Source organism: Oscarella lobularis, chromosome 17 (genome assembly GCF_947507565.1).
Source record: "Oscarella lobularis chromosome 17, ooOscLobu1.1, whole genome shotgun sequence".
Lineage (NCBI taxonomy): Eukaryota > Metazoa > Porifera > Homoscleromorpha > Homosclerophorida > Oscarellidae > Oscarella > Oscarella lobularis.
This window is the reverse complement of record NC_089191.1, coordinates 1732449-1853203: the sequence shown is the minus strand read 5'-3', so window position 1 is coordinate 1853203 and position 120755 is coordinate 1732449. Positions and strand designations below refer to the sequence as shown.

The window sequence follows — 120755 nt, the reverse complement described above, 5'->3', positions numbered from 1 at the left end:
GCTGCGGTATTGAAGATATTTGCACTAGGAAACAGCTTCTAGAATTGTAGACGCGTACGTTTTACCAAATTTGAATTACGCGCCTTTTAAGCGCGCGCTAGCGGATTGGAAATTTATGCTGAGAAGCACTGTACCCACTCCCGTGTGCGCGGTCACCGTTCCGCGTACCGCTTCCCTCGGCTCGCCGCACGTGACGCTGCCTCCGCCCCGAGTGTGACCATTTGGTGAACAGATAATAGACGCGGCGTCACAATAGATACGAGCACAGACGAGGCAACAACGTTCAGCTACAAAAAAGGGTAGAAAAACGACAACTAAATGCTCTTATACTTGCGTACAAACTATGAGAGTGGGTCCGTTCTCAACTTGTAGTATGAGTGAAGACCAGTCGTTTCGTCAGTTGATTGATTGGCGACGGAATCTGCTTCAAACCTTCGCTAGTCGTTGCTTGAGCCAGACGATGATTCACGAGAGTCAGCTTATTAGATAGAGACATGCCATGCCCTCCTTGGCATACTCATTCAGAAAGGCCACCAGCGTGCAGATATACCATGAGCCGTGCGTTGTACTGCGAAAGGACACCGTTTCAGGTGCCGTAGAGTAGCCAATGAGAAAATCAGCTCCGAGAGGAATTTTGATCTGTTTTTGAGCATCGAGTTGCGCAATCCTTGGCAGAGAGTCCGTCTCAACTCCTTTATACTCCCCAGAACCACGGCACGCTTGAATGAAAAAAGCTTCGGTTTGAGATTCAAACTGGGACAAGCGAGTCCGTTAACTTTCGGACAAGATTTCGCTCACGGACACGGGAAGGGAGTCGGAGCCGTAGATAAAATCTTTCTTTCCGTACTTGCAGAAAGCTGACGTCATCAATACGCTTAAGCATGGGTTTCCACCTGTGCTGCAGTGAGTCTAGCTTCAGTTGACACGTGACGATCCCGGTTTGACTGCACATATATCAAGCCCGAAAAAAAATTCGCAAAAATAATAATATGAACCTAAACAATAAACAGAAAACGTATGATTCAGTGTCATTTCCAGTACAAGAATGATGTCTAGACGGAACAAAGTTGATAAAACGGGTGAGGCCCTTCTGAAGGTTCAGGGTTGCTAGGGTACGTACGACTTGGTCTCATGCCGTCGAAATTTGCTTTAGCTTAGAAGGGTCACTTCTATCCTTAAAGGACGAAGAAGAACAACGAGATTTCTTGTCCCTAGTATTGGTGGATTCATATGGCCAAAGAGGCGAATTTATCCGTCGCGCTTTCGGAGCTCGTCTCTCCTGACTCGTAAGTCTTATTCTCATTTCCGTTGCTCCTAGAGAAGCTCATCATGAGGCTAAGATTGGTCTGTGGAGTGGAGTTAATTCTCTTTGACTTGCGCAGTTGTTCAACTGAACCCACGGCGTAATTTGCATACCCCGGCGATCTGCCGTTGACGCTAGACGAAATTTCGAAACGATTCAGTCGCCAGTCGGTTCCACGGATCTTAGGGGAGCGGAGAATAAGATGATGAAGAGATATAACAAACACGTGATCAAAGAATCGCAATCCCGGATAATTTCGCGTATGCGATCGCCGAAGAACGGGTCCCTAGCCGATTTTCTCGCTTTTCCTCGGTAAGATCGATTGATTGGTTCACCAATCGACCACTGGCTCACCGTGTACGTAGTGGTGGACCTCTCCAAGGAATATCGCACCTATTTTTTCTCCATCTCTTCCGCCTGGTAGTTCTCTTGAAGCAGGAGCCTTTCTAACTTTCTAATCTTTTCTAGCTCTCTTCTTTCCAGCGTTTGCTACAATTGTGTAGTATACGACAACGTGGTCGCAGTCCCTCGACACATAAAGCGTTGGCCGGCGACGATTCTTCGAAATGGTGACGTGCTATTCACCTCGTTTATTGCATCCTCCGACTTTTGATGTAACCGAAAGGCGTGAACATTGGAAAACATAGAGAGATGTGTATGTGAAGTCGTCTCATTATATAGTGTAAATGAGGTCACGCTCGAATAGGCTCTTTGCTTTATGCTTTTAAAGAGAGCCTAAAAGTTAAGCTTGGTACAAGGTGAACACCGGACCATCATGCCAGTTATCTCTGATCATGAGTTATACGGGATATCTTTTATTTTTTAGATCCGGTCGAATAATGTCTTCTGTTTCTACCTACGTCGTCGTTGCTGTCACAGCACTATTTTTCAGTCTCGCACGTACCACTCACTTTCGCGGGTTTACAATGAATGTTCAGCCTGTCGGCAACCCAGGCAATGACAGTGGAACGGTAAGTACTGTCTATCGCACGTAGGTTTTGTCACAGTAGAGCAATTTCTTTTCTGTTGCACTGCTATTCTTCGAGTTTAGTGGTATTGTACGTTAGTTTCAGGAAATTTCTAAAAAGACACGGCTATTCTTCCACTTTGCTGTACTTTAGTTCGAGGAAATCTCAAACTTAATAGTTGCACTGACGTAGCAACCAGGTCCGGTTCCGTCGTTGATGCGGCTGCTGAATTATCGTATCTGCCTGCATTGCCTGCATGAGACGCCACTGTCTTATGTAGTGACTGAGGCAGTGCGAAGCGAAATTCTCATCCCAATAAGCTCCTTTTTATTGAACGAAGTGAGGCTTAATTCGCGCTACATCGTCGCTGCTTTTTAGAACGAGAATACTTCTACGGAATGTCTGAGTCTCGTGCCCAGACTCCTTCTCGCCCGAATGATTTGTACTAGCGAGAGAGAGCTAGTCTGGCGACGTACAGTGACTCTCTCTCGCCATGATAGAACATCCTGGAGGGAGATCGAGAGTCTGATCACGAGACTAGAAGGACAGTTGTATTGCAGGCAGATGCGATACCCAAATGAATTGGCAAACGTTTTGCAGCATTGACTCTAAGACTCTAACGTACGAACGATTGTAGGAGATTATTGTTAGTCTCGTCCTCAGACCTGTCGATGCCCGCCTGAATGCATGGCCCCTTCCCCAGAAGGTCCGGTGCGCGGCTTAGCCTAGGTTACAGATCCTCTTTTACCCGGAAGTTACCAATCCTCTCTCCACAGATTGGCAACATCCGGGGGAGAGAGGGTCTGGATTCGAGGCTAGCTACGGCTACGCCTATTCATGTGGTCCAGAAGGTCTAATAATTGATGGGCGGTTCCGTAGAGACGACAGTGACGCCTCAGCGGACCAGCCCACTTGAAGAGGTGTTTTGCAACGATGCGTACTTAAAAGTATTGTAGTGCACCAAGACGTGCCAGTCATAAAGCGAAAGGCCTAAGATCGTAGGGAAATGACTCCATTGGCGTTCATGAACACTACAATTAATAGCTTTACGTACGCGTCATTTGCAAAATTTCCTATCACGGAAATGTTTGCTGTTCTAAAAGTAGTTTTGAGCGTAGTTTTGCTGGATCTCGCTCTTTTTCACGAAGAAAATCGTCTTTCAAACAAAAAGGCGTGGCTTTCACTCGTGGTAGTGCACAGCTCCCCCCTCCCCCGCCGTATGCAGTGCATCTCCGTGCGAACGCCAATTTCCTAAAACAACTCTATATCATAATACACTGTACGTCATTAGCCTTACAAGCCAGCCCCTTTTGCTCCCTTGTGTTTATAGATGGGATTGTGCGGGCGAAGGAGTTGGCTTGCGAGACTATTCTGTGGTAGTAAGTTTTAAAAATCAAGTTTTACTCTGCATCTTTGCCATTGCTACTTTCAATTGTGTCATGGCTGCAACACTACACTAAGTTTCGGGCGTTTTCTTATGGATGATGTTTAGTCGGGATAGTGTGTTCATTACAAACAGTATTCAGCTAAATCTGCGTAGTTTTTTTTTTAAATACGCCTGTTTATGCTTTACCTTCTTTCTCTTGTATTGTAGTGCATGGTACGTTTCTGCTCTCTAGGTGCGTTTGACTTTTCGTATTTCGTGGAGAGGCACTAGTTCCGAAGGAAGGTGCACTTCCGTTGCAGTGCGCTTGCAAGTTCTTCGTGTTTCTGCCATGAATTTCCGATGTCTGACCAACAATTGCCGTTTACCACTGCTTCCCTTTACAATGGATTACGTCTGCACGTCATTTAGCGCAACTGATAACTGGTCGTCTGGTACCAACGAAATTACTCATTCTTTTTTTTTCTCTGAGGGAAAAGAGTTTGTTATCGGGTAAAAACACTAATAGTTACCAGTATGAGTAAAACGCGCTACCTCTGCTTTGCATCTTTTATTAGAAACGATTTTGATGGAGCTAACGCTTGCTGTCGTTTAACAACAAACAACGATTTGGGAAAAGATATCCTATTTCAAGCGCGATTTTCATTTGAATTACGTGCAAACAATGCTAGCGTTATCAATCACGGTAAAATTAATCATAGTCCCGTCACTGACGTGGTTCCAATCCTTCGGCTCGCTCTTGGATGCGATTCTAAAATTGTTATTGCCAAATTCGATCCTGATAGTGACGACGTCAAATGCCGATGGGCTCTTTCACACGCAGACCCGAGCAAGGACGAGTGCGGGTCGGCGTGCTTTGAAAATAACTCCCCAAAGAATGTTTTTAACGCAACGCTTCTTGAGGCAAGTGTTGTAGTTATCTTTTTATAGATTTTATAAATAGATTTTCTTTTTAATTAAGCAAAGCGTGAAGCCCAAGTATTATTTTCTGTAATGCGTGTGACTTTTTTAGTGCGCGTATAATTAAACACTCATTTGTGTGCTATTAAAAGGCTGTTGTGAATAATTTATTTTCATTGAAAAGAGTTCATTTTTTAAATTTTAATGATTAGCATTTCTTTCTCAGGACGAATGCGCATTAAAGTGGACTCCTTTCAAAAGCGGCTTCTACACAGTTGCAATTCAGCTCGAAGATTTCTATCCCACTGACTTGGCCCGAACGAGCGCTTTGAGCAGTATTCCTCTCCAGTGGATTATCGATGTTGTGGACACGGGTGCGCCGTGCTGGTCGCGTCCTATATTTCCCAAACAAATCCACATGCCACGCGATCAGCCTCGTTGTTTTGCCGCTAAAACCGGTGAAAATTTAACTCTTGATATCCTAATCGAACATCCGGATTTTCCCTATCACGAGTAAAACCAACGGATGTCTAGTATATTCTCACTATTAACTTTTATAGGACTGTCGAAGCTGTCTCTGCTACTCCGCGAGGTATGTTGGTATCTGATTTAGTGGACCGGGGCAACGGAACTAAGTCGGTAACATTTACATGGTCTTCTGACGTGGAACAAGGCAATGGAAGTTATCTTATGTGCTTTCAATTTTTTGACGATACACGGTGTCACATAAATATTTATCTTAAATAGTGTATTTTTCATCTCTAATGTTCTTTTTAGAATGCCTTCAAATCAAGTTTGCTTTGCAATTGTCACGTCCAGTGCGTGAGCATCTTCTCTTTTTTGAGATATAATGTGTTTTTTTCTAGTCGAGCAACCAAAGCCAATTCTACATACAAGAAATCCGATTATTCTTTTCAGTGGTGAAGTCGCGCACCGTGTAGTGGCAAGCATTGAATTTGACCAAGACGTAAGTGTTGCGTGCAAGGCATATAAGTGGCTAAAACTTTTGAGATATGGAATTTGTGGCGATTTAGTATGTAATACTTTTAGCAGCCGAATGTTTTGAAGTAAATTTTCGTTTCTCATTTTTTTCTTCTTCTCAGGTTAAGAATCCCACCGTTGGTCCCCGGTACATCTTCGTATATCACGTCAAAAGCGGCGCGCTAATCCAGCAAATTGACTCCTTTAACAAAGATCTTGTGATCATCGGCGCCGATTCTAGAACTGTCCGTTTTGACCTAAACCCACTTCGGCAAGGAGAAGTGTATGAAATTGTGTTTGAAGAAGGGGTCGTGGTCGGCGCCAGCGCTTTCTGCTCCGGTGGAGGTCCTGTCGCAAAAGGAATTTTTGCCGGAGAATGGTTCTTTGTCACGTTAGCTGCTAATTGCCTTTCCACTAATGTTACTTGCAATGAAAGTTCCATATGTATAAGAATTTGGGAGGGTGTTACATGCCAGTGTGAATATGCTTTTGAAGAAAATGGACTAGCGCGCTGCGCCGATGTAGACGAGTGTTCCTCTCACGTTCACAACTGTGACGAACATGCCACGTGCACGGATACTCTTCCAAGTTTTACGTGCATTTGCCGGAGTGGCTTCGTCGGAGACGGTATTACATGCGTGGATTTGGACGAATGCATTTTGGGTTTAGACGACTGTCACCAAAACGCCACCTGTCAAAACACTTTAGGGTCGTATGAATGCGTTTGCACCGTTGGTTATGCTGGCAGCGGCGTCACTTGTGTAGATGTAAACGAATGTTTGGAACAACAATTTCATAACAGTGACGTAAATGCGTCCTGCGAAAACACCTTGGGAAGTTTCACTTGCACTTGCCAGAGTGGATTTGCTGGAGATGGCATCGTATGCAGGGATATCGATGAATGCGCCTCTGGTTTAGATAACTGTCACAAAAACGCTAACTGCAGCAACACTCTAGGATCATTCGACTGCATTTGCCGAATTGGTTTTTCTGGCGATGGTGCCGCCTGTGCGGACGTAAACGAATGTAATCAATACTTGCAGTGTGACAACGTTACTCATCGCTGCATTAACACCTACGGAGGTTTTGACTGCGCTTGTAAGGAAGGATACAGCGTCGATTCCGTTGCAACCACGGTTCCTTCTCGACCAGTTTGCCAGCAATGGGGAGCTTGTAGCAATGTGACAGGATCTTTTGAGTGTACGTGTCTGAGTGGTCTCACCAAGAGTGGAGAAATTTGCATAGATGTCGATGAGTGCAGCGCATCGGAATCTAACAATTGTCATCAATTTGCCAATTGCTCAAATACGTTTCGTTCGTACAAATGTCAGTGCATCGACGGGTATCCTGGAAATGGAATTTACTGCGAGGTTAAGTACTTCTAGTGAGTTTTTATTGTATGCTGCACGACTTCTGATCGCTATGTATTTTTGCTTAATCTTTTTGTTTAATTAGTTTTATCTTCTTCTTCGTTTCCTGCGGCAACTTCCGTTGCAGTCATCGTGTCGGTTTTTATCCTGGTTTTACTTTTCGTTGCTGGTGTCTGTATTTATCGCCGTCGCAAGAAGCTTTTCTCTCCTACTGAAGTTAGTTTTGATCTGGTCGAAGTGTCTGAGAGCTGGGAAAAAAATTTCGGTGATTTAATGATGCTAGAAGAAATTGGAAAGGGGTTTTTCGGCTTGGTTTTCAAAGCAAAATTGTATCATTCTCCTTGGCAGCTGTCAAAGATGCAAAAAAAGAGTAACGAAGCAATGGTAACTGTTGTTGCCTGTAAGGTTCTTAAAGGTAATACAGTTAAAGGTACTTTATATTCTAAGCTTCTAGACTAAGGCGTTTATTGTGTAAATCTTCACATATTATTTAAATTTTATTTTTTATTTAGAAACGTATCATCAGAACGCCGAAGCTGACTTTTTGGAAGAAATCAAACTTATGAAGGAAATTGGGCGGCATCAGCACATTGTTGGCATGCTTGGGTGCATAACGCAAAGTCAGCCGTTTTGTCTACTTTTGGAATACTGCTCTCGAGGAAATCTACTTGACTATCTCAGGAAAAGCCGACCCCAAGTAAGTGGTATAGTACATTAGCAATTGGTCAAGATTGCGTAAACTTAGGCGGTCAAAAGAGAGATTATTTACAATCATAATTTTAAAAAATAACAAATTTGAATGTTTTTTAATTTTTATTTAGAGTTCTTCCCACGTGCAGTCTCAAAAATTTCGAAAGGCTTTAAAAGATACTGATGAAACAAGAAGAAATGTCGCTGAGAGTGAAGACAAAGCTGAAGTCCGCTACGTTAATGAGATGGGCATGAAGAACGTGCAGGTCGTGACGTTGGAGGATGAAGGCAAAAGCGAGGGTGAGCCTCAGACCGACTTTACGGCTCTTGATCTACTGTCGTTCACTTGGCAAATTTCATCGGGAATGGTGCGAATGAAGCTCTTTGGAGTCAATGTCGTTTGCTCGCTAGACGATTGTTTAATAATAGTTTTTTAATTAGGAATATCTGACGGGTAAAGGTGTTGTTCATCGTGACTTGGCCTGTCGAAACGTGCTCGTCTGCGAAGACAATCTTCTCAAAGTGTCGGACTTTGGACTAGCAAGAGCCGTCTACGAGGACGGCATCTATTCTTACAAAACAGCGAGGCGGCTTCCTTTCCGTTGGATGTCCTTAGAGGCAATTCAAAGACGTGTTTTCAGCGAGCAAACCGACGTGTAAATATATAGTCCTCTCCAATTCAAGTTTGGCTTCTTATTTCAGTTTTAGGTGGTCGTTTGGAGTTGTCATGTGGGAAGTTTTACTCTCGGTACTGTCTCTTTATCTTTAATTTTTGGAATAATAATTACTTGGCCGCTAGGAAATTTTCCTTATCCTTGCGTTTCTAGTCGAAATCTTCTGCAATATTTGGCTAAAGGCAATCGACTGTCTTGTCCCGGAAACTGCAGTGAAGAATTGTTTGTCGATTCGTGTTGATGATTCTGCCTAATCTTCGGTTCTTTTAAGGTATAGGACAATGTTAAATTGTTGGAACGCTGATCCGGAAAAAAGGCCAACGTTCGGCCATCTTTCGGAAACACTGGGTATAATGTTGGAAGAACAGAACCCAAGCAAGTATCTTGATCTTGAGGTTCCATTCTGGGAGCTCAATTTAGCAATGGAGTCAGAGGAGTCAGGATCGGATAGCGTCGAAGACGGCAACTTGAGCGATGCTTCTGTCTAAATAGAAGACTTGACAAACAACTATTTGCGTGTACGTATTATTTACTCGCGTTTGTGTTCAATTTGTTTTGTTTTTTTGCTAGCACGTACTAGAAAGAGTTTCGTGTGCTTGTTTCGTATTAAGATTAAGAAAGCAAAGCGTTCGGACTGCCCATTTACATTGTAGTACTAGACATATAAATTCCCTGCATGTCAGACAAAGCTAAGTCATTTCATTGATCATTGGATGGCGAAGTGTTTGACCAGACGAACAATTTGGACTGGATACGCACAAACGGAGACTTCCCTCTTTACTGGTTTGGTTCACTAACAGCATAGAAAGACTCAAGAGGGAAGAAGTACGAGGTCTAACGTAAATAAACTGATAACTAGTCATAAGAAAAATTTCTTCTCAAAAGTTTCACGTTCCGGTAGGGCTGAGAGTGTAAATTCTGCACGTGATCAAAGTTTCCCGGATACACCTTTATTTATTAATTCTTTTCATTGCTACTCTACGCCTAAAACCTATTCCAACTAACTACAGAACGGTAAAAAGTGAACGCGAAAACGAAACAATTACAGTGCGAGCCGTAGCAAGAGGTAGTAAAAAGTAAGAGGTAGTAAAAAGTAAGAGATAGGAAGTCATACCTCCAACTGACACAGTATCGAATAGCAAAACGAAACCTAGAGAAACAAGGCCAGTATCCATTCAATACAACTACGCACTTACCAAAAAAAGCCGAAAAGAAGCGCGTCTGTGTTTGCGTGACCCAGGTCGCACCACGTGACCTCCAGACGCTTCGCAACCCAGTCGACCCTCACCAACGGCATGAATTGGATCAGAATCCCACATTTCGTGAGCATCCGAGGTTCGTTGCCCCCCCGGGAGACGACTATCACCTCCGCCGAAGAGGCCCGCTCAACGTGTGCTCGACGTGGAGGAGAGCCGACGAACGCCCACGCTGTCCCCTGTTATACCAAGGAAAAAATCCTCGATAAGACGGAGCGTGTTTTCCCGACGCGAAAGCCCCTAGAGGTCTTAGGGATGTGCCTCTAATCACTTCCGCGCCGTTGCTCCAGGACCGTGCGTCGGAATATCGTTCGCCCCTCTGGCTCCCTGTCTTCCAACGACTAACCAAGCGTACGAGCGAGTTCTCAAGCGACGGGGTTACGTAAAGAGGAAGAGCGCCGTGCACGGCTTTATGTACTCGCCCACGAACGGTGACGCAAACTCTGCTCTGATTGGACGTCGGGTGTGCGTCATAAACCGCAACGGCATCACGCGAGAGAGCGTTGCTTTTTGCACCTCTACGCGCAACCAAAAAGAGTCATATATGGAGCGATCACGCGCGTGCAGCATTTGTCCAGAGATAGAGAAGGAGAGGGATATGAAACTCCGGGTCACGTGATCTATTTAGCTGAGTAGAGGTCTGTTGCCCTTTTTACCCGGATGTGCTCGTAACGAAGGCGGCTATTTGTACTGTTTATCTGAGAGCTACGGTCCTCAAAAGCCTAGAAACCAGTGCGCTAGAGAAAATCTACCCAGCCCTACGTGTAACGAATCATAAAACCACGGAAGGCGCGCCCGTTATATGCAGAGATTCACCTTATGATCCCATCGATCTTCGCTTTTCGTTTATTTTTATCATCAATATTTCTCTGCTACTTGCGAAGATGTAAGCAAAGCTTTCGAGGCATCACAACTATAATAGAGCTATAGCTAGAGTGGAAAATCGTACAACGTCGGAGTTAGGAAAAAAATTATTATCTCCTTCAGTAGAAGAAATATTGGATAAGATCAGGCACAAGTCTCTTCACAGATAAATGATCTACGCGGGTAAAATAGTTGCGAACAAACTCGCCGAATGTTCTTGCTACAGGAGGGAGCAAAAGGTGACGTGGCGAAAACGCCTATTTTGCTGTTTATCAGCGGAACGGCAGATGCCAGCGTCGAGAGTTGAGCCTATGTCTATTCTCCGACCCTTGTGCTTTTGTTTGGGCCCATTTGCAAGAATATTGGCGGTCGCAAAAAAGCGCAGGAGGGAGCAAAAGTCCATTTCGCATAACGCGCGCGTCTACCGTCGTTTTATGCATCGTTACGCGTAGGACTGGGCAGGGTTTGTCTAGCGACACTTGTTTCCAGGCTTCCGAAAGGTCGTACCGAACATTTTCTCTCAAATGTAGTACAAATAGCCGCCTACGTTACGAGCACATCCGGGTAAAAAGGGCAACAGACCTCCACTCAGATAAATAGATCACGTGACCCGGAGTTTCATATCCCTCTCCTTCTCTATCTCTGATTTGTCCCAAAAGAAAATGGGAACAAGAGACGAGCACGTGCACGCGTGCATGGCCAAGATGGCGTACATGTGACGTCACCGTTTCGTTCACGAATCTCCACGAAATGCGAGGAAAGCGCGACAAAAGGCGACCAGAAATGCTCCAACTTATTCAATCGAGTTCGCCTTTCGAAAGAAACGCGGCGAACTCATTCGAATCGTAGTGAAATAAAGTACTCGTGATTTCGAGCCGTTGATTCGGTCAAAGACAGTTTTTGGCTAATAGTCAAAGCAGAGAGCAACAGTTGTGTTGAATTTTCTCGTGAGATGCGCTCGCTCACCTGCGTTTCGCTTCGAAAGCGTGCATATCATGCATATAAACTTTCTGAGCCTCTTCGACCTCGATTCGAGCGCATTTCTGTTATTCTTTAAACGCGTAGGGATATTCGTTCGTCGAAATCAAGTAAAAATTCTCGCTGTAGGGAGATAACATTTTACGTCGAGCACGCTAACTAGTCTATAAATATAGATATATAAAATGGAGTCGATCGACGGTTCGATGTTCTCGGCGTTGAACGCACCAGGCAGCGTCGAGCCTCTTTCCGCAGGACGTTCGTCCGCTTTCTCAATGTTCCATCGCGTCCGGACTTCGTCTCATCAGGCGATTGCGTCAAATGGGAGAGCTATAGATCGCGAGCCAGAGGGCCTAGCGAACGTTTTGACTGAGTTTTTTCGCAAGACGCGCTTCGGTTATGCGAATAGGCTTTTCAAAGCGGCTTTACTAAATGCAGGCGCTTTTGCGAAAAGGTGAGGCTCCCTATATAGCTGAGGGGTCCCGGCCGCGAACAGATTTTCGCATTGCGAAGCGTAACGCAAAGGTCGCGACGCGTCTTCGTGATTCTGTTTAACAGTACACGAAAGGCCAACATTTTGACGGGGCAATCGAAGCGTCTCAGGGCCGGGTTCCCCATCGCCCTAGAGACGAATTTATCCGACGCCTTTTCGAAGCCCGTTTCTCGTGTGTCGCAAGCCGAATTCTTTAGTCCGTAGCACAAAGTAAAGCTAAAAGACTAGTCTTCCTATGGCTATAATTATGCGAGCCCGCACTGTTCACAATGGCCTCTGCGACCCAATGTTCCGTGGCCCTAGTGATACCGAATCCCCAAAGGGTCCTCACCTCGTTTTCTTTTTGTGGTCGTAGAGACGTTCATTAGTCATTTTCTCTTTGGCTGGAATCGAGGCTTTTGTCGTTCAGAGCCAATGCTTGGCATAAATTTGCATTAGAATCTTTAGTCGATTGACGTTTAGTCACTTTGAGTTTCTCCCTTGCCAAAGGTAATTCTCGCAGACGTCATTCAGTGTTTGTCGTTATTCCAAATTCCCTTGCTTAGAGGGGGCAGTCGAACGCCTTCTCGCCCAAGAGCCGAATTTGTCAATTTCGAGTTCCTTACTCCTGTGACCGTGTAAGACCAAAGGGTTTGTTCTTAATGTGGCTGGAACTATGCGAGCGAGCGGTGTTCACAACGCGGCTGCTGCGAGCAATAATCCCGTGGCTTGATTTGGGGAACCTCAAAAGGGGCCTTCTACCTATGCTCAGTTTTTATTGGCCTTCGGCTTTGTTTTCTTCGCCGGTGAAATGTATGCCAACTCTTCGACGAATCGATGAAATTGTAGCAGTCACTTTAGTCACTTTTTGCACGACAGTGTCTTTGGATATCGTCACATAAAACGAAACAATTCAATTTCATGATGTGCTCGAAGCTTAAGCCTAAGCCGAGAGACGATTTCAGAGGAACAATGAACTAAATTCTTGCGTCGACAACAAACGATAATAGCCTTTGACTATTTAGCCAAAGCCAATCCGATCATGTGAACTTTAACGGAAAATGTCATAACATGTGAGTATATGTATAACTAGCTTATGTAATGGGACGCGATGTCGAGCTCATCAGGAGCGAAAATTCAAACGCGATTCTGGTGCTTTTAACCGGATGAGTTGGATATTAGCCGGAAGAGAGATATATAGATCGGAAGAGTGGGATGATCCATATATAACCCTGCAATGAGCGCTCCTGATGGGCTTGCAATCACGTGCCGTTATATAAACATTATACACGTGCGTAATCCTATGGCTAAAAATTTGTCTCCTTATGTAGCTCATACATTTCAGCGTCCTCTCCGGCGTTCTCTCCTTCATGCAGTCGTTCACTTAATTATAAGGCCGTTAAGGAAAAGACTGTGTCTGGTGACGTGTGATATAACCGAAGGGCGTGGATATAGAGAGCATCTAAGCAGGATGTGGAAGTAGTTACTAATCTTCTTGGTACGGAGTCAGTTGCATGTTGCCAGCTTGGCTTTCTATTGCTCTCATCGCCGCCGTTTCTCGCGGCGGAGAACCAGAGACTCAGTTCGCGGGTAATAGAGAGCGATGTATCACTCGCTACTACGATCTAAGCTATGAGGTTCGTCTCGACCTTCTTGAACAAGAGGACCTCAGTAATTGATTCCGCTCTCCTTCAGCATCCTAACAGCTTTCTCAGCATTCCTCTTCAGCCCTTTCCTTTCAACGGTAACCGTCTAAGGGGTGAGGTCACATATTCGCAGGTCATTTTTGACATTACCATACGTTCTTTCTGCTTTTTAGCTTCTGTGCTTCTCAAACTGTATGAAGCAGATGTTTGTTGCCCTCCTACGCGAGGGTGTCGTTCGCCGTGCGACCAAGTGAGCAGCCACAGCCTGATTAAATTTTCATCATTGATGTTCACCCCTTGGCTGATTTCTCTTATGAGATCTTATGTAAACGCGTACGCGTTTGTAAAAGAAATTTTAATTGAAATCTTTGAAACTCTTTTCATTTCAAGGTGCAGAGCGTACTCTATGTCGTCGATTTGACTCTCGCGTTGGTGTCGATTGGCGTCAGAAGCGCCCAGTGCGAACGAGGAAAGAAAGCGTTTTCTAACGAGCCGGTGAGAAAGTAGAGCTACTTCCGTTACTCTGACGAAGTCTATTTTAGAAAGATGACGTCATCGGTTCTAACACAACGAACGTGTTGGGCACTTTTCCGAAGTGGGAAGTGTTTAGTAATGCTTACGTTTCCTTCTCTCTCTTTGTGCGTTCAATTATTTCGCCGGAAACGGAAGGAAATTTTTCACCGACTTCCACTTCGGCAATCAGAAACTCTATTATCTGCTTTTTTGCCATGTTCCTTCTGCTTGTCGTTATCATCGGCGCTACATCGTTCTTTTGTGAAAAGAATCGCTTTTCTGAGTGTCATTACCGTCATAAAATATCATCCGTCTGTTCGTCATCAATGATCAACGAAACCAATTATGGCGTCCATTTTCCGATCAACGATTTTCGATTTCTTGTCTTTATGTTCTTCGTCGTTGCCGTCGTCGTACCTCAAAGCGTCTTATCAGCGGATGGTTTCAAGCTTGGTCCAGATTGTGAAGGTATCGCGTTAGTGCTTTTATCTAATAATAAATAATAATAATAATAATGATAAGGTTCTTCCATTTTTCCGTTTTTTTTGAACTACAAAAGAACTCGCGTTTTTTTGTATATAGATTGTGGCGGCAGAGATTGGTATTGCTCTCCTTCTACGTGCCTCCAATTTCCTGAGTACAAAACCTCCTTTGCTAAAGCCGCCGAATCGTATTCTCGTGTTGGAGCGGCTCTCTTATCTATCGAGAGCAAAAAAGAAGAAAACGATATTTTGAATATCTTGGATGAGTTATACCAGGGTTTTGCAGACACAATAACGCTGTTTTTCGGTCTAACACGAGCGCCTTCTTCTGAGAACGGCGTGTACAGCTATCGATGGTTAGACGGTTCGCCCTTTATCTACGCTCACTGGAATTACTTGGACCCACGAATTGGAAACGGCCTATGTGAAAAAATCGTATATAGCTCTTTCAATAATAAGCCATCAACAATGCAATGGGGCGCTTATTCATGTCTGTCTCATAATCATTTCATATGCAAGAAGCCTAGAGGTAAGAATCACTCTTTCTCTATTTACTTAATTAAAAAGGCTTTTTAATTATCCACTACAGAAACGTCTCGACGTGATGGCGACTTTCGACTTGTCGGTGGCGTAATGCCAGCACAAGGGCGTCTTGAGATCTATCACGGCGCCCTTTGGAGACGCGTCTGCATGTTAAATGCCAGTTACAATGCCAGACATGCGGCGGACATTGCCTGTCAAAAATTGGGGTACAGTGGTCTATTGGAGGCCAGCTCGCATATTTCAGACAGTGATGTTGTTTCTTGTAAGATTCATTGTGCGTCAAAGCCTATAACGGTTTGCAGCTGTGATAAGGGAAATGCGACTTGCGATGAGAATATATTCGTTTCCTGTCGCTCTGGTACCGTCCAGTCCATTGACGTGCGACTCGCGAGCGACTCAGTTCCTAGCCAGGGGCTTTTGGAAATTAGGGTTGGTGGTCAATGGGAGGTGGCTTGTTTTGCTAGCAATAACACCAATTTTGGTCGTTTGTCTAAGCCGTTTTGTAAGCATCAGGGATACGACAATGGAACACTTAGTTTTCTGTCCTTATCTTCGTCTACTCTGCTTTCACGAAATGCTTGTTGGCGTGTTAGTTGCCAAAGTAGAAACTGCACGGCTCTTAAAAAGATGGACTCACTTCATGCGGTCTCGCGGTTGCTCTTGTTGACAAGCAAAATTAAATTTTATTCTGCTGTTGAGCTCACTTGCCAAATGTCAGACTGGAGCGTTCGTTTGGTCAACACTGTCGCTGAAGCGCATATAAGCTGGGGAAAAGTCGAAGTCTATCTTAACAAAACGTGGAGCGTCGTATGTGACCGGGAATGGGATTTGGCCGCTTCCGATGTTGTCTGTCGCCAATTGGGCTATGGGAACGCAATCGAACAGCGAGTCCAGGCATCTCTAACCGACGCAGGGATTCGAATATACAGCAATGGTACACGTTGCAAAGGAAATGAAACGTCATTGAAAGATTGCGATTATATCTCGACTCACACACAGCGCAATCAATCGTGCAGCGAAGTCATGGTCACTTGCGAAGAGCGTAAATGTAATCAAAAACTTTATACTTTTTCTGTATCGATTCTAAGTTATCAATTTTTAGATTGTCCTTCTGGCTGGTTTCTTTACGCTGGGTACTGTTACACACTGACCGAATTTCCTCGTGACTTCGGCGATATTCGTTGGGATCTTGATAGAAGAAGATGCGGTCGTGGCCTTCTTAGTATCAGCAGTTCTCACGAGCACGCGTTTGCGCTTGCTCTTCTCGCCGACTTTGATGATAAAAACGAGTTCACTGTCGAGGAGGATGTGTGGATTGGCTTGCAGCGAGAAGCCGATACTTCGTTCACATGGATCAATGGAGACAATATAAGGTACAGAGATTAACTTGGTGCATTGGATTCAAATGTTTTTTATGTGTGTGTGTTTGTGGATGCAGCTACAGTATGTGGGACATAGGAGAACCGTACGTCAGCCCACGTCGTAAGTGCGTTGCTATGGACTCTCGCACTGGCTATTGGAAGACGGCTGATTGCAGAGTGCATAAGAAAGCTCTATGCAAGATTGCTCGTGGTACAATGTGGAAGGCCGCGTTTCTGTAGCTCTAATTTATTTTATCATTTTTCTAGTTGACTTTGACAATGAAATTCGTCAAGCAAGCCCTCCGTCCTCTTCTGATTGGTGCCGAAAGAATGAAGTCTACTTCAAGAAGGCCTGCTATCATTTTTCTAAGGATGTTGATGAATCTGTGTCGCAAGAGTTTGCACATCGGAATGCATGTCAACAGCTTTATGATGCTGATCTGGCTTCATTAAGCAGCATAAGCGAATATTTCTTCATTGCAAAAGAATTTTCTCCTTCCAAATCAGCGTATTGGATTGGACTTATTCGCAATGATACGTCTGACAGCTTCACCTGGCTTCTTGGCTCATACCCCACTTTTACCAAGTGGGCAAAGTATGAGCCGACGCACGGGAAGGGCGATTGCGTTACGTTTGGATTTGACGGACTTGACTTTGGTTGGTCCGTAGCAAACTGTTCGGCAAAGGCTGGATACATCTGTAAAAGTACAAACGGCTACAAGCAAAGCCTTTTTATGTATATGTTTATTTAGGACAATTGAATGACTCCACTGATATGGCAACGGCTTTGAATCAAACTGCTCCAAGCTGTCAGTGTTGCACCATTTCACTTTCACCCATTCTCTAGTACAACCCTTTTAGATGTCTATATGTGTCCGAGCGGTTGGACGAAGCTTGGAATGCAATCGTGCTTTAAACGGCTTGAAATTTTGACTACGTGGCATGAGTCGTTGGCTGAATGTGAGAAGTTGGCTGAAGGATATGTCTCTCTCTCCAGCATTAATTCTCGTCAAGAGATGAACCAACTTTCTACCATGCTAGATGAAAATGAGACGTGGATTGGCTTGAATGATCTTGATAACGAGGGCATCTATACGTGGACTGACGGCTCTCCGCTTGTCTATGAGATTGGGGGATTGTCCGAATATGAAGAAAGCGTATGGGAGCGAGAGGCACACGATTGTGTAGCTTCAACAAGAGCAACTTGGTTGCCAAGAAACTGTTCTGAGAGAAAGAAAAGCGTATGCCGCACACCGGCTATTCTGGGTATGATAAAAAAAAAGTCGATTAATTGTTTACTAAGCATGTATCATGATCTATGTAGATTTTGACGAATGCCTTCGGACAAGATGTGACGCAAATGCTACGTGTGAAAATACGCTATCGTCTTATAAATGCACTTGCAAGCCCGGGTTTACAGGAAACGGAACTACGTGTTCAATAAGCGCAAAAGGTGAAATATACGCTTAAAGTTATAGCATTGACAGTACCATATATTCGCTAGTCTTTGTTCTCTTTATCTGCTTTTTTAAGGAGGTTTTTCTTTTCTTCTTTTAGATTCGACGTCATTGCAGCTCATTATAATTATTGCTGCTATTTTTTCAATCCTTGTTTTTTTGTTCTTCATTGCTTTTTGTATCATCTGTCGGAGGAAACATCGATTGGCAAGGACTGCCTTCGACGAATGGGAAATCAGTCGCGGCGACTTACATGTTCTAGAAAAAATTGGCGAAGGCTTTTTCGGAATTGTGCATAAGGCATACCTTTATCACCATGCGTTAAAACAACAAAAAATGCGAAGTGAATTGAAACGCGATTTCGGCAACGATGATTACAAGTCGGCTGTGGCATGTAAAATGTTGAAAGGTTTGAACATTTTATTTTTCCAACTTTCAAGCCTTTTCTCATTGTTTTCTATTCTTTATAGGCACTTTCCTTCAGTCTGATGATGCAGAAGCTGTTCTTGTGGACGAAATCAAGCTGATGAAGCGAATTGGTCAGCATCCACATGTGGTCGGCATACTTGCCAGCATTACGATTTCTCGACCGTTCTGTTTGATTGTCGAGTACTGTTGCCACGGAAATTTACTTAACTATCTTCGGAAAGGAAGAGTACGCTATATACGCGATACTTAAACAAAGTATTGAATTTTTACGTATTATTTTCTTTTAGCCATTGAGTAGTTGCGTTTCCGGAGAGACTAATGAAAGTGTTCAAGACTTGGACGACGACAATCCAGGTCAGGGTGAGAAAGACTCTAAGGTTCTGGCTGATGACGTAGACAAGAAGAACAAAGATAATCTCAGTGAGAAGGAAGTCAAAGTTGAGGAGAAGAGAGCCGTTCTGGAATTGACTGCTTCTGATCTCTTGTCGTTTGCTTGGCAAATTTCGTCAGGAATGGTAAGAGAATTGCAAGAAGCGCTAGTGCATGTAAATGTTTACCCTACCCTTATAGGAATACCTTGCCGGAAAAGGTCTCGTTCATCGCGACTTGGCTTGTAGGAACGTGCTTGTCTGCGAGAACAATCTCGTAAAAGTCTCCGACTTCGGACTTACAAGAGCAATCTACGACAATGGCGCATACAGACAAAGGACGAATAGACGTCTTCCGCTTCGATGGATGTCAATCGAAGCTATAATACATCGTATTTTTACCGAGAAAAGCGACGTGTAAGTCTTTGTTAGGATTAGGAAAAATTATAGATTTCCTAATTAATTTCAGGTGGTCATTTGGGGTTGTGCTGTGGGAGATATTCACTTTTGGTATGCAAGATTTTTCTCTTACGCGTTTCTAAGGAATTAATCTATAATGTAGGCTGTTTTCCTTATCCGTGCAAGTCCAGTAGAGAGTTTATGTTGCTTTTGCGCCGGGGCGACCGGCTTAACTGTCCAGAGAACTGTTCCAAGGAACTGTGAGTCCGTGCTTTCAATGTTGCACCTACTTTATGCTGCTTCTTTACTAAGGTACCATTTAATGTCTGAGTGTTGGTACGCTGAGCCAGTGAATCGCCCTTCGTTCCAAGAACTATCGCATCAGTTGGGAACAATGATCGAAGAAGAAAGCCCAAACAGATACCTCAATCTTGATGTAACGTGTCTGTATCCTTTGTGGGACCTTAGGACATTGACGGAAACTCGAGAGTCGGAATCAGGATCGTCTGAAAATACTGACGATCCTTTTGAAGTTAAAACTATCACGCCGAACGAGACAGACAGCGAGCGGGTTGGCGTCAGTCAGCATGTAAGTACTCTCTAAAAATTGGTAAAAGTTTGTTCGACGCAAACGCTTTGTTACTTATAATAGACTTTCAATAGTGGATTTTGTTCTTTTCGTTGTTATATTGGTTTGGTCTGCTGTACGTATTTTTATGCACATGCATAGGTTAGTGTCTTCTGGTATTGGAACTACATGGAAGTGATATATTCGCCTATAGCTAGGTTCTAATATGTATATCATTGTTCTCTCAATTATTGTGAGAAAAGTTAAATTGATTAAGAGGACAATTACGGGTATGCACACCTCAGGCAGAGGCGCCTGTTGTAGAAAGAAGGCTCCGCCAAAGAAGTGGTTGCATTATTTCCACGCTGTTGGTCTGAGTGAATGTGATAAGTTTGACGGAAGTAGGCGCTCGCCGAAGCGAGCACGAGCCGATGAGCGGGAATTTCGACGCCGTCGTGAACTAAGACGACGTCGATGAATCTTCGCCAAACGATGAATTTGAGCAGAACGCAACGATTCGGACGATCGTTCCGCCGCCTTAGAAAAGAGTAGCTCGTAAGTGATCGTCCTCGCGGAAGAATCCATGTGCTCAGAACTTGGTGCTTCACGTGACTGCTCCCGACCACCAATCTTAAAGCGATCGTTAGTTTGATTCAGGCCAACTGAAGGTAGAGATAGAAGACAGTTTTGTATAGGCAGGAAAGTGGCCAGTTTTTACGATGAGTTTTTGAAGTTCGCGCGGCGCCTGATCCGGGGCTGCGTATAGGCTTTATGTCAGGTGACGACAAACAACTGAAGCGAAACGAGGACATCGAAGGCACAAAGCAGTTGTAGCGAAGGTAGGAAACACGCTCATGGGTGAATTAGTCGCGCGACGGTGTTCTAGAGTCCCCATGCCCGCGAGTGGGCTCAATCCCGCGATCGTCGTGTTTCCGAAGGTTGTACGCTTTCGAAAGAGTTCCTACGGTAAACTATGCGTGTTTTGTAGGGTTTAGGGTGATCGCAAGCCCGTTTTGGGTTCGTGAGCACTCGTAGGAACTGTGTTTCATGAGAGATCTCTCTTTAGGACATTATACGTTCGAAAAGTGTCTGTGAAAATGAACGGTGAGAGAGAGTGGAGCCAAGTGACTTGGCAGAGGTGAGTTTACGTTTTATGAATAAAATGTGAGTATTTATGTATTTATTTATACATCTTAGCCATCCAGGACGGTCTCCAAGCCCATGTAGGAAGTAAAGGTAATTTACGAAGAGAATTGGTCTTTGTTCTTAGTTGAAATTGTGGTTTTTGTTTATACAATTATTTGCTCTAGCTAGAAGAAGCTCAGAAGGAGTGGTGGACTTCGGAGTGTGTGTACATGGAGATCATTACATTTGCCTTTAAGAGGTGAGTTAAGTCTTCTATGTATTATCGATATCATTGTCAGAGGCTTTGGTTTGTTCCTTTTCGCAGGAGAAAATAGGGAGATACGTTTATAGAGTAGGGAATATTATTATGACGTTCTCTCATTTTCTTTTATAGGTTTTGGGAATGCAATAGAATGCAATAGGAAGCTGTGTTCTCACAAGGAGTGGAGGAAAATCTGGCACTTTGTAGACGAGTGAGTTTTGGATTTCGAAAATAAATAGTAATCTCATTGACGTAGGAAAATCTCCGCGGGGGTATGGAGTTGTCTCGAATCACTAGGCAACGGTTAGGTGAGTGTAGTAGTAGATATGGGTTTCAGTCAGTACAGAGTCTTTTGTTTTGCATTGCATTTGTGTTTTTTTTGAAATGTAGTGCGTAGCCTTGGTGTTTATAAAGTTTTTCTCGTTTTTTAGCGTTGAGTTCCTTGGGTGATCTTCTTCCTAAACGATCAGTAACAGCTTTGTTTTAATTGGATCCCCAAATTGTCTAGTAGTATCCGTATCCATACATATTTGTGAAAATGTTTATAGAGGTGTGGCGTGTTGCATGGATGGAATTTAGTGCAAGAGTTGTAGAATTTTTTTCACTGACGAATCTTCTTTTTTGGAAAAGGAACGAAGGACAGCAAAAGTAGATTTCGTCTGGTTGAGTGGTCCAATTGCTCGCCTGCATCGCCTTTCATAAAGGTAAGTACTGTTAATCTCTCAATACATAGACTGTTTTACTTAATCCTAGTCTCTTTTTAGGGAATCTTTTTAGTGTATCTATTAAGCCTGTGTCATTTGTGGCGACGCTTTTGGTTTCGTCAAAAAAAAAGAAAAAAAGGAAAGAAACGGCAGTGTTTCTCTTTTTTTATAGGTAGCTTTGAAGTGGTAGTAGGAGTCGTTTAGTGTAGACGTCGCGTAGAGGGTCCTGAGCATGACCCTGAATGAGATTTGAAACTGCTCTGAGACCTTCTCCAAGAGGTCTCGTCTGGCACGTCGCGCGGTACACAGACAATAGCGTAGACGAAAGCATGTTCATAATATTTTATTTAATAAATCCCGGAAGTAAACCGGAAATTCTGAAAAAAAAATTGCGCATAGGTCTTCCATGTTTCGCTGTCCACCTGCACGGATGGCGAGGGTCCGTACAGGCTTCGGTTTTGTGGGGGTCACCCTCACTACTCCCCCATCGGAGTTAGAGCCTGTTTAGTCTCCCGGCTCGGACGCCTGGGACAGGCTGCCCTCGGATGTGAGTTCTGCCCGCCTGGTTCCAGGGGGACCGCTATTGTAACCCACCGCGTCTTCCTAAGTGGGGTGGCAGTTTTGCACTCATGCCACGGGAGTAGGGGATTGAATCCCCTGCGGTTGAGCCACGTTTATCCTCTCTGGCTCAAGAGTTGGGCCGGTTTTATTTAGTCACCTCGGGGCCCAGAGGCGAACGAAAATGACATCAAAAGTTTCTCGAGACTATGTGCTCTAAAAAGCAAAAAAAAAAGCAATTAAGATGCGAAGCAAGCCTGGCAAGATCCAATGGGGCGAAGACCGTTTTAACAGAAGGCATAGAGGAGACGAGTTCAGCCACAGTTCACGAGGTAGAAACACTTTTGAAGAAACCCCGTCCAGCTAATAAAATAAAAGAATATATGCTGTAGTGGCTTATTCAAATGCTCTTTTATCAGACCTTAGAAGAAGCTCTTTCTCATTCTTCTCTTCTTTTCAAACGAAACTAAGAATTACAAAAGAAGTGAATACGTCAAATCTCGAATTTTCAAAACGTCCACTCACCTTTTTACTAGTCTGAAATAACAAGAGCTCGATATTCACGTTGTTATCTAATTTGACCGTTGATCATCAGAAAATTATTCGTCCCATCAAATCCCCTACAAAGCAGCGAAAGAAAATCAAACAAATAGAAGAGAACACAATGAAGAATATCACCTATTGGCAAATGAACTATCTTTCCGACGATTTGATGTACGTAACCGTTTCAACCTATAGAACAAAAGAGTAATTGAGAAACATTTGACAACAAATCCCTCTCTCGAAATGCCTTATCTCGAGCGGCAAATCGCTTCAAACAGAATGCTGTAAAAAAACAGAAAGAGTCAAAAATCAACAGAGGAATATAAAAAAGAAATCGATCGACGAAAATCGCTTCAAAGCGTTAAACCGATTCGAAAAGAAACAGAACATCCCTTTCCAACTCACCTTTACTAAATGCTAGAACGCGCAGAGAAGAATTGGACGTGGAAACGGCGATAGAAGATCACTGAACGCAGTTTCTTTGCAAAGCGTGCGAAAGCACGTGGCGAGGCTCTTCTGCGAGAAAGCTCGCACATCGGCGCATTGGGCTACGAAAACGAAGCAAAGAACGCCGTGTAGAGCAAAAACAACATCATTACGATCGATTTCTTCATGCTTTCTGGTCGCATTCTTGCGAATTGCGGGGCGACGTTGCGAGCTGAAACGCAAACGACGAATCTGTTCGCCAATTGTTTCTTCGACGTCTTATGAACCATATTCGACCTAGAGGCTGTCGAATGGAGCCCAATTTGCGACGCCAATCGGCCAGGAAAGGGGACCTTACATTTATAGTGTTTTTGAATCTCTTCCATTGACTTGAACTTTTGTTGTAAAATCTGTTTTGTACTGTCTTTATCGTGGAAACTATTTTTAGACTTAGATAAGGAAACCACAGTGGAATTATTAATATTGTTCTACAGGATTGGAAAACTTGAAAGGAAAAGGCTCAAAGCCGCTAAACACGTCAGACGCATGAGAAGGACGACCTGAAGAATAGACTCGTCCATTGATGATGAACCAGGGTTAATTAATTAATTAATTAATTAATCAATATTCGAATCTAGGGAATTATAGCTGTTCCAGTGAAGAGACGTCTAGATAGAGACAAAGACAATGACGAGGGGTAAAGATTCTAATATTGTCCTATAGGGTTAGAAAACCGCGGAAAGACAAAGGACTCAAACTCGCTAAACACGTCAAACGCATGAGAAGGATGACTTAGAATAAATGATGAACCCTGGTTAATCAATGAATTAATTAAGTGATTAATACTTGAATCTAGGGAATTATAGCTGTTCCAGTGAAGGGAAGTCTCAGTTTGGATATGATCAATGCTCAAGAGACATAGACTATGACGAGGGATTAAGACTTTAGAAAGGTTTCTACGTGAAAGGAAGGACCAGGCCAGGTGGGAGAGGAAGAGAGAGAATGTTCCATAGAGGGGCCCTTTACTACGAAAGTGTGGGCTTACAAGAAAATCAGGTTACCGATCAATTCAAACGAATCTATCTTACCATTATTCCTCGAGAAATAGGGAAGGAATAGAGAGAAGAGAGCAGAAAACGAGTTTCGAGACCCCCTAACACGACGAGGCAGTGAAACGTACCTTACATGCTGTTTGATTGTCCAGTGACCATAGAGATGATTTCTGCTTTTTTTCGGCGATCGACTTTCTCAAATATGGCGGCGAATATGCGCCACGCTGTCATATCTAAGAGACACGACTAAAACGACATGTAGAACAGCTCGTATCAAAGAGAAAAGATCCTACGTCGAAGGAAGGAGCCGGTTACTATGCATGACGATCGCAAATTCGCAAAAACGCGTCACACTTCACTAGAACGTCCTTCTTCGACAGACTCCAGCCGCGATACCATTCTAACAAAGAGAGAGAAGGAGAAAATCGAGTCAGGCCCCCTTTGGGGAACACAAAGCCTACCGCCGCACTGTTCCAACATTTGCACGGTTTCGCCGAACTTGAGCGTGAGTTCTCGATTGCGTCGCGCTTCGTAGTTGTAGATCACTGCAAAAGAACAAGACGGATGCGATCAGCGACGTCCGGGTGAAGGGATCGTCTTTTTCGTCGCGAAAAACGGGCTCCCGATCGCCTGTACGCTTACTGACGCCGTATTTTGCATTCGTCGTCGGCTCCCACGCCGTCATCGTCGTCGAAAACGGTCGATTTCTTCGTCTACGCGACGCTTCGTTCTTCTTTGGATCACGTGTTTGTTCCTCGATGTCCGGGCGTTCGACGACAGCTTCGGCGAAAAGGCGATCTGCGATAATCGACGCGAAATGTACGATGAAACCGTAAAAAAGAAGAACGACGACCACGAGACATTGTTCGCCATCTTGAGCTCGACGCGTGAAATATTGCATCATTTCCTGCCAAAAATAGAACTGCTGACTACGATTATGATGTAACTTCCGGAGTCTAACGGTATTGAAAATTCGCACCTAATCGAAAGAGCCAACGAAAGCGCTAGATGAGACCCACGTGATCGCAACGAACCAATGAGCGCGCTGGGCGGGGCTTACCATGTTCAAAAGCAAAGCGCACACCGATTCTCCTTCAGTTGAGGCTTAGGGTGGGTGCGGCGTGGAGCAATCTGCGTCTCATCCTTGACGGACTGGCTCGGGAGCATCGGCAAAAGGACAGTCTGGATCGTCGGATCAGCGTGGCCCACGGATTAATCCCGTGCCGGAGCCTCTAAGCAGGGCGATGGGGGGCTTCGGCCTCGGTTCACGCACTGAGCATAATGATCGCTTATATGTCTTATTGTCGCCAAACGAGTACGACCTGCGTTAGGCAGAGTGGGTACGACTCGGAGGGGGTGTCGCAAGCGGTCTGGTTGCCGGCACTTATCTCACCAACTGGCGCGATTAGATTGCGGATGATCTGGCTCAGGAGAATTCGATCTGGGCATTGCACGTCCTTTCCTGTCGACTCCTACAAACGGTGGTCAGCCGCTCTCCACTCCTCAAGCCCCGGTTCTTCTCATTTCGACATACCGAAGGGTTTGATACCAGCGCGCCGGGGATTTGGTATAAGGGGCCGTTTCAGCGTCCAGGCGGGTACTGGTGGGGTGGCCTATGAGGTCTCAACTCGCCCTCACTTTTTGGAAGGGAGTCATCGCTTTGCGAAGACTTCCCTGGGCTACGAAGCGTCTGAACTTCCACGTGGTGTAGCCTGGGCTGCGCTAATACGGACGCAAACCAAAAGGTACGTACAACGATTATTTGACAGTAACTAACAGGTCTTTTTTTCTAGATCGCTCGCTCAAGGACGAAGAGATCGAGAACGAAAAACGATCGATCGAAGGCCCGGAAGAACGTTGGATGACGAAAAGACAGAAGGAAGAATCGAAAAATACAGTAAACACGTTATATTATTGCATGTTTGTAGTGTAAAATTGTTTGTGTGCCTACGTGAAAATAAAATGTGTTCAGCTTGTACCTGTACTTCTACTCGATTCTCGCTTAGCCTGCGCTCTAACTAGATTGTATAAGAAGCGAAGGACGAACGTCGTCATCCATCGCTTGATTACCATATTGTTTCGACACTGACATTTCTGTGACGAGAAAATTAGCTGAAACACATGAGGAAAGCAACCAGCCTTTAGCTATCGTAGCACTAAAAATTCCGATTAGAGCGAAGGTGACACTTTTGAAAATGAAACTTACATATATTGGCAATGCACTTCGACGGTAGGAAACTCCTGCGTTTCACTCTATACGACGTTCGACTGAAAATGTGTGGACGATCGTCTCGAAAGTGCTCTAGAGTGTAAACGCCATCGTCAAGAGCGTCACTCTCTCTCTAGAGAGTAAACGCTGTCGTCAAACGAGTGGAGACTGCTTAGCTGTTCTAATAAGATAACTAGAGGAACTTGCAGGAAACAGAGTTCCAGCTATAAAGAGAACTTTGAAGGGACAGTTCGAAGGAGAAGGCGCAAATCGTCGTCACAAAGTCGTTCTCTCAGACGGCTATTTTCCATAAACGTTGACTTTTCAGTAATTTCGTATCTCTTCATTGACTTGAACTTCATACTTCTTATGTACGCGTCATTTTCGTGGCAACGTTTACAACGATTTATAATGCACTCTTAAGATCAGGACGTTATTCGAAGAGGAGTTTCTGGCGTTTGTTTCGTCTTTGCCTTCGAAACGATCTATATATTCAAAGATGGGTCCTTTTCCAGAGAAACCAAGGAAGGAAAAAATAGAGGAAGAATCACCGTCTTTTAGAGGAGACGTGGTTTTATCCGGTGACAACGGTTCCGTTCTATTAGTAGACAAATACAAACCCAAGTCAACGAAAGAGATCATTGGACGGCAAAGAGACAAAAGCAACGTGAAAAAATTGATGAAATGGAATAAGAATTGGTATGACGTGAACGTGAAAAAAACAGGTAACGCAATCATTTAGATGACCTCTTTACTAAAACCTATTCATTTGTAACATCACAGAATTAGTCTGATGTATGATGCCATAATTTCTAGGGCGTCGCTTCCGAGAGGACGGGAGCATGTTCAGAGCAGCTCTGCTTTCGGGTCCACCGGGCGTCGGCAAGACAACGTCTGCGTCACTCGCCTGCAAAGAGGCCGGATACAGTTTCATTGAGTTCAACGCGAGCGTGACGAGAAACAAGAAAACGTTAGAAGGGACCCTACTCGACGCCCTGGCCACCCACGATATCGGGAATCTCATCAAAGGCAAGAGACATACGACATATAGTGTCTTCTAATGGTATTAGGGAAATGTCTCAACTGGGGTAAAACAGGCCGCTTTTAATTATGGACGAAGTCGACGGAATGTCGGGTAATGAGGATGGGGGTGGTATAGGCGAGCTGATTGCTCTGATCAAGTCGTCTCTCGTGCCCATTATATGCATTTTCAACGATCGTCAACATTCGAAAATTCGCTCGCTCGCCAATCACTTCTCACCTCAAATTAAATCAAATGCGTTTCTTCAGATAATAACCAGAGAAAGGGCATCTAACAGCCATACGAACTCACATGACTAAAAACAAAATCAAACTGGGTTCATAGTCACGAACAGTCGTGTGCATCAATCAAAGAGAAAACCGGATCACCACCCAAGCATCAAATAGAATATCGTCAAACATAAGGGCTCCAACAGCCCGTCTTACTTATTTTGAAAACTCCACGCTTCATTAGAGTAACGGACAAAGTGAGTGTGGCGAAGACCCCACGATCTTACAAGGAATCCTCATCATCATGCATAGCGCGGGAATGGTAACTGCAAACATACGCAAGATTGCCCAAATACCTCACCAAACCCGGAAAATCAGAGAGACCAGCCAGGCGACGAACTGCAGACGGAGTCAGCAACTCCTTCACCTCACAAATCGCACACATCTCAAAGCGCTGCATGCTATAGCGCCAACCGACATCCGTCTCCTCGTCGCACATAACCGCGAGCCGCCACAAACCGTAGGCGGCCACCTCCGGATATCGACGGCACTGCGACATCGTACGCAGATGGGGAAGAGCAGCGTGCCAGTGGCAAACGCGGGGCGCCTCGCGCAATCGAGACAGCCACGACTCCGCAGAACCGAGCGCCGCACCGACGACACGTTTGGCGACCGTTTTGCGCGCAGCGCACGCACGCGGCCACCTCAACGCGCCATCAACGAGAAAGAGGCACGCTAAGTAGGACGACAGACACACGCAGTCGTGCTCGAATTTCGCGACTACCTGCATCATAGCGACGATTTCGGGCGACAGCAGTTGAGACCGCACGGGCGACGACAATTGGGCGGCGTGAACGAGAACGAAGAGTGCGTCGCTAAACGGATACTCGGAGCCGAGTTCAAAGTCCTCGTCGTCTTCGTCGTCGCTCTCGTTGTAAGAGAGCCATATTGAAGTGACCGACGCCAAATTGCTGACGGCGCCGGGGACACGGACGAGGGCGGCAAGAACGTCGGGCACGCCGATGCATAGGGCCTTGAGCGCACTCAAGAGCTCGGCGCAAGGACGCTCGTAGAGAGCGAAATCGAACTCGTCCTCATCCCCAACAGACTTGTCTTTCGATTTCGCTATTCCATTCAACGCTGCCAATTTAGCGCACAACGTCTCAAGCACCTTGTCGTCGAGAGCCCGTCGCCTTCTCTCGCCGTTCGATAGTCGGTCGAGCAGCGACGCCAAAGCCGCATAGCCGTCGTTCTCCCTTTCAATACGCTTCAGAACGAAATCGTAGACGAGAAAGAAGAGCGCCGGACGTCCGGCGAGAAATCCCGCCAGCATAGAAACCAACTTAACGACGATTGCTAGGAAACGGTCGTTTGCATGGCAAGTGCCGCAAAATTCCAAAGCGAGCTCGACAACTTGTTCCCACACGTCGCACGCAAACGTGTCGCCGTCGTCGTCGTCGTCGTCGTCGTCGTCGTCGGGAGGCGGAAACATATCGGAAATCATCCAGTCGCTAACGCGCGCCGCCAAGCGCGTCTGGATGCTCGAATCCGTCTGAAGACGACGAAACGCGGAGAGAACGACGGCGAAAAATGGACGGCGACCGACGTCACAAAATCGACGGAAATTCGGCCCGCTGAAAACGCGTTCGACGACAAACCGCGACGTGACGTCATCGAAAGCGTCATTGCTCTTCAGCACCATCTCCTCGGGGAACATGCAGTCGAAGTGAGCGTGGCAAGCGCTATAACCGGCCTTTGCGACGTTGAGTTTTAAGTGAGTCGCAGCGACTAACGGTGCCGGTATTGCGTCGATGTCGTTGTCGACGCCAAAATGAGCGAAATAGCGGAGATCTTTGATGCGGTCCATTTCGTCGAGTGTCGTCGCTGCGTTGACTAAGTTCGGAGCGGTCATTTGGAGGCGAGTGAGAGCTGGTGCGTGGGCGACGATGCAGTGGAACGCTTCGGCTAGGATCGCTTCGGACGACGCTAAGTCGGCGTACGTGATGTCGAGACTCGCGAGACGGCGATGAGAGGAGAAGAAACGGGATATCCATTTTGTGTCGAAATTTGAATTCTCAAACACATTCGAACGTTCGTCTTCGTGTACGAAACAAAGCGATGCCATGCCGAGGTGCTCGAGTTCGGCGCCGAGCGACAGGGAAAAGACTTGATACCAGGAGAAGTCATTTCCAGAGACGTCAAGATATGCCAGATGTTTAAGGTTTTTGATGACGTCACTCACTCCATTGAACGGGCTAGACGTAAAGCTGACGTCAAGATGTATCAAACGAGTAAAGTCGCGTAGGAGAGGCAATCCGAAATCGACGGCGCGCACGTGATTCGCAGAAAAGTGCGTCACCGTCTCCTGGCAACAGACCGAAACGAGCTCGACAAAGGGACGCGGAAGTGTTGACAAACACGGACTGAATGATATGTCGATTTTAGTGAGATTTTTCTGACGTCGAAGGCCGTCGAGAAACGACGCTTCGTCGATCGACCGGAGATGTCGGAGGGGTAGGACGGAGAGCGTTGCGCGACGCAGATCGACGAGTATGCTGAGTAGGCGAGACGTGAGTTTGCCTCGGAGCGATAGCGATTCGATGAGGCGGTTCGCGGGAAATATTGTAGTTGACGGTGCCGGCACCGCGTAAGACGGACCGGCCCCGTCAACTACAATATTTCCCGGTTCGCGACGGGGAGGGGCAGGACGACGTTGTCGTACGATGGGCCGGCGAGGAGGTGCTCGGCTTCGGACGGTAGTGGAAGAGTGGGAGACGCGTTGCCGTGGCGATGGCGGGCGTAGTTGGAACGGCAAAGGCGGTCGAGCGCTATCTCGGACAGGGATGACGTCATTTCAGGTCGGCGGTCGGTGACGACGATTGTGGACGGCGGGCGAAGGAAGGATTGACCGAGAAATCGATCTGTGGTTTTTGGTGGAAGGATCCTGGATGTGAAAACTGAACGCCCGGATATCCCAAAACCAATTCAATTTAGATTGATTCTTCGTCACCTCGAAGAAGGGTGCATATTCTATGAAAGTGTTGTCCGCAAGCAAGCCCGCTTCTAGAGGCGTATTTGGGAAGAGGGCTAGGAGCTTGGCCTTTTCGATCGATCAGCTGCTTTTTTTGGAGTAAGGGGATTTTATAACGTTACGATAAGAGAAGAGAGGAATTAAATTAGTCTTCTTTTAGAAGAAAAGTCAAAAAAAGAAGGAATGAGGACGAAGAGAGAGAAGGACGAACAAGGGTGCCACGCCCTCAAATTATTTAGGGACCTAACTCGGCTCCCCGACCACCACTCCTAAAGCGATCGTTAGTTTGATTCGTGCCAACTTAAGTTAGGCTAACCTTCTCAAGTTTATCTGGCGGTTTCGGCTCAACGAGGCAGACGTGTCACTCACCAACAGGATACCCTACTGTAGGAGATGGCCTGAAATGCTATTTTGCTTGAGTCTGCAGTATCAGTGAATTCGTCAATATATATGGAATATAGTAGGTTGATCTAGAAGACGTCGTCAATTCAATCTCTGAAGTTCCCAAAGCAAGCCGCTTTGTATCCGGGTAATTTTCAACTGGTCCATCGAAAAGTAATCCATTCAACTTAATTTCTCTACGACGCGTCTCGGTCATGGTCGAATGCTGTTAAAACTACCTTTCCTAGGCTCTTGTGGCGTTTGGAAAAGTGAGGCTCCCCAAGAGGTAACACGAGCAGTTTTCGCCTGCGAAACGTAAGCTAAGCCTCGCAGACGCGAGCTTATTTTTCTTTTTGTTGGTACTATAAAGGCCTACACCTAGACCGTGCATTCGACGCGTTCTAATGGATTCAGATGGCCCAAGAGGCGAATTTATCCGTCGCGCTTTCGGAGCTTGTCTCTCCTCAGTCGTAAGTCTTATTCTCATTTCCGTTGCGCTCAGAGAAGCTTAGAGTTTGGTCTTCCTACCGCCTAAAGTATGGAAGCGTTCGATGTTCACATCGACCGCTTCTCGTGGTTCTAACCCCAGCTGAACCCTCGAAAGGGGCCTCACCTCTTTTCTCAGGTGGTATTCTGTTAATTAGCATCCCAGCGATCTGCCGTACGTTGACGCTAGACGAAATTTCGATGACTTTGAAACGATTCAGTCGGTTCCACCATAGATGTTCCACATGATCAAAGAATCATAATCCCTGATAATTTCGCGTTTGGGCGATCGCCGAAGAATGGGCGTGTTAATTAATAACGGTTCGCGCGCGAGTACACAAAGTCGTGCACGGTGCTTTCCCCTAACCCCGGTCGGTTGCCGTTTTTGAACGGTACAGTAGTTCTTAGTCACACCAGGCAAAAACATGAACCCAGTTGACTATCTTTGTCTCTGGGACTTGATCAGATCAGCTGCTTCACGAGCAATTCCGCATGCGAATGCCCCATCTCCAGCGCCCGGGGAAACATCAAATCACCGTTTGGTAAGGTAGCTTCACTGTACGACATACTACCAACCGTCACAAAGCCGCATCGTTTCGCCGCACCCTGAGCAAAACGGCCCGTCGAATGAGTAATGACCGAACGAAAGCCTCTTTTACGCCCAAGCTCTGCGTTCTTTGCAATCAACCGCGTTGCTATGCCTCTTCTTGCAAAGTGTTCATCCACGGCTAAGAGGAACTGGTGCAGATACTCGCCTGGTGAAGGCTTCTTATCCAGTGTGGCAAAGTACTCAGCCTGCATTCGTCCATGAACTGATAAGATAAGCATAAACTTCTCCATATCAATAGTGCCGTCCTTCACAGCAGGATCGTCTTTTGGAACGAGTGGGCGCGCCAAGTCCTCGCTTACGATCACCCCGCCCACTTGGCCGTCCACTAAGCAGACTGTAGTAAGCTGTTGTGCTACGCTTCGCTCGACATGGAGTCGTGAAAAGGGCAGGAAGATTTCGGGAGTGAGTTGGGAGCTCGCCGACATTGGATCACCTCCCGATGAGGAGAAGTTGTGGGCTGTAAGCTCCGCAACTTGCTTTACGTGGTCTTGAGAGAGCACGACGTACTCTTCAATCTCCGTCATCTTCAACAGACTTTAGTGGAAGCGGAGTCGAATCAAAACGGGTCTTTTGCTAGGGGCGAGGTTGCTTTTAGTGCGCGTGCTCATAACACGCCCCATATAACGTCACTCCTGCGTCGTCACGATGTAAACCCAGCCAAAACTTCGAGAATTTCTACACAAGCTGAAGCATCACATTTTTCGCTTTCAGCGTGTCACTTCGATTTCGAATTTGGGTATGAGCGCTCAAGCTCTCACGTTTAAACGTTATTTAATTTAGCAACGACTGACAATTAATTAATGACGTACCGGATTTGTGCGCATCGCTCACTTTAATAGGCGGTCGATTAGTTACGTGCGACACGAGAAAATTCATGGCGATGACATCGTCGCAATTCGACGTTTGATCGACGAGATTTTGTATCGACGCCGGCATGTAATTTGTATAGAGATGCGCGTAGTTTTTGTGCAGAAACGCGGCGCTCGTGAGAAACATCGAATACTGTTCATCCACTTCGACGAAGTGGAAGCGGACTCCTCCAACTGTTCGCGAAGTCTGCCACAATAAGTCAACGATGACGGGTGCATATTTGTTAACGAAAATAATTGCCCTGTGAGCGGTACGTCCCCATGCCTACGTATTAATCCCTCACATGAAGTACCCCGCCAACGCTTCGGTTCGACCGCACCCCCAAAACGGGCACTACGCGTGTTTTGGAGATTCTCTCCTCCCGCGTGTGTATACAGGATGTCAGGGGGAAGAGCCGCGAAAGCGAGGCAAACTGCTATGGCTTCTTACAAAAAGCGATGATGACCACTTGTTTCGCCGTAAACGGAAGCATTCGCACGAATAGGTATACTGTATCACATTGAGCTGAGGTCACACAAACTAATGTGCTAAAGATGGGTGGCACGCCGTTTCATACTATGAAAAATCTCAAACCGAAATACGACGGCAAACATGAATCGGGCACTTGGGGTGCGTTCTATAGAAACGTCAGTCTGTCGAAAGACAATTACGACCAAACCTTTTCAAAGCCGCTTTGATGCTATCAGTGTGAATCCCACACTCATTGCAAGCCTGAATAAGAGCATTAACTGTTGCTTCTCGTCCGCATTCTTCAACCCAATCTTCAATAACCATCATCGCCCGAACAAGATTCTCATCAGACTTCTCTCTGTACTGCGGTATGGAACGAGCTTTTCTCCCCAAGTACACAGCAAACTTTTGCCATTTGTCTTCTACTAGAGTTGCGACAATGCGAATAAAAGATTTGCTGATCTGATCAGGAATGTCACCTAAAAAATGAATACACGAAAGTCATATACCAGTATCGAGCACCAAGGCACTTAACTAATAAAGCTATCTTACCCTGGCAGGGTGACGGCTTAGCAACGCATATTTGGTTGCTAAACCAACAATTAATCCTAAGAAAGTCTTCCGGTTTTGCTGACAATCGTTTAAAAAATTTGCTGTACAACTTGGCATCTTTTGGCGAATACTCGAATTTCTCTTTTTGAAGCACAGGAAGGCCCTTTACATCAATATCCAAATGTCCTTCTTTGTTCACTGTGCTTTGTATTTGACAACATACACCATACTCAAATCCTGCCATTCCCTGCCGGCAAATACTCCTCATTTCTTTCGAGAGTTTCTCTCTGATTGATGGTAAGAAGGAACGACTTGCCTTTTCAACGTCTTCTTCATTGAAGTATTTAATTGTTAGAGAAATCCAATTCCCTCGGCTGTGGTACAGCAATTCAACGTCCACTGAAACATGAGAAACATAAGAAATGATTCATCTGCCAGTAAAATATGTACAGAAGCATACCTTCGACAGGAGACTCTATATCTTCTACTTGAAAGATGCACTGATGACGAGAAAGCTGAGGGCCTTTTGGATACAAGTTTAAAAAGCGAGTTACCAGACGAAAGTAGAGGCACTCCGGAACAAATTTTAGTTTCATTGGAATAACAATCAGAGGAGCGGGAAAGCAAGACGAGCGAGGGTGAGTTTCCCAAAGAGTTTCGGAGTTAGACAGAAACAACGTTTGGAGCATCGACGGAACATAAAATTCTTTCGGAGTCGAACCTTCAACAGGTGTTATCACGTCGAGAAGTTCTAACAGCTGCACAATTTGCCTATTATCTAGTTCAATTTGCTCTTGCTTGGCGTTTCTTAAGACAGAAGCTATCTCACTAGAGTCATTTTCCCGTATTTGCGTTAGACGATAGTTCATCAAGTCATCTACCATTATACCTTTCTCTCTGAGTTTTTTCCACTTCGGCATCATGTATGGGCCAGGCTTTGCCGCGGTCACAAATACTGATAAAGCCTTGATAACCCACATTGGCCGGGTAAAAACGACGTCCTTCAAACCGTCTACTTCAGGGTAATAGAGAATTGCACCCACATTAGCCAGAAATTTTAGCGCCACAAAAACTTCGTCGCGACTTGTAATATTGCATATGTTCGGATTCTGAGCGAGCTTCGCTATTTCATCAACTTTAGCAACAACCGTTTTCATAACGTCGCTCCAACGAAAGAGAAGAATTTCGAGATAAACCCAGAATAGAGGCTGCTTTTTCATGCCTTTCCAAAACTTCGTCGTCATACGATCAACTCGTTCTCGAACTTCTGTCACACCTTCACAAGGAGAAGTCGAACCAGACGCCGAATTATCTACAAGGAAGATTTTATCGACAAAATGAACCATTTCGCTCAATTCTTTTCCAATGCTGTTTTCCGGTAAAACGATGTGTTTCATGAAATCGCTTTCGCTCAGAATTTTCTCAAGGCGATTACCTTGTTCTCTCAGCCACCGTTCAACTGACGCTGAATCAGAAAACTTTTTCTTGTCGCTCTCCAAGATGTCTCGATGAGATCCAATTACGAAGACTGGAGGATGAGCCACCTCTTCGTCTTTGCCAAGCCAATGAGTACCTATAGGCAACTCTTCGTGAGCTGCAGTTATTGAGCCAAACCAGTACAGAGGAAAGTCCCCGTTTGTGCGTATCCATCCCAAATCGTTCGTCTGGTCAATTATTTCGCCATCCAATGGTCGATGAAACGACTGAGCGTTATCGGACAGAGACTTTGATATGTCTAGCACAACCATGTAAATGGACAAACCAAACTCTCTGCTTTGCGGCATAAGAGCCGAGTGAGTGGCGAGATAAATTTCCTGTCCGCCTAAATCCCAGATATCGCGGACGCCAAGGATTTGCTTACTAAGTTCTTCTTCACTTGGTCTATTGATGACAAAAGTGTTTGCTAGTTGCTGCTGGTTGGTGGTGAGCGTTTTCGCCTCCATGGCGACTTTTTGCAAATTTTCGGCCAACGTTTCCACTCTTTCAACTGGCACCACGGAGTCCAATGCCGGTTCTGATTTATCGATGTCTGATTCAGAATCTATGACGAAAGGAGATAATTTGGAGGAGCCTTCTTGCCAGCATTCCGACGACAACTGCTGTTGATTCATGCGATAGACACCTTCAGCAATAAGAGGATCTAAGTGATCTTTGCTGTCAGTAGCCACCCAGTCGCTGGTTGTTGTATGGACCATATCCACAGCCGCGCCTTCCGTGCTCGCTTTATCTTTTGCAAAGGGTCTGCTCAAAAGAGAATCAACAAGACAAGACTTGCCAGCCCCATCCTGACCGGTAATAATAACACGAGATCGATTCACTGCTACAGAGCCGCGTTTTAGAGCCTCGTCATAAATCTTTTGAAAAATTTCGTCGGTATCTTCATCTGATTTTCTGCAATTGCTCTCAAAGCTGTTCTTGTCTTCTTCTGGCATTACGTAACTTTCCTGGAAAGTCGTTTCGCTGACCTATACAAGAAAACGTCAACATCTATGAAAAGTTGTTTTCGCCACGGGAACTACCTCCGATTGGTTGTCTTCTTCCCTGCTATTTTGAACTGAAATTTGGCTATCCAAAATTCGTACGAGAGCTGCCACGACGTCGTACTGCTTCTTGAAGTCCGCTTCAAGAAGAGGCGTTCTGCCAAACTGCAACAAAAGTCGAAAGAAGCTAGAATGTGAATAAGAAATTCGTACGGCATTTTTTGCATTTGTATCAGCTCCAGCTGAAACAAGGTACTCAACCGTTTCAGCGTGGCCTTCGGCGCACGCCCAATGAAGTGCCGTATAGTCAGACTGAACACTCATAAATATGACAAATCTTCTGATCTGTGAAGCAGAAATACCTTATCAGGTTCATTGATACGGCATCCCATGTCAACAAGTTCTCTAGCAATACACAAATGACCACTACGACTCGCAAGAGCGAGAGCTCCACAACCATCCTAGATCAAAGACTTGATTATTATCTACCTGACGCAGACGCAACGCAGAGCGGACAAGGCATATTGATTGATCACTTACGCTGTTTTTTGCAAAAACGTTGCAACCACGTCGAAAAAGAATTTTCAGTACCTCTGAATTTCCGTTATAGGCGGCACAAAGAAAAGGCGTATATTCAAACTGCAATCAAACCTTGAGAACATTACCCCAAATAGGATCGCCTTTAACTTTATACCTCTTCTAAAGCTTCTATATTAGCGCCTGATGAAATTAGAAAATAACAAATTCGAGCGTGTCCTTGCTGAGAAGCCCAATGAAGTGACGTATATCCAACCTGGGAATTTCATTTTGGGAAACGTTCGAATAAATCATTTCTTAATAGTACCTGATGACGTTCATTGGCGCTGAATCCCATTTCGACCAGTTTCCTTGCGATATCCAAATGACCGTTTGAACTTGCAAGTGCTAGAGCTCCATTACCAGCCTAAAAAAATTAAATCACTAAAAGACTATCACAAAAGGATTTGCCATTACTTACGTTTGTTTTAGCAGAAACATCGCAGCCCCAACTAATAAGAACGTTCATTACTGCTAATGTGCCATTGAAGACAGCACAAAGAAAAGGCGTCAATCCCAACTGACGTGAAACAGCAAGAATGAAATAACCCCACTAATAACATGCTAATATACTTTGTCTAAAGCTTCCACATGGGCTCCGGCTGAAAGCAAAAATTCCGTAATTTCAACTGTTGGAGAGAGGTGAAGTGCAGTTTCGCCGCGCTAAATCAAAAAAGAAGTCAGTGCAAATTGTTTGAAAGGCGTAAGCTATCTATATATCGCTGCACTCACAATGTCCGTCGCTTCTTTCCACTTTCCCGGATATCCACGAATGAACTGCAATACTGTATTTGTATTTCCTTTGACAACAGCGGCAAGGAACTCTGCAAGACCGAGCAAATAACGAGATTCAGCAAACTTCTCAACCAATCGATCGAATGAATCTGTAGAACCGACATCAAAACGCGATTATTACTAACCGTCTTTTTCCGTCGAAAAGCTGTTTGAGACGCGTTGCATCCTCCAGCTATTAGGCGTCCTAGAAAGACCTGCTTTTCCGCAAAGAGTTTCTGGGGCGTCACCCTACTATCCGGGTCTTGAAAACCAGGCACTTCGGCAAATATAAATTCTTTCAGACATACTTCATTGCAAGGTGATGCTGCTGCCTTGGAGTAGCCTCATTTCCAGGCTCTTCTCCGGATACCTCGAGGAGGAGAAGGGGCCATAGGTCTGCGTCTTTGACTGGCTGTCCATGTGACCCTTGGTTAATTATTAATGTGTACCAGTGATTTTCTTTGACCTGACTTATAGGGGTTCTTCGCGAATGACCCATTGTAGCGTATCGAGACGTGCCAATCATAGTAGCTTCAAAGCGTAGCCTATCAACATTCTGATTGGCATGTCTGGGTAGTTTCAGGTCGCAAAATACTGGCTCCGTAAGTGTGCAGTTCCGCCAGTGGTGTCATTAATGACGTCAGCATCGTGAGGAACCGCCCCTTAATTAAATGTTAGACAAGATTTATTTTACGTTAGAAAAAAAGCGAAAAACGAACACGCGACAGCAGCATTGACAAAACAAAAACGAAAAATGAGTGTCTGTTGCCTTTTATTTTCCCCATTGCGACCACTTTGAGCGCAATTGTGCCAACTTCAATTTGGCACATTCGAGAACGACTTCCCCAGATTGCTTACTCACTGCGCGAAAATCTTGAAGAAATGCTCCTTTAATAACGTTCAGGATTTTCAACTTATCCGGAAGATTGCAAATAGTGAGACTGCTTCCGCTTTCCGGCTTCACGTAACACTTCGTGTGCGAGGCAAAACCTCGATAATATATTAAACGACACTGACGATATTTAGGTAAAAACTTGATGTAGCTCGATGTGAGAATAGGAGCCAATTCCTTTTGCAGGCATTTGCGCGTTGCATCGATCCAACGTTTGGAAGTGCTACTGAACGTATTGTAGTTTTTTCCAAAGAGATTGCAGAATTTCTTCGCAAAGCCTATTGAGTAGTCGTATGTGTTGCCTTCACAGGGAAACTGCTTTTCGAGGCAGTCTTCGTACCAGCTGCAGTCGCGACCGCTCGGTTTGGTGCACGACGTACTCGGCCTTCGATTGAGCCAACCGTGACAGGAACCTGCCAATGAGAGGAAAAGGAGCGCTGCTGTTGCCGTCTTCATGAACGTAGGGGGTGGAGTTCTCTTTGACTTGCGCAGTTGTTCAACTCAGCCCACGGACTAATTTGCATATCCCTGCCGTTGACGCTAGAGGAAATTTCTATGGCTTTGAAACGATGCAATCGGTTCGACGGATCGTAGGGTCCTCAGAGAAACGGAGAATCAGACCATAGATGCTGGAGAAAGGATTAATCCTTTCTCCAGCATCTATGATCAGACGATGAAGAGAGAAGTAACGAACACGTGATCAAAGAATCGCAGTCCCGGATAATATGCCTTTGCGATCGCTGAAGAAGGGGGAGCCTGAAGAACGAATCCATGGCCGATTTTCTCGCTTTTCCTTGGTAACATCAATTGATTGGGTAACCTATCGACCTCTGTCTCAGCGCGTACGTAGTGGGGGACCCCTCCAAGGAATATCGCGCCTATTCTCTCTTCTCCATCTCTCCCGCCTCGCAGTTCTCTTGTCACCGGAGCCTTTCTAACTTTCTAATCTTTTCTAGCTCTCTTCTTCCCCGCGTTTGCTACAATTGCATCGTTAAGCAGTTCAGTCCCCGACCCATACATTTTCGTTGTTCCCGGATACGTATACGGAGACAAGTTCGCTCCCGGTCCGTCTACGAAACATCTGGCTCTAAGGGCTTTCTTTACAAATTCATTTTATTATGCAACGTCCGTTTGCCTTGGCAAGGTCACTCTCCGATAATATGATGAAGGCTTTCGAGTGTTCTCACTATTGCTCGAAATGTAGGTCGCATTGCTGGCTCACGCTGCCAACAGCTTTCCATCAGCTTTACAACGCCGTCAGGGCAACTGCGTGGAACGGTCGGACGAATTCCTCTGTTGCATATATGATCAATAAAGCTGTTTAGATGCTGAGGAAGGTGCTGGTCATCATAGGGCTTTCGTCTCGAGAATATCTCCCATATAACAATTCCAAAGCTATAAGAGAAACGAACAAGCAACGTATGGAATTGCCGGTGAGTTAATTACCTAAAGACGTCGACCGAAGCGCCGTATGCCTCTTGCATCAGAAGCTCAGGAGCTTTCCACAGACTAGTCCCAAGTCGACACGACATTTTCTTGTATCGTGCGAGCAAGAGAGGCTGCGTCTCGTCGTCATTGTCGTCCGTTGAACTTAGTTTCAAAAGTGAGTTCTCGGCGGGCGACGTGATTTCGTTCTCTTGCGATTTCAAGAGCCGTCGCGCCGTTCCGAAGTCGCTCACTTTTACTACCCAATTTTGACTAACAAGCAAGTTGGCTGCTTTTAGATCGCGATGAATTCGCGGCGGATTGAGTCCGTGAAGAAAACGCATTCCCAGAGACGAATCCAAACAGAATCGAATCTGCTGTTCGTACGTCAAGCCAATGGATGCATCCATCAACACTCCATGCAGAGATCCTCGAATCACGAACTCTGTAACTAGGAATAGATTGCCATCTTCCTTGAAGGAGCCGGCTCCGAGAAAGAGAACTATGTTGGGATGTCGAAGTTGCCTCATAAAGTCAATTTCTCTCTGAAATTCCTCGTTCGAATTGTCGACGAAAAGTCGCTCGTTCTCGTTTAGAATTTTGACGGCTACTTCAAGCTCGCGATATTCGGCAAGCCACACTTCGCCGAAGCCGCCTTGGCCAATTTTTCGAATGAAAGTGAGCTCGTCGCTTTCAATTCTCCAAACTTCCAGCAAATTGTCTATTTCGTCTTCTCGGTCTTGAAGATCCAACGCGTAGCGTCGTGCTTTTCTGACATACTCTACAATTTTGTAAATGAGGAAGACGACAGCTGCTGAAACCAGTATAGAGGCCACAAACACTAGCAAGGGCCAAAAGCTTTTGCAAGTATTTCCTGAAAAGGGAAACATACACTTGCATTCGTATTCGACGTTCGGTCTCGTAGCAGTGCAAGTTCCGCCAAAAGCACAAATCTCGCTGCACACTGTGCAGTTGCTCGAAGTTGATGAGCCAGGGCGACTTGTGCTAAAAAACAAACTGCACCTGTCACAGACCGGACCACCTTTGTCGCTATAGTGACCTACGTCACACGGCTGACAGCCAGTCGTCAGAACGTCTCCTTTTTCACCTGGATTGCAGCCTGGTTTGAGAGTCAATATTGTGTCTTTTACCTTGCCATCCGATGCAATTCCTCCGTATGCTAGCAAAGTGTTTTCAAGAAAAATCATGCCATGAAGATACCTTCCTGGTTGTCCTAAAGACTCTATCTTTTTCCAGTGTTCTTTCATCGTGTCGTACGCAAGTAGAAGACTTGAAATATGCGACGTTGGACACAAGTCAAGCTGGTCTTTTCCTTTCAAAAGTTTTCTAGGATGCTTCATGCAACCTCCAAAGACAAACATTTGACGTCCACCCATGACAGCTGTGTGGTGGCGCAACGCAATATTATACGCACTAATAGAGTCTAACGTGTATGTGATCCTGCTCCATTGTCTTGACGTAATGCAGTACTGCCACAAATCATTGAAATTTGACTGAAAATCGGTTCCAGCAAAAATAAACATCTTACTTCCCGTTAAAACTGCAGTGTGCCCAAAGCGAGGCGATGGCCCATTCTCTGTCAATAGCTTTGTCCAGGCAATGTTTGTAGAAGCATCAAGAGGAATTTGATTCCACTCTAAAATCCACATCTCGTTGCTAGCTAAGAAAGCTTGGTTGCCACTGAATCTATGGTATATTCTAAACCGAACGCCTCCGTACAGCAACATTGTATTTTTCTGGTACATAACGGCCGTGTGAAAAGCTCTGTCACTCGGCCAACGAACCCACCTGTGACCGGTCTTTGGTGCCCTAAAAGTTCTAAAGAGAAACGATTCTGGGCAAACTAACACCAGCTTGTCATCTGTTATATAGCGATACACTCCTCCAAATAAAAGCAGACAGCTTGACTTTGACGTTTGAGAGTGTTCAACCGGAACTGAGCTGTGTCCTCTTACATTTAGAGGTGCGTTTGTTTCTACTGAATCAACCATAACTCTCAGATCCTCATCTATAACTCTAGACATTCCGAAGTTCGCTGGAAGATAGCGTTCCCACTGATAAAGACCTGGTTTGGCGGAAAAATCAACAGACAGGCGCCATGCTGCTTCATACATTGTTCCACCTTGCCCAGGGCTGGAAGAATGCGAAAATCCACCGCAAACGTACATATGTTTTTCCCTCGTAAGAGTGTACGTAAAACCGGCAAGGGGACCGGGCTCAGACTTGCTTGGAAGCGTCCCCCAATTGTAGTTACCGCCCGACACAAAAAACCATTTGTTGTTTCCTGTACTTTGTGATAAATACATTCGACCGTAGTAAACAGCAATTTTAGCGCGGTTAACCTTGACAACTGGAAAAGCGCCCTCCCGCAAAGGAAATCCTGGCGATACCATCGTTGATGTATTTAATTGTAACCACACACCGTTCGCGATGTTTTTCAAGGCAAATCGGTACACGATAAGGGAAGGGTATGCAGCGCGCCTATTTGTTATAGACGTAATTGTTTTCATCGGATTCGGCATTGTCACCAAAACCCAGTCGTAAATTTCTTCATTTCTAAGAACTCCCAAACTGCTAGCGAGAATTACTACCTTGTCGCCAAACGGAATTGGTGGTAAGTCGCGCCAAAGCTTTACCTTGAAGTCAAAGATAAAACCTTTGCATGGATGATCGATTTCCCCTAGCCGACCCCCAGCAACTAGTAAGTATCTACTAGCAACGCTTGCGTGGCTATGGTACCATCTGATGGTGGGACCTTCATTCAGCTGCAACACTTTAGACCATTCGTCATCTTTGACGTCGTACGAAATCATTGCTGTTATCCTGTCAAAATCAACGCTTCCGCAGTTTTCTTCCATTCCACCATATACTACTAATTTGGTATCCATTGCCACAGCTGCGTGCCCACGTCGGTTGCAGTAAGGACTAGGAGCGCCTTTTTTCCATCGATAAACGAGGAAACCGGAGGCCCTGCTCGTTTCCAGTCGCCATGTTGTGTTCTCGCTTCTCAGTCCGCCAATGAAAACAATAGGACTGCCAGGCAGACTTGGAAATGCCGTGGCGCTCTGGTACGGGATCACTGGCGGCGTCGCACCTTCCACTTTCAAGGTCAGCCACGACTGAGCCACCGGATCAAAAAAGAACGTGTTTCGACTCGACTCCGTGAGGCCTCTTCTAACGACTAGTAGCTCGCGATGGCGCTCTCCACGAGCGACAAATCTTGGAACAGATACGTTCAGCAAGGATAATACAGGATAGCTAAGCGCAGGCGAGGCTTCCTTTGTGAACTCGATTGTCTGCCAACTGTTGAAAATGGTGCCGTTTTCTGATCCAACTCTTCCTAAGAGAGCTACGATGAGGCAAAAATGTAAAATTTTGCAGAAGTCCAACATCATTGAAAAATAATGAATGCTTCTCTGAATCAATGCGTTTATATACTCTACCAAACGCCTAAATTAAGAGAGGAGGAGATAATAGAAAGTAAAAGGTGTTACAGTTTCCCTTGTTCTTCGCACTTCAACAACGATCTTCTCCGTGAACATCAGAGAACGATAATAGGTATTTTTAGTTTGCAGCTCCTGGCTATATAAGCAGAAACAAACTTGCTTGTCGGCAATATATTGTCAAGACTTCATGGAACTGAAGAGGACTGCTGTTTGCTTCGTGTTTGTATTTGGCGTTGCTGCCGCTTCTGCGAGCAAGTATCAGCCTCTCTCTAGCGCAGTCTATGATCTGGGTCCCTTAGACAAGTGCGTTCGACTTCCACTTGAATTATGCTACACAGTGTACGGATTGAGCAATGACACTATTATTCCGCAGCGAGAGGCATTGAGCATAGCTCAAAAGAAAACACTTTACACTGAATTTCAAAACACCCACAATACTTCACCCGAGTGCGAAAAATACCTCTACTTCGTACTCTGCTTTGCTGGCGCAAAGGAAGTGTGCATCGGAAACGGCCTTGTGAAAAGAAAACTCGCTGTCCCGGTCGAATCGATATCCAAGGTATATATAGTAGCAGCCAATTAGATTTGAAACTCTTCTAGCAAAGCATCTTTTCATTTGCAGAACCTCATGAAACTCATTCTCTGCCTTTTCCCAAAGGAATTTGAAAATAAAAAAGATGTATTTGAAATGCAGTTTGCCCTATTTAAGAAAATGACTTTTGTACCAGTAAGAGTAAAGGAGACGGCCTCCCTGACAAACTGCACAAGCCTGGACATGCCGTTGTGCGACAAAAATCCTCACGGGTCGACTGTCCCGGAGTACATGGCAGAAGATCTTGAATTAACGTACAAAAGAGTACCAGCGATTGCACCGCCTTTGTTCAAAAGCGCAATCTATCGCATTATTTGCACTTACCCAACATGTACAAGTGATGGCCGATTGCAAGGATATCTAACAAAGGATCAATGTGTGGAAGCTTATATGCAGTGGTATGACTAAATTATGAACCTAAACAGTAATTGAAAACTTTTTTTAGTCTTCCTGAAATCATAAAGAAATATGTTCCTTATGCGAGAAATTACTTTGGTCTTACTTGTCAACTCTTCTTATGAGGACACTAGAAACGTCTTTGAACAAAAATACATTGCATTCGAAAATCCGGTTGGGGCACGCTCTTAGCATTAACCTTCAATTTGACGTTAAGATTTTCCATACACTGCCAATTTAGTTCTGTCTACTAAAAGGAACTTTAACCTAGAATTAATTTTCTTCAAAAATCGATAGATTCTGTCACTGCGAATTTTTAGGGTGAGCTTTGCCGACCATTTTTTGCAGGCAATTATCGTGCCTTTTTTACCACGTTATTTCACAAAGTTGAATAACGTTGTGTGCTGGCCTGCTTTTGTCAAATTACGCAAAGAAATAATTTCCTTTTTTGTTTGCCAAAACGCTATCTGTGCGCGTGAATACGTGTAAAAGTGCTGATTGCCTATTACTGTTAATTAAGATTTACTATAAAATAGAAGCCTTGTTTTACTCGACGCGTTGACAATGTATTCAGTGAACGTTCTGCAATTGTACTTTGCCAGAGAGTTTAATTCATGACAAACATCTAGTAGATAAAATACAAAAAACAAAAAATCAAATGCAAAATTTATTGCCAACGTGTAAGTTGCAAACTCTGACGAATAATTAGTGAAACAGAGTTACCAAAGGTAAAACGATACGCATTTGCCAGCATTCGACGTGGATATTTCAAGGTAAAACGAAGAAATTCCTTCGTAATGTAGTGCAAAGCTGTGATACTTTAGCCTATTGACGATCAAATTCAAAACTCTAGAAACCGAATCAACATGAAAAGAGACTGTGAAACGTTCCGTTCTCTTCAGTTTTTCTGCGGTGCTCCCAGAACATTAAATGGTGGAGGCTCCCAGAGAAAGTACAATAAGCTGTAATTTTTCTGGAATAATCATCAACGCTTGATCGAGCAATTCCGTTAACGTTAGCACCAACACTGCCTCGCTCAACACCGGCTCGTTTGAAATGTGCATTCACAGTAATCGCCGTTGCACGGCCAGCAGCTGACATATCAACCAAAAGAGAAAGGTTTTCCGTTGTGCATTCAGTGGTTTAAGAAAACTACCCGGTAGATGTTGAAATTGGATTCTACTTGCACTTTGCCAAAAAACACGAGGAGCGAGTAGTGAAGTAAGCTTTTATCCGCTAATTTAATAATTTTGCATTGAGTAATATTGTCAGTTAGTAGTCCAGTGCAATCTCTGTGCACAGTACAGTACCTTACTATCTGACCCCAAACCCGGATATGACGTTGGAACATCACCCCTTTCCTGACCGATTGGTGTCGCAAATTGGCCTCCATTCGACAGCCTCTAGGTCGTATATGGTTCATAAGACGTCGAAGAAGCAATTGACGACACAGATTCGTCGTTTGCGTTTCCACTCCTGGCGTCGCCCTGCAATTCGCAGGAATGCGACCAGAAAGAATGAAGAAATCGATCGTAATGATATTGTTTTTGCTCTACACTGCGTTCTTTGCTTCGTTTTCGTAGCCCAATGCGCCCAGGTGCGAGCTTTCTCGCAGAAGAGCCGTGCCACGTGCTTTCGCACGCTTTGCAAAGAAACGGCGTTCAGTGATCTTCTAACGCCGTTTCCACGTCCAATTCTTCTCTGCGCGTTCTAGCATTTAGTAAAGGTGAGTTGAAAAGGAATGTTCTGTGTCTTTTCGAATCGGTTTAACACTTTGAAGGGATTTTCGGCGATCGATTGCTTTTTTATATTCCTCCTTTATTGATTTTTGACTCTTTCTCTGTTTTTTTTTTTTGCGGTATTCTGTTTGAAGCGATATGCTGCTCGATACGCTCGAGATAAGGTATTTCGAGAGAGGGACGTGTTGTCATATTTTTCTCAATTGTGTTTTTGTTTTATAAGTTGAAACGGTTACGTACGTCACATCGTTGGAAAGATATTTACACGGAGAGTGCGATCGTATGATCTAGTACATTCGCCAATAGGTGATATTCTTCATTGTGTTCTCTTCTATATGTTTATTTTCCTATATGTTAGATTTTCTTTTGCTGCTTTGAAGGGGATTTGATAGGACGAATAATTTTCTTATGATCAACGGTCAAATTAGATTACAACGTGAATATCGAGAACTTTTTATTTCAGACTAGTAAAAAGGTGATTGAACAGTTTGAAAATTCGAGATTTCACGCATTCACTTGTCTGTAATTCTTAGTTACGTTTGAAAAGGAGAGAAGAATGAGAAAGAGCATTCTCTAAGGTCTGATGAGAGAGCATTTGAATAAGCCATTCACTCTTACTACAGCATACATTCTTTTATTTTATTAGCTAGCTGGACGGGGTTTCTTCAAGACTGTTCCTACCTCGTGAACTGTGGCTGAACTCATCTCCTGTCTGCCTTCTGTTAAAACGGTTTTCGCCACATTGGATCTTGCCAGGTTTGCTTCGCATCTTAATTGCTTTTTTGCTTTTCAGAGCACATAAGAGAAACTTTTGACGTCATTTTCGTTCACCTCTGGGCCCCGAGGTGACTAAATAAAACCGGCCTAACTCTTGAGCCAGAGAGGATAAACGTGGCTTGACCGCAGGGGATTCAGTGTCCTACTCCCGTGGCACGAGTGCAAAACTGCCACCCCACTTAGGAAGACGCGGTGGGTTACAATAGCGGTCCCCCTGGAACCAGGCGGGCAGAACTCACATCCGAGGGCTGCCTGTCCCAGGCGTCCGAGCCGGGAGACTAAACAGGCTCTAACTCCGACGGGGGAGTAGTGAGGGTGACCCCCACAAAACCGAAGCCTGTACGGACCCTCGCGGTCCGCGCAGGTGGACAGCGAAACACGTCAGACCTATGCGCAATTTTTTCAGAATTTCCGGTTTACTTCCGGGATTTATTAAATAAAATATTATGAACATGCTTACGTCTACACTATTGTTTGTGTGCGGCGCAAAGCGCCAGACGAGACCTCTTAGAGAAGGTCTCTGAGCAGTTTCAAATCTAATGCGAGGTCATGCTCAGGACCCTCTACGCTACGTCTACACTAAACGACTCCTACTACAACTACGAAGCTACCTATAAAAAGAAGAGAACACTGCCGTATCTGTCTCTTTCTTCTTTTGATGAAACCAAAGGGTGGCCACAAACGACACAGGTGTAATAGATACACTAATAAAAGATTCCCTAAAAGAGACTTAAATAATCGCAGAGGGAAAGTGAGGCTACAGCGATATCGAAGACGCACAAAGGCTACAGAACGACGTTGAAAAAGAGAAACGACGCGCTGAAGCTGTTGCCACGTGATGAACAGGAACGCCGACGTCCTCACGTCATTTATTTCGCCCGAGAAAGACGTATGTATGAATCGTAATTAATATGACGCCCTAAAGCATACGCGTACAGTGACTAAAGCCCTTCAATAAGCACTCACCAGATTATACGCCAAGTCATTAGAGGAAAATACCGTGACGTCGCAAGAGCGCTCAAAACAACGCAAAAGTCTCTTACAAACACAAACATTAAATGACAAGCGTACACAAAGTTCTGTCTCATAGAGCTTACTGTGTCAATCATCCGCTTCCTCGTTGTGAGGGGCGTCCATCGGTGGCGGTTCGTCGGCAATAGCGGACGTTGTCGTCGATGTTCCTGCCGTTAGGTAACCGGCCACGCCCGCAGGACCGGTGACTGGGTCTGTGGAATAAATAGATCGTGCTCCTGATCCTTGTATGCAGACCACACGCTCGACTTTTCTAGAACGAAATCAATCAAAAAAAACAGAAAACGCGTTTCGTGGACGTATAAGGATATTTTTCTTTTTCCTGTTGACCTCGTTGCCAAGTTCGAGATCTTTCCTCACGGCCTTGAGCGCTTTGGCAATCGGCGCTTTTGCGGCAGAAGCATTATCCAAGCCCTCAAGCAGAGACTCTAATAGCTCGAGCAGATAGTCGACGAGTCCACTATGAACATCATAAACGTAAAAAATTATATTATAATTATTATATTATATAACACGCTATAACTTTTTCGAAGCATCGTTCCTTTCAAAGAGAGTGTGAAGAGCTTCTGCGACCAATCCGATTTCATCGGAGCGAATTTTCATGCCCACAATCAAAGATGCAAAGCAATCGCACGATTTATTGTCTGCACGCAAACCTACGTATACGCAATTCATAATGACGTTCGTCGCTAAGCGCCAACTGTTATTACGCACGTTGCTATTGACGATTGGTGAATGACGCTGATGCGCGCTTTCGGTATAACACTATTCACAAGGGTATGCATTCGAAATTTCGCCGACAATGCTTGACAGGGCAATTTCAGCTTTCTCTCTAACCTAATTCAACAAGCATTTCAAACAGCAAGTCGGATTAACTGTATCCTTACCATCAGTAGTATATGATGCTGCAAAGAGAGTACTTTAGAGCGGGTGGAACAAAATCTAACCAGCTTATGCCTGCCTCAGCAAGCGATCGAATAATCTTTCTAAAATCCTTGTCTAATTCAACAATATTCGCATCAGCGACAATGTGACCGCCTTCCAGCTTTTTCCCTGAATGAGTTGTGATTTTGAAGGGCACTAACAGATCACCGAGATTGACGTCACGCTGACGCGCAGAACAAGCTTCCACCATAGCAAAAATGGAAGGACATAGAGTGGTCTGCGCAATGTTACTCACAAGCGCAGCCGTATTTTTCATACCTTCGTCCGTGGGGCTAACCAGCATGATTCGGAGCGGATTGTACCTGGAATTCTCAAAAAACCCGTGCCATTTGTGAAGGTGAGGGCAAAAGGCGAGTTCGTAAGAACGGCTTTCTCCCTTAAAATAATCGAACGGGCCGCTCATAACGCGGCCCGCAACGCTTTCTAAAACGGTGCGAACTGTTCGAAAGTCACTCGACCTTGCGGTGACGATGCAGAGATCGACTCTCTCGCCAGACGACGATCCGTCATCTCGAAACCGGACTTATGCGAACGAGACGTGCGCTCCAGAGAGCCGATTAGACTTTTTCTTTGGGTGCAACTACTGAGATGAGCCTGGGAAAGACGACAAATAGAGAAGGAAAGTCACAAAGAAATGGAAAGAGCACGCTAAGCATACGGGCATCTCTTTCAGTGACACCAGCGACTAGCGCCAAGCACATGCGGATGACTAGCCTCGTCCCCAGGCCCTTCACCAGCTAGCGCGCTTGGGGCGCACTCACTGGTGGAAGCATAGATAGAAGAAGAGAGGGATTGGAAACTCCCCCTTATCACGTGACTTTTCGTGGACCCAGGGTAGTTACGCTAACGCCCGGATGCGCCGACTTTTTTGGCTCGCGTCGCACTGAAAACGGTACAATACCCTTGTTTAAACTGCGAGCACCTTTATAGCTTCTTGTTCGACAACGCAAAACGATTGGAATTGCATGTTTTCAGTCAACTCCGTTTATCCATACGGCTAAAATTAGCCGAAAAAGATGAGCAACTGTTTTTTGATGTTCTAGTTCGGAAAACATGCCACTACGAAAGCGATTGCGTCTATGCAGACGTAAGTATTCCCGTCATCGCCCCCGTCAAAACTAGAACATCAAAAATCAGTTGCTCATCTTTTTCGGTTAATTTTAGCCGTAAGGATGAACGGAGTTGACTGAAAACAGGGCTCTTGGTGCATCGCAGTCTCTCGGTAATTCGAATAATAAGGTAGGAACAACGAGCGTACTACTGCTTATATCGCAACTTGTCCGCAGTCGAGGCACTACAGCTAGCATTCCTAAAAAGGGGCCCTCCCTCGCCATCGCTTCTAGTTAGTCGAGCGAGAACACGCCGGTGGTGTTTGTAAGTTCCTAGAAAAGACACTGGGTTTACAGGCAACGGCGAAAATCGCGTCGGGAGGTCGCCAACTCGTCCGCAGTCAGAGGTGCCGATAGCAACCGAATAAACCCTGCGTGCGCACGACTACATGCAATTCCAATCGTTTTGCAGCGTCGAACAAGAAGCTATAAAGGTGCTCGCAGTTAAGATAAGGGTATTGTACCGTTTTCAGTGCGACTCGAGCCAAAAAGTCAGCCGCATCCGGGCGTTAGCGTAACTACCCTGGGTCCACGAGAAGTCACGTGATAAGGGGGAGTTTCCAATCCCTCTCTTCTTCTATCTATGGTGGAAGGGCCTGGTAACATTGGTCTGCGTCAGAGGGTCACGCGACACCCCACTTGCCCCGTGACCTCGGTGGCCCTAATTAAATCAGCACGTAACGGTAAGCAAGATCGCTTCAGCGCGTAAGGAAACGTCTTCCGACACTAGTTCCGAGGTAAAATCGCGTTCGCGGGACTTGTTTAAAGCCATATGTACGGTAGAGCGAACAGTTGCGAACGTTTCCTTACGCGCTGAAGCGATCTTGCTTACCGTTACGTGCTGATTTAATTAGGGCCACCGAGGTCACGGGGCAAGTGGGGTGTCGCGTGACCCTCTGACGCAGACCAATGTTACCAGGCCCTTCCACCAGTGAGTGCGCCCCAAGCGCGCTAGCTGGTGAAGGGCCTGGGGACGAGGCTAGCGGATGACTAGATTTCTCGGTGACGTTTGGGACGCTGCGTCGTATTTCGTTACCTCTGAGATCTTCATAGCTCAGCCGTGGTCGTCGTACGTTACAGCATTATAGTTACAAGGCCAAAAGCAGCAAACAGATGTCCTGCGAGCGCTGCTCGACGTACATTGACTTCGATTCTGTAACCATAGAAGCAGAGAATGTGAAATTGAAACTAGGGATGCGCATGCGCGTTCTTCTTTTCTCAACAGGGCGTTGCCGTTCATTTGGCTATGGACTATCAGGACGCTTACGGCATCTGGACTGTCCACGCAAAAACTCCTGCTTGAACTCTAAGACGTGCTGTTGATTTTTTTATCAAAGGGCCATGCATTTTTCCGTGAGTGTCTCCCGAATTAGCTTCAAATTGAGGTTCTCCGCTAACGAAATTTTATTCCCTAAACTGCATCGGCCTTTGTCTAAATAATTTTCTGTTTTTGTAGGTATATTTGTTGTGAGACGTTATCACTACGAAATCCCTACTCAGGTAGATGTAGACGAAATGTCCTGATAAGTCATTTCGATTGGTCAGGAAATCATCTATGGAATAATGTGCATATTTTTAGTTACGTCGTCAAAGGTATTCATGCTGCAAATCCTTTGGTACATACGGACGCCACGCTCAGATGTAGGGTAAGCCGTTTTTTGACAAAACCGGCAAAAAGCCGTTTACCATACAACATATGGGAATCTTTAGGGTCTCGATGTTGTTCGTCGCTCGCGAAAGCGAATAGCGGTCCCCCTGGAACCAGGCGGGCAGAACTCACATCCGAGGGCTGCCTGTCCCAGGCGTCCGAGCCGGGAGACTAAACAGGCTCTAACTCCGACGGGGGAGTAGTGAGGGTGACCCCCACAAAACCGAAGCCTGTACGGACCCTCGCCATCCGTGCAGGTGAACAGCGAAACACAGGACACCTATGCGCAATTTTTTTTAAGAATTTTCGGTTTACTTCCGGGATTTATTAAATAAAATATTATGAAAATGCTTACCGTGACGACGTCGATCACGCAGGTTTCCTATCTTCAGTATCAAAATCAATTTGTTTTCTCAGTTCGATAGCCTTTCGTTCGTCTTCAGGTTTGATTCTATATATAACTAAACTACGGAGGACGATGTTGCGCTTTCATTTAGTGCTCATTAGAAGACATGAGCGCGCGTTTACGTTGCATTGACAGTCTCGAAACTGAATGGTAACAGTAGCTCTTTTCATACCAAACTAATCATATCCTGTTTGATTTGAGGTGCATGCTGCGGCGTAGCAGCTTAATATGTAATATTGAAAGTTTATCTTGTAAGCCTCCGCCTACTGCTCTACCTTTCATAGGCTAGAGTTGACTGAACGCTGCTCATTGTTGTCTTCGCGACGGTGACGTACACTTGACCGCGCTCGCACGTTCGAAGGTAAGAGCATGATCTGCATGTTAGCATTGCATGAAAAGCATTTTCTCTCAAACTCTCATAAACTGCGTCTTCGTACTGCTTATGTGATGCATGGTATGTCGTACGTACGTAAACGTTTCTCGGTCACTTTTGGCAATGTTCTGGCCTCCGGCTTCGCTACGTGCTTCTTGCATATAGCCGCTGTATGGCAAAGGTGGTACATACCCGAAGCTGCGCGTTGGCTGTAGATAAGCGGTGTAGTGAAAATGAATTCAGTTTCGCTTTCACTTTCATTTCGGGCGAAGGGATTTGCCGCAACGTGTTTGTTTTTATAAGCGGCCATCCCAATGCATGAAAGTCAATTAGGAAAGCAGCTACAAGTAGTGCAAATGATATGGTTGTGTATGCTGTTTTAGTAACAATAGCGATAACGTGAGATTAAATTCTCAGCTCAATATTTTTTGATAAAATAAATTTGGTTACATTTTATATTGAATTACGTTTAATCCTAAGCTATAGAACATTAATTTCAACTGTTTTCGTTTCTGGGAAAAAATGAAAGTATTAGTTGCTTTATGTTTGGCAGATAAAGCGATTTTGCCTAACTTCATTATTCTTGTTTGCTGAACAGTGCAACTGTTATGAAGGTGAAGCAAAAAGATGTTAAATTCGAATGCAGTATTTCCTAATTTAGATTTATTATGATATGTTGCGGCTTGAAGGGCTGTTTCTTCTTTCTTCTATTCTATCAACGATACCTCCAATCGTTTCATTTAATTCATCTACAAATAAAAGTAGCCCATTCTTGAGCTTTTGTTCTGATACCGCAGGAAACGCATGGTGCAGTGCTAACAAGGACTTTCGTCATGAGCAAGATCATCCACCATTTCTTCTTGAAAGTGCTGTTGCTGCCTACAAAAGAAGAAGGCATTTTCGGTTTTACAAGGTTTTGCTCTTTGGTGGAAGTACTGCAGATGGAGAGATAAGAACCAAGAGCACATGGATTTACACTCCGTGGACAAACTCATGGGAAAAAAAGAGTTTTAAAAGCGCACCACAGAATCGATTTGGGCATGGAATGAAAACAATTTGTAAAACTAGAGTTGTTATGTACGGAGGTTACCTTGACAACGGAAATCAAACACGGACAAATGATACTTGGATATTTCAAGGTGAAAGCGAGACTTGGACTCGGCCGTTGCTGCTTCGAGGAGTCGCACCAATCAACGCCTTTTATGGTTCTACATCCATTTATCAGCCCAAATCCAACTGTAGCTGCAAAGAGTCTTTCATCTCTGTTGGAGGAAGCCGTCTAGGATCAGATGTTATAGAGTTGCGATGTTTAAACGAGGAACAAAATCTTTATCAATGGGTGTATCTGGCAAAGAGCAATCCGCACCATTGGTTTCCAGTGGCGGGGAACATATCCTTTATGACTGTTGTTCCTGCAACACCAAGAAACTCCACTCATCTTTACGTCAATGGTGGAGCATTGAGCGAAACAATTCCTACGCCGTTTCTATGGCTAGTCGACCTATTGAAGAATGAGTGGAAACTGCTTAGCGACTACAGCTCTGACCCAGATATGACAAAAGCTGCTAAAACAGGGGGTGGCAAGTTGTTTCACATTTTATCCTCAAACAGCCTGCTTCTGATTGATCAATCAAGAGCATTTGCCTTCAATCTGCTCACAAATAGGTGGATGAATGTCTCCTGCCGCTTCTGCTCTCCTCCTAAGACAGACTTTAGCAGACCATCAAAAAGCAGTGTGAAAATTGGCAATACCGTTCTAGTTTTTGGAACCAGTGAAGTGATCCCTGATCAGCAGTACAATAGCGTTGTTTTAAACGTTTCGATTCTCAGTGTAGATTCGAAAGCTAACGCAATGAAAATTGCCTGGGTAGCAAACCCTCCTTCAAAGTCTTCACCCTCGCCTCTTTCACCCGGAACTTTTTCTTCTGCTATATTTGGCGAGTCTCTCTACGTGTTTGGTGGACTCGGGTTCGATGCTAGTTTAGAACTTCTTCAGTACAACTCCGCATTTCTAAACTCCAATTCCGTATGGATTTTAAACTTGAACACTTTATCGTGGCATCAGCAAAATGCAGAAGTGTCACCTTCAGCGCGAGCTAATCACTGTGGAGCAATGGCAGACGACTTGTTTGTACAATTTGGAGGAAACAGCGGTCAATATGAAATGCCTGTCAGCCTAACGTTTGACTCTTTGCTAGACCTAAGAAAAGTTCAATTGACTAAATTCAAGTCAACTTTGTTAGATAGTGTACAGGCGTTTAACGTCACTCAGTCTTATTGGCTTGCTTTGGATACGGTTTTGGCAAAAGAGGTTCCTTCGAGGCGATTTCGATGCTCAATGGCATCAATGTCAAATGGCTCAGTTCTTATGTTTGGAGGACTTGCTGTTTCTTCTTCCTTACGGTTACAGTCACTCAACGACTTGTGGATGCTTACCATAATCAGAAAAAATGTTGTTTTGTGGAGAAACCTTTCTCCAGCTTGCATGTTGAGTCGTCACTGCAACGGCCCACTTCCACGATTCAATAACGTTTTCAAATTCTCAAAGGGTACGGCAGTTGTGTTTGGTGGCGTCGTGCTAAACGGCAGCATTTCTGGCACGTGTCTTGATCAGTACGTGTGGCGGTTTCATCTCAAAACGTCAACGTGGAAAAAGCAAGACGTTAGAAGTCAATCGCCTAATCTTCCAACTTCGCGAAAGAATGAAGCTGCAGCAACCAACTGTTTTTCAGCAGGAGATTTTATTGGAGAAAAACTGTTTGTCAGCTTTCGGTACCTACAACAACCAAACTGCCATTCTACATGTAAGATCGTTGCTAAGCAGAAAACTGAAACGTTTGTTTTGGACTATTACTCTCAAGATCCTGCAACTTGGATAAAGCTGGGTTCATTGCCCAATGATATAGTTCAATCGGATTTGCTGAGCTACGATGGAACTATTGTTTCAATTGGAACATTTAGCGCAGTTAATTTCAAACAAATAAACACTCCTTCAATAACCATTTTGCTCAAACCAGGCTGCCCTCAAGGAATGTTTAGTCCAGATTTTTGGCAAAGCCCATGTCAATTTTGCGGAATATCAAAATATGCTCCGGTTTCTTCAAACGCATGTGCTAGCTGTCCAATTGGCTTGACCACTAAGTTCTTCAATTCTAGTGGCGTTGAGGGCTGTGAGTGTTCCTTTGATTATTGCAAGCACGGAAGTTGTACTATACATACCAAGGTGGGTTCACAAGTACCATCTGTATTATGCAGCTGCAATGTGGGATTTACGGGCAAAAGATGCCAGTATCCCACTTACTTCCTTATTGGAGCAGGAGCCATAACTCTGTCTTCTCTTTTCACTCTTCTCGCAGTCGCCGTTTACAGAACAAAAAAAGAAAATGCGAACAAGGCTGCCAAACTTAGCCAGCTTCAGAAAACCTTATCGATAACAGAAAATGAAATCCAAATCCTAGACAGAATCGATCAAGAGTGTCGTGGTGGATATAGCAAAGTTTACAAAGCGACGTATCGAGGAATGAAACACGTTGCTGTCAAAAACTTGCTGATGGATCTTGCAGAGATCGATGAGACGGTTCTCCTCGAATTTATTCGAGAAATTGAAGTAATGTCTCTTCTGAGCCACAGAAATATTGTCAAATTCTTTGGCGCGGGCAGGTTTGAGAAATCTAATGATCCGTTCTTGGTCTTGGAGTACGTCAAAAGAGGATCGCTTTGTAGCATTCTCTACCCTTCTCCCAACCTTGTCACTTTCAGGCAAAAATTTCAGTTTTCCCTGGATGGCGCTCTTGGAATGGAGTATCTTCACAATTTGAAGTGTCCAAGAATTCATCGCGATTTGAAAACTGCAAACATACTAGTAGATAGAAACTGGGTGGTGAAAATTGCTGATTTTGGATGTGCAAAACTGTTATTTAATGAAGGCGAACCTCTGCGTCCAAAGAAAAGGCGTTCAGCAAGAAATAGCGTAAACGGAAGTTCAAGCAACCTTCTTGAGGAAGGCCTTTTGCCGGAAAAAAGCATGACGGTGTGGCACATAGGAACGTTGTATTGGTGCGCTCCGGAAATTCTTTTACAACAGGCCTACGGTACACCTGCAGATGTTTATAGGTATGATAAGGGTTCCTGGGTGATGCCAATATCTTTATTGATCTTTTTAGTTTTGGCATTGTTCTTTGGGAAATCATGACTAGGTGTCCGCCCTATGAAGAATACGACGACATGGCGAGGTTTACGAAAGGGGAAACTAAAATGGCTATTGCTGTGGGAGGGCGAAGGCCGACAATTCCCCCATTTGTTCCAAGTTCCATAGCTCAGCTCATTAGAATATGTTGGGCTAAGGATCAGAAAAAACGACCAAAGTTCTCACAAGTTGTTAACGATTTGCAGCAGATGCAGTCGCAACTACTCACTGAAAACGAAGTGGAGTAAATCTCGATTGTGTGTCGGACCTATTTGAGGATATGTTGGCGTTTTACAAATAGCCAGTGTTTAGATCTAGTTTTAGTTTTTTTGCTCTCTAACTCTTATTTCTCTTGGATCACACATCTAGTACACTTAGCCACGGAAGAAGACGGGGAGATACAAGTCGCGTGCGCACGAACTGTGACGCAAACTCTTCGCTGATTGGTCCGGTGTGCGTCATAAACCGCAACGGCGTCACGCGAGAGAGCGTTGCTTTTTGCACCTCTACGCGCACACAAAAAAAGGTCATAATTGCAGCGATCACGCTTGTGCAGCGTTTGTCCCGAAAGAAAACGGAAACAAGGGACGACGACGTGCACCCGTGCATGGCCAAGATGGCCTACATGTGACGTCACCGATTCGTTCACGAATCTCCACGAAAGGCCAGGAAAGTGCGACGAAAGACGACCAGAAACGCTCCAACTCATTCGATCGAGCTCGCCTTTCGCCTTTCGAAAGAAACGCGGCGAACTCTATTGAATCGTAGTGAAATAAAGGACCCGTGATTTCGAGCCGTAGATTCGGGCAAAGACAGTTATCTGGGCTCATAGTCAAAGCAGAAAGCAACGGTTGTGTTGCATTTTCTTGCAGATTCGAGAGGGATGCGCTCGCTCACCCGCGTTTCGCTTGGAAAGCGTGCATATAAACTGTGTGAGCCTCTTCGACGTCGATTCCTGCGCATTTCGGCTAATCTCTAGACGCGTAGGGATAATCGATCGTCGAACTAGCGTAAATTAGCGAGGAAACATTTTATGTCAAGCGCGCTATAACTAAGATGGCGTGTTCGACGAATTCGATGTTATTCTCGGCGTTCAGCTATACAGCGCACCAGGCAGCATCGAGCCTCCTTCTGCAGGACAGTCGTTTGACTTTCTCAACGTTATATCGCGTAGGGACTTCAAGTTTTTTTTGCATCAAACGGGAACTGCTATCTTCATTGTTTCATTAATTAATTGTTCGCAGGCTTTTTCCTAGATTCCATTTACGTCTCAACGACGTTGTCGACGAGAACGATCGACGGCTGTGAGAAAAAATGTCGTGGTTCTAGCGTCCCTGAACCCTCAAAAGAAACCTCACCCGTTTTCTCATCTTGTATCATAAAAAGCCTGTTTTGAGGTACTTATAATTAAAAGAGCATTATTTACCTTTTGGGCTTCATTAATATGATCAAGAACCCCTCTTACTGTCGAACGCTTGATTTTCAAATCATAAATCTAAATTAAAAATTTATCACAAGAATTTCTTTGAAGCTCTTATCAGAGCATACCTGCAATTTTAACTGCATACCTCCGCTTGCTAAGGAGTTGACTTTAGGAGTGTAGCATTGCTCAGTTTCATTGACTTCATAAATAAATGACAAGAATAATTAAGTAGGTTTCCAATTGGTTGAAAGACTACTTATTCTGGCAGTTTCGCTTAGTTTTGTATGAACATTAGTCAAACACTGGTCAACGTCATCAACAAGAGCACAAAGATGCGTCTTTGAAGAGCAAAATTAATTGCATTTCTGCACGTAAAAGGTTTAATTACTTAGGAGTGGGTCACATCCTCTAAACCTTGAGTCAATCGTACTTTTCTAAAAAGAAATAGAACCTCGGACACCGATTTGGGTCGCCCAAAGCGAAGAAAAGAGGCAATCTTGACAGGTGAAAAAGATCCGAATTGAATTTCTCCTAGAGAATCAAGGACTACCAGATGAGCAAAACTTCTAGAAGCGTGCAAGCCGCAAACAAAGGTAATGAATCTTTTTCCAGTAAGAGTAAAAGTTAGATAACAACTTCCGGGACTGATTTCAATACTTTCCTCAGCAATATTCAATTCACAGGTCATTCTTCGAAGAAGCTTTCGCTGATACTCTTCGAAGATTTCCGGCGTTGTTTCTGGAAGGCAAATTCGCAGCAAGCACTTATCTCTGTCTATAAAGCATTTCGACGCTCTGTTCCTTTTCTGAACGATTGTCATTTCTGGTACGTACTCACAGCTAACGTTAATTTTCTTCTCAGCTGAGACGACTGCAGTACAGTAAGTTGTAACCATATGGACAAAAGCCGCGCGATTTGGTTCCCAGACGTCTTTGAGCTCCTCATGGACATAAATAAATGCAAAGTCTGGAAAATCCGTTCTGGGGTATTTAGAAGGAGGATCAGCACGGCCTTCTTCTACGGTAGCAGGAGAACGCTTCCGGGAAATTGACATTTTCTCCGAAGTATTTTCGTCAGGCACCTTGTCTGATTCGCGAGCTTGAGCTGCGACTAAGATTTCAGTTCTGGAACTTTTCGAAGGAGAATCAGAAGGTACTTCATTCACATTACCAAGGGCACGCTTTCGGGCAACTGAGATCTCATCTGAAGTATATTCGCAAGGAAGTCTCTCTGATTCATGAGCTACGTCTGTAGCAGAAGCGACGCAGTGAAGTAAAGCCTTTCGGCTTTCGTCCAGTTGTAGAACAGCCAAAAATGAATCAAAGTGACAAGGCGAACTCGACCTCAACACCGTGAGCAAGTCGCGAGCCACATCTTCCGGCGATGTTTGAAGATCCTTAGAGTTTCGCCGACTTTGATCGTACTGGGCTTGAGAAATGCATCCGCGTGAGACAAGACTATCGAGAAGAGCTCCTCCATCAAGAGCATTGACGAGAAGAGGAACAATTTTCTCTGTAACTCGAACGAGATGAGTCCACCTAGGATCGGCCATGTCGTCCGAGAATGCGCAGTATGTAATGTTTACCGAGCATCACGTGAGAAAACACGTGCGACGATTTAATACACGTGCGATGATTTTCGAGGTGTTATCGCAAAGATTTTCCAAAATGAAGTCGAAGTAGGTCACGTCTATAAGTGTTTCAAATAACACAATTAGTTAGGCATTTTTTGCGTGGCTAATCAATCACATGTTTAAATAAATGAGAAAAGCCGCAGACATTTATAATGGACCAACGCTACTAAGACTGATAAATTTTGAGGATGCCTTTATGATATCTAGAAATAGAATAATAAACTCTCGTCTGCGAACCTTACCTTACATTCCACCTTACATTTGGCTGGCGAAGAACTGCTCGTGAGACTAGGGAGCCTCACTTTTTCCTAGCTCGAGAAAAGGTCCGAAAAGGTACTTTGAACGACATTCCACAAAAGCCCAATCGTTGCTGCACTCGCAGTCAAAAGGTTTACTTCGACGACGCGTGACCCGGATATAGCGTCATTCCACGATCTTCTAGAACGAAACCGCGTAAGAATTGGACCTTTTATACGATAACGCTGCTGCGCGACGGTGTTTTTTACCCGCCTATTCAATTAAAATGCGTAGAAAAGTTCTGTGATGTGCCAAAAAGCGCCTTTTGGTCGGCGCGATGAGCTTTTTCGACGAATGCTGCGTCTTTTCTCTTACACCAATGACGGTTAGTCTGAGAGAAAGACGTAGACGCACGCGCGTGCGTGCGGGGGCCCCTTTCGATGTCTTTTTCCATCGTTCTTCCGCCATCTTGCTTTCGCGTAAAAAAAAATCAAAACCGCGCAAAACTAATCAGTTACGTCGCGCGGGTAATCGAAATTTTTCGCGTGAGTCCCAATTTTCACCTTAGCAAGTGTGACGTAAATATATTTATATTTGTATTGTTTTTTTTTCACCGAAATGTCTATGTGATGATCTGATTTTATATGTGCATAGGGTCAGCTTAAGCAGTGTCCAATGTCGGCGTGTGTTTGACCATGATTCACATTGGTTACTTAAGACATTTTATGACGGTAATCAATATCGCTAAACTAATGTCAATGACATCAAGTAACTTTCTAGCTGAATGCGTAAGCCTGAAGGAACATGCCTTACAACTATCACAAACTCAAAACATCCATGACAAGTAAGTCTCTAACGTAACTCTCTAATCTATGCGTACACCTGAATCTATCCCATGGACACAACAACCTTACAACTATCGAACTCATCTATGACAAAATTACGGAACAAAGAGAGAAACACATCTTTCGGACGAGCCATTTTGAGGATCGCTTAACAGAACTCCGTCGGACGAAACGGCCGTTCTTCTGCCGGCTTCATTGTAAGCGCGAACGGTGACGAAAATCATGGTGTCCACAGGCAACGTGGCGTTTGGATTTGAAGCTGTCAAATTCAATCCAACCGAAACGAATCCTTGAATGTCGCCTTGTCCATGCGTCGTTCCAATGCTCCATTCATAGTCGACAATCCCCGACTCGCTATCGTAGAAATCGAACCATGTTGCCGCGACGACTTCGTTAGAGTATTGACAGTCAATGTCGACTTCTTTACCGTCAATAACTGTTCCTCCTTTCGGTGACGTCATGTCCACGGTGACCCCGTCAGACGTGGAAGTATACGATAGTCCTGCCGCATTGATTCCTGTTACTAAGCAATAGTAGGTCCATGTGTGCTGGAGTTTCACTCCGACGAAACGCCATTCGGTAGAGTTGGTTACTTCGCTTTTTTCCTTGACATTGCACACGGTTTTAGTTGTTCCCAAGCAGGACCTGTAGGCAACAATGCCGCTATCAGGATCACTGAAGTCGTCCCAGCTGCAGTCTATGTAAGAAGAGTCGCCTTGAAAATTTCTATCACGCTTGCCTTTTCCGTCGTAAACTCGACCGGGAATTGGCCTGGTGGGATCGACAAGGATTCCATTGGAAGAGGCAATCGTTTGAAGTCCAGCTGCATTGTAGCACATCACTGACGTGTAGTACGTCATTCCCGGTGTCAGAACGCAGTGCAGGCAACTCGCGTTCATTCTCAGGCCAATCGATTCAGGAGAAAGCAATTCGGCGCCGCCCGGTCTGGTTCCGACGTACCATGCACAGTCATCAATTCCGGTTTCTTCGTCAGTCATTTTCCCCCATGTCGCTGAAATTCCTACCGTCGAGAACTGGTAGTCGAGGTCTGATGCACCAGCCCCATCTTGCACGTACGATCCCTTTGGCGCCGTTGCGTCGTAAACGACTTCGACGGACCTTTTAAGAGTCTCCAATCCTACAGAGTTTGTTGCATTTATGAGGAGTTCGTATTTGGTGGCGGTCGTCAAATTGACTAGGGCAGAAAAAGATGTGTCTTTTCCAGCGGCATTCATAGATCCATTGGGATGCGCTCCTGACTTCACAATCATCCACTCGTAGGTGGAAATGCCACTTTCGTTGTCAACAAAGTCTGACCATAGCCCCGAAACGTTGACAAGTTCATTAGATGTGGTACCAAGGATCAGACTAACCACGCCACCGTTAGGTGGTGTTTCATCTACAACAAATCCGTCAGAGAGCGCCTCTGCTACCAGGCCAATCTCGTTCCTGCACGACACTTTTGTCTTATACAGGTAGCTGTGAATCCACGTTGTTAGTTGTATAGTAATTGCTCCTGTGCCGTTTGAGCTTTTCTCTTCACTCCAGATGACGTTGCTAGAAGATGACTCGATAACGCAAATTTTGCACGATTCTACTGGACTGTCGGGATCAGTGAAGCCCTTCCACTTGGCGCTAAAAGATTCGTTCACTGTGTAATAACTTCTGTCAGCAGTCAATCCATCAAGAACGTCTCCAGCTATAGGCGGCGTCAGGTCAATCAAAAAGCCCTCAGACTGATGATTAGTATAAGTAATGAATGAATCCAGCGAAGAGCGAAGACTGACGTAGTAGCGTTCGCCTTGAAGCAATAGGCAGGACGTGCAGACGGCGTTTCTTGCTGAGCCAGTAGAAGTATAGTTAAGTATCTGATTGCCTCCGGGGACGGTGCCTATGCTGAAGTAGTATTGGTAGCCAAGAGCATATGATTCGTTATTGAGACCGTTCCGCCAATGCCAGGAAATCTTTATCACCGCAACTGTATATGTCATTTCTATATTGCAGCAGTCAGATGGACTAAGACTCTCTGTAGGAGCCGGCAAGTGAAATGCTTTTTCAATCCAGTTAGAAACAAGACCTGCCGTGCTAAGAGCTCTAGCAGAAACGATTTGAGTTGTCCCGTAAAGAGATCCGCTGTGCACCGAATGTGTGTACACAAATCCTTCATACGGTGAGAGCACAGTAGAGTCACTTGACCGATTTCCGCCTTGACGTAACTCAATTGAGTCAACAATAGACTCCGGATCGCGAAACTCACTGAATTGTACAGTGAAAGAAGTGTTGTCGTAATGCAATAGCTCAATCATTCCAGCGGCTGGCGGCGTTCCATCTATGCTTACAAAGGGTGACGTCGACGTCAATGAAGCTCTGTTCGTGCAATTTGCATAAACTTCAACATTTTTAGAGTACGAATATCCGTTGGTGCTCACGTTTATCGTTTGCCTAACAGCACTTTGAAGGCTTAACTGAATAGCCCACTGCTTAGGAGCAGTGAGGAATAGCTGACACTGCGGAGGTCCGCTTTGATGATCGTATCCTCCAGTCCAATTCACCGTTAGCAGATTATTTGTAGACCATTTGAGTCCCGTTATAAAGCCTGCTTTTGGTCTGGTCAGATCTATTCTAAAGCCATCAGAGGTAGCAGTGCTTTTAAGTCCGGCGCCGTTAGATGCCTCGACAGTAACTAAGTATTTGACGTTAGCAGTGAAAGAGCAGTTCTGGCAAAAAGCTGACGTACGTAGAGCTACACTGGTAAACGGAAGCACCTGGCACCCATCCTTATCAGTGCCTACGGACCATCTGTATGACTCAATGCGACTTTGAGTATCAGTAAAATTGTACCAATGAGCTCCTATTCCAGTCATCTCGTATTTCCAGTCAATATCGATTTGGCTCATTCCGTCAAGCACATAACCTCCACTAGGAGGAGAAACATCGATCATGAGTCCACTCGACGACTTCACCGAGTACAGATGAGCTTTATTGAATGCCTTTACGTAGACGAAGTACATCCCATTCGTTTGAAGAGTTAGATTTTCTGCAGTAGCAGCCGTGTCGAGCTTCACGTCAAAAAACGGCTGAATTTCTTGCTTTGGCAAAGGAGCTGTACGGCTAATCGACCACCAATAACTGTCTATGCCACTTTCTGGATCAGTGAAATTGTTCCACCGCGCTACTATGACTTCAAGAGAGTACTGATACCTTGGAGTAGTAACGGTTCCATCTGCGGGTGGAGTTGCATCGATGACTATACCATTAGACGACTGAACTGAAACGAGACCGAGTTCATTTGCACACCGAACAAGGACAAAGTACTTCGCACCAGACGTCATCGTCAAAGAAGAAAAAACGTGAGATGTAGCATTTATCGAGACCATCTCATATGAATAAAAATCGTCAGTCGAGTTTGTGGTGCCAATTCCAATGTGGCACTCCTTGAGCTTGCTGTGATCATCAGTAAACATGTCCCAATTGGCTGAAAGATGTGATAGTGTAGATTGAAAAGCAAGATCGCCGTTTCCGTTGCCGTCACGAACAGTGCCTGTAATAGGAGGAATTTCGTCATACAAAGTCCCCTCGGTACAAACCTTAGAGATCAGACCAGCTCGATTTTTTCCAGCAACCGCTACATAGTACCTAAGCCCAGAAACGAAGTTTGTCATGCAAGAACCTTTTGTCTTTGTGCCAACGTTCATGTAATTTTGCACTTGCGTACCACACTTCTTCGTGCCAATAGCCCACTTGTAGTACCACATAGGACTCTCTGTGTCAGTGAAGCCGGGCCACGACGCGTTGAGCGCCCGTCCTTCAACAATGTTCACGATTACGTTCTCTGCAGGCGGTACTACGGGTGACGTGACGTCGACCGTTACTCCATTGGACGAAGCGGCAATTTGAAGACCAGCTTTGTTGTAGCAGAGAACAGAAATAAAATATTTTTTGCCATTGTCAAGCTGAATGTCGGTGCTAAAAGTGACGTTTGAACCCACATCTGTGTAGTTCATGATATCAGTTCCGTTAGCTGACGTTCCAATTGCCCATTCAAAATAATCAACAGCACTTTCCAAGTCACTGAATCCATACCAGTGAGCGGCTATCTTTGTGTTTTCACTTTGGAAATTGTTGCCTGGCTTCACGGTACCGTGAATGACGACGCCTTTCACAGGACCAGATAGGTCAATCAAGACGCCGTCAGAATGAACGCATGTTTGAAGACCGGCTGTATTTGTTGCACAAACCTTAGCATAGTAAACGTCATTCTGTTGAAGGTTCAAGTCGCTGAACGTGTGAGACGTCGTTTCATTCACAACTGTTGTCATATTGACAACATTGCTATCTCCTGGTTCGGATCCAAGACCAACTTCTAAAATGGCAATATACGACTCGTCATCGCGAATCAAAGGCCAAGTGAATGATATCACGCTATTAGAAGAATGATAGTCTATGTCAGCCAAGGGACTTTCACCGTCCTTTACCAAGACCTTCTTTGGTGGAGTCGTATCAATTAAAACACCATCTGAAACGCTTTTCACCTTCAGTCCTGCTCCGTTGTAACCTAGAACGGTCGCACGGTAGAGCGTGTTGTGATTCAGGAACATGCATGACAATACATGAACCCAGTAGGACCCGTTCATTTTTTGGGATGATTCAAGTCTCCCCGAGTTGTTGAAACAGGCTGGGTTAGAACTCCAAGACCACTCGTAAAACTCCATTCCACTATCAGGATCGGAAAATCCGTCCCAGCGAAATGCAAGCGCTGTAGTGTTGGACGAATAGTCAATATCAGTCAACAGACTACAAGAATCAGCACAGAGATCGTAGACTACTCCAGCAATAGGGTGCGTATCGTCTGGAGTAATTCCGTCAGACGTTCCGATGGAAGACAGTCCAGCGTTGCTAGTGCATCGTACACTAGCGTAGTACGTTGTGTTGTGAACAAGCAAGAGCGAATAAGAAAACGAAGTGACATTTGGAAAAATTTCTTTTTCGAAGACGACTACTTTGCTTTGGTTTTTGAGAGACCAGTAGCAGAAATTTAACTCGCTGAGAGACGAAAAACGCTTCCATTTTGTGCGAATGCCTGTTAGACTAGCCTGGTAGTCTCTGTCCACGGTGTCGACGTTTAGCACATCTTCAAAGCGAGTATCATTGATTTTTGTCGTTCCTGGAGGAAAAGCATCCACTAAAACGCCGTCGGAAAAAGCGTCTGTATAAAGCCCCGCTTTGTTAAAACATCTAATTTTGACAATGTATCTCTTTCCCGTGGCCAGTGTAAGATTGGTAACGGTCGTGTTGCCTGCCATAGTTGCGCTTCCTCTCGACACGGATACATTTTTGAATGCTGAATCCTGCGTTGTGTTTGATTCACGAACCGCCACTTGGCAGTAATCAAGTTTGCTTTCTTCATCCTTGAAGTCGCTCCAATTAACATCAACAGACGTATTAGCGCTCTGAAAGTCAATGTCTTTGCCTTTAGAAAGTCCATCCAGCACTTTGCCAGCTTCAGGTGGACTGTAATCGGTGATGAATTTAGTTGAGGTAATAAAACTTTTCCTGAGAGCGCCGTTGGTTACAATCAACCTCAAATTGTACGAGTACCCAGACAAGAAGCTTCCGTTGTGCAAAATACGACGTTCGTCCGTAGGAAGAGTTACAATTATAACGCAGTCCTCAGGATAGGAACAATTCAAATACTCTTTATACCCATCCTCATTGCAGGCGGAGTCTGACGCATTGGTAACACTTTCAGCGCATACCGTCCATTGAATTTTACTTATGCCACTCTCGGGATCGTTGCAGCCGCGCAGACGAGCCCGAATTCGAGACGTGAGCGATTTGTTAACAAAGTTCAGTTGGGTGTAGTTATCATCTTTTACAATCGCCAATGTTCCTGTAACCGGATTCGTTATATCGACCTTGACGCCGTTGGAAGATCCTATCGAGAAAAGTCCAGCTCGGTTATAAACACGAAGCGTGACGTAATAAGTCGTATTGTGCTGCAAAGACACAGTGACGTTGCCAGAATCTGCCTGCACTTCTGTGAAGTTGTGGGTATTGCTTCCGTTTGGAGCTGTACCAACAGCCATCTCGTACTTTTCTTCTAGTCCACTTTCGCTGTCGTATATTAAAGCGCTATTCCAGTGGGCCCTAATAGACCGGTTGTTCATTTGATAAGTAATGTCCTCATGCTGATTGGGTTGAGGACGATTTCCGTCATAAATGATGCCAATGAGGGGAGGAGTCGTGTCGACTAGAATTAAAGAAGAATTAAGAAATGAGATATCGTTTCTGACATTTTTTGCTAACACATTGACGACATAAATGGCTCCGTTTGTTAAGGACTGATTTGTTAGCAGTACATCTACCGTACCGGCACTCGTGGTTGTAACTGTCTGCGGAGCCACGACCGTTTCATTTCCAGTAGCCGCAGCCAACTGCCAGTCAAGTGTTACGTTGTCACAGGGCACTGTGAAATTTATAAATGTAATTTTTATTTCTTTGTTGTTTGTTATCATGAAATATTCGTTGCCATCTGAAGCCATCTTAAGGGAAAGAAGAGTTGAAGCATCAGATTTGTACACGAAAATTGCCGCAATAGATAAATCAACGCCAGACGTTCTCTTGGGCGTGTTTCCAAGATGAACTGTTGTGCAGTTTCCTCCTTCGCAGTGTCTACACTCTGCTCTACCTCCTTCGCAAGTCAAATCAGGATAGTCACACTGATCTTTGCTAGTATAGCATGAATAATTCGCCTCATGGTATACCGGAAGGCACTCTGATCCATCACATCGTGTACCACTCACGCAAGGATTAGTGTCAACAGTGTGATTTGCGCATTCGTGTGTAAAATTGTAGCCCGAGCACGTTCCGTTGCTGCATATGTCATTGCGCGTGCACGAATTATTGTCATCGCAGGGAAAGCCCTTTGAGTAATTCGTCCAATGACTTGCCGTAGAGAAAATGTCGCAATATTGACACTGATTGTGCGGATTTTTTTCTCCGTCGTAGTAGCAAGTCCCATTAATAAAGCAGCCGCAAGTAGTGGAATCCCACAAGCAGCCTTTAATTACGTCACAAGTGCTCGTCCCATTGCAACCTTGGCACGGCAAGGAGCACTCAATTCGAGTCCCCTCACACAAGCCATCTTCTTTACATTTATCAGAATGCGTGCACGAATCGTTGTCATTGCAGTTGTTGCCTGTAAGAGGCGTCCACACCGTAGTACTGTTATTTGGTTGGCAAGACTTAACGAAAAGAGAAAAAAACAGTTTCAGTATACACTATTGATAATATTGGGGTAGATCTACCTGGCACTGCGAGTGTTGCGTGTCATCATGCCTTTCTCCTCTGTTCCGACAACTCATATCAATCAGACAATAGCCAGACTTCAATATGCACCCAGTTCCATTGCAATACTCACAGGATTTACACGAAAACAGACTTCCACTGCATACTCCGTCTCCGCACTGGTCGTTCCTAGTGCACGCTTGGCTGTCGTTGCACGATCCACCCGAAAGAACCGCCCATTCGTCGTGTGACACCGTTCCGTCGCATTCCTATAATCCAAATAAAAAACTCAACGAACGAAGCAGTACATCAACAGTAGTAAAGGGAATACCTGACACGATTGGTTGCCTGTTGAAGACCGCCGGTGGTTATAATCGTAGCAAATACCGTTGATTTCGCAGGCATTCAAATGTACAAAGCAACTTAATTCTTCTGCTTTAAGAACACACATCTGATTTTCAGAAACATAGTGTGTTCTTGAGCGAACGCTTGATTCGTCGTAGCAAGGTGCACTGCAATTGCTCCAATCGGTCCAGGGAGTACACGTAGGAGCAGGCGTTGGAAGTATAAATACTTGGTCACGGTTAATTGGGTTATAGTTTTGTGCTTCGGAAAAGTGAACAAAAATAATCAGTAGAGCAAGGCATGTATTCCACAAGTCAAACCGAAACAGATTGACTTTCAAACACGTTCGATGATTTAGAATCGTTTCGCACATTCGAGGAAGTTTTTGAGTTGATAAAGAATTATTAGTCATTGTGACGGTAGTGCGCTAACCCTAGCTAATTGGGGCCTAATAGATCATTCATCCTCTCACGATACATGGTGACAGGATGGGTCACTTGCGCTCTCCTTTGCTCGCCTCGCCGTCGCTCTACGACGCAAGAGCATCTCCTATACTCGCCTCGCCGTCGTGCTACGACGCAAGAGTACCTCCTCTACTCACCTCGCCGTCGTGCTACGACGCAAGAGTACCTACTGCGCTTTCCTCGCCGTCGCTCTACGACGCAAGCCTACTTTCTGCTCTCTCCTCGCCGTCGCTCTACGACGCAATCCCACCTACTGCAACGCCATCGTCCGTCTCTCGCGCTTCTCCTCGTTTTTCGTCGTCTCGCTTGAGCGACGACGCACGCTTGCCTTCTTTTCTGCCTTCTTCTACGTCTTCTTCTCTGCCTTCTTCTACGTTTTCTTCTTTTCTGCCTTCTTCTCTGCCTTCTTCGCCGTCCGCATCGCCAATCTTACCTTCTTCTACGCCTTCTTCTATGTCTTCTTCGCCGTCCGCATCGCCGACTGCCCGTCCGCTCGTTTTCACTTTACCACCGTCTGCCTGTCTGCTCTCTTTCACTTCGCGACCTCCCACGTCGTCTCTCTCTCACTCATCTATGCTCTCTACGCCGTCGCGCTCACGTAAAGACTCTCACCTATCTTCGTCGACCGTTTCGCTGCTCCGACTTCGCCGCGCGTCCTCGATCGTGCGGCCGACCAGCGTCCCTCTGCCGGCGAGTTCAAAGGCCGCAGCGCTGATACCATCGCAGACGCCTGGCAACCGTTGCGCCAAGCGTGGGACGCGTACGCGTTCATTACTCTCGTTACGCACCTGTCCGACAATTATCTCACGGATCTGCCGCCCATCGCCCGAAGAAAGATGCACTACTCCGCTGTACTCCGACGCTTTTTCTCCTGACCATCCACGTGCGCAGTGTTGAACTCTTAACTCTTCTTTGTGTTGTCTGTGTAGTCTACTTTTTTTTTGTTTTGTTTTGTTTGAAGAAGGGGGGATGTGACGGTAGTGCGCTAACCCTAGCTAATTGGGGCCTAATAGATCATTCATCCTCTCACGATACAGTCATTTCTTTCTAAGAAAAAGAGAAAAACGATAAAAGCATATGAAAAACAAATCACGACCAATAAAATGGCAGGACATTTGACTTCCCGTTCAGCAGTACGTATAGTTCGGTCCCAAGTATGCCTCAAATGGCTTTGCCGCAGAAGGACTGTCAGTGCTAAGGCAACGCGAGGAGAGCGCGAGACGCTAATACTGAAGTGAAATCACACCGTCCGCCCATTTTCGTGTCGAACATCATCTCATGCGGTTTCAACGACATTAGCACGTGAAAAACGCGTCCCTTGCGGTTGCTGAGATATCGTTTCGTACCTTGCTGCTTCGTCGGAGGTCGTAGCATCGAAAGAGAGTGCTTCCAGCACTCCCGTATGACGGAAGCTTTTGGGTCGGGGAGATAAGTAGAGGCCAGCTAGATCTACTGCCGTTGGCGACCGCGCGTGAGATACGAACATTCCATGTACTTTGAGTCATTGTAAAACGACAGAAATGGCTCGATTCGGTCGGTAATCTTGAGCGAGTCGCGTGTCAACCATATTGAGTTTCGCGTTCCTTTCCTAGACTGGCCAATAGCCAAAGGCGAACCTGTCACGCCCTTTTTTATACTTTTTGCGACGGCGATTTGTTACCTTACGATTTTCAGCGTTTGCCCGGCCAAGAGCGACGGAAAAGAGTTTCGTTTCTAGAGGTAAGGCAACTCGGGAACGTATGGGACCTGCGGGCAGTACGCGAGCCTCGCAATTCGCTAGATTTACCGCGATCGATCGACGTAGAAATCTCAATACATTGTACAGTATTGCCACCGGCAAATTTCTCTTTTCGTACGGACGGACGACATACGATAGGCCGACCTTCTGCGATCGGGGCACGACTAGACGTCTGTACGTCAAATTATTTTCGTAGGTATTTTTCAAAGCGTTTGTTCGACCGATCGAATCCGAAAAAAATCCGAATAGGTAAGACGGCGAAAGGGTATCCGTACGGTAATATATATATAAGGCCAGCAAACGAATTTTCCTGCGTATCGGGATCGTTGTTCGAAATCCCCATCCCTATGCAAAACGGCCTGTTAGCCCTGCTAGCCGACAAATAGTCTTCGTCCTCGATCTCCAAGATGAAGAGTTTCAAAACCGATGTTTTCTTAAAATTACTTGCTCTATGAAAACATTCGACTACAAAGTTGACGCAGACTACAAGCTGAGGGTGATTCGAGGTTTTCAGCGTTATTACCCTCAATTATATTTAATTGAACATTCTATTGTAGTTCTTAAGTTTTTATATTTATTTACTACTCCGGACTTTTCGGCGTTTCTTAACCCACAAATGAACATCCATTAGCTTATTTTTGGCTAGTTTCATATCTGCAGATTATTTAATTAACGTTTCGGCGATGTAGATGGCGAGACATCTGTCATAATTTTTTCATTTTTTAAAGTGAGTTTAAAAGGTAGTTTGTCAATAGGACGTATTGCTTTCAATTTCAAGCCAGGATTATAGGCTAACAAATTTTACAAGGTAATCTCATTCTATGTTATCACACGTCTCTCGCTGCAGAGTAGCCGTTCTTGCCTTTTCCCTGCAGCGAGTTTCTCTTCAGCTGCGACGATTGGGCGTTGTTGTCTTCATCATGGCCGCTTTGCGCGCAGTTCTACCTCTTTTTATTATTTGGCTGGCAGAAGGCGTTGTGGAGCTGTCTGATCGGCTCTCTGCCGGCGCGTCCTCTGTGTTAAACACAGCGGGTCAGGGAGAGTCTTTGGCTTTTAGCTATTTTTCTGCTCCTTTTTGCCTGGAATACGACTACACTATGCAGCTTCACTTTCACTCGACTAAAAGCGGTGGACATGGAATGGCGGCAAAGGTACGTGCGTACATGGGTGAATTTTGAGACGTTCATGGATGGGTGCGTATAAAAGTGGATTATCCTGACCGTTTGTCGCTATTTAATTATATGTGTGCATTTTTGGATGCTGAAAACGTTTTGTCTGAAGGAGGCAGAGGCGCCCTCTGCTTTTCTTTGTCCGCCCTCTTTAGACCGACTCACGATTTTAGTTATGCTATAACCACGTTAGTGGATGAATTATTGACTTCGCAGTAATCTGTAGGTGAACTGTTTTAAGTTTTTACACGTTTTTTAAATTAAAAATTGGAAACTATCGCCTCTTTCCGTCTAGGTTTTACTGACTGTTGTCGGCAATCACGGTGAAGATGCGTGGTTGTTGAAACTGAACGTGAAGAATCCTCGAAATGTTGTTAGCGAAAGTCTTAACGTTATCAGGAGCTCTCCTTCGGATCCTTATCTCGAAAAGACGCTGTCCGCCGATTTTTACTTCACTCAAGACAGCTGTGGAGTGGTACAAGAAGTGTACTACTCCGAAAACGACAGCGATGAAGCGATAGCGCTTAAGAAGGGTATAACGGTGTTAAGCATACTGTTTTCTTGCTTTTTTTTATGTTTTTTTCTAAAAGGAATTCTCTCCGGATTCAGCCTAAACTTGACAATGAGTCACGAGATGGAATACGAGTCAAACGACATAGACGAGAATGGACTTCATCGCGGTCGCTTTACTATCTCGCCCGGGGCTACAAGTGGTACGTATCACATAGCCAAGAGTCACAAGCACGAAGACTACATTTTTTCGACGTCGCAAGAGAATAATTTTGAGCCTGGTGACCGCGACGAAAAACGTCAGCATTTTGTTTATTTGGTGAACAACAGGTAGAATATCTTATAATGGTGTTTTCAGACTCTGCAAAGTTCTGTTTAGTTTCGTTCGCTCTTCTCACCGACACCTTGTGAGCTATTTACCTCACTCGGCCAAGGGCAGGAGAGCCGACACCGAAACTGTTTACAAACGCAGCAATGCTGATCTCTCTATCCGTGGCGTATCTAAATTGCACTTCGTTGGTGTATGCGATAGCGTGGACGCTCGTCATCGTCACAAACGCTCAGCACAAATCAATTTGGATCATTTCATCAAAGATGAACTTCTGGTTAAGGACAGTCGTTCTGGACCACTGACAGCTCCTGTCTTTGAATTTGAGAATGGACCGGAAGCGCGTACTAGTGCTGATGCACCTCAGCTAATAAACTGCATCACGGAAGAAGCGCCAATTGCAAAACGATCTCAATGTTTGCTGAATCTAGTGAAAATTATTCGCGCAGACGATTCTAATGCACGACGAGTCGTTGATCTAATATGCAGAGGCAATGATCTTCCGTCTCAATGGCGTTACCTTATTCAGGCGCTTGCCGCGTCGCTGTACGGACAAGAATGCATTGTCCGTGCCATGCGGAACAATTCAATCGCAACCACACCTGAAAGATTTTCTGACCTTATTGTTGCAACGCACGGCGTTGACGTTCCTCATCCAAGACTCGTTTCTCAATTGAAACACGTCACAACCCGTGCGGACTACCTCGACATGCAATCGCGTCACGCGGCAGCTCTCTCATTGGGTCGTTTAGCGCGAAAAGCGCGGGAACGTGGAGATAATATTCTAGCTGTCGACATCGTCAGTCACTTGGAGAGGCGACTCAGTGCATGTCCCGTTCGTGATGAGCGCGAAATGTGGAGTCAATTTGATGATCACGTGATTGCTCACGCGGCGGCTCTCGGAAATGCCGGCCACGATAAAAGCTTGGTTCGGCTTCTTGAGCTGGTGGAGCACAATCGAACGAGCATACGTCGTGCTGCCGTCTACGGGATGCGACATATGACGTGGGCGAAGGTCGAGCCCGTATTTGTGCGCATTGTTTCTGACAGAAATCGCTCGGAAGCGGAAAAGTTGGCTGCTGTGGACGCGATGTTGAGTCGTAGAGATGAACTAACAGAGAACGGCGTTAAAGCCCTTAGTCGTCTATATCACAATTCAGTTCATGTTTACCCAGATGTTGAGAAGCATTTGCTGCTGTTTTTCAAGACTCGCACTGATGAAGAATCGCGCGCCACTCTGAAAAAAGGCCTGCTACTACGCTCAGTTCGAGACGCGAAAGAAACTCACTTGAGTCGAGCAAGGCGCAAGGCAGATATAGATATAGAAGAGATTCTGGAGAAACTTCTTAACCCTCTTGTCGACAAAGCGTACGGAGTCGACAAGACGTTTTCTAAAGACTTTGGAGCTGACAAAGTTAAAGCTAGTTTTGTCGCTGTCTTTCGCAATCTTGTACGCATCTACTTGTCCATTTTTGACGCCAAGGTAGAGCTGGACATTTTCAATGACGTGAACGCCTTTGTTGATGTATTTGGATTCCGCTTCGACATCATTCACGGCCGGGCTGCGTTTCAAACGGGCCTTTCATATAAAAACGAGTTTCTTTCGAAATTGCTTAACGCCGTTGTTGGTACAGCCGAGAAGGTTCTTGGCAATATTCGAAACAGTATTGCTCCTTTCGTCGAATTTGTGATAACGGTTCTTGATTTTCTTGACGACACTTTTCTGAGTGTCGACGTAATCCTCAAGCCTGTTCTTCCATTTTTGAATTTGATGCACAGTGCTATGGATCTTTTGGACAAAGCCGTGGCCGCCAGTAACGTCGTCTTGGATTTTATCAAGAAGATTAAAAGCTTCATAAGTCGAGTTGGCGGTCTGACGTTTCTTCGTGACATTGTGAGAGATTTGCTCGAATTTCTGAAAGCCTTCGCAGAAAAGAAACTAGCAAAGTTGAGCGAACTTTGTAGTAATCTAACCATCAACGTTGTTGATCCAATCAACCTTCTTGGCAGTTACATTGAAAATGTGACCGACACTGTTAATCATGTCAAAAAAGCCGTTGACGGAATTTCTGAAACAAATTCAACAAAATTTGGGAAATGGATTTGTGACTTGGCGGGATCACTTTCCAATTTTGATTTTTCGGTGAATTTCGATGGTCCTAGTTTGCGCTTTTCGTTGGAAAAATGGCTGCTTAATATACGAGGTTTCGCGCTAGACTTTCCGGACTTTCCTGATGTAACCCTTCCCAATTTCGACTTTCCTAAACTACCTGGCGTTCAAGGCATCAACTTGCCAGGCTTACCCTCGTGGGATTTTAATCTTCCCAGCATTACTCTTCCAAAAATCATTGATTTGTCAAATTTTTTTACCGGCTTTATTGATTGGGGAGGACTCGTATTCGACGGCTTCAAATTTGGATTCAAGTTTGGCAAACGAGCGTCAAAAAAGTTGGTTTTAGACTTCAAGGTTAATGTTATTAGCTTCAAAGACATTCTTACCAATTCACGCTCTGTCATCGATGAATTTCACTCTCAGCTAGAACGCTTTTCTGCTGTTTCAGACGCCACGAAATTTATTCTTGCTCTTGGAAAGAAGTCGCTTCTCGATCCTAGCATTGTTGGCCGCGCTTTGGTGCCTATCAGCGTAGGAATAAGAGCTGTCGAAAAGCAGTTGTGTGGCACTACACAGTCACTCCTCTCATTGGTGAGAGGCCATGCAGATTTTGCGCTTCTTTTTAGTCAGAATTTTGTTGCTAACATGACGGAAAAAGTTCAAGGTTTCTTGAGAAATGCTTCTGATGAACTGTTTGAAGAGTTTGTCGTTAAGGGCAGACAACTGTCGGCTATTGATTTGTTTCAAATAGTGCAGAATTTAATGAAGGAAAGTATTGAAAAAGTGGCAACTTTGATTGACGACGAAGTGATCACAAAATTTAATTCTTTTGCCCGTGATTTCAATCGAAGTGTTTCAGACTTTATTGACACAAAAATTGAAGAATTTGCCGAGGTTATAGAAGAAAAACTTGCCCCTTTTCGTGAGTATCTTGAGACTGGCAAAGATTTTGTCCGCTTCGTAAAGATGGCGCGAGATGTCAGTGAATTAGTTGGCGTTCTCGGTAGCAAGGTTCCAGAAATTGTCGAGGTGTCAGAAAGAATCAACGAAATCTTAGATAGGACTCTGGAAGTTTCTGGTTGGATTCAGTCTGTCGTTGAGTTCGTCACCGACTCAAAGAACTTTGTAAATTACGCCAAACAAGGTCGAGATTTTGTATTGAATCTCATTGATGATGGAGTGGAAAACGTGAATTCATTTCTTGATTCTATGAGAGATAAACTTCTAACTGTGTTAAAGAAGGCATCTGAAGTCGCTCTTCAGTACCTATCAAAAGGTATCGAGTTTGTTAACGATTTCATAGACCGCATTGCATCGGCTGTTGATCAAGTTAATGGCTTCATCGATTCCTTGGGCACAATCAAGGACGCAGCGAAGAATGTTAGTCTTACGTTTGATTTGACGTGCTCTTTCAGCGGCGTTGTCGACATCGTTCTTATGTATGAAGCAAAGTTAACGGGAATGCTGAACTGCTACAATGATCTTGTAAATGCTACAACCGATACGGCTGCTAAAGGCTTACTTGAGGTGACAGAAGCTGCAGTAACGCCTGTTAAAAATCTCGCCAAAAAAATTTCAAAATTCCTTGAAGACCTGTGTTCACTTGTAGACAAGTATTTTGACGATTTAGAAAATTCTGTTGCCCAGGAATGCTCGGGAAATCTTGTCTGCCTTGGTGAGCTCATAGCTGACGACCTCAAACCTCTCATTGATGATGCCGTAGAAATTGTTGAAGACATTAAAGAGATTGCTAGTTTGTCAGACGTTGTCGATAAAGTTGAACAATACGTCGACCGTCTTCACGTTCTTGCTCGCTATGCTATTGACAATGTTACCGACGTTATCGAATTTTCACGAAACGCTTCTGTCGCTGACGCTGTCGCTTTGGGAAAGAGAGTCGTTGATGCGCTTTTGAGTGGTTTTGACTTTGAAGCTGATGTCAGTTTGCCCTCGTTTGGAAGACGACGTCGCGAGGTGGAAGTCCATCAGTCAATATCGAAGGCTGGACGCGTTCGGCGTGAGATATCTTTGTCTGGATTTCCATTGGTTCAATGGTTGAAATCGCTTGTTCAGAAGCTGTTTGATGTTTGGAATAAAGCAAGCGATTTTTTGTCTAATGCTTTAGACAATGTGTTAGAGAAAGTGAAAGACTTTGGCAAAAACTTTTTGCGGAAATTGTGCGACTTCTTCTCGAGCTTGTCTTTTCCCGAAGAAATCTTTCAACCAGTTATGGACGTTGTTGACAAAGCCGAAAAGTTGGCGAAAAAACTTCAGGTACTCCTGAAAGAAGAGTTTTTTCCTCCGCTTGAAATCGCGGTTCGAGTTGTGCTCGATTTACAGTCATTTATATTTGACATAAAAGTATTTATTAACTGTAAAATTATTGGCACCGTCGAAAAGGCTGTTACGTGGTTGACAATTTACCCTCCGAAATATTTGAAGAAAGTTCGCCAAGTAATAAATCTCTTGTTGCTTGTGGATGCCGGTCTGGAGGTGGGTGAACCCGTACAGAAAAGATCGTGAGATCTCACGAGTCCTCGTGAGATCTCACGAGTCCTCGTGAGTCCTCATGAAATCTCATGTGGCCTCACGAGTCCTCATGAAATCTTTCAGATTCTCGTGAGTCCTCATGAAATCTTTCAGATTCTCATGAGTCGTCATGAAATCTTTCAGATTCTCATGAGTACTCGTGAAATCTTTCAGATTCTCATCAGTCCTAATAAAATCTTTCAGATTCTCATGAGTACTCGTGAAATCTTTCAGATTCTCATGAGTCGTAATAAAATCTTTCAGATTCTCATGAGTCCTCATGAAATCTGAAAAATTCTTATGAAATCGATCATGCTAACTGCATGTACATATAATAAAACACATGTCATGTGGAATCAAACGTTTAATCCCTTTCATAACAGTTAGGAACTTGGACGAGTCGGATTTTTTGATCATGTTCTATAAAAGCAACTCTGTTTTGTATTTGATTTATGAGACAAGCAGATATCTCCTCCCTCTTTTCGACGTTTTTGATGATGGTATTTAACATGACCAAGTGACAAGCAACTTCTTCTGGAGCTTCTTCTTCGTTAAAAAACGCATCTTTCTCCATTAACGGCTTGTAGATCACGCAGTGAAAATCAGACGTATTCTCGGTAGAAATCGAAAGAAATTTTTCTATCGCAGCGTACACTAATTTTCCCTTGATATTTAGAAGGACCGTGTAGTTGTTTCTTTTCGGAGCTTTTGAATATTTTCTGCAGTGTATATGCCCCAAATTTTTGTAGAAAATTCTCTTGTATGAAAGAGAGGCGATGCAGGGCTTTTTCGTTACACATTTTAATGCCGTAATGACTTCATCGTTCAGTTTCTCTTCGTACGGAGCACCTACAGCGTAGATTCCACTTTCAAGTTCTTGCCTTTTAAAGCGCCTTGAACTACATAAATGTAAAAATTAGATTTATTTGTACCTCTGCATTAGAATGGAAATATATACGCTAAACCTGAAGCGATCGAGAGCCGGCGACAAATCGTTACTAGTTGAAGGCAAGCCAGAGGACATTTGCCACGCCGCTGCAACCTTCATCCATGCAGTGAATTTGAGCAATACTACTTATATATTTTTATATAAATCAATTACGCACCTGTGTTTCAATGTCATGCTTGCTATGAATAAGTCGACTCAGATGACCACTAACAGATTCAAACTCAAAGGTAGAGTGAGTCCAAAGTGGTCCATGAAGCACGACATCATTTGGAATATGGCGAAGTAGGTGCACATTCATTGTGCAGTTTTCTTTTCCTGACACAGAAAAGAGTATTAATTAAAGGCCACCTTCATGCTACGTATCGTCTACAGCATGATTGGTTTGTGTCAGCGGCGGGTTATGATCATATACATAAAATGTACCATAGAAATTTTCGTATAATCGACAATACTTGTCAATCATTATTTCCGCATGCTTCTGCTGCTCTCTGGTGATATTTGTGCCCAAGTAGATAGATATCGCTCCAACAAGCAGACTGAAGTGCCACCATAAATGATCAGGCAATACATTTTGGAGCACAGAGAGAGAATAGAACAACAGCCACGATCGATATTCGGAAGCTACGTATATATGAAATTAAGCAGTAACACGAGAAAGAGTTGTATATCACCTTTCCATTGTTTTCTTTTCATAATGGTATTTGGCAAACGCGTTACTATCTCAGGTGGATTAATTTGTTCTAATCGCTTTTCAACTGCATCAGCGAAAAGGCTGATGCAGTAAATCTCCTCGGACGGTTGAAACCAGAGGTCTAGCAGACGTTTCACAACACCCTCCAAAACGCAATGCATATAGTCGATCCCTACACTTCGAGATAAATCGAAGCTATTCAAGCGAGCTAAAGGGGAAACTCCCTTGATTCCCAAAACAGGTTTCTGTATAAAATAAATAGTTAACGAAAAGCTTTTTGACTTATTATACGTTTTCTTCCAATGCAACTTTTGCATTTTCTAATATGCTTTGGTGCGATCTCATCTCCAACATAGGCTGGTGGCTGTATACGCGTGCATGACCACGGCCCTTAGGAACAACTTCTCCCTCGATAGTGCAGTAGCTGCAGCCGTGTTTTCCATTGAACAGCGTATGAGAAAGAACAGCTGCCTTTGCGGGAAGGTCAGTTACAAGCAAAGTAACAAAGACCTTGCAAAGCAATGGTTCTTCCTCTGTAGGAATATTGAACCCTATATAGTTTGCTCTGTGTTACTCTAAGTCTTCTCCAATATATCTAACAACTAGTCTATCATACCTTTGCTGCTAAGCTCATTAAGAGCTGTGACGAAGGGTTTCAGAAACCAGAGCATGGGCGGCCTGCTCTTACCAACCCAAACTCCAGCCAAAATCTTGTACTTGTTGTAGAACCTTGTTAATTAAATTTCTACAAACGAAGATAAGTAACTTGATTTGCTTTACCTGATAGATGGCGGCAGATCATTAATTCGTATCCAAAGAGGCCACATAGATAGTGATGACGATTTAAATAACTGTACACCATCCGTTGAAAGGGTAAGAGACAACTGAATGTCTGCTCCGTTTCTCCTTTGCTCATTCTTTTTTTCCAGGTAGAGCTGTCCGTCAAAAATGTCTCGCAGAGAAGGTTCGCTCGAATCTACTCTTTGACAGGAATCAGTCAGCTTTCCGATAAAACCTGGGTCATCTGTAACAAAAAGAATATTCACACATACCTGTATAGTGTAAAATTAAACATCAAAAGTACCTTGAAAAAACTTGGTGATCTGCTTTTCAACAGACAGTTCGATGAATTTTACGTGGCCTTTTCCTGAAGCTTTACAGGAGGGCTTGCTGCAGCTATCTTCGCCTATCAATTGAGCACAAGAGAGGCACACGGTATGCTCAATCTTGTCCTTCTTAGTCGCCCATTTCTCTAGCATGTAGACGGAACGAAGATGACTAGGTGTTGCGGTATCCGATGGAAGATGACGTGATATTAACTTCAAGATATCAGATAGAGCGGCTTTCGTTAGGTTATGCCTGGCAGCTAATTTCAAAATTGATACGGAGCTGAAATCCTTGGTAATTTTGGCCGAGGGATAAAGCGTCTGCGAAGGATCTTTTAAATCACTCCCCTTTGGCAAGAAATGATGCTCGAAGACAGATACTTGTTGAGTGAATAAAATGAATCTTTTTACTTGGTCGGAGTTCTCGTCATCCATTTTGTCTGAATCTGAATCAAAGTCGGATCTGTCTTCCAGGTATGAATCTTCGTCTTCGCAATCTAATTGCGTGTAAAAAGTGATTCACATGCAGGTAGTAATTATAAGGAATTAATTTTCGCACTTGATTCTTCGCTTATGGAATCATCGATCTGATTATCGTAAATCTCACGATCATCCATATTGTCATTCTATATTTTTAGTAATGCATAGATGAAAAGTTAAAAAAATATAGCTATAATAATTTACTATCACTTTGTCATTGTCAGAATTTTGTTCCATTTCGGAGTCACTAGCAGAACTGCTCCCTATAATAATTCCAAATTTATGGAGTAGATCTAGGACTTTTTAGCATTTAGGTAATCACGAATAATCCCAATATATTCCCTCTCACGCGCGCTACTTCATTATAGGAACGTTATATATGTACATATACTCTTACTATACGCAGGGATTAGGCACATAAAACCCATCCAAATCACCTTCTGACACGTCTTCTACTTCCGACAAATCACACTCGTCGTCGTGCTGGATTGCCGAAGTTAATTTCCACCTACTTAGCGTCTGCTTCGGGACTTTTGCGTAGGGATCGTCACGCCAAAGGCGATATCGCTTTGGCCTTCGGCTGCTCATTGGATCTTCTCTCTTATTAATTCTCGAAAGCACAAATTCGCGGAGAACGTTATGATGGTAACGTGCGTCACTAATTGGATTTCGGGAGACCGTCTCTGATTGGCTCCTCTCTCATTGTTACGTCATTCACTCATATAGCGGCCTCTAGTGTTTTTCAGCTGAATTCGGTACCGATGGAGGGCAATTCTCGCGGCGTCGGCGCCCGTCTAGTCCGAAAACATGAATTCGACGACATGGAATACTGTTCTGAGAGCGACGCGGGGTTTGCAAATATCTGCCAGTGGCGAAAACACCACGCCGGATGTACATGCATGCTTAAATCTGTTTTGCTCTAACCTTGGCTCCTCTATAGGGCAATTCATGATCAAGTACGACGAAGACAGTGTTAGAGAAAAGAAATCGATTGCAAAATTGGAGCCTTTGGAGCGCAACAACTTTGAAGAGCTGCATAATGGATCACGAGTACTTGCGAAGTACAAGTCCATGGGTATGTACCATGCGACTGTCGAGAAAGTGATTCTACCGAAAGATGATAGCAAGAATGAAGTATACATATAGAAAATATAATTTACTCTCTAATTGTAACGTACTGCTCAATTACTAATTGTATCCATTTATGCTTTTCAAGGACAGCAATGCTTCAGTATCGGAGCAGATTGCAATCTTGGGCGCAGTCGCTGATCGAGAAGTTCAGTCGGAGGAAGTGAAGACACTGACCGGAGAATGTCGATGCGTGGATATCATACCCATCCTGCAGAAACTGGAAAAGATCGCAGATAAAATTTTGAAAGTTGTTAAACGGGCAAGATTAAATATATTTGTAAGTTGACAGAAAGTTAATATTTTTGTTTAGCACAATACCAGTGAAAAAGGCCAAATTTTCTCAGGCAGTAAAAGAAAATTTAATGAGGTTGCGAAAAAGTTGATTTTGATATAAAAAATAAATTTCAAATATTAATCAATTAATGAGATCAAGAAAGATACGAAATGGAAGCTGAATGACAGCTCCGTCTCTCTCAATAGCTCCTTCTGCAACGATAGATCGAAGGAAAAGGCAAGGGTACGGTACTTTCCATTCAAATTAATTTACGTTAATTTCTAAACTTCTAATTTGATATTATTTACAGTGTACAGTATATTCCTGGTGTTAAATTTATGTGATTTGATACTTCATTATTGTGCATTTGCAGGAGTGCCCTATAATTTTCAATGAGATTGGGAGGGAGGAGCCGGACAGGAAATTCAAGGCTACCGAAGAAGAAGAAGATTCTGAGGTGCGATTCTCCTACATAGTAGTAGCTTGGAATAACAAGTATAACGTAAATTAATAGTGCATTACCATGGGCGACGTCAGAATATTTGAAGCTAGTGTCAAGTTTGCAAAGGAGACAGGAGATCCTATTAAGATGGCCAAAAAACTTCTGCCCGAATTTTATTCTAAGGTTTTCAAATTGTATTGAGCAACGCATTAGTAATTGGAGTAAGTAATATAATGATAGGAAGAATTGAGTACCTGCGGGTTAATGAAGACCAAGAATGGGAGAGAGCAGAAGACTTTAGCAAATATGGAGAAGTACGAAAAGTTAATTGGTAAGATATTATTATAATAATTGAGAAAATCGTAGTACTCTTAATTACCTCAAGGGCTTGTCAAGAAAAGTTTTCCAAGGCAGCATTGGACAGACATCGAGATGAGGAGAGCCCTGAACAGAGTGTTCTTGGATTTCGCGGCGAAGACGAGAAGAACTGCGATAAAGCAGGAAGAGTGAAAGGCACACAGGGCTCCGGGATATTGAACGAACGTACTGAACGTATTATAACTATATTTATGCAAAAGACGAAAGTATCTTGTAGTGATATACTCTGTTGTGAAGGCAATTAGAAAATGGCTTATGACACAAGCTAATGAGACCTGATCTCACGAGACCTGCTCTTGAGCAAACTCTCATGAGATTGGACTCATGAGCAAGTCTCATGAGAAAAGATCTCACGAGTGTCCCATTTTTCACGTGAAAATTTCTCATGAGAAAAGTGGCATTCCTCGTGAGTTTCTCATGAGTTCACATGAACTTTTCCGTACGGGAATTGGAAGACAATACGACCTTGAATTACTGTTCAGCAGATGTTTGCGTCAACGTAAAACCGAGATCGAGCACTCTTTACCGAAACACGGTATTTCCTATCAGGTACACTCATCTGACTATTCTTCAACGAGATCGAGTCATCATTCCCGGGCTCTTTGAAGATTATCAAATTGAAGGAATTTGGCCTATTGACAAAAGTGGATCCTTTTTGCTGCTGTCTCTCTTTGTTACCGACTCCAACTTCCAAAAGCCGAATATTCTTGTTGTACAAAAGAAGGAGAACGGAGCCGTTGTTCGAATCTATCGTCTTTTCAAACCTGACGGTTACAAGCTTCAAGGGCGTCTCGGCGTTGTTGTTGCTGAAAAATGGTTGTACGTTCATGGTGTAAATTTGACAACTGACGATATCGTTGTTGGAAAGTTGTACGGCGTTAAGATATCCAAAATAGAATCGCTGATGACTTTTTCGCGTCCGTCGGACTTGCATTTTACAATGGAAACTACTACTGATTCATTTGGAACAGGAATGTTTTTCGAAAATTTTTATTTATGGATTACTGACTATGAAGACGGTCCAGACACTGCTTTTGGCAAGCATTATCCGGAGCATCATGAATTGGGTTGGGCCGCTGCCTACAAGACCGACAGTGAAGGCAAGGTTAATGTGAAGCACACTTATAACCGTGCTGGAGTGACCGTGCTCAAGCCATCTCATGTTCTTGGCATTGGAGAAACTGTGGTTGGAATCTCCTTTTTTTCTCAGTTTGGAATCATGTACGCTGCAGTACTTCGCTGCGCTGCGAAGCCGGGATTCAGCTGCATTATAGAATTCATTGAGAAACCTTCTTCACCAAGCAGGACCGTCACTAAAGAAGAGTTGCCTCTTTATGATTTGAGCGAAATCGTAGTTGATCGAGTCGTGCGCGTTCCGTCTGGAGCTGTTGATGTTTCTTACGCGATGGAAGGCGACAATGTCATTGTCACGCACAACAGTGGCGCGCAGGCCGAGCAGTCCCGCCGATACATCACTGGCGCGGACTTAGAAGACAGCACAATTTTTCTCGCTGTACCTGTGTTAAAAAATCGCCTAAGTTTGTTGGATAATGTTTACCGCAACGAACTGTTTCTTACCGTTCTTGGTCAAGAGGTATTTGAAAGACGGGAACTGATACCGTTGAACAGGAAGAGGAGGGTTGCAGAGGAGGACGAATCCGACTGTCTTGTTGGCCAAGGAACAATCTACGACACCAGAGTCGATTTTTTTCGCAAATCGAAGAGTCTCGGTTTCTACTTTATCGGTTTTGTTGTATTGGATTTTTGGGCAGAAGGAACTCTGGTCGTAAGGTACGAGGCCAAGTTGTGTGTTGCCGAGCGCAGGGCGCGCGCTTCTTTAATTCCTCGTGCCTATATGACAGTTGGTGGCAAGGTTTCTATTGACGCTTTGCTTATCAGATTGGGAGTTAACGTTGATGTCACTCTAATGGATACAGAGTTGATACCTTCTCTTATTCTTCGACTTCAAGGAAAATCGCTTAAAGTGTGCGGCGAACTTAAGATGGTCATTAAGCCTCTTTCGGTCACTCTTAGTCTATATGGCCAAGTCCTTCGCCCTGGCCTGACGTGCAAAGGGCTGAAATGCAAGTATGAGCCTAAAGTTTGGTACGAGAAGACGATAGTGCTATTTAGCTGGTCGGCAAAGAAGATAGATTTGACCCCTGTCCCAGAAATTTGCTTTCAAACCCCGGACAAATCTCCTCCGGAGAAGGGAAGCGTGGAAGCAAAGCAAAACGATCACGAATCTCTTAGCGTACAGTGGGGCGGTTTTAAAGACCCTGAAGCCGAATTTTTGAATTACTACGTTTCGGCCACAGCAACAGCAGGGTCTCCAACTTTGATCAACCAACATGATGCAGAAGATGGAACTTCTCTTACTGTAAAGGGTTTATCTTTTCATCACGGCTCCTATGTGACCGTTGCAGTAGAGTGTAGCAATTCTGCAGGACAGAAAGTTGTTGTCAAAGCAAAACCGTTTTTCGCCGACGTGTCTCCACCGAAGGTGCTCGGCTTGGAAGACGGACCTTCAGGTTTGAGCGACGCTGACTATGGTCACAGCAAAAATTCGATTATAGCACATTATGACGACATAACAGACGACAGTCGTATTTCTGTCATTGAATGGAGCATTGGCACAGAGAAGGGTGGCGATGACGTTCAAAAATACGAACCGACGAAGACGTCAAAAAATCTCGTAAACAGTCACCTGAATTTGCAACATAACACAATGTACTATGTTTCCATTCGAGCGACAGACGCTCTTGGATGCCAAAGCGTGACGTCTACAACAGGAATTTTAATCGATCACTCTCACCCTGTTTCCGGCGCTGTTAAAGATGACTCTTTTTTGTGCGATGAAGACAAGGACTATCAAATTTCAAAGGGAACGTTTAAAGCCTGTTGGATGGGTTTCGCAGACCCTGAGAGTGACATTCAGCGCTACGAGTGGAATCTTGCTCACTTTAGCGGGACCCCCCAGTTCGATTATGTCAACGTTGGTGTGTCTTTAAACGGTTACAAGAAGAATCTCAATTTGATTCTGAAAGAGCAATATTTTGTCAACGTTGTCGCCTGGAATCGTGCCGGCCTTAAAAATAAGGCTAAGTCCGACGGCGTTCTTATTGACTACACAAATCCGATATGCACCCAGGTGTTAGACGTAGTTGCAGGCGTTCTTGGTGACGCCGACTACGCCGCCTCTCTTGACTCTCTCACAGCCACCTGGTCGTGCAGCGATCCTGATAGCGGTCTCGATACGTTTTTTGCCGCCGTTGGCACGTTTAAAGGAGGTTCAAACGTTCTTCCGTTCTCGGACGTCGGCTCTAGCCCGAATGGAACTGCCAAAGTCATCTTCGATCCTTTTGTGGCTCGTCGCGGTGTTCGCTATCACGTAACAAGTAAAGTGTATAACAAAGCCGGTCTGTTTACTACTGAGTGGTCTGACGGCATTTTACTCGATGATACGCCACCCAATTTTGCTGAAATTTATGTGCGTGATGGTGCCGGCTTGCCTCGCGCCGGCGATGTTAATTTTCAAATGTCAAGCACAGCTTTGTGTGCGCGCTGGTTTGGAGCCTTTGCTGACTTGGAGAGTCCTATTAGAAGATTTTATGTAACGATTTTGGCGAACAATGGTAGCACAGTCGTTCACGAAGAGACGTCAGTTGGATACAGAACGGCCGCGTGTGTAAAAAATTTGAAACTTGAGACGGGCGCCATCTATCGGGTAGTGGTTACAGCCGAGAATGCAGCTCGACTTCGTGCCAATGTTTCGACTGATGGCGTTTTGATAGATGATACAGAACCCGTTATCGGCGATTTGTTTGACGGCTTTGACGTTGGCAAAGACATTGATTTCTGGCGTTTTTCCTCTTCAGCGTATGGAAACTATCGATCGTGTTTGTCTTATGACACTGTGCAGGACTGGCCGAAAGTCATTCTTCGCCGCCCGACGAAGCGGCAGTGCGAGTATTTTGAATTTCGTGATGATCAAAGCGGCATCAGCTATCTAGAGACAAACGTGATTGATGAAAGCGGACGCGAAATGGCAGAGTGGCAAAGAGCAGAAGCGCGTTTTCATTTTACGGGTCGAAATATAATTGGCGCGCACGGGAGTTTGTACCGTTTCGCTCTCAGAGTCTACAACGGCGCCGGGAACGTTGTCGAAGTGTACTCAAACGGCACGCTTACTGACTTAACACCGCCTCGAGTCACTAACCTTATTGAATACAAGTTTGGTCAAGAGCAGGTTGATCTCGATTTCTCCGTTGAGGATGACGTAGACTTAGCGTCCAGTTGGAGTGTGGAGGAAGACGTGTCGGAAATTACAAAAGTTGAATGGATGATTGGGTCTTACCGCGGCGGACGCGACCTTCTTCTACCTACGACAGTCGCCAGTGCCAATCCCCACCACTTTCTCAGGACCTTATCTTTGGGCCGTACTTACTACGTAATGGTACGCGTAACAAATGCGGCTGGATTTGTCACTAAGGTTTCAACTGACGGCTTTACAATAGATTACAAGCCTCCCTCTGAGGGATACGTTCAAGACGGTTGGGCTAAATTTGACGCGAAATATCAGGTAACAAATCGAACTGTCTGGTGCAAGTGGCGTTGGATAGATGATTACGAAACTGGACTAAAAAGTCTGGAAATGGCCGTCGGTGTTAGCAAATCTAAGACGTCGAATGTCTTTTCTCCGTATAAAGATGTCACTTCTTCTCGATCTGCTGAGCGAGCCGTTTTGACAAGGCTGAACTTATTATCTGGAATTCCGTATTTTTGTCACGTCAAAGCGACCGATTTTATTGGACTTACAACTGTTTCATCTTCAAACGGAATTATCGTTGACGTGACTTCGCCCATTTGCTCTGGTTTTGTTTATGAGGGCTACAAAGGCGACGTGGATTATTCTGCTGTCATTGAACTTCACGTTGCTCGCTGGGACAAATGCGTCGACGCCGACACAGGCATTCTTCAGTACTCGCTCGGAATTTCTATAAACGCTACAGCAGACGATCTACTTACGTATCCCTTCCGGAGTTTCGGTAAATCGCTTATAGGCCCTTATAACAGAATAAGACGGAGGCACGGGAAACTGTATTATTCCGTTCTTCGCGTTGCAAACTTTGCCGGACTTTCGACGACACTTGTTTCGAATGGAGTTCTGATCGATCTTACACCTCCTAAGTGTCACAGCTTGGGAGATGGACGCAGTGGCGACGTTGACTATCAACCGCTGCCCGGATTTATTTCCGTCAACTGGAATTGTACGGAAGATCTCACAGATGTTGTTGCGACATGGACGATTGGACTTTATCCCGGCGACTCGAGTGTCATGAGAGAAAAGGTCAGTTTTCTTGATGGCGTTGCCGAAAATCATGGCATAAAACTACGTGAAGGAGTCACATTATTTTCAAGTCTTATTCTGCTCAATGTCGCTGGGCTTCGAACGGTAAATACAACAGACGGAATAGCGGTAGATTCGTCTCCGCCTATTGTGCGTTTTGTAAAAGACGGACTAAATGTTGCACGAGATGCTGATTTTCAATCAAGTCGGAGTGAAATTTCTGCTAATTGGTGGATAGGAGACGTTCAAAGCGGTATATTGCGTTACGTTGTGAATGTAATGCCGTTTCCTCTTAGTGGGAGTGCGAGTAAGGAAGTAGTTGGCGTCAGCTACGTGACTATGAAAGTTGAACTGATGCATGGAGGCTTCTATCAAAGCTCAGTGACTGGTTACAACGGAGCGGGGCTGAAAGCAGAAGGTGTGTCGGACGGCATTTATGTTGACTCCTCTCCGCCAAACTGTACCTATGTTTATGACGGAGATCGTCAGAAGTACAATTCAAAATTTTTAAAGTCAAGCGTAATTTTGGGGGTCAATTGGGACTGCACAGATCCAGAGTCCCATATAGAATCAATCCGCTGGCTTGCCGTTAACGATAAAACTCGCGTTTCTTTTGAGATTAACGTTGATAAAGATGCGGTTGCTGCTGTTACTAGTCGGCTACAACTCTCACAAGGGGATCGATTCTACTCTCGACTTCTTTTAAGAAATGGTGCTGGGCAGACAAGCGAATATCGATCCGACGGCGTGACGATTGATTTGACTCCTCCGGAGATTTTGAGCTTCTCTGTTGTCTACCGTCCCAGTCTCAAGTCATTTATTGCAAGTTGGGTGGCCATTGACAATGAAAGTGACATTACAGAATCCTGGTTTGCTATAGAAACGGAAGGTGGCAGTAATGACATACTGGGGTTTACTTCAGTGGGAAACAATTTCACGGTTTTGACAAAAAATCTAGTGGACGACTTACCGCCTTCAAAGTATTTTTTTCACCTGGTGGTGGAAAACGGTGCTAAAGCTAGATCACAGGAGAGTGCAATTTCCGTCAGTGATGATACACCTCCAGAATTTGAAGGTGCCGTGACAGTCAGAGTTCTTTATCCATCGTACGACAGCGTTGGGAACAAAACATTTATTGATAACGCTGCTCTTCGCATTGAGTGGCAAAGAATCTTTGACCTTGAGACTGGTGTACAAAACTTAGAATGGGCATTGATTGACGTCAGTATTCCAGAAAACAATAGCATTGATTACCGCTTACTCACGAATCCCTTTCAAAGCAATTGGGTTGAAGTAAAAGAATTTCTGCTTTACAATGGCAATTCTTATCGAGTTTCATTGCGTGCTGAAAATGGCGTTGGATTGAAATCGACCGATACGTCTATTGCTTTTAACGTGACTTTTGGTCCTTTTACTCCTGGAGTTGTTTATGACGGTGCCAGTTTTATCGACGAAGATTACCAGCCTCATACAGTTGGCCTGTGGAGTCGATGGGATCAGTTTCGCGACGCTACGTTTGATATTGTATCGTATTCTTGGGGTGTTGGTCATAGTCCAAACGATACGAGCGTCTACAATCTAACGGATGTCGAATTGGCCACGAACGCACACAAAATTGGCGTGCTGAATCTAACTCACGGAGAAACGTACTTTGTTACTGTGGTTGCTACCAACAGTAACGGTGCTACTGCTACAGCTGTTTCGACCGGTATAACAATAGATACTACACCACCTAAATGTGATTATGTCGGATTTGGTCTGTCTGGAAGTTTGGATTACGTTAACGTAGCGCACAGCATTTGGATTTCTTGGAATTGTTCTGATGACGAAAGCTCTATAGACGAGTACAAATTTTCGGTTGGTACGTTGGCTAATTATTCGGACTTAGTTCCAGAAACACTCTCGCCTGTAAATCGTTACAAAATCACGACCCTCAATTTGACAGACGACACTTCGGCCTATTTAACGTTAAAAGTGAGGAACAAGGCTGGTCTATCTGTCACGGAAACAGCCGGTCCCGTATTATTCGACCTTCACGATCCTGATCCGGGCACTGTTGCCGTTACGTGGGCCGGTCACAAGATCGAGTCAGAATGGAAGGACTTTCGCGACGAAAGTGGGCTCGATCACTACGACTGGGCCGTTGGAACATCGCCAGGAGGCGAAGACATCTTCGGTGCACAATCCGTTACTCTCCAAACGTTCAAACTGAGCCCTATCGTAAATATTACGCAAAATTCTCTCTATTACGTCACGATAACCGCCTACGACGTCGCAAACAATTTCGTTTCTGTCTTTTCGGATCCAATCAAGGGCGATCTTACTCCTCCGACGAACGGCACCGTCGCAGAAGGCGATCTAGCGAACGATATCGACTATTATACGGAAACGGGTAGCATATACGTCACATGGGAAGACTTCGATGATCCGGACACGGGAATCGTCGAGCATTTCGTCTCAATCGGCCTATCGCCCGGATCGTCGGAACTCGTCGCACAGACATCAGTTGGCATGGCAACGGAATATTATTTAGAATCCCAACGTCTTGTACGGGGAGTGTGGTACTACGTTTCAGTTACGGCAGTCAATGGTATCGGTCTCCGCACTCAGAGTTCATCGGACGGGATAGTCGTCGATCGAACAGCGCCTTCTGCTGGTCATGTAACGGTCGAAAAAACTGCGAACAGTAGCCTGCACTACGTCAGCGGATTAGAACCGATTAAAGTCGTCTGGGACGGCTTCGTTGACGTGGAGACTGGCGTTAGTCGCTATGATTGGTCGCTTTGCCAAGAGAACCTTGCCTTGTGTCCCGTGCCGTGGGAAAGCGTTGAGAACGCAAGCGAAGTCGTTAGAGACGGCGTGGATCTGATTTCCGGACGGTGTTACGTCGTGCGAGTGAAGGCGTACAACGAAGCAGGACTCTGGACTCAAAGTACATCAGAGTCAGTAGTCTTTGACTTGACTCCACCTGACATAGGAGACGTGAGTGTTGGCAACGGTGCGAAGCACCAAAACAACGTGCAATCGATGACGATCACGTGGTCGTCGATGATGGACGTAGAGAGCGGCGTTCAGTCGTTGACAGTATGCGTTGGAACAGAGCCAGAAGCGTGCAATGTCATAAGCGTTTACGTTGATCTAACGAAGAGTCTTGATGATATCACACTTACCGGCTTAAATCTCACTCACGGAGAAACGTACTACGCCACGCTGACTGCCGTCAACGGTGCCGGACTCTCTTTCGCGACGGCGTCCGAAGGAACGACGATCGACGCCACGCCGCCGTCTACGGGGACCGTCATCGACGGTTTCACTACCATTGACATTTCCTATCAAAACGTTACTTCGGTGGTTTTCAGCAATTGGGTTGACTTTTCAGAGGACGTCAGCTCTGTTGTCGAATACCGTTGGGCAATAGGCACATCTTCAATAAATCCTGACATTTTACCGTGGACCAGCGTTGGACTTCGGACAAACGTCTCTGCTTCAGGCTTGAACATCTCCAGTGGCACTTTTGTTTACAATTTTGTCGAGGCGATCAACAGCGCCGGATCTGTTAGTCGTCTCGCGTCAAACGGTTTTATTGTCGACAACACGCCACCTGTTATATCATCAGTCGGAATGGGTCGTCGAAATCGACCGTACGATCGCTACGAGCTTTGGGAAGAAGAAATTGCGGCTTTCTGGACCGTCGAAGATAGCGAAACAGGCGTGAAGAACGTCCGATGGTCTATCTGTTCAAACACGACTAATCACAACATGTGCGTCGAGAGTGACATTGACGTCGGCAACGCGACGTCAGCAATCAGCACTTCCGTCGTCGTGACACCGGGTTGGTGCTACTACGTCGTCGTTCGCGCGGAAAATTTCGCCGGACTCGATTCCGTCGCCACTTCCGAATGCACGATATTTGACGACACGGCACCGACATCGGGCACCGTCATCGACAGCGCCGACACAGGTGTCGACATTGAATACCAATCTGACAACACGTCACTTTCAGTGCGATGGTACGGTTTCAACGACGACGAGTCGTCGATCGACTATTTCGGCTGGTGCATCGGTACGTCGCCGGGTGCGAACGACACGCGAGCGGGCGTCGACGTTTCAACAGTCGATCGAGCAACGGCGATCGGTCTCAATCTTCTCGACGGCGTTCAATATTTTGCTACGGTCTACGCCGTTAATCGCGTGGGTCTTCGCAGCGTGGCGATTTCAAACGGACTCGTTGTCGACACGACGCCACCAGTCGCTGGCGAGCACGTTATCGACGGCCCTGGGGAAACGGACGCAGAATTTTCAAATGAGAGCGCAACGATACGCGCTAACTGGGATCAGTTCAACGATGACGTTAGCTCGATTAGAACGTGTTTCTGGTCCGCCGGGTCGTCGTTTGGATTGGATGACATTTTTCGGCTTGTCGACGTTGGAACAGCGACATCGGCGTCGTCGACTGGGCATCGTCTTGCGACGGGATCGCGCGTTTACGTGAGCGTTGAGTGCGTAAACGAAGCCGGGTTGGCGTCGAGGGCGCACTCAAACGGCTACACGATCGATACAACGCCACCCGGTAAGGGATCGGCGCTCTTTGACATTGGTGGGTCTGCTGTGAATGGACTCGTTCCCAGCGCGGATAATCTGAGTCTTTCGTGGAGTGGATTTTACGAAAGCGAATCAGCGATATCTTCGTACGCGTTTGCGCTGATGACTCGCGAGGACGGCGTGACAGCCGAGTACACCGATGTAGGGCAGCTGACGAATGTCTCTCTTTCCGGAGCAGGTTTAATAGACGGGATCGTTTACGGCGCCAAAGTACGTGCCCTTAATTCTGTCGGATTGTTTACGGAAATAGTTGTGGATTCGTCAGTCATTGTCGACACTACGAGTCCGGATCAGGGTCTAGTTGTCGACGGCAATCGAGAAGAGGGAATTGATCGTATCTATCAATCAAACGGAACTCATCTGTCTGCGTATTGGTTTGATTTTGCCGATGCACAGAGTGGTATCGAGAGTTTTAGCGCGTGCTACGGTCCGGCTAATTCGACCGAAACAATCGCCTGCAGCCAAGTCGACTTGACAACCAGCGTGAATTTTCATGCAGCTCTCTTGGTGAACGGACTCACTTACGCTGTCACTGTCTTCGCGACGAATCGCGTTGGCCTACGATCCAATTCTCGCTCCGATGGCGTTCTCGTCGATTTGACTCCACCTTCGCCAGGCCTCGTCTACGACGGAAGCAACTTTGTCGACGTCGACTATCAGACAAGCGCGACACTCGTCGCGGCAAGCTGGACGCCTTTCTTTGACTTGCAGAGCGGCGTTGATCACTACACATGGCAAGTAAAAATCGTATATCCATCTGAGCAACAGTACGTCCCAGTTACAAAAGCGGGCTCTGGACAACACGCTATCGGATCAAACGTTGTTCTCAAGTCTGGCTCGAAACTCGTCGCTTACGTGTCGGCGGCTAACAAAGCCGGGTTAAATTCGGAGTACATCCCGTCTGACGGCGTTGTCGTAGATGTATCTCCTCCGTTGCCTGGCCAAGTATTCGACGGGCAAGAAAGTTCCAACTTGGACCAAGATTATTTTTCAGACGACAACGTCGTGTCGGCCTACTGGAACGGCTTCTCCGATCCTGAGAGTGGAATAGACGGCTACAGATACACCGTTTACGAGCACACGTTTGATTCAGTAGGCATGTACTGGTCAAGTGGTCTTAATATTGCAACCAACGATGAACTGACCAAGCAGACAAATGTGTCTGTGCCTCTAAGCGTTGTCAAGCCTGGCAGTCGGTACACCGTCGCCGTCACAGCGATAAACGGTGCCGGACTTGAAATAACGTCTGTTTCCGACGGCGTTAGACAAATACCGAACGACGTCTGTTTTGTCGCAGATACGTACGACGGGCATCGATTTGGTGTGAATGCTTCCAGCTCGCCGACTAGCATTGGAGGCGCTATCGCGTTAAACTCGCCCGGCGATCTGCACTGTCTTACGAACGAATTTGTCTCGAATCCTCGAACTGGATTTACTTGGCGGGTATTTCAGGATTCTAGCAACGAGACTACGAGCAATGATACAGAAGCTAGTGCCGTTGTGATGAATTCTACTGCCATTGGCGGGTTTTTCCCTGCCGATTCGCCGTGCTGCCGCGACGTCGGCGAGCTGCCATATTCGGTGACGGTACCCGACGTAACTTATTCGTTTGTGAGTTTGAACGGCACGGCGACATTTCGATTGATCTCAAAGGAACGTATTGTCGTGGCTGATATGCGTTTCGTCGCCTTTGTTGCCGAAAGAGATACGTCGAAAGTTCAAGTGTTTCGCACAAACGATACGATAACCGGTCTATTTCCGTCGGTGGTTGCCGGAAACAACTTTGTCGTCGTCGTTTATGACGATCGTCTTTTGTTTTTCAATAGTTCGACCACCGACAAGGTTACTCAAATTGATTCCGTTTTTCTGACGTCCTTCTGGCCGCTTGGGCTTCGACTCGGTCGTTCCGTTGTTCTAACCGAAAGGTCAGCGACGGAAATCGAGCTTGACATCACCGTCCTGCGCGATTCCGGCTCTCCGATTGAACTTTGCGCTTTGCTCACGTTTAGTCCTTCGTTGCCTGTCAATTGGCGGACGCTTGCAAACTTTACTGTTTCGGAAGACGCGCGAATTTCTCGAAACGATCTCGGACGACTTATTGTCGTCGATCAAGCGAAAGATGTCATAACTGTTTATTCAACTGGAGGGAACACGTTGACTCCAGTTGCCTCCGTCAGCTTACCAGGCGTATCTGGTCAGCCAATGAACATTACCGCGGCGAAGTTATTTTCCAAAAGCGATTTGATAGCCGTGACCAGCGCCGAGTCGTGGTACTTATTTTCAATCTCCCCAAATGGCACCTTTCATCGTGTTTGCCACTTTGAAAGAGCGACACACTTTTACAGCGAAGTTATGGAAATTGAAGAATCATCAGAAGGCGCTCACGTTTTAACGTCTGTTCCGAGCAAACGCGGCGTATCATTAACGCTCGTAAAGAGAGCCGAGTCTGGCTCGGTCTATTGTCAGCACGTGGGACTCATTCACGTCAATTCGTCCGGCAAGGAAATGTTATCTGCTAGCATAGCAGATCAAGTCGTCGCCTTCTCGTTTGCTAGCGACTATAGCTCGTTTCCTCTTCTTCATCTCGCGGCTTTTTGTCGGCCAAACTACAGCCGCAGTCTCGTTGACGGCGTCGACTTCGCCTTAGCCTGCCGTCCATGCGCCAACGGCAAAAGGAGCTCAGGCGGTACTCAGGACGATTGCACGTCCTGTTTGCACGGCGAATGCTTGGAAGAACGGCGGTCTCACATCACTATGCGCACGATGCCGCTCGATCTCGAAAACGACGGGGAGTATCGCATAGAGGTGACGGGCACCGACGACGCTCAGCAGACAACGACTCATGAATCTCAAACGCTTACAGTCGATTTCACTCCACCTGTGCCCGGCGAAGTGTACGAAGGCAAAAATCAAACGGACATCGATTCGTGGAATACGACCGACTTCCAATTGACGATTGGTTGGAGCGGCTTCTACGACGGCGAATCCGAACTGATGGAATTTCTCTGGTGCGTCGGAACAGCGCCAGGTGCCTGCGACATATCGTCGTACGAGTCGGCTTCTGCGACGACGGATGAGGTAACATGCACTGCGTGTACTTTTTCGTTCGGCGTCTGGTATTATTCAACGGTAGTGGCTGTTAACTGGGCCCGACTGAATGCTTCGAGCAGTTCGAACGGATTCATCATCGATCCGTCGCCACCGACAATTCTTTTCGTTCGCGACGGAGCGAAGGGTACCGCCGAGTTGGACTATCAACTAAGTGCCGATCATGTTCGTGCGAACTGGGCGGCGAATGACGACGAAAGCGGGATTTCTGAGTACGAAATGGCCGTCGGAACGTCGCCTACGTCGCCCGACGTGCGAGAGTACAAAAGCGCTGGAGTTGAAGTCGACTGGATTGTCGACGGACTTGATCTAGCGCCGAAGACTTATTACGTCTTAGTTAGAGCTTACAACGGCGCTGGAATGACGACGTCGTCTGCTAGCGACGGTATAACGATCGGCACGTCGTCGGTGACGGTCGAGAACGGCACCTCAGTCTATCTTGAAACAGTGCCTATTCCTATGGATCTTGAAACGAACGGCGAGGATTTTGAGTCGCCTCTTCCAGCTGGTGCAGAGGGGTCGATTGGTTACATTTTTGCTGAAGAAGATTCTTTGCTTGAAGGAATGTCAATTTCTGTCGAACCAGGGACAACGGGAAGTAGTCGACGACGACGTCGGTCTGCTTTTCAGCAGATCGATCCTAGCGCTAGAATTCCGACTGGAGCCATTTGGGTATGCAGTACATTAAGTTACAATAAGCCGTATTAGCTCAAGTTACTATTAGTATAATGCCTCTTATTTCATGGCACGCGACTCTCGACGAATCACGAGAGTCGATTCTTATTGCACTTCCGTAGTTATTGCCCTAGTTATTGCAAAGGGTGTGTCACTTTGCGACCGATTCGAACGTGTCTCGATGACAGGTCGAGAGTCACGGCCATGTAATAAATGACTTATAGAGTGATGGTCGTGCAATATGATTTCATTTAAAGTACTCGGTGCTTAGCCCGAGGCAAAGTCACACCCCTCGTGCCCTAAATGAAATAATGCATGATCATGAGTCAATAACTTATACCTATTCAATCGGATGGGGTGGGGGTCTTTTTTGCCTAATCCATGACTGTATTTTTAACTATATTTCTCTGTTTAGGATCTTCTTTACGGAAATTATACCTTTCTTTTGTCGTCGTCCAACGCTTCTGCGATTGCGAATCCTCCGGCTGAACTCGACACAATTTACAATACCGAATCGATGCTTCTTGCGAATTCGAAAGTTACAGATCCGACGGTCGACCCTCAGGCTATTGATCCGGTTATTTATTTGTGGAACGGGACGGAATGGCTTTTGCCGGTTCAAGTCATCAACAAAACAGAGCAATCCGTGACGGCTTTTATGGACAGGATTCCTTCCGTTCAAGTTGCCTTGTTCTTCAGCTATCATCAGCAGCATGGCGTTTTTCTTTTTGCCGAGCCATTCTTATGCTGTCAGATGGATCAGTCTTCAGCCACTTTCGTAGTTCAGCGGACTCTCGGCTACGTTGGTCCAGCCACTGTCGAATGGCTCGTCGAGCCGCTTTTCGGCTTTGGTCCTGAAATGAAGAATCAGTCGGGAATCCTCTATTTCGATGAAGGCCAGAAAAGCGTCTCACTTCAAATCGCTGTCGTCGCCATCACAGGCCTTTATCATGCATCCGCGAAAGTCCGTCTTGTTAGCGCGTCTGATCGCGCTTTGATCGACGCCGAACGTGCCGTCTCCGTTTTAATCGTGACGTCGCCGCTTCGACCGTACGGCGTTGTCGAGTTTGTCGAGCTCGAGCCTATCGTACGGACACCAGAGGAAGCGCGAATGTTCCGCTACGAAGTCGAACGACGCTGTTCACGCGACGACCTTGTGAACAGTACGGTAGTGTTTAGAACTTCGGTGACGAACCCAGACGGTGACAGTGCTTCTAGCCAAATAGCTTTGTCGAGGAAAGACTGGCTACTTGTTGGAAGCAGCAGGACTCAAATAGAATTCACTGTTGTTGACGACGACGTTCCGGAATTGAATAGTACTTATGCTGTGAATATTGACTACGCTAGGCCGGGCGTCTCTGTCGGATCGAACAGTAAGATATGGATTTACGTGGAGGAAAATGACGATGCTCGTGGCGTTATTGAGTTTCTTGAAGACAACACGACTGCTCTCGAGAGCGCAGGTGGAAACATTTCTGTGTCGATTGTTCGAAGAAGAGGCGCCTTTGGAGATATTGAGGTTGTTTGGCTTGGCCGAAACAGGACAGCGGTTGTCAGTTCGAACGAAAGCGAAGCTGATATTCGGCTACTAAACGATTTCACATTAACTTATGCCGAAGACGAGAATATGACCCACGTTGTCGTGGGCATTGTGAAAAATTCTATTGTCGAAGACGTGGAAGTTTTCGACTTGGAACTCGTCAACGCAAAGGGGGGTGCTCGCCTCGGAAATCGCACCGTACATCGCATTGTGAAAATTCCCACCAACGACCATCAGCCTCTCTTCCCCAACCGACTTGCGTCCGTTGTTATTCAAGAGGCAGACGTCGTCAAGAAAAACTTCGTAATTTTTACCGTCTCTGTCGTAGATCCCGATCCGGGTCTGAATGGATTGCTCCGCTACAATATATCAGGGGGGAACTGCACGTTTTTGGACATCGATCGAAAGTCCGGAAAGCTTTACTATCCGGAGCCCATCTTCTCTGTCATTACCGAGCTGCATTGCTATACGCTCTTGACAGCTACCGATTCCGGACGCGCTCCGCTGAGCGACACGATGCGAGTGCAAGTGACCGTAAATTATTCTTTTAGCTGTCCTCCGGGGCAGTATTCCGACACAAGTTTCTTGCCGTGTGTTGAATGTCCTACTGACTCTTTTCAAACCTACTTCGGTGCCCGCAACTGCACCCGTTGTCGTTCTGGCTACTTTACTGAAGGCACAGGTTCAATCTATGAGAGCGAATGCAAAGGTGGGTATCTACGCCTTAGGCGCGTTTCTAGTACAGTTCTATTTCATGCCCAATGTCTTTGCAATACTAGTATGCACATTAGTACATCTAGCTTTATAACTTTCCCAAAATTTTCGTGGCATACTGGACATTGCTGGTTTATTGCAGAGTTAATCTACTTTTTCATGTTATATAGACTGATATCTTTTTCATCTAGCTCCTTGTACGCCTGGTCATTACTCAATTGGCCACGGCCTTGTGCCTTGTCAAGCGTGTCCAAGAGGAACGTACCAGAGTCATTCACGTGGTCGAGTCTGCATCACATGCCCGCAAATGACATTTACATTGAGAAACGCTTCAGCTAACATCTCTTCCTGCATTGGTAAGCTCTGTTAGATCATCACCTTAGTAAATTGGAGCTTGAGCTTATATTACTTAGCTGATTTTGATGAAGACGCAGTGCCTGACGTCGTCGACAACTGTCGACTGGATTTCAATCCAAATCAGCGTGACGTGGACGGCGACATGCGAGGCGACGCTTGCGACTGCCAGCCGAGCAGTCCGTGCGCCGTGAGTGATCCGTCTAGCAGCTGCGAGGAGCTCAACGAGACGTTCGCGTGTCATTGCTCGTTTGGTATAGGCGGTCGTCTCTGCGATCGCAGTCGTGACGAATGCGAGAGCGCCAACTGTCGTCGCGGCGCCTCGTGCGAAGACGCTTTTGCCGTCTATCGTTGCCTCTGTCCCCCGGGAAAATGGGGATTCCTCTGCGGCTACGACGATCCGGCGAGCGCGGCTGTGGCAGAGAATTCTCCCCCAAATAGTCGCGTTGCAACGTACACGTCGGAAAGCGACGATCAAGACGCATTTGCTGCTCCAAGCTTTATGCACCGCATCGAGTCCGGCAACGAACGCGGTTGGTTCAATATCAGTCGTGATTCGGGAGAGATTGTCGTCGCCGGCAGTGTCGATCGCGAAGTGCAATCGGTTGTAAATTTGGTAATATCTCTGACTGAGGAACGTGTTTCAGGAAGCGGAACGATTCGATCGACGCAGTTCCGTTTGATGGTGAACATTTCAGACGAAAACGATAACACTCCTCAGTTCGATCGCGACGTTTGGTTCGCAGATTTGGCGGACAATACGGCGAGCGGGACAACCGTTGCGACAGTGATGGCTAGCGACCGCGATGTTGGTTCGAATGCAAATGTGACGTTCACCATTAGCGGAAATGAAACTGATTACCTGGCTGTGGATAAGGTGTCCGGCGTTATAGTGCTGATGAAAACTTGGAAGTGGAATGAGAGGAATAAATCTGTCATCAATGTTACGGCTGAGGACGGTGGAAGACCATCGCGAATCAGTAGTTCTACTCTTGTCATTTGCCCTGCCGGGTACGAAGGTTTGAATTGTGACGAAGGTGAGCGTTTGTTTGTTATTACAGTCTTCTTCATTGAAAAAAAATTGTTTTTCTTTCTACAGATATAAACGATTGCCTTTCCGCGCCGTGTTCGTCGCACACGAAATTTTGTCGAGACCACGTAAACGGTTTCTCTTGTGAGTGCCAGAAAGGCTATACAGGACGGCTGTGTACCGAACGTAAGTTTTAAAATCGCCTCTTTCAGTGTTAATTAAAGTTTCCTATTTTAGCCGATTTGCCTTGTACCAAAAAATCAAGCGTTTGCTTGGAGTATGTTTCCTGTTCTAATGAAAAGTTTTACTGCGGCATCGACTCGTTTTTCTCAAATGTTCTACAGCCTCTCTGTGAAATGTCGGCATGGAGCGAATGGATAAAAAACACCACTCATTGTCTTATGAAATCCTCGGATAAGTTCATGGCAGCGAATTTTGCCTTCAGGATAAAAAATCCATTTAATACGGAATGTCGCAATTTTGGTGACTACATGCACGAGGCGATGAAGCAATGCCTAGGGAAGACACTCTGCTCGCTAAACATTAGTTCAGCCGAAGCTTCGAACGTTACAAGAGCACTAATAAGCGATAGAGGCAGACTGCAATTACTGCGGCTTTCGGAAAAATGCGGCAGCAGGTCTAAAACCCGTGACGTAGTCAGCGAAGCCGTATCTATAATAGGATTCAAAATGTGCTTTCGTGTGTCTTCGGGCAACGCTCTCGCTTCTGGAATAATTTCACGAATTGAAAATATCATCGACGGTGAAGACGAAGGACGTGCAACTGGGGACGAATGTCGAAGCGGTCGACCAAGACGTCGGCGAGAAACGGCTACACGTCGACATCCACGATCGATTAATATAACAACGACGGAACCTCCGACAGAGGAGTCGTCGGATTTTCGTCGCTTTCGATCGAATTCGACGTCTTCTGAGGAGTTGTGTCAAAACGCGACTATGCGCGCCGACTTGGGACCCAACGCCACAGCGGTGTGCAGCGAGTGTGGAAATGGAGTCGTTGAGGGGACAAGCGAGGGACTTGAAAGTTGCGACGACGGCAACAACGTGACCGGTGACGGATGCGCCTCGAATTGCACAATCGAGATCGGGTACGACTGTTCAAGTGAGGAAAAGGAACGAAGTGTTTGCTACCGCCAAGTGTGCGGCGATGGCGTTCGTGTCGCGGGTGAAGACTGTGATGCAGGCGGTGGGCCGGGATGCGACAACGCCACGTGCGTCGCTTTAGTGGGATTCGATTGCTCGACGCCGGTGTACAATCTCAGCACGTGCGTCTCTGTCTGCGGCGACGGTCTGGTCGTCGGTAACGAAACGTGCGATGACGGCAACGGTGCAAATGACGACGGTTGCAGTTCGTCTTGTGCAATCGAGACCGGATACAACTGCTCGTCGCTTTCGAATGGAACGTCGGTTTGTCTGCTGAAAGACGGCTTTGGGTGCTCGGGAGGGGGCTGTTTTTTGTGCGGCAACGGTTTTCGCGAGTTTCCCGAACAATGCGACGATGGGAACGTTGGTGATTTGGACGGTTGCAACGGTACGTGCCACAGGGAAAAGCTCTTTAACTGTGAAGCTCCCTTCGGCGAACGAACCTCTTGCGATCGTTATCAAATCGATTTCGACGCTAAGGACAATGCAACTCTTGATCACACCATTTACTACACACGGCAGAAGGAATTTGTCTATATTGTTGATCCTGAACTCATCGAAGCGAGCCGTGTCGGTGCCGGCGTAAGTTAGTTTATCATAATCGTTCTATGATGAGATGTTCTACTCCTAGGATTGGTCTGAAGTTACGTTTGTTGTTCACAATTACAATGAGCGACTGCTCCTTAAAGAGAGGGTGAACTTTATTGATGTGTTTTGTCCTTTTTCTTATTCGTTGTTATTTAGATTGAATTTTCTTGGCACGAGGCAGTGCGAATTTATCAGCGCTCTTCGTATGCTGAAGCATCGTCAGTTGCAGGCAAAGTTCGAATCGTGTCTGCAGTTCCAGAAGCCGGATCAAAGTAATACATTTACGAGATGCAGTGTAGAATGATACTAATGTTACGCTTTCCTTAGGCCATCCCTTCGAATAGAACCAATAATTCCAGTTGCTTTGACTGACGTTTTGATGTTGGTGGCGTATCAGCACGACTGCCCATCTCTTTCAGAGGACAATGTCACGAGGCACCACGATTCAATGCTTCGATTGCAAAGTTGTTTTCACCTTGTATATTTTCATAGGGTTATCGAAGTAACTGTCAAAGACAAACATGGAGTTATTGTTCCAGCAGGAAACGTCAAGGTGACATTTGTAGGAACGAATGATCATTCTCCGAACGTCACTCTTTCAAGTATATTTTTTTCACTTTCTTTTTTGCACCATTCGACATGTTTGTCTTTTTTGGCAGGTCTAGTCTACTTTACCGAAGGCGACGTAGGGCTTTCAAGTGTCATCTCGGGAAATCTTCGCATCACAGACATTGACCATTCCTAGTGAGACGTTTTGCGGTTGTTTTCTTTACAGTTTTTAACTTGAAGATGTCACAGCTATGGTATTAAGTGGGCTGAAATTTTTCTCGCATGTTTGGAATGCGACGACGAAGGCCTTTTCCTTCACGGCTCTTCTGCCTATGAAGTGGTCGTGAAGGTAAGAGCAATAGTCATGCAGTCTGTTTTCTTGGGTAAAGACTATTTTTCCTAGTCATATCCCAGCACTGCCAGGCTTAGCATAAAAGGAAATTCGTCGGTAGAAGTCTATCAAAAAGTGCTTAACAATGTTAACTACTTTAACAGGTAAATAAAATGTTCATGCACCGACGCTTTGACCTATGACTGATTGTGGTTTTCTATATTTAGGGCCGTTGAACCGGTGCGACCACTCAACCGAACAGTTACGTTCACCGTTTCAGACGGTGTTCATAATTCGACGGCTACGACTATGTCAGTTTTATATCGGCTTTTTGCAAAATATTATAGTCACTATTTCAAACAGGATTATAATCAATAACGTCAATGATCGACCAGTCATTTCTTTGAATGGTGTCAACTATACTGACGTCGTTTTCAAAGAGGGTACAGATAGTTTTCGTTTGGCCGCAGGAGTTGTTATTTTTGACGAGGACATTGAGGACAGCATTACCAGGTCAGATATGCATTAGCTATTACTTGCTCTTTTGTAAGAAACGAATTTCAGTGCGACTTGTCGAATTGATTATGGTGTAAACGCTATTGTATATGACGATGTTCTTTCGCTGAATCGTAGCCTCATTTCCTCGCATCTTTCCGTGGACTTTTCGTTCCCGACAATGGTCTGGTTTCGCAGCGTAGAAACTGTGCTTACAATGTTATTATTTTATGACGTAGAGTATTACCGGTGAGGCGTCGTCGTCAGACTACAGTGCAGCTCTATCGCGCATTACTTTCTCGAACCTAAACTCCAATCCAGCGGACTACGATTCGCATCATAGGTAGCGTTTATAATAGTATTCGTGTCCTTTACTGTAATCGCTTTTAGACTTGTCATTTTTACTGTTCGGGATCACGAACTAGCCAGCTTTGAATTTCACGTTAACGTATGTGGACCGCCAGTTGAATGCTGTCGGTTTTAATTAAGAGAGCTTTTCTCTACAGGTTTCGGTTGTTACTGTCAACGACCGTCCTGTTGTGCGCTTTGGCTTCGACGCTGCAAACTACGCACCGACGCAGGCGTTTCTTCAACGCGCTGTGACGTTCACGGAAGACGACACCGATCGCGTCGAACTGTTTCCTTCCGACTTTGTTCTCAGTGACATTGACAGTCCTGAAATGGCCAATGCAACGGTGACACTAAGTGGTGATTTGGATGCGAGCCTTTTCGAGAACATAACTGTCGACGAAGCGGTTCTTCTTGGAACTGTCATCAAAATGAGAACAAAAGTCAGTACGGTGGGCGAAGATCGCACTGTCACGTTTGTTTTCTTCGGGGCTGCTTCCTCGGCTCAGTACAGAAAGGTATATTCGGAATACTTAATTGAATTTTCACTCACTTAACTGTATACTGATTGCATTTAATTGAAGGTTATAAGGACAATGACCTATTTTTATGGACGGGACGAAGATATTCGTCCCGGTACAAGAACTATCACAGTGACAGTGACGGACGACATGGGTGCCGTTAGCGACGTGGTCACAGTTTATATTGACGTTCGAGAACGAAACGATCCGCCCGTTCTTGACTTGGGGCTCGGCTACGACGTGGAAGACGACATTTATGTGACTGAAGAGATGATTTCTTTTCAACGCATTGCATCGAAGTTGTACCGCGCTCAAATCAAAGACAAAGATTCAAATAAAATTTCGAAGGGAATCGTTACACTCTCGTAAGGAAACTTCTAAAAATGAATTTCTTGTTTGGCATTATTTGTCTCTTAGGTCCTCACCAAGTGGTTTGTTAGACGAGGACGAATATCTCGCTGTTGTGTACGCTTTTAAGCTGCCCGAGGGTCTAAGCGTACGCTCATAAGCATACACACTGTTTAGATTGCATGCATGTCGTCCCTAATATGTTCTCGTCTTTAGGTAACCCCTTCTTCCAGCGGCCACGCGCTAACGTTTACCGGAGTTGGAACATATAGTGACTACATAGGTGCTTTATCTAGTGTGGGTTGTATAACTCTGGCTGATGAACCTCGGGTTTTTGTTGGCGATACGCAGCAGCGAATCTCACGATACGTAGGCCCGCTAACAGTCCCTTTTCCCAGTTAATTAGCTCTCTCAATGCAGATTGACGTTACGCTGTGGGACAACGGCTTCAACAGTACAATGCCTCAAGGCAGCACACTCTCTCCGTCGTTGGGATCGATTCGTGTGCGAGTTCACATTGAAGTCGTCAATGACAACGCTCCAGTTTTGACGTTTTCCGGAATAGAGATGTCATGCGTTTCTGTGAAAAGCGATTCGTTTTCGTCAAAGTCCAAGCGCTCAGTCGAAACGATAAATGAAAAGCAGCGACCTCCTCTAGAACGCGTAAAAACTATATACATGCGTCTGCTAGGTTTTTAGCATAACGATGATTTCTTTTTAGGCTCCTGAACTTATAAGCATTGCGTTTCATCCTTCAATTGATGGTCGTTTTGTTCTCGGAACTGCTATTGAATTGGTCTTTTCTGAAGAAACAAATCGACCGACGGCGAGTCATTCGGACTCAGTAAAGCGACTTATTCAATTCAGTCCGCGTAACCTGGAAGATCTCTATCACTTCGGCGTTTGGAAGGACAGTCAAAATCTCCTCGTTGTTTTTCCTCGTGCACCGCCTGACGGCTTTTCTTCTATTGACATAAGCGACGTCGTTGTCTATGTTAAATCCGCTTCCGGTAGGTGTTTTAGCGCATGTACGTGTGTCAGGTTACGCTAATCTTCACTACTGATTTTTTCAGAGTTTTGCGTCAATGGCAAATGTCTTGATTGCATAAGCAAAGGAAAAGGAAATTCACTCTGCTTACGCCAATCATATCGCGCTATAGAATTAGTTTCGAAGAATTATCATTCAATTCCGGACAACATGCAGGAGGAATCTGTTTGCCTCCATCATTCACCCAACGGCTACATTGGTTGTGTGCTCGTGATTTTTGGACTTGTTGCTGTTGTGGCTGGATGCGTCTGTGCGGTCCTCAGTAGGAAAAGAGGTGGGTTTGTCCGCTTGTCCGTTTAGTTCAATCAGTTAGAGTTCATTCTTTCTCTGTGATATGCTATATTCATGCATGTGCTCTCCGTTTTATCTTATCAGAGTCTGTGACAGCTACTATACTTATTATTTCGTTGATAAAGTATAATGTGAGTTGATGCTACTTAGTTGATTAAGTTAGACTTGTAGTACTACTCCCTAAATAACTAATCGCTCTTTCGAAGGCTCTGCCCTCAGCGAATGTAAGATATGCCGACGTTTCTAGCGATACGTTTCAGAATCATTGATAAAAGAAGTAGATGATGTTTTCTTAGGTAATCTAAAAACGAGCTTAATTTGATTATCTACGAAATTTCTTCAAAAAGGAAATAGTTGTCGTCAATGAAATTCTTTTTTGTAAATTAACAAGAAGGCTTATTTTATTATTCCAATACTGCAACGTTCAACTGTCAAATTATTAGGGCTTTCTGATTGCCTTTTCATTATTATCTAAACACTTCATGTTGTTGTTGGCAAAGCGAGCCAGCAATGCGATTTACATTTTGGGCGATTGTGAGACAACTCATATTTTCATACACCTGTCTCTTTAGCACGTGATTGCCCAAGAAAGCAGATCGAAGGATTGGGAACAGTTTCTCGCCTTCTGAAGAAAGCCTTCTTCTGTCTTCGGGTTTGAAAGATTATGCAATTTCAGTAGCTTTTGTGTCCCCATCTGGCATCACGGTTAGTCGCGGAAAACCTCTTATTGACGCTTTCACTGTCAGAACGTCAGTTTGTCTTCGAAATCGACTTCCAGGATTGGGGTGATTTATCGATTGTGCCCTCACTATTCTTGATGTAGATGAATTCAGTTCGCTGCCTAGCCTCCGACCCACGCTTCTCTCAACAGACGAACGTTGGCGAAATTGGCCTGGGTCGCATGCTTGAGGTTAATTAAATTTTTCAGTCTTTGCGTTGGACCATTAATTAAATGTCTGCAACTTGTTCTCAAGGATATTTTAGTTATTTAGAAGGCAATTGATTAGCCACGCGAAGAATGCTTAATTATGTTATTTGAGTCACTTATAGACGTGACCTATTTCGACTGCACGTTGGAAATTCTCTGCGATAACACCTCGAAAAGCATCGCACGTGTATTCTCACGTGATGCTCGGTAAACATTCTATACTGCGCATTCTCGGACGACATGGCCGATCCTAGGTGGACTCATCTCATTCGAGCTACAGAGCAAATTGTCCCTCTTCTCGTCAACGCCCTTGATGGAGGGGCTCTTCTCGATAGTCTCGTCTCACGCGGATGCATTTCTCCAGCCCAGTACGATCAAAGTCGGCGAAACTCACAGGATCCTCAAAAATCGCCGGAAGATGTGGCTCGCGACTTGCTCACAGTGCTGAGGTCAAGTTCGCCTTCTAGCTTTGATTCATTCTTATCTGTCCTGCGACTGGACAAAAGTCGAAATGCTTTATTTGACTGCGTCGCTTCTGCTATAAGCGTAGCTCATGAATCAGAGAGACTTCCTTGCGGAAATACTCCAGATGAAATTTCAATTGCCAGAAAGCGTGCCCTTGGTACTGTGAATGAAGACCATTCTGACCCTCCTTCAAAAAGTGTCAGAACGGATTTTCCAGACTTAGCATTTATTTATGTTCACGAGGAGCTGAAAAAAATCTGGGAACCTAATCGCGCGGCTTTTGTCCATATTGTTGAAACTTACTGTTCTACTGTCGTTTCAGCTGCAGGAAAGCCGGAGAAGAAAATTAAAGTTAGCTGTGAGTACGTACCAGAAATGACTATCGTTCAGAAAAGGAGAAAAGGGTCGAAATGCTTTATAGACAGAGATAAGTGCTTGCTGCGAATTTGCCTCCCAGAAACGACGCCAGAAGTCTTCAAAGAGTATCAGCGAAAGCTTCTTCGAAGAATATCTCGTCAATTAGATATTGCTGAGGAAAGTATTGAAATCAGTCCCGGAAGTTGTTATGTAACTTTTACTCTTACTGGAAAAAGATTCATCAACTTTGTTTGCGGCTTCCACGCTTCTAGAATTTTGGCTCATCTGGTAGTTATTGATTCTCTGGGAGAAATTCAAATCGGATCTTTCCCATCTGTCAAGATTCTCTCTTTTCTTCGCCTTGGGCGACCCCAATCTCTATCGGAGGCCTTATTTCTCCTTAGAATGGTATGATTGACTCCAAGCATTGAAGTGACTCACTCCTAATTAATTAAACCTTTTTCGTGAAGAACGGCAATCTATTTTGGCATTCAAAGTCGCACATTTGCGTTCTTGTCGATGATGTTGAGCATTGCTTGACTAATGTTTATGCAAAACAAAGCGAAACAGCCAGAAAAAGTATTCTATTAAACTATGAGAAACTTACTTAATCTTGTCATTTATTCATGAAGTCAATGGAACAGAGCAATATGACAAACTCAAAGTCAGCTCCTTAGCAAGCAGAGATATGCAGTTGAAATTGCAGGTATGCTATGATATGATGTTCAATGAAATTTGTTCGATAAATATTGAGAAAAGTATGAATTAGAATTAGAGTGAATAGAACTTTATTAGAGAACTGGAAATGTCTTAAAGTCAGCGATACTGAGCCGTTCTGCAAAGTCACTTTCGCCTTGTTGTCAAGCGCAATTAGGGATTTGAAATTGCATGTGCGGTGCGCTATACTGCAGTATAGGAGATAATAAAAAAAGCACTTTTATTTTAGATTTCCTCTTTGAGACGCAGATATCTAATAAAGGAACAGCTAGATAAAATAAAAATGCATTCAATTGTAAGCTGCTAATTATGACGTAGCTCCAGGAAGATGTGAAAAAAATTTAGGGTTTGAAAATCAAAATTGCAAAGGCAAAGAAGCTCTTCGATAAAATGAAAAGCAAAATAACCGAAGCTGTATCACCTGAGTCTCGATGGGGTCACGAAAGTGCCCTAATCGGAGATGAACTGTATCTCTTCGGTGGAAAAAAAGGCTCATACCGCGCCCATTACTTTCCCCGCAACGAAATATGGACTTGTAATGTTCGTGAAGGGAGGAATTGGACTCGTCGATTGGCCGGAGGAAAAGTGGTTCCTCCGCCTTGCGTTGTAGCACAATGTGTAGTTATTAATGGGATTATCTACTCGTACGGAGGATGGAAGGAAGGCGGATATTTTTTGGGAGAAGTGTTTGGTTTGGATCCGGGAAAAATGTCATGGACCTTATTGACCACACCTTCCCATGAGAAGAAACCATGGCAACGCGCCTACTGCTGCTTATGGGCCATCGGGGGAAGAATGATTATGTTTGGTGGATGGAGCGGACCCATTCCTCCACATCGTCTCCAAACAGAAGCGCGATGCGATGCAGCAGTAAATAATGAAATTTATGAATTTGTCTTTACAAAGGAAGGAGATAAAGGTAAATTCACTGCATTAGCTAATATGTGGAAGAAATTGAAATGTTTATGAGTAGGATGTTGGTCGAATATTGAGCTGAGTGGAGAAAGGCCACAACCGCGAAGCGATGCTGCAATGGAAACAATTGATGAACATCGTGGATTGGTTCACGGGGGGTATGGCTGCCAATCATTAGATGATTCTTCTGTAATAGATTTGAAACAAAAGGTAAATCCTACTAATTTAATTGACAAATTTCAATGAATTGTAATAGAAATGGATATGCATCGAATTTTTTCCAAACCCATTTGCTCGATATAATCACAGACTCTGTCGATTGCCAAACACAGGAATACGTGGGAAACTGTGTTTTGTTCTTCTTGGCGGAGACAAGGGTAGCAAATTTCAAGACTACGCATACATTCTTGACGTTGAAAAAAGGAAATCTTACTCGGTAAGAGAAAATGATTTTGACAGCATTTTCAGTTTTTCATTGCTTTTATTAGCTTCACCTAATGCCAGGAATTGTTCCAATTAATAGTCACACTCTCCATTGCTTTGAGAATAAAGATGGATCTAGTCAGATTATTCTCACTGGAGGTAAAGACTTGAATTACAAATTAAAAACCACTATGATGTCTTTCACTATCGGTACAGATAAACCGTTTATAAAAGATTAGACACGTCTTCTGTATGATTTCTTCTACTTCTGTAATTGTATCTTTTCATTTTTTGTGACTTAATTAATTAAGTGCCTGATATATAGGCTGACTTCGGGACATCATGTTTGAGTGGTAATTGTTGATTGTAGAGAGGCTGTTGCTTTGGTTTTATGTAGTATTTAGACTGAATTGCAATTGATATGTCTGACTCGCTTAACTTAATTAATTACGTAATATAACAGAGATACTCAGAAGGGAAGATGTACGAGGTCTAACGTAAATAACTAGTTAGAGGGAAAGCTCTTCCTCAAAAGTTTCTCGTTCCTGGTATTGTCAGTTAGTAGTCTAGTACAGTACCTTAGGTCCCAAACCCGGATATAACGTTGGAACATCACCCCTTTCCTGACCGATTGGCGTCGCAAATTGGCCTCCATTCGACAGCCTCTAGGTCGAATATGGTTCATAAGACGTCGAAAAAGCAATTGGCGACACAAATTCGTCGTTTGCGTTTCGTCTCGCGACATCGCCCCGCAATTCGCAAGAATGCGACCAGAAAGAATGAAGAAATCGATCGTAATGATATTTTTTTGCTCTACACGGCGTTATTTGCTTCGTTTTCGTAGCCCAATGCGCCGATGTGCGAGCTTTCTCGCAGAAAAGCCGCGCCACGTGCTTTCGCACGCTTTGCAAAGAAACTGCGTTCAATGATCTTCTATCGCCGTTTCCACATCCAATTCTTCTCTGCGCGTTCTAGCATTTAGTAAAGGTGAGTCGGAAAGGGATGTTCTGTGTCTTTTCGAATCGGTTTAACGCTTTGAAGCGATTTTCGGCGATCGATTGCTTTTTCATATTCCTCTATTGATTTTTGGCTCTTTCTCTGTTTTTTTTACAGTATTCTGTTTGAAGCGATTTGCTGCTCGATACGCTCGAGATAAGGTATTTCGAGAGAGGGACGTGTTGTCAAATTTTTCTCAATTATATTTTTGTTTTATAGTTTGAAACGGTTACGTACATCACATCGTTGGAAAGATATAGACTCGGAGAGTGCGATCGTATGATCTAATACATTCGCCAATAGGTGATATTCTTCATTGTGTTCTCTTCTTAGTTCTATATGTTTGATTTTCCTATATGTTTAATTTTCTTTTCCTCCTTCGAAGGGGCTTTGATAGAAGGAATAATTTTCGTATTGTCAATGGTCAAATAACAACGTGAATATCGAAAACGTGTTATGTCAGACTAGTAAAAAGTGGGTGGACAGTTTGAAAATTCGAGATTTGACGCATTAATTTGTTTGTAATTCTTAGTTACGTTTGAAATGAAGAGAAGAATGAGAAAGAGCATTCTCTAAGGTCTGATAAGAGAGCATTTGAATAAGCAATTCACTCTTACTAATGCATAGATTCTTTTATTTTATTAGCTGAACGGGGTTTCTTCAAGAATGTTTCTACCTTGTGAACTGTGGCTGAACTCGTCTCCTGTCTGCCTTCTGTTAAAACGGTCTTCGCCACATTGGATCTTGCCAGGTTTGCTTCGCATCTTAATTGCTTTTTTGCTTTTCAGATCACATACAAGAAACTTTTGACGTCATTTTCGTTCACCTCTGGGCCCCGAGGTGACTAAATAAAACCGGCCCAACTCTTGAACCAGAGAGGATAAACGTGGCTTGACCGCAGGGGATTCAATCCCCTACTCCCGTGGAACGAGTGCAAAACTGCTACCCCACTTAGGAAGACGCGGTGGGTTACAATAGCGGTCCCCCTGGAACCAGGCGGGCAGAACTCACATCCGAGGGCTGCCGGTCCCAGGCGTCCGAGCCGGGAGACTAAACAGGCTCCAACTCCGACGGGGGAGTAGTGAGGGTGACCCCCACCAAACCGAAGCCTGTACGGACCCTCGCGGTCCGTGCAGGTGGACAGCGAAACACGCTACACCTATGCGCAATTTTTTTCAGAATTTCCGGTTTACTTCCGGGATTTATTAAATAAAATATTATGAACATGCTAACGTCTACGCTATTGTCTGTGCGCGACGCGACGTGCCGGACGAGACCTCTTCGAGAAGGTCTCCGAGCAGTTTCAAATCTAATGCAGGGTCATGCTCAGGACCCTCTACGCCACGTCTACACTAAACGACTCCTACTACCACTACAAAGCTACCTATAAAAAAAGAGAAACACTGCCGTTTCACTGTCTTTTTTCTTTTTTTGATGAAACCAAAGGGTCGCCACAAATGACACAGGTTTAATAGATACACTAGTAAAAGATTCCCTAAAAAGAGACTAGGATTAAGTAATACTGTCTATGTGTTGAGAGATTAACAGTACTTACCTTGATGAAAGGCGATTCAGGCGAGCAATTGAACCACTCAACCATCATACGAAATCTACTCTTGCTGTCCTTCGTTCCTTTTCCGAAAAAGCAGATTCGTCAGTGAAAAAAATCTACAACTCTTGCACTAAATTCCATCAACACCACACCTCTATGAACATTTTCACAAACCTGTATGGATACGGATACTACTAGGCGATTTGGGGATCCAATTAAAACAAAGATCGTTTGGGAAGAAGATCACCCCAGGAACTGAACGCTAACAAACGAGAAAAACTTTATAGACACTAATGAACCAAGGCACTACTTTTAAAAACAAAAACAAATGGAATGCAAAACAAAAGACTCTGTACTGACTGGCACCCATATCTGCTATTACACTCACCTAACCGTTGCCTAGTGATTCGAGACAACTCCATACCCCGCGGAGATTTTCATACGTCAATAAGATTTCTATTAATTTTCGAAATCCAAAACCCACTCGCCTACAAAGTGCCAGATTTTCCTCCACTCCCTGTGAGAAAGCGCTCTGACACAGCTTTCTATTGTATTCTATTGCATTCCCAAAATCTATAAAAGAAAATGAGAAAACGCCATAATAATATTCCCTACTCTATAGACGTACAGTACTGTACCTCCCTATTATCTCCTGCATTAAGAAACAAACCAAAGCCTCTGACAATGATATCATACATAGAGGACTTAACTCACCTTCTAAAGGCAACTGTAATGATCTCCATGTACACACACTCCAAATTCCACCACTCCTTCTGAGCTTCTTCTAGCTAGACCAAATAATTGTATAAAGAAAAACCATAATTTCAACTGAGAACAAAGACAAATTCTCTTCGTAAATTACCATTACTTCCTATATGGGCTTAGAGACCATCCTGGATGGCTGATATGTATTTAAAACTTATCAATCCTAAAATAAATACGTAAATACTCACCTTTGCCAAGTCTCTTGGCTCCACTCACTCTCACCGTTTCATTTTCACAGAAACTTTTCGAACGTACAGTATAATGTCCTAAAGAGAGATCTCTCATGAAAAACAGTTCCTACGAGTGCTCACGAACCCAAAACGGGCTTGCAATCACCGTAAACCCTACAAACACGCATAGTGTACCATAGAAACTCTTTCGAAAGCGCACAACCTTCGGAAACACGACGATCGCGAAAGGATTGTGCCCACTAGCGGGCATGGGGACTCTAGAACACCGTCGCGCGAATAATACAACCACGAGCGTGTCTCCTACCTTCGCTACAACTGCTTTGTGCCTTCGTTTCGCTGTGCTTTTCAGTCGTTTGTACTGACTAGACTGAGGGACTAGACCCGTATATATATATCTTGTCTAGAGTAGGACCTCGGCTTTCGGACATTCTGCGATTTCGGACGCTCGCACAGCAAATCTAGCGAACCGATTCTGGCTTCCTATGGCGCATTTGAAAGCCCAATCCCTGCCAGGAAGATGTGCCAGAGCGCGAATCAATAGACCAAACCCTAATGATTTTATGAGAAGATTAGCGCGCGCAGGTCAAATCCTCCGCTTTCGGACAACAGTATCGCTTTCGGACACGCATGCGTAGCTCATTCAAATTTTAATGTTTCGCCTAGAATTTTTTTTCACAAAATCCTCTATCATAGAGCTTTCGAACGCAGTAAAGCTTTAGCCGAATGGTCTAGTCTATCGCATGCTAAAAATCGACGAATATACGGACATCGCACCTCGGTGTTCGGACACCAGTTATTCCGTTTGCAAAGCCCAAATCCGTTTCTAAAAGGATATTCTGAATTTTCTGTAAGGTATTTGAGACGATTTTCAAAAGCAGCTTGAAAAAGAATAACTTTGCTAAGCAATTGGGCTGTTTAGTGCATGAAAATGCATTTCTTGGGTTTGCTTTAGTAGCCATAAAACTAAATATAGCAACGAGATTACCCAAACTGGTACAGAAGCAAGCGGTGCGAAGAAAAAGTCACCCTTAAACTTCATATTATTGAAAAATTCTGTCACATACCAGTACAGGACGTTACGCAAAATGTAGTTTGTTCAAACTTTATCATAGTGTTTGTACTGTTTATGGTATATTGCCAAGAGCTCAGGCTACGTCAAGCTGACCATCTGCGTTTATTAATTTATCTATTGCGTTCTAAGAATTTCAGTTTGAGTGCTCTTATATAAAGATCGAATTTCAGATTCTTGGTATCGCACTCTGGCTGTGATATCTTCATGAAACTCGATACCGCTAAAAATGTACTTGCTCTACTTATGGAAAAGCACTCCAGAGACAGATACTGTAAAAAGGCGTACTTTTATGTAATGTTTCTGACGTTGCGATCAAAATCAGCACGACAAATGCATTTGGCGTAAAGTACTGTATGCGGCAGAATTTTTCATTAATACGAAGTTTTAGGGTGACTTTTTCTTCGCACCGCTTGCTTCTGTGCCAGTTTGGGTATTTTCGTTGCTATATTTAGTTTTATGGCTACTAAAGCAAACCCAAGAAATGCATTTTCATGCACTAAACAGCCCAATTGCTTAGCAAAGTTACTCTTTTTAAGCTGCTTTTAAAAATCGTCTTAAATACCTTACAGAAAATTCAGAATATCCTTTTAGAAACGGATTTGGGCTTTGCAAACGGAATAACTGGTGTCCGAACACCGAGGTTCGATGTCGGTATATTCGTCGATTTTTAGCATGCGATAGACTAGACCATTTGGCTAAAGCTTTACTGCGTTCGAAAGCTCTATGATAGAGGATTTTGTGAAAAAAAATTCTAGGCGAAACATTAAAATTTGAATGAGCTACGCATACGTGTCCGAAAGCGATACTGTTGTCCGAAAGCGGAGGATTTGACCTGCGCGCGCTAATCTTCTCATAAAATCATTAGGGTTTGGTCTATTGATTCGCGCTCTGGCACATCTTCCTGGCAGGGATTGGGCTTTCAAATGCGCCATAGGAAGCCAGAATCGGTTCGCTAGATTTGCTGTGCGAGCGTCCGAAATCGCAGAATGTCCGAAAGCCGAGGTCCTACTCTATACCCAACCCGGATCAGGCGCCGCGCGAACTTCAAAAAAAATCTCCAACTCGTAAACTGACCGTTTTCCTGCCTATACAAAACTCTCTTCTATCTCTCTACCCCAGCGAATAAACCATCCGCTTGCCCGTCTCGAAAATAAGTGTTCTAATTCTCGTTTTCATAGCCACAGCAAAACTCCTACTGAAACGTCTCTCTAAAGATCAAGTGGCTGTATAAGAATTAAACACGGAATAAAATGCACTCTTTATAGATGCATAGGCTATTTCAGAATCAAATACTCCTATGAATTGATGAAGTGACTATTGCCCTGGTTAGATTATTGAACTTTTGGATCTTCTTCTTCGAGAGGAGCCTACATTTTTAAACTTGAATCCACGTGAAATCCCTCCAAAAGTATGTATGAAACGTGACGTCATGAAATCACCTGTCAAACGGACTTAATTAATGAATTCAGATGCTTAATTAACCTCGCGATCCCGAGGAGTGAAACGGAAAGATGGTTGACAAATTTTGACGAAGACCTTCTCTTGCGTGAAAGAGCCTCAGTGAATGAAAGTTTAGGAAAATTGTCAATAACATATAAGGAGGCTATTTCTTTCTACTTTAAAACGTGAAATCCTTCGTCTCTGTCGTCGAATCGTCGCTGCAAGGTCCTTCAAAATATAAATATTAATCAATACTAATAGTAAAACACAGGGAACTATTTACGAATTATGGCTTCACAGCGACATTTCCAAACCAAAACGTAACCGAAAATCGGCCGAAAAAAGACTAAAGAAAAAAGACACTCTGCCAAAAAGATCTAATTAAGAGCTAGCATCGCTACAGTCAGGAAGAAATGGAAGACATCATTCGCTACTTGTTGGAAACGATCTGCCTAGCGTCCTTTCTCCCGGGAGTCTTGTCTGGATAACCTTAAACTATGTGCATACTTACTACCCTACTGGGCACCCTAGGCATGATAAGGCCTCGTTCTCGTTCTTGCATTCGCAGGTCTGCTTCTTACTATTGTGAAGACACAGTGACAGGAGCTGTGATAGCAAATTCGCGCAAAACAGTGAACCCCGGGACACCCTGGATTCTTCCTGGTCCAGAGGTCGATCCGTCTAACAAGTACCAAATGCAACCTAGCATGCGCTGCACGTGGAAGTATGAAAAACCGAGCCCATATAACAGTTTTCATCTCGTAATTTCTGAAGGATCGAGCTGCGATCAGGAAGCTAGGGAAACTGAGGTAGATTACCCTGCGACGCCATCAGTACGCTTTTGCATACCGTTTCACCTGGCTCGCAGCGAGTCGAGCTTGTGTTTACACGTGATAATCTACGGTTGCGCGAAAAAAATAATCTGGCGAAATTAATTAACCTGAACATTACAGGTAAAACGAAAACGCATGTTTCTGTACCATTTACAATGCACGCTTGATGGCTTAACAGAACACCACCTGCGATAACAGGTGAGGCCCTTTTCGAGGGTTCAGGGTCACTAGAACCACGAGGCTTTTGCTCGCAGCGGTCGATGTGAACATCGACCGCTTCCATACTTTAGGCGGTAAGAAGACCAAACTGTTAGCTTTTCCAAATGCAACGGAAACGAGAATAAGACTTACGACTGCGGAGAGACGAGCTCCGAAAGCGCGACGAATAAATTCGCCTCTTGGGCAATCTGAATCCACTGAGCCGCGTCGACTGCACGGTCTAGGTGTAGGTCTTTATAGTAACGACAAAGAGGAAAATAAACTCGCGTCTGCGAGCCTTAGCTTACGTAGGAAAACTGCTCGTGTTACCTCTTGGGGAGCCTCACTTTTTCCAAACGCCACCAGAGCCTAGGAAAGGCAGTTTCAACAGCATGACAGAAACGCGTCGTAAAGAAATTAAGTGCCACCTTAAGGAGGTTCTGCGTCTGGATTCGCCTGCAACATCAGTACCTGTGATTGCGGAGCGTGAATTCAAGATCAGAGGGTTGGTTTTTCCAAAGGGCACAGTCGTATTTCCCTTCTTTCTGCCCGCTCTACTCGACAAAGGCTTTGTCGAGCCACTCAAGTTCGATCCGAATCGATTCGGGCTCGAGCGACGAGAGCACGCTTTGAACGCGGGTAACTACCTCACATTTGGAGTTGGACCGTATCGATGCCTTGGAAACAAGCTAATTGAAGTGGTACTTACTCTTACAGCCGCTATTGCTGCCATGGACGCTGCGTGGCGTCTATTGCGACAGATTCGGGAAATAGGATGACGTTGGATGCTTCGAGAAGGCTAGCTGACGGGTGCGTGATTGCCATTCAAGCCAGGGAGGTGTGAAGGAATTGATTTCATAAATGATTATGTCCGTTTCTGCTGCGCCTTTCCGATTTTTAAGTTTGTTAGTTTGAAATTGCTTGATATCAGTCACCCTGAAGCTAGCTGATGCATGCCCTAATTGTGAGATCTATTTGAAACTTGACCTCTTTCTACCGCCTCAATTATTACGACGGCTATAATTTGATCGATTCGTCGATAACGGCTATTTGAGCATTCACACACCTTTCACCTCCCGAGAAAACAAAGCTTATCGCAGATGAAAACGGAACGTCGGCCAGGCTTCTTTTCAGTATCAATAGGGCCCTTGTATTATTACTTCCAGGCAGCCACATGAAGTACAGCCTCTTACGTCTTCATAGGTCACAGGAGAAATTATCTCGACTTACGAAAAAGGAGAAATGAGCCTCGAAAGAGAAGCTGATAAATTCGGCTCTGTGGCGGAAAGACATGACTGAGACGCTTTGACTATCTTCTCTAAACAAAGACCTTTGCGACGTCATTTAACCCTATAATCAACTGGCCTCTGCGAGCCTTACCTTACGCTTGGCAAGAGAGAAACGTAAAATAGAACGCCAACTATGTTACTAGGTCATTAGGTCATTAGGCGACAAAGCATGACCCTGTTCCTCCAGGTAGAGCATTTCTCCATACTGTCAACGTAACTTTTCCAGGCATAATAATATGACATATGCCCTTTCTATATAAAAGAGAGATAAGTGCAATCATCTGAAAATAAACTACTCATACTTAATTTGCGTTTAACGACGCGTTGACATTTGCACCTTGACGAAGAAGCCATTCGACGCCAGAAAATATTTCTCCATTAGCACGCACAGTGAGGAGGGAGGAGTTGAAACACCTGCATCTACATAAAATATTTTACCATTCTAAACGTCTTCATACCCTATGCCTTGTTTGGTCTTCTCAGGCACGTACTTAAGCGTCTCATCTCCGTCTTCGTGGTTCTCAAACTCTCTTCCAGCCATATGACTGAGGAACGTCTCTATAGCCACAAAAAGAAAACCAGGTGAGGCCCTTGGGGATTCACACTAGGGGCACGGTACTTTTGGTCGCAGAGGCCGTTGTGGATTTTGCGCGTTCTCATAATTCCAGCCATATATTCCTTCATGTCCAAAAATTCCGGAACTGCTGGCAAGTATAATAACGTGCGCGCCAAAGGGAATTTCAGGTAAGTCGTGCCAAAGTTTTGCTTTCAAGTAAAAACAAAGTCATTCCTAGATAATCGTCTTGTCCTAGCATTTCCCCGGCAGCCAGTAAGTAACTAGCAGAAACGCTTAAAAGGCTGTCAAACCATCTTATAAGGGGACCCGCGTTTAGTTGTGGTATCTCAGACCACTCGTCTATTTTGACGTCATACAAAATTCATTTTGCTATTCTAACGAAATCGACTTTTTCCCACAGTCACTTGGCCAACGAACCCACCTGTGACCGGTCTTTGGTGCCCTAAAAGTTCTAAAGAGAAACGACTCTGGGCAAACTAATACCAGCTTGTCATCTGTTATATAGCGATATACTCCTCCAAATAAAAGAAGACAGCTTGACTTTGACGTTTGAGGGTGTTCAACCGGAACTGAGCTGTGTCCTCTCACATTTAGCGGTGCGTTTGTTTCTACTGAATCAACCATAACGCTGATATCCTCATCTATAACTCTAGACATTCCGAAGTTCGCTGGAAGATAGCGTTCCCACTGATAAAGGACTGGTTTGGCGGAAAAATCAACTGACAGGCGCCATGCCGCTTCATACATCGTTCCACCTTGCCCAGGGCTGAAAGAATGGGAAAATCCGCCGCAAACGTACATATGTTTTTCCCTCGTAAGTGTGTACGTAAAACCGGTAAGGGGACCGGGCTCAGATTTGCTTGGAACCATCCCCCAATTGTAGTTATATACCGCCCGACGCAAAAAATCATTTGTCGTTTCCTGTACTTTGTGAAAAATACGTTCGACCGTAGTTAACAGCAATTTTAGCGCGGTTAACCTTGACGACTGGAAAAGCTCTCTCTCGTAAAGGAAAGCCTGGCGATATCATTGTTGATGTATCTAATTGTAACCACACACCGTTCGCGATGTTTTCCATGGCAAATCGGTACACGATAAGGGAAGGAAATGCAGCTCGCCTATTTGTTATAGACGTAATTGTCAGCATCGGATTCGGCATTGTCACCAAAACCCAGTCGTAAATTTCTTCTTTTCTAAGAACTCCCAAACTGCTAGCGAGAATTACTACCTTGTCGCCAAACGAAGTTGGTGGTAAGTCGCGCCAAAGCTTCACCTTGAAGTCGAAGATATAAAGCCTTTGCTTGGATGATCGATTTCCCCTAGCCGACCTCCAGCAACTAATAAGCAGTGGCGGATCCAGGGGGGGGGGTCCATGGGGTCCATGGACCCCCCCTTTGAGCAAAACAAAAATTTTTAAAATTGAAATTGAAGTAAACGCAGTGCTTCTGTGTGTGGGAAGACAGTTAAGATTAGGGTTAAGGGTAGGGAGAGGAGATTTAGCCAGTTAAAGCTAATTAAACACGGTATCGTGTTTGCTGACCGGTTGTAGGGCAACGCTCTAATGAAAACATCTCGTGAAATTTGCAAAAAGTTCAACTGACGAAATTTTTGCAGATTTGCGCGAGAAAAATGTAACATTGTTTAGTTTAGAAGACCATTTAAGTTGAATAATGAATCTGTGTAGCTGTTTAGATGTACCAAAAATGCACCAATGTGGGCGTGGTCAGCAAAAAATTTTTTGCGCGCGCCAACTCTCTCCCATGGACCCCCCCTTGCTCCAATCCTGGATCCGCCACTGATAAGTACCTACTAGCAACGCTTGCGTGGCTATGGTACCATCTGATGGAGGGACCGTCATTTACCTGTGACACTCTAGACCATTCGTCATCTTTGACGTCGTACGAAATCATTGCTGTTATTCTGTCAAAATCAACGTCTCCGCAGTTTTCTTCCATTCCACCATATACTACTAATTTG

General features: G+C 44.9%; 9 protein-coding genes and 2 long non-coding RNA genes across 14 annotated transcripts; 9 read left to right on the top strand and 2 right to left on the bottom strand.

Moving 5' to 3' along the window:
* The first annotated feature begins 7835 nt into the window (after window positions 1–7835).
* LOC136197163 (tyrosine-protein kinase receptor torso-like) lies at window positions 7836–8715 on the top strand. Its single transcript, XM_065986872.1, has 5 exons — window positions 7836–7964; window positions 8038–8252; window positions 8305–8344; window positions 8396–8492; window positions 8542–8715. The coding sequence occupies exons 1-5, from the start codon at window positions 7842–7844 to the stop codon at window positions 8556–8558; spliced, it is 492 nt and encodes a 163-aa protein (XP_065842944.1). The 5' UTR covers window positions 7836–7841; the 3' UTR covers window positions 8559–8715.
* Window positions 8716–13346: 4631 nt separating this feature from the next.
* On the top strand, window positions 13347–19882 carry LOC136197197 (uncharacterized). 2 transcript variants are annotated; one of them, XM_065986913.1, is made up of 20 exons: window positions 13347–13477; window positions 13536–13599; window positions 13660–13736; window positions 13877–13981; window positions 14029–14467; window positions 14582–15010; window positions 15071–16072; window positions 16127–16397; window positions 16463–16596; window positions 16653–17090; window positions 17138–17194; window positions 17247–17651; window positions 17710–17838; window positions 17943–18251; window positions 18313–18497; window positions 18559–18786; window positions 18842–19056; window positions 19109–19149; window positions 19202–19298; window positions 19351–19882. In XM_065986913.1, exons 1-20 carry the CDS (start codon window positions 13355–13357, stop codon window positions 19640–19642), a joined length of 5040 nt encoding a protein of 1679 aa, XP_065842985.1. In that variant the 5' UTR covers window positions 13347–13354; the 3' UTR covers window positions 19643–19882. The 2 variants fall into 2 exon arrangements, with proteins under 2 accessions (XP_065842985.1, XP_065842984.1); XM_065986912.1 differs by having other exon boundaries at window positions 13660–13811.
* Window positions 19883–33661: 13779 nt separating this feature from the next.
* On the bottom strand, window positions 33662–38191 carry LOC136197064 (uncharacterized). Of its 2 annotated transcripts, XM_065986748.1 has the most exons (13): window positions 38093–38191; window positions 37905–37996; window positions 37746–37835; window positions 37594–37692; window positions 37441–37539; window positions 37291–37389; window positions 37137–37235; window positions 36959–37057; window positions 36810–36908; window positions 36636–36761; window positions 34577–36581; window positions 34117–34515; window positions 33662–34043 (listed from the first exon to the last, which is right to left on the bottom strand). In XM_065986748.1, the coding sequence occupies exons 1-13, from the start codon at window positions 38130–38132 to the stop codon at window positions 33742–33744; spliced, it is 3648 nt and encodes a 1215-aa protein (XP_065842820.1). In that variant the 5' UTR covers window positions 38133–38191; the 3' UTR covers window positions 33662–33741. The 2 variants fall into 2 exon arrangements, with proteins under 2 accessions (XP_065842820.1, XP_065842818.1); XM_065986746.1 differs by having other exon boundaries at window positions 36636–36908.
* Window positions 38192–39528: 1337 nt separating this feature from the next.
* LOC136197128 (uncharacterized) lies at window positions 39529–41387 on the top strand. The gene is made up of 4 exons (XR_010672446.1): window positions 39529–39635; window positions 39795–39982; window positions 40043–40116; window positions 40164–41387. It is a non-coding gene; the product is annotated as an uncharacterized lncRNA (long non-coding RNA).
* Window positions 41388–43917: 2530 nt separating this feature from the next.
* LOC136197592 (uncharacterized) lies at window positions 43918–44891 on the top strand. The gene is made up of 3 exons (XM_065987386.1): window positions 43918–44289; window positions 44353–44720; window positions 44768–44891. The coding sequence occupies exons 1-3, from the start codon at window positions 43918–43920 to the stop codon at window positions 44841–44843; spliced, it is 816 nt and encodes a 271-aa protein (XP_065843458.1). The 3' UTR covers window positions 44844–44891.
* Window positions 44892–51780: 6889 nt separating this feature from the next.
* On the top strand, window positions 51781–52230 carry LOC136197190 (uncharacterized). The gene is made up of 3 exons (XR_010672478.1): window positions 51781–51820; window positions 51900–51966; window positions 52031–52230. It is a non-coding gene; the product is annotated as an uncharacterized lncRNA (long non-coding RNA).
* A 1916-nt stretch (window positions 52231–54146) lies between these two features.
* Window positions 54147–57181, top strand: LOC136197591 (uncharacterized). The gene is made up of 2 exons (XM_065987385.1): window positions 54147–56860; window positions 56911–57181. The coding sequence occupies exons 1-2, from the start codon at window positions 54147–54149 to the stop codon at window positions 57179–57181; spliced, it is 2985 nt and encodes a 994-aa protein (XP_065843457.1).
* A 3925-nt stretch (window positions 57182–61106) lies between these two features.
* On the bottom strand, window positions 61107–70525 carry LOC136197154 (uncharacterized). Its single transcript, XM_065986870.1, has 3 exons — window positions 68690–70525; window positions 68379–68627; window positions 61107–68315 (listed from the first exon to the last, which is right to left on the bottom strand). The coding sequence occupies exons 1-3, from the start codon at window positions 69113–69115 to the stop codon at window positions 61167–61169; spliced, it is 7824 nt and encodes a 2607-aa protein (XP_065842942.1). The 5' UTR covers window positions 69116–70525; the 3' UTR covers window positions 61107–61166.
* A 10984-nt stretch (window positions 70526–81509) lies between these two features.
* LOC136197152 (uncharacterized) lies at window positions 81510–83290 on the top strand. Of its 2 annotated transcripts, XM_065986869.1 has the most exons (10): window positions 81510–81671; window positions 81721–81914; window positions 81997–82170; window positions 82222–82278; window positions 82339–82428; window positions 82559–82642; window positions 82700–82810; window positions 82868–82958; window positions 83013–83170; window positions 83223–83290. In XM_065986869.1, the coding sequence occupies exons 1-9, from the start codon at window positions 81542–81544 to the stop codon at window positions 83135–83137; spliced, it is 1056 nt and encodes a 351-aa protein (XP_065842941.1). In that variant the 5' UTR covers window positions 81510–81541; the 3' UTR covers window positions 83138–83170; window positions 83223–83290. The 2 variants fall into 2 exon arrangements, with proteins under 2 accessions (XP_065842941.1, XP_065842940.1); XM_065986868.1 differs by having other exon boundaries at window positions 83013–83263.
* Window positions 83291–83432: 142 nt separating this feature from the next.
* On the top strand, window positions 83433–106218 carry LOC136197590 (uncharacterized). The gene is made up of 25 exons (XM_065987384.1): window positions 83433–96737; window positions 97156–98989; window positions 99186–99350; window positions 99408–100385; window positions 100448–100564; window positions 100616–102123; window positions 102173–102235; window positions 102286–102401; window positions 102457–102731; window positions 102789–102873; window positions 102928–103027; window positions 103082–103173; window positions 103237–103320; window positions 103373–103522; window positions 103574–103688; window positions 103744–103847; window positions 103895–103952; window positions 104011–104370; window positions 104437–104738; window positions 104791–104869; window positions 104938–105090; window positions 105142–105384; window positions 105443–105731; window positions 105795–106043; window positions 106211–106218. The coding sequence occupies exons 1-25, from the start codon at window positions 83433–83435 to the stop codon at window positions 106216–106218; spliced, it is 20832 nt and encodes a 6943-aa protein (XP_065843456.1).
* Window positions 106219–108590: 2372 nt separating this feature from the next.
* LOC136197589 (uncharacterized) lies at window positions 108591–111149 on the top strand. Its single transcript, XM_065987383.1, has 8 exons — window positions 108591–108700; window positions 108757–108822; window positions 108873–109446; window positions 109501–109652; window positions 109699–109878; window positions 109931–110075; window positions 110979–111022; window positions 111081–111149. Exons 2-8 carry the CDS (start codon window positions 108811–108813, stop codon window positions 111147–111149), a joined length of 1176 nt encoding a protein of 391 aa, XP_065843455.1. The 5' UTR covers window positions 108591–108700; window positions 108757–108810.
* The last annotated feature ends 9606 nt before the right edge of the window (window positions 111150–120755 follow it).

Bases quoted from the DNA above. Each gene is read 5' to 3' on its own strand.
- LOC136197064 (XM_065986746.1), bottom strand. From the start codon at position 38,132: ATGCAACGCGTCTCAAACAGCTTTTCGACGGAAAAAGACG. The intron at 37,236-37,290 runs GTATAAAGTTAA...GTTTGATTGCAG, and splicing joins ATATAGAAGCTTTAGAAGAG to TTTGAATATACGCCTTTTCT. The intron at 36,909-36,958 runs GTATTTCTGCTT...ATGAGTGTTCAG, and splicing joins GTATCAATGAACCTGATAAG to TCTGACTATACGGCACTTCA.
- LOC136197152 (XM_065986869.1), top strand. From the start codon at position 81,542: ATGGAGGGCAATTCTCGCGGCGTCGGCGCCCGTCTAGTCCGAAAACAT. The intron at 82,643-82,699 runs GTGCGATTCTCC...GTAAATTAATAG, and splicing joins AAGAAGAAGAAGATTCTGAG to TGCATTACCATGGGCGACGT. The intron at 82,959-83,012 runs GTAAGATATTAT...AATTACCTCAAG, and splicing joins GAAGTACGAAAAGTTAATTG to GGCTTGTCAAGAAAAGTTTT.
- LOC136197197 (XM_065986912.1), top strand. From the start codon at position 13,355: ATGTTGCCAGCTTGGCTTTCTATTGCTCTCATCGCCGCCGTTTCTCGC. The intron at 13,982-14,028 runs GTGAGAAAGTAG...AGTCTATTTTAG, and splicing joins AAGCGTTTTCTAACGAGCCG to AAAGATGACGTCATCGGTTC. The intron at 18,252-18,312 runs GTTTGAACATTT...TATTCTTTATAG, and splicing joins GGCATGTAAAATGTTGAAAG to GCACTTTCCTTCAGTCTGAT.
- LOC136197590 (XM_065987384.1), top strand. From the start codon at position 83,433: ATGAACTTTTCCGTACGGGAATTGGAAGACAATACGACCTTGAATTAC. The intron at 98,990-99,185 runs GTGGGTATCTAC...TTTTTCATCTAG, and splicing joins CTATGAGAGCGAATGCAAAG to CTCCTTGTACGCCTGGTCAT. The intron at 103,321-103,372 runs GTCAGTTTTATA...TATTTCAAACAG, and splicing joins AATTCGACGGCTACGACTAT to GATTATAATCAATAACGTCA.
- LOC136197589 (XM_065987383.1), top strand. The intron at 109,879-109,930 runs GTAAGAGAAAAT...TGCTTTTATTAG, and splicing joins AAAAAAGGAAATCTTACTCG to CTTCACCTAATGCCAGGAAT. The intron at 111,023-111,080 runs GTATTTCGAGAG...TTTGTTTTATAG, and splicing joins CTCGATACGCTCGAGATAAG to TTTGAAACGGTTACGTACAT.
- LOC136197592 (XM_065987386.1), top strand. From the start codon at position 43,918: ATGGAACTGAAGAGGACTGCTGTTTGCTTCGTGTTTGTATTTGGCGTT. The intron at 44,290-44,352 runs GTATATATAGTA...TTTCATTTGCAG, and splicing joins CGGTCGAATCGATATCCAAG to AACCTCATGAAACTCATTCT. The intron at 44,721-44,767 runs GTATGACTAAAT...AACTTTTTTTAG, and splicing joins GTGGAAGCTTATATGCAGTG to TCTTCCTGAAATCATAAAGA.
- LOC136197163 (XM_065986872.1), top strand. From the start codon at position 7,842: ATGGGCATGAAGAACGTGCAGGTCGTGACGTTGGAGGATGAAGGCAAA. The intron at 8,253-8,304 runs GTAAATATATAG...TTTCAGTTTTAG, and splicing joins TTCAGCGAGCAAACCGACGT to GTGGTCGTTTGGAGTTGTCA. The intron at 8,345-8,395 runs GTACTGTCTCTT...CTTGGCCGCTAG, and splicing joins TGTGGGAAGTTTTACTCTCG to GAAATTTTCCTTATCCTTGC.
- LOC136197154 (XM_065986870.1), bottom strand. From the start codon at position 69,115: ATGACTAATAATTCTTTATCAACTCAAAAACTTCCTCGAATGTGCGAA. The intron at 68,628-68,689 runs GTATTCCCTTTA...TTTGGATTATAG, and splicing joins CAGGCAACCAATCGTGTCAG to GAATGCGACGGAACGGTGTC. The intron at 68,316-68,378 runs GTAGATCTACCC...CTTTTCGTTAAG, and splicing joins CGCAACACTCGCAGTGCCAG to TCTTGCCAACCAAATAACAG.
- LOC136197591 (XM_065987385.1), top strand. From the start codon at position 54,147: ATGACTGTTGTTCCTGCAACACCAAGAAACTCCACTCATCTTTACGTC. The intron at 56,861-56,910 runs GTATGATAAGGG...TGATCTTTTTAG, and splicing joins ACACCTGCAGATGTTTATAG to TTTTGGCATTGTTCTTTGGG.